We start from the raw sequence: 144,179 nt of genomic DNA, 5'->3' as shown, positions 1-144,179 counted from the left end.
GGGCAAGGGCACGGTGCCTGCAATTGCACAGGCCTCTGACAGCATGGCGAAGCTCGTAACTGTATTCGAGGGCGCCACCTGCGACGGAGCCCATGAGCCCGCCGATGTTCAGGTATGAAAGTTCAACCTTTTGGTTTTCGGAAAATAAACAAGTTACCAATAAAGTGGCATGAAATATAATGATTAGGTACTGACAGTGTAAACCACGATGTGATAAATTTTGCTCTGGACAAGAATTTTACCTAATGGAAATAATAGCTTTATATGCTCTGAAGTAACAACTGTTTGGAGTTTTCGCCGTGGCAAGCTTCTGGTTGCCTTAAACAACGCGTTACTAGCGTACACAACAGCTCCGTATTTGGTTTTCTCTCAATCAGAACAACAGCCGAATCATGACAGGCACTAGATTAGTTCAAATGTCTTTGCTCCTGAATGACCACGTGGGAACTAGTAATTCGCAAAAAAAAACGTTTTAAAATTTGGTGAGCAGGTAACCAAATACTCCCAAGGAGTGAAATTAGCTGTCCGCGATTGCAGACTTCAATGTTTTCCTTTTTGCTTTGGAACATAAAACTGAATAATCGCTTCCTGTCAAACGAATTTCGCGAGATAGCGTATCCCCCATAAAATTTGTGGGTTACTACGAATGAAAACGTATTGCGACGCTAAGCCATTACCATCTCTCCTGCAATTACAATTCGAAACGTGGATTTTCCCATGCGCGCTCGTAATTACGGCGATTAAAAGACTGACAATTTTGAACCTTTGTTATGTACTACCGTGAAATATTTGACCCGTTTTTTACATACATCTCTGTTGATATTATGCCTTTTGTTATCTATTTTTCCAATATTGCTTCACTGATCTGTGGCGCTCTACCTGCTTGCGTGTATGTTTTTTGTTGAACTTGGCACAGGAGGTGCCCTCGTCAATGCAAACTGTAGGACCTCTTTCTGTAATATTAATTGCCATTGTTCTTTCTTGTATTCTAATATTTTTCAATAAAAACCTAAAACCTCAACCTGAGTACCCGGCAAGAAGAAACCTCTTTGAGCCTAATAAAACACTTAGTGAGTGGGCAGTAAAACGCGCTCGAGAAAGAAGAAACGATACGGTTGCGCCACTACAACTGTAAAGACATGTGTTGGCACGATTCCTAAAGTTCTGTAAATACCGTGTGAACACCAGATTCGATGGCTCACGTGCACATTGATCTGTCTGCACCTTCTATCCAGCGGGCTAAAAAATGGGGCGCGGAATTCATATTACTTTCGCTTTCCACTGACGGTTAATTTAATTCCCGGAAGGAGACAGTTGCACTATCTTTTCCCAGACTATAAGCGAACCGGAACCTGAATCATACTGTATGTTAGGCAGCACAGACGGAGGTAAATGTTCTGTCAAACCTTCTGCAACCTCTTAAACCTTTCAGGAGCCTCACCATACAGTTCCTTTGTATACTATCTTGTCGTTTTTAATTTTTGGCGTTCTCTTATCGAGGCTGGACAAAGGAACGTTATGTAAGGCGAAATAAATCAGGCTAGCTGCAAACATTTGTTCCCATGAGTTTATTTTTGTTTCATAAGCAGCCTGCTAAGCTCCTTAGCACAGTGCAGCCTGCTGTACAGCCGAAACGCGGCAGGTTCGGCTAGTGCCGCTGCTCGTGCTTCGTTCTCTTTATATTCCGCACAATCACCAAGTCTGCATGTATTGGCCGCACTCGGTCACATTTCAGTGAGGAATAATAGAAGTACAGTGATCCTGATCCCGTGTACATTTCACTTCGTCATGGGTAAGTGCAGCTTTGCACGATTTCAGCACAGGGTATTTGCTTGTTTCTTTACGCCCAACAGCCAAAGACCAAAGGCAGTCAGCGGCCGTCGTTGCTAAAGCAGTGTAACTAGAGTTCCTCCACAGAGCTCCCGCAGGGAGCTAAGAGTTTCGCGCCCGTCCGCCATCTTGTTATCCGGATTACTGCGGGAAAGCCGCCCGTCGCGCGTGTAGGAACAGCGCCGCCACTCTGCCGACGGCGGCTGATACGCGGTGGGGGCGCATCGGTCTGTGGCGCCTTTCGGTGGCTGCGCTTGATTCCGGCGATGTCGCTCACGCTGCTGCAGCTGCTGCGCAGCCGTAGCGGGGGCTTCTCTGCGTGGCATGGATAACCGAGTGACGTCATCACGGTGGCGCATGGAAAAGAGTCACGCAACTCTTTGCTCTCTGCGGGAGCTATATAGAGGAACTCGAAGTGTAACAGCACATGCTTAAGGCTTTTAATGAAGGCGTCACAAAAGGGCGAATATTTAGGGCGAACCTCTTTCACGCACAATTTCAATTTGACCACAGTCCACGTTGGTCAAGCGGACGGACAGCACTAGGAGAAGGGGGATGAAAGATAGCGAAACATTTCTGAAGATGCGGCATCGTAACAAGCCAAGCGTGCGGACAAACAGGGGAAGATGTATTAAAGTTAACTTCATGCGCAATGGTCAATGCAGGGCCGCGCCCCGAAATAGAACGCCAGGAATTGCAAGAACCGGAAAAGCTACAGTGCAAGCGTGAGGAGGAAATTAGTGATGATCTAAGGTGAAACAGTTGATACAGCTTACCTTGAACGTGCTCTTGTTGAGAGTCGTCCGCGTCGATCGAGCGTGCGGGCAGAACAGGCGAAATGGAAAGAGGGGAAACGTAAACGGCTGGGTCAGGTAAACAATGGCTATGGTGAAGGTGGCGAGGGGAATAAAGCTAAAGATGGAACAGCAATAGCGCAGGAAAAACAGGAGGAGCAGAGCATGACTACGAAGTTTGGGCCGAAATTCTTGAAGCGGCCCCGAAGAGCAAGTACAACTGCTCAAAGACATGGTCTTGGGTACCTCACGCAGCTCTATTCCAGCCTCTAAAATTGTATTTAACCAAAAAAACTCAATATATAGTGAAAACGATCCAAATTCGCGCTTCAGTGACGTAATATGGCAGGAGCGACGTAGCATGAGTCAACACTAAAACATAGTTATCGGTATCTTAATGCGCGTGAATACTCAACTGACAAGTACTATGAAATGGCGTCGCCCAGTTATGTTTCTTTGCGGTGTCTGAGGTCGGCAGCCGCCCATCACAAACAAATTATTTCACGTCAAGAAGAAATCGCCGCAAAGTAGCGGGGGAGCCGCCACTCTTTGGAATGTTTTGTTTATTATCTGTATTACCTCTTCGAATTTTGCCAGAAAATTTGTTTCATTGTGATCGGGGCAGAGCAGTGCTTTAACGAAACGAAATTTCTATATTGCCTCCATGATCCCACTAAGTGCGGAATCGTGCGATCCGGAATCGTGCGTGTCCGGAGCGACTAGAGCGCACAGAGGGAAATAGGGGGAAGCGAACGTGCAGAGCAGCGAACAATGTACGAAGGCCATAACCAGAGAGCGCGTAAAGCAGACTGAAGGATGGCAGCCTTGAAGTGCAAGGAGCACCGCGGAGGACATTGCTGCCAAAGAGCCCAGAACGCAGGTTGGAGTTCAGGGGTTGAGCGACCGGCAGCATACACTTCCTCAGGGAGAGGTACGAATACCTTACCAACGCGTCGGCATTGCATACAAGCGGTGCATGTATCTTTAATGTACTCGCCTGGGCTCTCATCCAGAGGGAGACGGCAATGATTTTAGACGCACCAGGTCCTGTCATAATAGTTTTTCTTTGTTGAATTGGATCCAGGTGACGACGCCGATATAGGCATCAAAATAGTTATGATCTACACTGATAACAATTTTACCATTACAATAATTTAGAAACAATACTTTTGCTTTTGCAGCAGGAGCAAGCATAGTTCGCATGCTCACCGAAGTTCCATGGCAACTCAGGTAAAAACGCCGTCGAAAGGAAAAAATGAAAGCCTTAGGCAAACCTGTGATAGGTGCCATGCATGAGAGTTTCAAAAATCGCTTCCGAGATAGCGAGACAGTGCAGACAAGCTTTCGTTTAGAGTTCCTCCAAACAGTTGTTGCAGTTACTTTGCAGTTTTATGCGGAAAGTTTCCTTCACGATTCACCGTCACCAAATACAGCGGCACTTTACGTTTTCCGATCCAGCGGACAGACGTTCCGTCACCGGTCTCAACACCCGCATCCACATTGTGCACTTCAACACCAAGCACTGTGACTCCGACTACAACTAAACGAGGCCGGATCCCCAAGTTCGTGAAGAGCCCATCATCGGTGTACAGCGTCACGTGTCAAGCGGTCAATGCGCTTCACACGTTCAGGTTGAACGAGGTATGTGCTGTTTCCCGCATATAAATGGAATTGAACATAATAATGTATTGAAAGTAGTGAAATGTGGTGCCAATAACCCTTCGGGATCATGAGAGCCCTTCTATAAGGTAGAGGTTTCTTCTTAACGCTAATATTTTTACCTCCTTGATAGGTACAATTGCTCTGAACCCAGATTTTTATTAGTAGTTTCGTGCAAAATCTCCCATAACATTAGTCTCAGCATGGCATGTAACAAGTGTAGGCATCTCGCGGAGCCCTCCTCCGTAGAACGTAGGCGCAACATATCAAAGAACAAACAGCCGAATGTCCGCTCAAGGCTACTGCTAGTGAAATCTATGAAACCTTAAGAGTGCCTAAACTTGTGCTTCTGACAGGTCGCTGTCTGCTCATATGTTGGCCGTAGTACTCAGCCCCGTTTCCCAGCTTAACTATGGAAACAAATACTTCGTCTTGAGGCAGTGGCAGGCGGAATACCAAAAACAACACACTATTGCATGAACAGCCGTTTGTCAACCTGCTACCCTAGGAGGAACTGCTGTATTTGTTTCCAAAAAGTAATAGGCGAACTCTTACTGCGGGAGAAGTATCCGACCAACTGCCCAATTCCAGCAGTCCAAATCTCATTACAAATAGAGACGCAAAATATTTTTTGCTCGCTATATAATTACTGAACTAAAACTAATAGGTTTGAATGCGAACTATGTGAAAATAGCGAATGTGTGAGTGCCATACAGGGCAGATATACGTACAGTCGTGAGCTGAAGTAAACGGACCACGGGAGCGGTGGCCAAAACTAATCGCTGCGCCGTCTGGTTGCGCGGCGCCTGCTGTCGAGATCGCACACAGCGCAGGCGCGGCCTCGCAGTACAGCACACATGCCGCTATCGCTCGCTGCTTCGCGATTGTCTCACGCTCCGATAAATTGACGCCAGGGGAATCACGCCGCGCAGTTAGAGGAACACTGCCGGGCACCGCCCTATCATTGAAAACGATGCGACTCACCTGATAAGTGGCAATGGTGCTACGCTGCCACACATAGCGTGCTGTGGCTGCGTTGGGCTCGTAGCCTTTCTTTATTCAAAAAGCAGGAGGTTTCTTTTTTGTTAAGTGATGAAGTTTCTCAGTTGATATCTGCTGTCTTGTTGTTTGTTCGAGTTCGTGTTCGTGTTTCGTGTTTTTCGTGTTGTTCGTGTTTTTCGAGTTTCGAGTTTCTGCATGAGAGTGACAGAGTTGGGTCCCATAGCTATTTGTGTACACAACAACAATTGACTGTCTTTGTGGCCGCTCAGCGGCCTATAGTATTGGCTAATTGATAGGTCCTCCTCACTCTCGGTTGAGACGTCTCTTTGGGAGGCGGGACTTTTGTAATTAAATAAAGATTATGGCGTGGTGAAGGAAAGGGCTGCCCGCCAGACTTGGGATTTGCCCGACCTCTGATTTTTTATGCCAGTGGTACTCGGCCGGTAGCGTGCCAAATACTCCTTCTGGGCTTGCAAAAGTGGTGAGGGACCCCACGATGAAATATGTTGATACGTGCCCTATTGTCGCACAATTAACCCTTGCAGCCAAAGTCGCTCATACTCATATCTCTATGCACGCCCTTTGAGTGTGGCTTTTCTGCATAATTTAAACGTTGTGCAAAAAGCCAGCTTTAAAATTTGTGCTGTGCGGAGGCGTTATTCTAGCATGTCATCCGGCAAATCCACTTTTTTTAGTTAGTGGCAGGGTTTGGAAAAAAAAAGGAAGTTGGGAGTATCGCGGAGGGACCCACGGAGTTCCTCTTCTCCCACGTTCCTCTTTTTGTCTGCGGACCCCCATCTATGAACGACAGCCCTGTGCAATGCTCTGTAAAATATTACGTGTAAATAAACTTGGCTGTTTTGAAGTATACCGTCGTTTGTTTGCCGCATGCTGTCGACCATAAGCTAGTAATCTTTTTATCTCCAATCGTCGACTGAAGGACCCTCTTTGGATCTCAATCCTTCAATTTCAACTCATGGCACAGAAGTGCGCAAGAACTGTCAATAATGTTTTCAAGTGCAAATAAATCTAATCGAAAAATGTAGTTTGCATGCAGTTCGATAGTCGCTGGGAATTGAAGGCGTGGTTCAATGGTATCTCATATCGCAATATAGTTTTTGAACATAAAATGTATGCGTCGGTGCCTCGCACTTGAAAAATTGCGAAGCTGGATTTTCCCGAGCAATTGCGAAATGGCACATATGCCGCATGCGGCAAACGAAGTTTCATAAAGCAATGCAGTACATACCTAAACACAGCAGTATTTGTCAAAACCTTGGCATGTAAGGTTAGCATCAATAATTTTCCCAGTTCGCTGATATTCTCGGGAGGCTGTGATTTCGCATCTATCCTCAAAACCGACAAAGATGGTGCTGTGTTTTATTTTCTTCGACTGTCCAGTGATTTTTTTCTGCTTCATTTTCTGCTTCAATATATGACGGCGGGGAGGGGGAGGGGGGGATCGCAAAAAAGAAAAAAAGCTTGAAGCCCGAGATAATCGCCAGCGCGCCCACTCTGCCAGCGGAGCCGCGTTGCCGCCGATTGCGCCAGCGCGCCATCTCCACTGAAGGTGCGTGACCCGCAGGCAGTAAAAGGGCAGCGCGGCTCCCCTGGCGTCAATTTATCGGAGCGTGAGACAATCGCGAAGCAGCGAGTGATAGCGGCATGTGTGCTGTACTGCTAGGCCGCGCCTGCGCTGTGCGCGGTCTCGACAACAGGCGCCGAGCAACCAGACGGCGCAGCGATTAGTTTTGGCCAGCGCTCCCGTGGTCCGTTTACTTCAGCTCACGGCTGTACGTTGTGCTAGCAGAAACTTATTGTCAAATCTGTGGGCATCGCGGGATTACTGCACTGACGAAAAGATAGATGCCCCGAATTCCACCTTTAGTGTTACTAGCAAAGTGGAGAAGAATTAAGGCACGATTGATTCATTGATTGAGTAATTGATTGATTGATTGATTGATTGATTGATTGATTGATTGATTGATTGATTGATTGATTGATTGATTGATTGATTGATTGATTGATTGATTGATTGATTGTAGGGTTGAACGCGCCGTCGGAGCGCAGGCAATGAGGAACGGTGTAGTGGAGGGCTCCGAATTATTTTGGCCACCCAGGGATCTTTAACGTGCGCCGAAATCTCGTACACACGGGTGTTCTTGGTTTTCCACTCCGTCAAAATAGGCCGGCCGCCACGGCCGGGAATCGAACGCGCGTCCTCGTGCTCAGCAGCGGAACGCCTTATCCACTGGGCCACGTCGGCGGGTGCGGCACGATAATCCAAACGCTGGTGAATACTGTAGGGCTTAACGTTCACGATCTTACTCTGCATTCGGTGTTGCTCTACTCTTGGGGTTCGTGAAACGTATTCCGCAACAATGTGGCACAAAAATTGTATTAGCAGTCGCACCTAAAATTTCGCAAAACTTTATGCTAGAAATTATACTTGCATGAGTCTAACGCGGACTTTTTCTCGCTAGAAGTAGCCTTAAGATTTGCGCCCGCAATAATCGGGCTCAAAAATAAAATCACCTTCTCATGCCCCCGCTTTAGTGTTATTGCGAGAAGGAGCTAGATAATCAAATTTGTATAAAAAAATGTTGGTTAAGTTGCGCGCAAGGTGAAATGTTTTCTTCTAGGTATGGGATGTCATGCCTTAGATTTGTGCGGTAGAATGGCCGCCAAATTATTTTTCCCAATTTTTGTCAGCTGACGTACCTGAGGGTTACACAGGGCACGTCAAAATTGTGCACGTGCAGTGATCGCGGATGGCCACATTCAACTATTTTCTTTTACGTTCGGTAGTGTGCAAGTAATTTTAACTCTTCAAAATGCGATGTTTGAGAGAAGCTTTGACAATAACTTAGCTTCTCGCTTCCCGGTGTTCAAGGGAATGGGAAAACGAAGATAAAAATGGGAAAGAACACCTCCTTTGCTACATAAACATACAAATAGCTTGAACAAAATAAAAAAATGCGACAGAACAAATATAGTTGAAGGAACGAGGGATGACGTCTGGAAACGAAATCCATGTTAAATGCTTGGCATTAATGTTAAAGTTAACAGGCGACGACCCTACTCTCTCGAAGTACACCAAGCACCACAGAGTAAAGCTTGTTGCGCGGGTTAGCGTGATGACGACATGCATTTCAATGGGGCGGACTATTCCTGCCACAGGGCATGAGAGTCCCACGAAGCGTAACAATGACAGTTATAAAAACCAATAAACCATGAATACGCAACGTACAGTGCAGGTGAGCCCTATCAACAATATTGCAGCCTCTCAAAGCTAGTGACACCGGGCACGGTTTGACCCATGTAGCGGATCCGCCTGACATTTCTACTTGAAACGCGTTATACCTAGCTCATGCACTGACCGGTTGCACAAAGTTCTAAAAGATAACCTATGAGTTTAAAAAGCTTCCCAGAGTGGTTAGTCGATGTTGCTTGGAACATTTAGGCTTAATATCTCATACATTTAAACTGTAGGGCTCGTTGACAAATCGTTGATAAGAAGAGAAAAAACAGCTGTTAAGAAGAGAAAAAAGTTATCACCGTCTAAAATAACTTCCCTGATTTGCAGGAGCCCATTCAGCCACAAGCGTGGCATCAAGGACACCGAAAGCTGGCTGCCATTGCGGTGCTAGTGTTCGCGATCGTAATGGCTGTCATTCTCACTGCTCTGCTCTCCAAGACACGCCCAGCCGGCTCAGAGAAAAGTTCGAAGCTGTGCACAACGCAAGCCTGTATGGACTACCGACACCTGATACCAGAAAGGGTAGGTCTCCACCAATGTACGGTACCACAGTTCCACGATTACTTTGTCGCAGCCAATATTCCCCATTGCTACGTCGTGCATACAGCAAATTTCAGTATGAAACTGTAGCTGCGGGCCACGGCAAAACACGATGGATGTTAGCCCTTCATTACGGTGAAAATGTTCATACAGAAGCTTTACGCTTAAAAAGTCGATACATGACTGGGTCCTGGCAGCTTGACGGACGCTCAAGGATTCATTCAGTGGAGGGCTCGGCCGCGTCCTATGATGTAAGAGAATACTTCTCCTGTCGTTGCAGGTTTTTGAATTAACCCAGAAGAAGCACTGCGATATTTCGTTCGTCAAACTGTTTATTCACTTCTCGTTGGAGCCAATTCGAGCAGTTGCCGAAACGATGCTCGTCCGTGGGCCCCTCCGAGTCGTTCTCCCTGCTTTCCGCTTTCGCGGTCACCAAGAGCCCGGCCGCTCCCTCGCTTCCCCGAATTCCGCGAGCGGCCCCTCCCTCCAGTCGTGGTGTCCCGTTACGGCCAGAGGCGCCTCTTAATGGCTTTTCCTTTCCTGCGCCCGGCCGTTCTGTCATCCCTCTGTGGTCTCTCTCCACGACTGGACGGAAGGTCTGCGCACAGTTCTAACATCCTATGCGCCCCTGTAGACATTTCTTTCGGAGCTTCAAAAACCATAATTTCTGAATGTGTGTGCCACCTGCGCATCGGGTCAAGGGAAGGGGGTTGCGTGCAGCCAGGAGATATAGCGAGATTCGCATTTCGGGTGGCTACTGTTGGGAAGCCATGTGTTGCGAACCACGACAAGTTTTCTTGAGCACTCTTAATAGAAAAGGTGGCAAAAATGTAGTAATGGCCATATTTACACCCTCCTTACGAACTTTACTACCCCACTGTTTTGTACGTACGCTCTGCCACTAACAACTGCGTGGTTAGGAAATTAACTGCGTGCAGGAAGCAGTATGCACTAGATTAAGGTCGTGCTTGTGACTAGGTTATGCATGGCCAGTTAGTAAACGCATGTAGCTTATAAGTGTTATCGCTAGGACTTTACTAGGGGAGGTAGTTACTTACTGCCTGCTTCAGTGAGAAACGCTGACTAGTACCAGAGTCCTTCAATGCTTTTCTGGTCACGAAACTCAGGCCGAAGTTTCATTCAGGGACAAAAGCTGCCCCTAGGATCGCCCCTGTTAACGTGAAGGCTTCGCCGGCGGGCGACGACGCTTGCAGGCCGGCTGTTTCTCCGTCGGCAACGCGCCTACTTTCATCTTGTCTTCATTTCCACCAGTAAAAACGCGAGCGAAGTGTCCATGTTTTTAAGTCAGTTGTTGTCGCGTAGCTCAGCTGTGAAATTGAGGCAAGACCACGGTGTTACTGAGGCGTATATGTTGCAGTGTTTGTTCGTTGCGGCAGGCACCGCTACGTTCTCGCTTTGAGAAGGCGGACATCTGGCGTTTTCAATTTTGACTAGCCTTTGTAGCCGCTCGAATGATTTGAGTTAACTAGCGCCTGAATTAAATGTGCATTCAGCCGTGGGCGACATGATGCGCTGAGCAAATAGGTGTGCAAACATACAGCACGTTGGGTTAGCGCTGTGTTTGCGCTATTTTTATAGCGCGCTAATAATGTAAAAAAAATATTCGAGATCCGGAAAGTGAGCGTGGACAGCAGAAAAAAAAAAAACGTTCACAAAATGGAAGCAGCATAATGAGCGCGTGGAGGGGCCAGGGTAGGAGTAAATGCTACAGCCTTGAGCGACTTTCTCGGTTGTCCTCATAGGCATAGGGTATCAACAGATAAAAACGCACCCGCTCAGTGCCTGTCACACCCCTCCCACCCAAACGGCAAGTTAAAAAACATTGATTGATTGATTATGAGGTTTAACGTGCCGACGCTACACCGGCAATGGGGCGCACGAGTGTAGCGCTCCGGATTAATTTTAACCACTCAGGTATCTTCAACTTGCGCCGAAATCTCGAACACACAAGCGTTTTCTCTTTTCACCTCCATCAGAAAAGCGGCTGGGAACCGGCGTCCCTGGGCTTATCACCACAACGCCTTAGCCCCTGGGCAAGCGCGGCGGTCAAGCTAAAAAAATATATGGCAAAGATAGCCATGCTCCGCTTTCCAAATTCAAAATGTCTGATTGGATAACCAAAATAACAGTAGCTGCAGTCCCATCGTTGCTCAGCGCCTAAACGCGCCGACATTTTGCAGACGGATTTTCTCGTTGTCGGCGCGACCGTGGCTTGGTCTTCGTAAAATACGCCGGCAGGTTTTCAAATATCCGGGGTTTGGCATCGACGCGGAGCTTGAGCTTCTCGCGCTGCAGAAGCACAGATTGCCCACTTATTTTGAACTCATCGGCTCGAATAATGTCCGTAGAATCGAAATGTTTCTCTGCCTTCGACTCGAAGCTGAAAGCGTCCGTCTCCTGTCGTGGAATGGCTCGATTCCACCTGCCGCGTTGCTCGCGGTCGCTTGGGAGGCAGAACAGCGAAGCCTTTTCCGTTGTACTCCGATAGCCAGAGCGGCAACCAGATACACAGCACGTCAGAGGGATGGTAGTTCACATAGTTTGCCCTTCGTGGACCTTACCTTCACTGGACTCGTAGCGCCACCGCGCGAGAGCTTTGGTCCCATATGAATAGCGTTACGGAGAAGTTTCGTGACCAGAAAAGCATTTAAGGACTCTGCTAGTACTAAACTGACTAGTTCCAGTTACTAAGTGCCTAGTGCATACTGGGACAAGTAACTTGTTAGTGTTCCATTATTGAATGCCCCGACCTTTTTTTTAAGAGTGAGGTAAATGACGTCCTTTCATCCAGCCAATATGGCTTCATTCGTGGCATGGGCACGCAAGTGCTTCTTGAAGAATTTTGTGAAATGCACAACTCGGATTTTCACCACAATCAGGTTGCGTTCTCGCTAGTATTAGATTTCAATAAGGCATTCAACGGCGTATGTCCTAAGCTGCTATTAAACAAACTTTTGTTACTGAGGTTTCGCGGTCCTTTTCTGTTGCTATTAGAAAATTATTTGCATGACAGGAGGCAGTGCGTTGAGATAGGTCGAACCTGTAGTGATTTCACCATGATCAGAGCTGGTGTTGCACAAGGCTCTATTTTAAGTCATCCATTATTTAATATCTACGTCAATGATCTTTGCTCGTATAGAGCCGTTTCGTTGTTCCAATATCGAGATGAAACTATAATCTGTTGCTTCAAATTATCCTGGTGCAATGTCGCCTTTACAACCAGCGGCCACAAAAGCCATGGATTGGTTTGCGGCTAATTTTATTACAATTAATACTTCGAAAACTCGCCTAATTTTTTTGACGATCGATTGAAGAAAATTAACCTTGGTTTCTCTTGCTTCCACCCACGTCTCATTGTTTCCCATGCAATTGCACTTCAATGAGTTGGACTCGTACAGTAGAACATCTTGGCGTACATTTTGGTAGTGATTTGTCACGGAATACGCACATCGTCTATGTTTGCTGGAAGCTTCAAGCTCTGTCATGCCTGCTGTACAATATTAAATATTTTATGCCGATGTGAGTATGAAAAACTGTTGCTCATGCTTTGGTGTATAGTGTGCTTCGTTTGGTGTCACGGTTTATAGGTTTTGTGCCACACGGTGGAAAAAAATGGCAGCATCTCCACTTCGTGGATGATGGCAAGGGTGCGGAGTACAGGGGACTCGAAATTACATCCAAGTTGCACCCCGAGTGACGTCCGATTTGCACCCCGACCATCATTCTATTTCAGCCATGAGTTGCACCTTCATTATTCCCTAAACATATGTGCATCTCACGACTGAAACCGAATATCGCTTGATTTTTGCTTGATGGTAGTGCGCGCACGGATGGACGCAAACGGACATTGGGAGGTCCTAAGGTACTCCGCACCGGTTACAGGTGATGGAGTAGGCCGTTTGACTCTCGGGTACTAGCTCACGGTCGCAGCCCAATGGTTAAGGTGACTGACACTAAGTCTGTCTGCTCTACCAGACACAGACTCAAATCCTGGCGTTGCTTGTGTGATTTTTTGCGATTGTAAATGCTATGCGCACGGACGCGGACGGACGTTGTGCGGTGCTAAGGTATTCCGTACCTAAATTTGCATTCATTCTATTCTGCGTTCACTACTGCGTAATGTGGCGTACGACCTGTGTCTTCCCACAGCCGCTAACATATTTGCCATGTTATCTATGCCAAATTTCGACTCGCTATTGCAAGAAACCATTGTTTGAAGCATTAATTGGGTAGTCATTTTCAAACACCGTACTTTCCGAAGCGCTGCCTCCGCCCTCAAGAGAAGTATCTTATACCTAGATGCCCCACAAGATACGGGAAAAAATGGCAGCATCTCCACTCCGTCGATGATGGTGAGGGTGCGGAGTACAGGGACTCGAAATGACCGCCAAGTTGTGCTCCGTGTGACATCCGATTTCCGCCCCGACCGTCAATCTATTCGAGCCCTGAGTTGCACCTTGATTATTCCCTAAGTCACTTGATGGTGGTGTGCGCGCGGATGCACGCGGTCGCAGTTTGGGAGAACCTAATGTACTCCTCACTGTTACAGGCGAGAGAGTAAGCCGTCTGACTCTCGGGTAGTAACTCCCGGTCGTAGCCCAGTGGGTAAGATGACCGACACTAACTCTGTCTGGTCTAGCAGACACAAGCTCGAATCTTGCCGGTGCCTGTGTCAGTTTTTGTGATTGTAAATGCTATGCGCATGGACGTGAACGGATATTGTGTGGTCCTGAGGTGCTCCGCACCTGAAAGTCGATTTATTATGGGTCACATGCCTTCAGTCAACTTCCTCCAAACTTCCCTCTCTTTTCAAACTAATTATAAACACAGGAAATCATTAAGGCATTGCATTGTATAGGTGCTTTCAGTATTCTGGGAATTTTTACCTCATTGCCTGTCGAGTAAACAGTGTTCTATATGTTTGCCAGTTAGCTAAAAATTTCTGTTAGGTTAGTTTTCTTTAGTTAGCATGTTTGACTGCTTTGTCAGGCACTGCCGTTCGAGCCCTATGAGGCTTTGGTAGGCCTGACTTCTGTACAGTTTCTCCTTCTGCTGAAAATAAACTATTATTTTTATTAATAACAACATTAACAACGACACTGTCGACATCTATTATCAAAACGCTCGGGGTCTACGTACTAAGTCCTCCGATTTTCTTAGAAATGTGGTGTGCTCCAAATTTTCTACTATTGTTGTTGAAACTTGGCTTTGCAATGATATCTCATCTTCCGTCTATTTTCCTCCTACCTATCAAATTTTTAGAAGCGACAGAAAGTTAACTGTTACTAAGCAAAAGGGTTGGGGTGTTCTCATTGCCATCGATTGCTCAGTGCAATGCGTACGGCGTGCAGGCCTCGACAACCTAGAGGAATCAGTCTGGCTTGAGGTAGGCCTCAAGAGGGGCGAGAAGCTGCTCATCGGTGCATTCCATATATCCCCGGATATTTTACCTGCTGAATATAATCAAAAGCTCACATCTCTCGAAAATGTTTCCAATTCAAACTCCAACCATAAGCTAATTATATTTGGGGGCTTCAACACCCCAGGTATTCACTGGAACAGTCTTTCATTTCAGCACAAAAACCATTATGCAGCGCAGAAATGCAGCATGTTATTAGGTTTTCAATCATTCACCTCCTTGCAGCAGTTCTACCACATAGAAAACTTATGTGGTAATGTCCTAGATGTGTGGTTCTCGAACTTCAAAAACGTACAAGTGTGTGCCTCCGAAATATCTCTTGTACACCCCGACAAGTTTCACCCCCCTCTTATTGTCTTTGTCTCTGTCGCTGCCCAGCATCGCTATGGCGGTGTTGACGATTGTGCAGTCCTGCGATATGCTTTCAAGCGTGGAGATTATGCTGGGTTGTAACACTTTTATTCATCTGCTGAATTGTCTAGTGTTTTGATGTTAATGATGTTGACGAATAGGTTCGACGTTTTGCCGAAATTGTCAGGAGTGGCATGGAAAAGTACATCCTTGTTATAAGCCTGTTCATTCCAAATTTCCCTACTGGTTCTCTAAAGAACTTCGAAGTTCGCTAAACGTGAGGACAGCGCGCACAAAAAGGTCAAGCGTTTTGGGCTTGACAAGTGGAAAGCGGAGTTTAGTCGGTATCGCTGACTTTGTAAAAGCCTCTACCGGCGTGACCACCAGCTCTATATAGAGTCATTATAGGCTTCTGCGTCTCAGAAACCGGCTGACATCTGGAGGTATACGTACGCGGCCGTTCTAAGGCGTCTGAAGAACACATCAGGCTGCCTAATTGTGGAACAGGTTGAACAGGTTGAGGATGTTGCCACGAGCTTTGCTCAGTACTTCCATTCTGTCTTTCAACTGCCAGATGGTCACGACGAACGCCTATCGTTTAAGAACATGTCTAATTTTAATACACTTATGTTCGATGAAAAACTTGTCAATGATAGCCTTAAACGCATGAAACCATCATTTTCCTGTGGTGCAGATGGAATTGCAGCAGCCCTCATGAAGGCTTACGACAACATTTTTGTGAATATCTTAACTTCCATTTTAATAACTGTGTACTTTTCGGCAAATTTTCTCGTGCATGGAAGATCGCTCGAATTTTTCCAATATTTAAGTCTGGTGATAAGTCAGCCATTACTAACTATCGCCCAATCTCACTCCTTTGTGTCGCCTGAAAACTCTTTGAGTGAGCTCTGCACAACGTTCTTGCTGCCTGAGTCAAGAACTTTCTGATACCAAATAAGCACGGCTTTTTAGGGTCGATCGACGGTTACAAATCTTGCAAGGTTTATGACACAGGCTTCGGCTGCAGTTTGTGAAAACGGCCAGTTGGACGTTATTTATTTTGACCTCAGTAAGGCATTTGATGTGGTGAACCATCAATTAATTATTAACAAGCTTACTACGTCCGGTGTAGACGCAAGCCTTGTCGCCGTGTTGTCCAACTATTTCCTTGACCGGTCCTTTGACGTAGATGTAAACTTCAAAAAGTCCAGTGTTTACACTGCAACAAGTGGTGTACCTCAGGGTTCCTTGCTGGGTCCACTATTGTTTTCTATCTTTATCAATGATGTGCCAACAGTGTTAACAAAATCTTCATTTCTTCTGTATGCTGATGTCAAACTATTTAGGCGCATTAGCGGTGTTCAGGACTGCTGTGGCTTGCAGAGGGATGTGTCGGAATTATCGATCTCGTGCAGCAAAAGCTGTCCAATTTTAAACCCCGCTAAAACAAAGGTTGCCCCGTACAGACGGAAAACCTATCGTCTACTGTTTTCCTACAGTATTGAGGGAGCTCCTCTGCAAAGGGTTGAGGAGATTAGGGACCTCGGGTTTCTTTTCAATAGTACCCTCTCTTTTTCTCCTCATATTAGGCTCGTCACCCGGTGAGCGCTCCGAAGTCTTGGAAATGTGTGTCGGATAACAAAAGAATTCTCTTCTCCAGATTCATTTCTAATGCTATACAATGCAATATGTATCCCTCAGTTAGAATATGATTCTGTTGCCTGGAACGGCATCTCCAAATCTAGTAGTGAATTACTACAAGGTGTGCAGAAGACTTTTTTAGCCATATTTAAGTACCGTCATCACAAGCAGTTTTCATCCTGATTCTGACTTACCCATAGTTCCTTCCATCCCTTCCTTATACTGCAGACGTATGCGTGCCGATCTTACATTTCTTCACAAAATTGTTCATGGTTACCTTTCTTGCGCAGACCTGCTTAACTGTTTAGAGTTTAGTGTTCCACAAAGGCCCACCAGGTCGCATCGCCCGTTCTTGACCGCTGAGCGCAACTCCAATCATTCTCCTGTACGCAAAATACAGAATTGTTACAACCGCTTCTTTGAACGCCTTACATCTTTCGAAGTTCCTTTACAATTTACCGTACTGCGCTGTTGAATACAGTACGTCAAACATCTATGATATCTCTGTCGATTGTTTTTCTATTTTTTTATTGCTGGAATTTGGTTTCTCTGCGGTCCTGTTTAACCAACTGATAGTTGCCTATTTTTGAAACTGTTTACTTATGCTCGTCTTATCATTTTTTTCTATCCTCGTCACTCCCAGGGCACCCAAATGTGTACCATAACAATAAAGGCAAAAGCTTTATCCCATTCGAATTTCGACCGTCAAAAGTTGTTACCCCGGCAAAAGCTTGCCTTGCTTTCACTAAGCCCCCCCCCCCGGTGGCGCGATGTGTCAAGTCATTTCTGAAGAGGCAGACGACAAAATTGGCTTTCAATGGCGGGAGCGCTCCAATGCGTCCGACGGTAGGCAAGATCCAGAGTACCCAAATGGGCACCATAAAATATAATTACTTTCATTTGTTTTTTTGCTATTGTAATGTTTTTGCTCGTAAAATTCAGTCCCAAAAAATTGGGATATCAAGAGAAATTATACACTTAAAACGTAAAATGTCAAGGCTCAGAAAACTTAGACACAAACGAACTTCTCATATGCACTACTCAAAACTAATTAGCGAATCGTCTCGCATGATAAAGGCAGCAGTGAAAACAGGTAAACAAAAGTACTTGGATGTAACGTTAAATCACTTCATTAAAACAGGCCCATTAAAATTTTGACACCTCAAATGTAGGGATACTAAGCGGAGCAACTTGTTGCCAACGGAAGCCTTAAGCAAGGCTACTCAATTTATTAATTTTTTCTAAACAGTATTTACCATCGACAATAACATTATCCCAGATAATGTGACCACACAGCGCATAGGTGAGGTACCAGGTAAACTTTCCATAACGGAAGCTGGAATTCTGCCGTTATTACTCAGTCTCGATTCAAAAACATCCAGCGGCCCTGAAAATATTCCAAACGCCTTTCTTAGAAAGTATGCTGAATGGGTTTCTAGATACTTACTGTTGATATTTACAAAATCGTTACAAACATGCGAAGTCGCACAAGAGTGCAAAATTGCTAAAATAATTTCAATACACAAGTCTGGTGATGGTTCAAATCCTTCTAACTTTCGTCCGATTTCGCTGACTTGTTCAGCAAACAAATTCTTAGAGCATTTAATACTAAAGCACATCGTAGCTTTCGTTGAAAGCCATTCAGTAATTAACCCTAGCAAACACGGATTTAGGAGCGGTTTGTCGACAGTAACTCAGTTAGTAAAGACTGTACATGACCTAGCCCTAACGATTGATATGCGTGGTTAGGTCGACATTGGGTTCTTGGATCTATCGAAAGCCTTCGACCGCGTGTCACACCGAAAACTAGTTTATAAGTTGCAAAGCATTTTCGGGCACGGCGTTCTAACGAAATGGCTAAAAGACCATTTGTCAGGACGTAAGCAGTTCGTTCACTTTGAAGGCCAGTCATCAAAATGTGTTGATGTCTTATCTGGTGTGCCTCAAGGCACAGTTCTGGCTCCTATTCTTTTCCTTATTTTCATAAACGACATAGCAAAAGATATAGAAGCAACAGTGCGCGTGTTCGCAGACGATTGTATCATCTACAAAGAAATACAGACAGTGAATGACCAGTTAGTTTTGAACGATGCTCTCGAAAAAATTGATAAGTGCTGCCAGGACTGGCAGATGACGATAAATGTAGAAAAAACTGGTTGCATGACTGTCACGAGAAAGAAAAACCCCTTATTTTTTCAAAACCAAATCCACCAAAGTGTACTACGTCAATGAACACAAACACGTAGGTATCATTCTTTCATCTGACCTAAAATGGAACAAACACATGTCATACATCTTAACTAAATCTCTCTCAGTGCTTCTTTCACTGAAACAGTCCCTCCGATACGCTTCGGCAAAAACAAAGCTACTTGCATACACGTCACTCGTTCGATCTATCATCGAATATGGCGTCATTTGCTGGTTCCCATATACTAAGTGTGCAATAGCAAAGTTAGAGGGTGTACAAAGGGCAGCCAGATTCATCTATAACAACTACCGCTGTCGTGATTCCCCAAGTGAACTGTTACGATTATCTGGGCTCCCAACAATCATCGATCGCGCAAGATACCTTCGAGTAAAATTCCTGTTTCTTCTCCAGAGCAATTCTCTAAAAATAGACAAACACTGGTTCCTAACACGTTCCGATACAAGGAATTATAGAACAAAACACAATAAACAATTACTCGAATACAGATTTCACGGCGACACCTTCAGGTATTCTTATTTCACGCAAGCCATCAGAGAATGAAATATGTTAATCCAAGAACTTCTTGATTGTACGTCCCTTGACTCTTTTCCGTCCGGATTGTCTAATCATTACTTTGTTACTACGTAATAATTTGCGCTTGTTTTTTCGTTTTGAATTTGCTTCGCGAGAAAATTTCGCATTGTGTATTTCGCGGCATGTGTCTTATCGTTATGATTGCTTCAACGGAGGCAAATGCCCCTTGCTACGGTTGTTGAAATATGTGTAAATGATCATGTACGTTTTTGACCTTTTACTACTGTACCCTTTCCTGCCAAAGCCTTGGTTAGGCTAGCAGTATGTGCAACATAAATAAAAGAAGTAAATAAAGTCAGCAACTTCAGTAGCAGAAGAGATTAGAAGGGCCCTGGTGATGGCAAAGCGAGTTGAATAGTCAACTGGCAACCCACTTGTTTTCAAGAGTGGAACTAGAAAAAGGTCCGAGCAAATCTAGGCCGACATGGTAAAAGGGCTCAATGGGGACGTCTATGGGCTGCAGGAGGCCGGCGGGGGCCATCGTAGGGGTCTTCCGGCGTTGGCAGGGATCACATGAGGTTACATAGCGCTTCACCGATCGCTGCATGTTCGGCAAGAAGAACCAGCGGCAAATGCGGTCGTAGGTTTGCGAAATGCCTAGAGGGCCCGCAGTTGGTTCGTCATGAAGTTGCTGAAGGACGGACAATCGCAAGTGTTCAGGGACGAGGAGCAAAAATTCGGGGTCATCTGTACGAAGATTTAAATGGTATAAATTTCTGCCTTTGAGGAGATAGATACGAAGGGAAGCATCCTGCTGGGGGAAGTGCACGCGTCCGATGATGTCCCGCAAGCATTCATCGCGTCGTTGTTCGACACCAATGCGAGTAGGTAGCGAGCGCCGGGTGGCCGTCGAGCGTGACGTTTAGGCCGCCTCTTTTTGCCGGACAATAAAAAACGTTGTTTCTCTCTCTCTCTCTCTGTTGAGAAGGCATGAGAAAGAACAGACTTGGTCTTCAATCTCATTTCTATCTGGGCTGTCAACGGTATAGCTGTCGAAGGGATCTGGAAGTCGACCTGTCCGGACTTATGGACAACAGTAAATGAGTATTCGTGAAGCCGCAGAGCCCAGCTCCCCAGCCTTCCGGTGGGGTCCTTTAATGATGAGAGCCGGCAAAGGGCATGGTGGCCTGTCCCCACAGAGAAGGGCAGTCCATAAAGATAAGGTCGAAACTCAGTGACAGCACATACCAGTGCCAAGCTTTCCCGTTCAGTAATTGAGTAGTTGCGTTTGGCTGGAGACAAGAGAGGGCTTCCATAAGCGATCATGCGACCATGGCCGTGTTGGCGTTGCGCCAGAACCGCTCCGATCCCATGGCGTCTCGCATCCGTGCGAACTCCTGTAGGGGCGGAAGTATCGAAATGGCGAAGGATGGGAGGCGTTGTCAATCGAGTTTTTAAGGTCGAAAAGGCACGTTCTTTATTAGGCCCCCAGCAAAAAAGCACAATTTCCTTAAGAAGCTGTGTTAAAGGGCGTGTGATGTCGGCAAAACCTTGAATAAAGCGTCGAAAGTACGAGCATAACCCAAGAAAGCTGCGGACGTCCTAGGAAGAACTAGGGACAGGAAAGCTTTGAACTGCGTTGAGCTTTTCTGGGTCAGTTTGTACGTGTCGACACGGTGGCCGAGGATGGTAATTTTCTTGAGTCCGAAGTGGCACTTGGAGGAGTTCAGATGGAGACTGGCTCTGCGCAAAACGGCAAGGACGGCCGATAGACGAGACAGATGAGCCAAAAAAGTAGGGGAGAAAGCGATCACATCGTCAAGGTAAAAAAGGTATGTGGACCACTTGAAGCTGTGAAGGAGTGTGTCCATCATGTTCTCGAATGTCGCCGGCGCATTGCAAAGGCCAAAAAGCATGACCTTAAACTGGTAAAGTCCATCCGGTGTAATAAAAGCAGTTTTTTCTCTGTCCATGTGGTCGACGGCGATTTGCAAGTAGCCTGAGCGAAGGTCTATAGAGGAGAAGTACTTGGCGCCGTGGAGGCAGTCGAGGGCATCGTCTATTCGGGGTAATGGGTAAACGTCTTTCTTAGTAATGTTAAGATGACGATAGTCAACACAGAGTCTCCTTGTCTTTCTTCTTGTCCAGAACCACCGGTGATGCCCTAATGCTGAACGAAGGCTCGATGGTGGCTTTCTGAAGCATCTTATCCACCTTCTTTGAATGATCTGGCGTTCAGCGGCAGAAACACGATATGGCCGCCGACGAAGGAGGCTGGCGTCGCCAGTCCCCTCCATCGGCGGACTGGCGACGCCAGCCTCCTGGGTTTGGCGAGGCACAAAAGGGCGGGTTGTCATTGGGCGTTGCTAGTTAAAAAAGCCACAACGGGGTCGTGGTCGCCAGCGGCTTGGACAGTAGCGAGAAACATGACCGACGCGGTGACAGGTGAAGTAAATTGGCTTGTCGTCAGATGTACGCCATTCATCCCTGTTGAGATATTTAGGAGGCATATACTGGGTACGGAGAGCACTCGTGGGCGGAAGATCATCGGTGCAAGGGCGACGTACGGAGCACAAGGAACCCAGGCCGCGATTATCAAGCTCTTGGCGTAGGATGTTCTGGATCAGGGCTAGTGTTGGTGTTACGTGGTCTGGTGGGGAAATGAGGGTGGGCGGACGTATTGCTTCCAGCTCCCGGCGTACAATACGTACCCCATTTTCTGGCGAATAATTGTCGCGCGGAGGAGGTGGTGAGCTCTCGCAGGACGATGTGGCCGCTGTGTTGCGGAGCCTGGGGAAGTTTTGAGAATGCGGCGGGATTTCGCTTCCTCGAAGCATCTGCACTCAGCAAGGACTCCATCCACGTTCGAGCAGTTCTTGACAACAAGCAAGTTAAAGGCGTAGTCGGCAATGCGTTTTAAGATGTGGCCGATATTGTGGGACTCGAACATTGTGGGGTTGACCTTGGCGCAAAGGTAAATGACATCTTGTATGTATGCTAAATGCGGCACGTGTGGAAAGCTCTTGCGTGGCAGTGAGATGATGTCCGAGGGGCTTCCCAAACACTCCCTTCAGCCGCTCTTTGCAGTTATCCCGAGTAGTGAGCTCATGTTCGGAGGTATCATACCATGTGAGGGCCATCCCCTTGAGATGTAACACGATGTTTGCCAGCATTATCGTGGGACCGCAGTTCTTATTGGGGCTCACACGCTCATACATGGTGAGCCAGTCGTCCACGTCGACGTCGCCGGTGCCGTAGAAAAATCCAGGACCCCGGGGGTGGGTCAACAAAATCGACGGTGGCACGGCCGGTTGATGGTGCTGGCCAGAATCGGTAGGCATGGGGTCCTGAGGGAGCTTGCGTCCGCTCCGAAGCTCCGTCGCCTCACGGGATTGTTGTAGCACATTTACCAAGATGAGACGGGGTAGACGCGGTTAAAATTAGCTGCATTTACGCTATTTGCAGAAGGGGAAATCAGAGACACAGTAGGTGCCCGTTTAGCTCCTGCCGGGCGCCACACCAATCGTCGTCTTCCTCATTCTCCACGATTGGCCTCACGCCGTGCAGAGGGATTTCTTTGCAAAGCATTGGCTTCACCACTTCGCCAAGTAAGGTTGCACCGTAACAATACTCCGTATGAACTCTGTATTCCCATAAATACGTACGTACGCAACGTTCCACTGGGGCACTACCGAAGGAAGGAACTCAAATATTCGTTTCATTTCATTAATTTTGTATTTTCACGTGCGCTCGCAGGTAAGCAAGTCGCTGGACCCATGCGAAGATTTTAGCGCATTTGTGTGCTCCGCCTGGAGGCCAGACGTCAAGCTCAGCCGCCACCCCATTTCGACCATGTCTTCAGTACTGGAATCCTGGATTGGCAGCTACGAACAGCTTCTCCTCAAAGGAGCGCAAGCCGCACCAGTAGCAGGCGTCGCAAGAAGGATGTACAACCTCTGCATCTCGCAATCTAGTGCGAGCATAGCCGCGCTGCGAGAAATTATGGAGACGCTCGGCATACCGTGGCCCGATCCCCCAAACGGAGACACTAGTCCGTTGCGGGTTGTATTGGAATCCGCGTACAGATTCCAAATCCACCTCTGGTTCGATATTCGTCTTATGCCACGCAGTACCAGTCTCGGTGCGCGGCTTCCTTTCATTCATCTGCGACCCAGCGATCACATAATCACGTCCTTCCAAGAACACCAAACAGTCTTAGCTTCAGGCGCATACACCAAATACTGGCGGCAGTTTTATGGCGTCTTTCGAGATAGCAAAAGTGCCACGATCCCCCCAGAAGAATTCATCGACAGCACACGCGTGGTACAGACGTTTGTCTTCCAGACTCTTTTCAACGTAACGACAGGCACCGCTGCAGAAGGTCCAAAGCGCATTCCTGTCTCTTCACTTGGAGTGTACACTGGAAAGTTGTCCTCTGAAGAATGGAAAAAAGAGCTGACCAATGCATTCCCTATGGTTGATATCTCTGATGAGGACCTAGTTAGCGTCAGCGACGTATCAATTCTGAGGTCAATAGGAGCGATTTTCAATTCATTCAGTAGTACCCAAATACTTTACCAGGTGGGCTGGCAAGTGGCCCAGATGTACGGCCCCCTGGCTGACTTTAACCTTATGATAGCCAAGTACGGAGACAGCACGGAAGCCCAGAGCACTTTACCGGCTGTATGCGCTAAAGAAGTGGACGGCGCGTTTCGAGGTCTCGCGGCCACGCTGGTCCGCACACCAGAGGCCGAGTTCAAGCTACGCGGTGTGCTAAAAAATATCCTGCAAACGACAGCCAGTATGATTACGGAAGCAACGTGGCTTCATAAATGGATGAAAGATATAGCTGTTAGCAAGCTTTGGAGCATGCGAATAGTGCTTTGGCAAAATTTTGGGCTGTTTAAAAATACCTTGGTCAATGACATCTACAAAAATTACACCGATAACGCTACTTCGATGTTTGAATTTATGTTGCTGTCAAGTGCCGCTCTACATGCCCTCAGAAACGCGGTTCCTCAAGGCACAGTAGACATATTAATGTTTCCCGATACTGTCTCTCTACCGCTCTTCATTTACGATCGCGCTCTAAATGAGCTTTCAGTCAGAGCAAGCGCTATTCAACCTCCCTTGTACAGCGGAACTGGCACAAAAGTAATGACCTATGCGGGACTGGGTTTTCTCTTTACGCAGCACCTATTTTACGCCCTGGACGAACTTGGCCGACAAGTGCTGCCAAACCGCACTATCGATGAGGGCAAGAACGGCACCTGTTTTAGCTCTGCCTTTACCGCTGCACTGGAAAAGACGTTTCCCTGCTTACAAACGATGCCCGACGAACACTTTTCTAATCATCTTGCTTTGAAGGTCACCTTTGCGGCGCTTCAGAAGGATGTCTCTGAAGAAGAGGAACTGCCTGTAGATCCACTGTTCACTGACGAGGAAATATTCTACATGGGAATTTGCTACCTGATGTGCCATGTGCCCGGAGCCCTTGATTTCCTCTTTACGGACTGCAACAAAGCTTTATCCAATTTCCCGCCATTCGCTAAGTCTTATGGGTGCAAAATCGGTTCGAAAATGAACCCAGAGAACAAATGCACCTTTTTTGATTAGGCAACAGCCGCGTTAAATAAAACCGCTATTAGCGAGCAACATTGAAAAGCCCAACTTGTGCGTTTGCCCGCTCTGAGTAATGTATGTTCTTGTGTTCTAAAGAAGCCATCAGTTTACATATTGGATGTGGTACCAAAAGGCGTCATCAAGTCAATTTGTACAAGTGCCACCCGTGTCCTGAACTGGGGGTATTTTTAATACACAATTTTCTAAACCTTGTAGTGTGATCTGCAATGGCAAGTAAAGGACATCATTTTATATTTCGGCCTGCATAACATATGTTTGTTATTTGTAAGTATTTCATACTAACAAAAGGACACCGGGTACGGACAGCGTGTTCCATTAAATTCCGGTATAGTGATTATGGGTCTGTTTAGATATTCGCTCTCTGGGTACATCCCAGAAAAAGTTGATAAAGCACTCCCCCCTTTGATATCCCGTGCCTCAAGATCGTGCGGCCTTTTCACTGATGCCATTGAACAGGCAAATGAATAGAATCCTGAGTTGGAAAAAACAAGTTCAATAAAATACTCCAAAGTATTCAGTACTCTACGCATATACCCGGGTGAGTAATGTGGTATTTATCTGGAATAATTACAGGTATTGCTCATAGTTCCAATTTAAATTAGGAATTTCCACATCGACAACAACCCTGTTAAGGCCACCGTGTGTATTTGAAGTTTTTAGGGTAGAAATGGGTTTCTTAGCACGTCTCGTTGCAAAGGTGAATAAACACTTGACGGAAGAATTAAACGACTGTCGGCTGTAGTTATTTTAACTGGATTGAAGAACCGAGGCGGGGACCGCGGGACGTGGGTGATTCGTTTTAATGGCGGATGGGACTTTACAATGATGGTGATATCAGGTGGCACCTGGCAATGGACACCTCTTCTTTCTCTAATATATTTAACATCCGCCCGGGCGCGCGATTAGCACAGGAAGATGCTGAAATGAAGCAGTTTTCAGCGGTCGTTCCGCGTTACTGCCTTTGTCGCACCCAAGAAGCGAAAGTTCAAGTTCGTTCAGCAGTCCATGATACCAAGCGATGTCCGGCCCGTTGTAGCCGCCCTGTGCTAGTCCGTACTTTTGCTTCCATCGATGCTTGGTGCGTCGGTGATACCTGCGCTTTGTGGAGTAGGGCCAGGGCAAGTGGCTTGTCTTGACCCTCGTCTGTACTAGATGACTTGCCAGCGCTCGTGCAGGCGTCTCGTGGTATGTGCGCCGGATCAATTTTCTTTTCTTGGAGGATATCTGGTATCGGTTGGCTCTTGCTATGCGGGCAGCGATCCTTTTAAACGGGGCTTTTCCTTTCTTCCTCATTTTCACGATCAGTCGGCAATTTTTCACGCACTTCGGTGGAGCCGTCTTTCTGGGACTTGTACCTGCTTTTTGTGGGTCCACCTTGATTCGCTTTTTCTGTTTCGACACCGGGGTCTTAAGATCTCCACGTTGTGCCTTGGCCAACCCAATCCTCGTGGAAGTTGTGCCGCTGTGATAACGACATCTATCAGGTGTCTCCGTCGGTGAGCCTAGGTTTCCTTTAGGGTGTCGATATTTATGATATGCTACTTTGTTAACCTGTAGTTTTTGTGGTCCTTCATTAGGTCGTTCCTGGCACGGTGATCTTCCCGCCTCGGAAAGACAGCACGAACAAGACGACTGGTCAGATGCCCCCACTGCGTTGCTCTTACTCTTATGTATAGTTCGGTAAACTTCATCGTTGGAAGCGAAATTGTCTGAGCAGTCAACAGAAGTGGCTGCCTCTACTTCGTCAGTTGGTGCGATAATTCCTTGTAAGAGAGCAGCTGGTTGGGTGACTCTTGGTGCCTGATGAGCTTCTTTCAAAGGCATCGCCAAATGACTGTTTCTGTTTGGAAGGTGAACGTTCTGCAAAGCCGATTCGTTGATGTTTATGGTACCGTCCTCTTCCTCCGGGGCTATTTTTACAGTGTCATCGGTAGAGTGTTTGTCTAATTCCGGAAACAATCGCTCCATTCTAAATTTGGTCAACAGGATAAGATCTCCGAATTCATAGGCGGCTTCATATTCTTTTTCTAAATCATCCAGTTCAACGAGCTCTTCAATTGCACTGTCCAGTTTCTTTAGTATTTCATATTTTTCCATCAGGCTCTTCTTGAGGCAAATTAGCTTACCGATTGATGGCGCCTCGGCATTCATCCATGATTTTATGTCGTTGATCAATGTGGTGGCGTCGTTCCGGATTAGGTTTCTTAGTTCGGACAAGGCCTCCATGTCGATGCTCGGCGTCGTTAATATCTGTAGGTCGCCGAGAAGAGTCATGGTAGGCGAGAAACCGAAGCCGGTGATTCCGTTGGTCCCCGCAGGCGTCCGTTCGGTAGCGTTGGTGAGGGCGCCTTGTCGTTAGTTGCTTGGTGAGCCCTCAATTGATCCGTGGGTAGTCACGTCCGCCTGCGGCCCATGGTCAGTGGTCACCGTTCAGTGCCATCGCAGCCGTGTCACTCGCCTCATCGTTGATGGCGGTCCGCACACTCCGTTCTCCAACTGTGTAGATCTTCCCATCCTGGTCACGGCACCATTTTGTTGAAGAACCGAGGCGGGGACCGCGGGACGTGGGTGATTCGTTTTAATGGCGGATGGGACTTTACAATGATGGTGATATCAGGTGGCACCTGGCAATGGACACCTCTTCTTTCTCTAATATTTTTAACAAACTGTAATGATTTTATAGTACCGAAGCAAGTCTAATGAACATTTGCTTCAATAATTGCACAATCTGTACAGTATAGGCACGACAACAAGGCGAACGAGTGAGTAAGCAGTGTATTCGGGACTAAATATAGGAACAACAAATCAGAATTCTTCCTACTTTGCGGATTTGGGTTAATGAAATGCTCTTGACACATGGTTCCAGAAAACACGCATATACTATTCGATTGATTGTAATGGTAGTAATATAGCTTCGTCTTTCTTCAATAAAACTAAGGAAGAAAGGCACTTTACCCTCGCATATACACTTGAGGCTCTTCGTTTCCCTGTTGTATTATTGTATGTGTCAACAACAGTCAAAGGATACAACACAACTAAATTTTACGACCTCTAAAAAAAGTGAACAGTCACCTTAGCGGATAGTCATTCCCTTGTTGAGGTATAGTATCGACGAAAGAGAAACTATTACCTTTTTTGTTACGGTACTACCCCTGTATATTCCCATGCATTGAGAGTAGATGAGAATTACGTGGCGTTGAAAACTTCCCTTTGAGCTGTGAGAAGTGAAAGACGCTCGTCGTAATGGTGCAGTCGTTTTGGCGGCCTTTTCTCATAAAATATTGGCAGACATTTTTTGCTAAAAAAAAAATGTTACCGCTGTTTAATCCACGCCATTGCGTATAACGTCAGCTTTGGAGCGAGGAATCTGTGTTACAGGCGTTTTCCTCATAAAGGAGAAAGTACACGGCCGGCTTTCATTTACAACGACAAATACCAGTTGGATGACATTTTCTAATTCTATAAAACGATCAAGTATTCCTCCCTATCATGCCGCGAGCTGGTCTGCTTGCATTCCCACTATTCCGGAAATGGGCACACCCACTTTTACAGTCCTACGCACTTGCATGATGCGGTATGTGAGACAGGTAGTTTGAAACGAGAAGTTGAGTATGTTACATATACATCGAGTCATTTCTGTTTTAGTTCTTTCCAGTTACAAAGGTTTCTAGTTTACAATACAGTTTACGATAGGATGCCTCAATATAAAATACCAGGCACTGCGTTCCAGGAAACAGTGATACTATCTAAGCACAGGGACAAGTTGACACGCGAGATTATCGAGGTTTATAGTATAAGAAAAAAAATGGAGTGTGGTGCAGTCATCTATATGAAAGTAAGTTGAATTTTTAAATCGCTCTCTATCGTTAAACTAAAGTGAGCATCCATTCACACAGGTTGTTCGTGCCTGACACTACACGACAGATTATGATGTATATATATGTGGCCACATAGGTTTTACGTTGAAGTGTTTAAACGTATGTCTGTTCAAATAAACAATCAGTTGCGAGTCAGCGCTGTGGTTTGTCCTCTCCTTTCTTAGTGTCCGTGTGTAAGTGCGCTACGATCAAAATATTCCAAAGGAACATGTGATAGCTTACACAAACCATATACACTCCTGCGGGGAAGTTACCTACTACATAATGAAAAAGGAATGCTTAGCACTCTTGCGAGCGATAACCAAGTTTTCCCTATAATTAAATGGGCAACTTATTGAGGTATCGACTGACCATTACTTCCTCTGTGAGCTTGCGAATTTCAAGATTCCCTTAGGAAGCACAGACTGCTGATGCCAAAGTCTCCAATAGTTTGACGTTGTGAAAATCTAAAGAATGGGTGATAGGTCACCATCACAAACATAGTGATGGTGACAGCCTCTCCCGGGCCCCGGTTGCTCAGACATCAAGCGACACCGACGATGACGCCGCATTCCTGGGTGCCACAACCCCGCCGTCTCTGGCTCAAGGGAGCTCCGTCCCCTCACCGATTACAAATGGCTGAACCCCTCGATTGCCAAACTTTTTGTATGCTGGCCGTCATCCGTTTGTCCTATCATTGGCGTGCTGAGCAAAAAACTTTTGGGTCCCACAGAAATGATAAGCCTACTTGTGTCTGTCATTGTCAAGACGCTCCGTGAAGAAATCCTGCACACCTGTCACGATGAGCCGTCGTCCGGGCATCTCAGCTTCTCCTGCGCACTGACCCGCATACGTCGCAAGTATTACTAGCGAAAACCAACCAAGAATGTGAAGCGGTAGTACAACCTTCTCTGACTGGCAGAAGCGGAAGAGACTCCCTACAAAGCGAACTGGACTACTGCAGCCAACAAATTCACCGAAGGTACGCTCTGAACAATGGTCGTAGACTTTTTGAGTCGTTTTACCTTTTCCACTGCTGGCAACAAGTGCATCATTAGTGTTACAGCTTGCCTGACTCGCTAAAGCACGACCAACGCTTTTCCCCGGGGCACTGCCGAAGATGTGGTATAGTTCTTTATTCCGAACATGGCCCTTCACCACGGTGCCCCGACGGTTGTCATGACCGGCGGAGGAGCGGCGTTCACGGCACAATTAATCAACGCAGTGCTGGAATTTAGTTGCAACACTGACCGCAAAACAACTGCTTACCTCCCCAGGCAAATTCACCTAAGCGTTCGAACAATGTCGTCGCCGATGTGCTGCTTTCGGTGTACGTCGTCGTGCTCCTGGCGTACACGAGATGGCGTACTCCTGTAGGTAGCGTTAGCCTACAATTCCTTAGCGCTGGAAACTGCCGGTTTTTCTCCTTTCCGTTTGGTCCACAGGGAGGACATCAACCCAGTGCTTGACTCGATGCTGCTTCCCGCGTAGTGTGCGGGAGCGCTGGTGAAATTGTTCGGGGCGCAGCATACGCACGCCTGGTAGCACGTCAGCACATTAGACACCAACGAGCGCATGACGCGCAGCGGTACAAGGCCCGGCACCTGGAAGTCACGTACTGGCCCAAAGAGCAAGCGTCGGTGTGGACATGTACTCGTCGTCGAGGCCGCTCATAGAAGTTGCCTCGGCCCATGTAAAGCATTGCGGTGTGTGGATGATAAAACCATGAAGTTTTTCCTGAAGGAATAGTGCGCTCCCCACGAGCGACGTCGCAGGCTGAGGTTGTTGAGGTCGCACGGATGAAACCTTATTATGGCCGTTAACTCCTATATCGACATCTTGGGAGCTTAGCGAACTGTTTTTGTAATTTTTAAGTGCGGAGCACTTTAGGGGCCTGGCATGTCGTCGTAGGTGATGCGGTGTGCGTATTCCCAAACATCTCGCTGCACAGCGGCCCACGTGACATGCGTCTTCGTGCGATACAGAACGTTAATTAAACATGGTCATAGGCTGCGCCCCCAATCCAAATCGACCTAAAATGGTATAAATCACAACTTATAACAAAAACAACACAAATTGAGTTCTGCCGCAATAAGCAAAAGAATTGACCTTTTAAAAACTTATAATAAAAAAGTAAAAGTGATCCCACTGAGGATGAAAGCCACGCCGTCAGTGAAAGTACCCAGTACTATACTTCCAGACCACATATCCGGACCGGCGGGATTGTTTTAGCAGCCGCTCGATAGAACAGCACGCGCAGTGACATCGCACATGTCACCTGGGGCGCTGTGCAGCGAAGCGTTTGGAAACACACCGCCGGGATCATGGCGTCACGCACACAAACAGGGGCCTCCAAAAGAAAACCGTTTCCCCTGTTCGTAATCGATCCAGTGTTCCTCGCGTTGCGAAGCTAATGCCGATATCATTGCACCACGGAGGCTTTTTTTTTTCTTTGTTGCCGGTTGCAGACATAATCTAGAAACAGTGGTAATTTAATAAAAGCGCTGATTTCCCTTATGCCAGCGCAACATGGCTAAAAACGGGGCGTAGACAATACCTTTCCAAATTCATGCAACCATTCAGGAGGACATTGTTGACTTTTCCACATTTCTGAAATACGTTGGGCACTCTCGCAGAAATACTGCCTTGCCGGCCTTCCGTGAGCCTCACAGTGCCGAGCCGCCATTCGAGACCTCCATAATCCATGGAGGACCAGCAATATCACAAGGTCATAAGGCAGTCCATTATCGTTTCGCATCGTTAAAAACCGAATGCCGTAAGGGCTCAACGGAAACTCCTTTTTTTCAATGTTCGCTGAAGAACGTCCCACAAAAACACCCCATCCAAACAATCCAGAAAAACATGTTCCACCGTCTCGGGCTTTTTACACAAAGAACTGTCCTGACCCCATTGCTCACACAGGCCCTTCTCCAACATCCATGTTTTAACTGGTAACACTCCAGCATGCAATTGCGCCAAGGAGGCACACGTTACTCATGTGCAAAATGTTTGGGAGGATCTTTTCACGGCACCATTGCCACGGACGCTGCCGTTGCTAGGCCGCAGATGATTACACAAGAAATAACGCAATCATTTCCCAAAATAATTAAAACGCAATTGATTGTTATTTCATAGCCCTTATTGAGCGAACGAACTTTACTGAGGAATAGGAAAAGAAGGGAATGGGGTAGGGCTACAAGGGTATAAAGTGGAGTGGATTTCATGGGTGGAACCATAGGTCCAGGGCCACAGGGGCTAGTGCGCCTGTCTTCCCTCTCTCCAGCATGTTGAGTTAGTTCTGTAGAGATGTGCTTGCAGGGCCACCTCCCATGTATCCAGTGTAGTTGGCTACGTGGAACAGTTGCTGGCGCCCGTTCCACAGCCCTTTTCTGGGGCTGCGGCGCCCTCTCTTGACGGCTTTACGTATCAAAGCTAGGCTGATGGCCGAGAGAAGGCGCCACAGTCCCTCTTGGCGGGAGAGTAGGAGCAATGCAACCTGTATCAGTTAATATTATAAAGGCGGCGTTACAAATACTCAGCACAAAAATCCCGCCATCTCTAAGAAGTGACTCATCATGAGAGGGGCGAAGCTAAAATGCCTATCGGTAAAACCGCGAAACATTCGCCCACGCATCATATAAAGACTCGACACGTTGTTATAGGCCTTCTTGACGGCGCGGACCATCTGAATGAGTGAAGGAAATAAGGCGCGTTCGTAGCCATGCTCGCGTCTCGGTTTGTAGCGCAGTGGGAAGAGCGCCACGCACCTCCCGTCGCGGCCAAAGAGCCGTGGGTCGCAATCGGGCGCCGCTGCGTCAAGATCACCACTCCTCGCTCGCAAAGCTTGAGACTTCCCACCGCTCCGTTGACAAGCACATCGACGACGTCGATGTTTGTGGTGATCATGTAGGGCTTGTTCGGCACGATAAGAATCTCCATGGGTAAGTTGGCAAATTCGGTGTGTGACATTTTAGCCACCTTGGCCGTCGCCTTCTGCAGAGGATCTTGTGTCGCGTAATCCCGGTACGTGTCTTGGTTGGTTGGTTGGTACCAGTCTTGAGCTCGCAAACGACGAACGACAACCTCTTCTTCTTCCTCTCCCCCTTGTTGGGTAGCCATGAACACGTTGAACGTTTTCACCTCTTCGTCCAATCTTTGGTTGGCCAATCCCAAACGGCATCCTGCCACAATAATAATCAGCGCTATGTACGCGGCGCAACGAGGGATGGAACAGGGCCCGAGCAAGAGGAGCTTTTCCCCTAAAAACAAGGTACTCATAAGAAGCACAAAGGGAAACAATGGCGAATCACTGTTCTGCACTTTCGACAGGTTTCATATTGAGGGAAATTGGTTTAGTTTTCCCCCTCTCTTTTTCGTCGCTCTTTCAGGCCGTTTCGGCACCAGTTCTGTAAGAATCAACATCATTCCTTCCTCGGGACGGGTACCACCACAGTGCTGCAATCTTTTAATCATATTGGCACATGGTCGCCTTTTAGTCACCCCGCCGCTTGGGTATGTGCCACGGTGCCCTACGTTCGGCGCATTAGAGGAAGAGCTTGAGGAGGGAGATTTCCATTTGGTCTTTAATTTCGAGTTTCTGTACTTTGCGGCTTGCTGTGTTCCATCCTGGTACGGATTCACCAATTAAATCAATTTATTGCCATTTATTCTTGGCATCATAACTGTTAGCGTCAGAATTGAGCGTCTTCGTGAACATATGTGCGATTGATAAGGTGACAGGGGGACGCTCGCATGGTCCCGTCGAAGAGCCAGGTTCACGTTCTGCGTTTTGAATATCAGTTCTTTTAACATCGATGCTGTTTAAGCATGTTGTTGGGCCGGCTAACGTGCGCAAGTAAACCTCCCCGAGCGATGACATCATCGAGCGTGCCGGCACCACTTTAGGGTAACTGTAGAAGAAGCGATAAAAATGGTACAAGCACGGCTTCGGGAACGTGTCGCTGAAAAGGTGCCATGCAACTGGTACAATCATGGTGATTCGATGCACGCATGGCTCCCCTTACGGCGGCGCTGGCATCCAGGCACCCTAGGTACACCCACAGCTTTGCAAACGAGGAAGTGATTACGGAAGTGATTACGGCAGGAACCCTTACGTTCATAGAGATAATATACTGACTCTTACGTTAGCTCACTCCTGGGACATGCTGGCGCAAGTCGCCGACTTCGTCAAATCGCCGTCAAAGCGCTCTGACCTTGGACGAAAAAAGTGCCGTACACACCGCGCATTGACGCTCGTATCTTTCTGGTCGAAGCACAGAGCTCGCGCGAACGGCTTTCCATACACGACACCGGCCAACTGGCATAAGCGATACTGCTACTGAAACTGAACTGTTATTAACCGTAATAAAAATACGGCCCATACGTACCAGTCTGTATTCGCCCGTCGCGACGGGGCTGACGAGGCAGCGGTGCCGACGGCTTGGCGTTCGTCTGTTGTGGCTATCGCGGAATGGTCGCTTTCCGGTCCATCCGCGTATCCCACAACTCCTGCCGCTCGTGCACTTAGAAGCATTGAGCGTTCAAGTGGTCTGAGATTGTTAAATGCAAGCCCGAGCTTCTCGGCGAGAGTTTTGTTCTCCGGATCAGGCGATTCCATGACTAGGCCTGCGGGTGCAGTAGGTTTTACTAGTATTTTTAAAATGGCCGCCGTCTCGGTTTCGGCACGAGTTCCGGTTCCTGTTTGATTCCCGCGTGTGGGTGCTATATGGAGTCGACATACTAAGCATCTGTTTCATGGACCGGCTCGTATGACGGCATTGTTCACGTCACGAAATGTGCAATTTAGCGGGAGATTTAAAATTTTGGCTTAAATTGCCTTATTTCTCAGTGAATAAATCATCATTTGCTTCCGGGAAAGCGCTTAGGGTACTCTGAAACACCTAATCTTTCGAATAAAAGAAACTTTTGTTTTCTCTTCATGACTCTTTTTATTCAGATCGGCAAGAGAGAGAGAGAGAGAGAGAAGGCTCTTTATTGGAAAAGCAGAGAGGTTTGCCGGCATTTACAGACGCCTACATGCTTCTCTGCTGTGGGTTAAGGATGGGGGAAGAAAAGGCCCAAGGAAGAGCTGGGCAGGAAAGAAAAGGAAAAAAAATCTGTTGTGTACTTGGCGCGGTAGCGGACTTTTGTTCTGAGCTCGGGCCACATAATTTACAATTTTGAAATTAGGCTAATTTCATCCAAATAAGAGAATAAACCTCGTAGAGCTTGGCGCTGCTTTGACGGATGAATACATGGTCCTAAAATATTTCTGAGAGTAATTGGTCCCTGTTCTAGACGTTCCATGCTTTCGAGGAAGTGGGATCTCGGTTCCATGTAGGCCGCACATTCTAATAAAATGTGTTCAATTGTTTCAACGCAACCACAATTGTCGCAGTGCGGATTTGGCTTCGCTCCAACCTCTTCTTCTTCCTCTCCCGCTTGTTGGGTAGCCATGAACACGTTGAACGTTTTCACCTCTTCGTCCAATCTTTGGTTGGCCAATCCCTAACGGCATCCTGCCACAATAATAATCAACCGGAACAGATCGCCAACTGCACTTTGCGATCGGCTCGCGCGATAGTGTACAAGTCAAAGGAGGTACTCCTTGATAGTGCAAAGGTTTCACCCGGCCGGACAGATGAAGATTTTGGTGTTTACCGGTGTGAAGAAGCCGTGGGCGAAGATTTGCTCTGTGTAGCTGTTCCATCGGACGACGACGAATCAAATGACTCCCACTGAAAATAAACAACATGGTGCATATTTTTATAACTGGGTGTTCATCGCTATTTCGGGGGCTAACGACGACACCACGCAGAAACCCTGACCGAGTCTCGAAGCATAACAACGCGGAAAACTTGGCCTAGTCTCCAAGCATAACCACGCATTAACTAAGCCGAACCAAGACTACACTCTTAATCTGGTGCCATATAAGTTCCAGTTAAAAAGGGTGATCCATATATTTTATGTGGATCCGAACGAAAGAATAACTGGAACGAAGCATATAGGCGGATCTTATCTGGAACCGTCAGCTTGTTTTCTTTATGTTCGTGGTTTTTATCTGGAACCGAAGAAATGGGGTCATGCGATGTCGGCGGTTCCGGTTACTGTTCCACTTATGTCCCAGTAAACGGTTGGGGTTAGTGCGTTTGCATATTTTTTGCTCGTGTCTTGTTCCACATAACTCGTGCACGGCAGTGAAGTATGCACTCTTTCATGCATCAACTGGAACAATGAACCGCATATATATTAGGTGCTTCTTGACCCAAGATGCACGTGCGCGTTTAATATACACGCGCACACCGCACATAAAATTTAATGAACTTCGCCAACATCTATGAAACTGCCTTGCAGCAGTTAACTTTCATAATATGGCTAAGCTGTAGTTTTAGTGATTTCCTTTGACAGAAAACGAAATCCCACTTTTTTGTCAACGCCGTACAAAGCATTAAAAATGTCGAGAGGAGGATATCTTAGGCAAAAGAAGAAATTGCAGGAACCCATTTCCAGGTGTTCTGCGGCACCCAAACCGCTTTCGTGAACATCGTATTTTTCTAATTTGAGGCGTCAAGTACAAAATCACCAGTGACTTCAATTTGAGAAGGACTAAACGTCTTCCCTTTCCCCGTCTGCCGTTCGGGCAAAGCCATAGCTGCTATAGCGCTGAAGAATTCGTGGTGCTTTTGTGAACATCTTCATTACGAAATACTTGTTGAGGCCATTACATTTTATGCATTTGGTTTAAAAAGTTGCGCAGAAACGGCAGTTTTTGTTCAACACTCAGTCATCATCTCGCTGTTGTGTAGTACGCGCTCATTGGTACTTAGTCCACGTTACTTATGTTGTGATGGGGTGCATACATAATGGTAACCCGCCGTGTCACATTTTACACCATGCACACACATAATGCTACGCATGTAGTTATATGCTTAGAAGTTCGTTTTCGTATTTTGTCTCGTCCCGGCTATTAATTTTCACACGCAAAAACGAAAGCCTCTTTGCAGGAGGAGAACGACACAGAACCCGGAGAACTAAATCTGCCCCGCGGCATCTGCCTTACATTCTATATATTTATATTTAAATGTCATTCTTATTTCAAATTATGCATTGCAGTATCGCGAAAATTCGCAGTGTTACCCTAATGTTGTTACTTGCCATAGTAATTCAAGTTCACCGAATGACGTGCCTTCTCCTGCTGGTCCCCCCGTTCCTCTTTTCCTGCACTATTGGTGTTCATGAAGAAAAACTGCTGGAAAACGGGCAGATGTATTATTACTCGCTAATTAGCGAGTAATCACACTGGATTCACTATACGGAAGTAGTTTTCTATAACGCGGATATCAAAGAGCGTCGCAGTATATATTATTGGTATGGGAAAGACTTGTTGTCAAGAGAACGCAGTCAATAAAGAAGCATCGTTTTGTTTTCACTGCAAAGAACGAAATAAAGCTGTCATCAAAGTTTATGCACACATACCGCACGCGCTCACGGCCCGCGGAGAGAAACAACTTTAGTCCAACTAACGTGTTATTGGCTAATATCTGAGCTCTTTGTTCCAGCCTCAGAGGCGCGTAGACGTCCGTTTAGAGGCCTACTCCCATTTTCCGAAGCAAATATAAGCGATCAAGGGTGTCGAGCTTGTGATCTCTTCCGCGGACTGGTCACTGGCCACGGCGTGCATCGCTCAAAGCACGGAGAAAGGAAAAGTTGGCCGAAACCATTACGAAACGACCGCCACTTCAGTGCGGCATGCCGAGCGCATGCGTTGACAGCCGCAAGGCAGCGCCGCTTGCGTTGATGCATGGTATAGTGGGACGGCAACGGGTACAACAACGATGAATGAAAAACGGGACTGCGTGAACACTTTTAACGACAGCAGCGCCCCTACGTCTCAACGCTCGCGCAAGCTAGTTTATGTTCGTCCACATGCAGCGCCACCAGTGGCCTTCTATAGCGGTTTTCTTGATTGCTCGCGTTATGCGCCTGATGTACTAAATGAACTGTCGGTCAGACTGGCGGGAACGGTTATCAGTTTGGTTGTGGCGTGAAACTGCGAATTTATTCATGTCCTCGGGCTGTATTTACTGTTCGACGAAGTGAAGTGTGCTGGGAGGCGCAAAAAAGGTCAGTGCTGCTTATTTATGGTCTGGTAACGGTTGTTGTTCATTGACTTGTTCATCACTGCGTCAGATAAACGTGCCGCTTCGCTGCCTGTCCGATGCGAGAAACGTTTGCGGCCGTTATTCACTTAAAGGAGCCATGAAGAGGAAATACAACTTTGTTTAATTTGAAAGAACTAGGATTCAGTATCTCACTCAGCTCCATTACAGCCACAAAAGAGGTTTTTTTAACAAAAAAAAGCAACAATTATTTAAAAACTTTCACATTTTGCGCCACAGTGACGTGTTATGAGCAAGAATGACGTCATACGGGCCAACAATAAAACATAATTTTCAGTGCGTTACTGCACGTTAGCATTCAAGTGATGCGGTCAAATGGAACTAGAGGCCCCATTACAGACGTCCAGTCATGTGTCGTCGCTACAGGTCAGTTAGGCGGCCGCCAGTTGCACAAACAAGATTCTGTGACGTCATGGAAAAGTTGCGGGAAATGGGCTAGGGGGTCGCGACTGCTTCACACGTTTTCTTTAATATCTCCGTTATTTGGTCGAAGATTGCGATGATATTGGTATCATTGTTATCGGGAGTAAGCAGTCTTTCTAATAAACCCAACTTGTATTTTGTCTTCATGGCTCCTTTAAGCTTGTGTGTTTGTGCGTCGGAGTCGGCTTGACATTTGTGACTGCATACGTTAGCTAGTGCTATTTAGAAAGTCGCTGGTGCGCGCATTTCTCGAGTCTGCATGTCCCCTTATGGTGGGGTGTTGCTTAGTTGTATATTGACGGTTGCTGTACCTGTCAGCGGTACTGCATCTTCTCGTGTTAGTCGCACGCTATTGTCTCGCGCGAACACACTGCGCAGCTTGTTTGTTGGAGCGTCTGTCTTTAGACTTATCGGTATTTTCAAACTTCCGTGTTAATTGCGTTGTGTTGGTCTTCTGAGAGCCTTAAATTTACTGTGCTAATCACGCTATTCCGCCTAATGTTGATGCGCGTTGGCGGCAGCACTGCTTACGTTTATCTGTGCTGTGTCTGTAGTTGTTCCCTGTTTCTTCCAATGCCTTCGATGAATTCAGATGGTCTATTTACACTAGTCAACTTTAGTTGGCTCCCTGACGTGTAGTAAAATGCAAGGGAAAGTGGTTGTCTGAGCAGCAGCGTAGTAACAAAACGTTCCTTCTGTGAAGGAGAAGTCAGGTGGAAACACGCAGAAAGTGTGGAGCCGTTTCTATGCTGTCAATGTTAGTGGTAACCTGAGACCTCAGAATAATTACCCATTAACGCTCGCGTGTGGACTATTAGAAGTTTTAACGTCACAAAGTAAGTTTAAAAATAATTCATTCCTGCCGTTTTATGCTATCACTGTCAGTGGCAGGTAGAGAGTTGGAATAATTTTCAAAACGCTCAGGTGCAAAGTTGTTGTATCATGATGTGCACCAAACATTAATCCATTTCTGTTCTCCTTTGAACGCAGAAATTATACTGCAAAACCAGATTGCTACATTCTGTATTCATACTCTATGACCTGTTCAGAAAGAGTCTGTGGCTGACTGTGGAGACATTTTGCCCTGCACTGATAGGTTGTGACAACTGTTTTTGTTCCTCTGCAAAAAAATGAAAACAAATTATTTCCATTATTTACATGCTCCTGCGAAGTCATGGCTGTGGTATTTACTGGCTGAAGACATCTTCGGCATGCTGAAGGGTCGTCGGGGAGAGTGCGGCGGATTATGAATGCCCTGTGGAGCTCATAAGCCACAAAAGAGTACCTTTTGAGTCGTGCATATTGTGCAGATATTCACCAGTTCGCATAGACCAAGGACAGGTGAGCTTAAAGTATGTTCAAATATTTTTATATCTCAAATTGTTTAGCAAGAAAAGATTACCAGGGCTTCCGCTGTAAAAAAGACATTCGACTTTCGTAGAACGAATCAGACATTGTTCAATATTTTCTCGTGCTCCCTGGGTAAAGCAAGGCATAAATTTATTCTCTGATATTTTTGTTTGTTTTGTTTATTTTCTAGGCCATAGGGCGAAGATAGACCTAAAACAGCTGTACAAGGAATGCATACGGCCATTTTAATTGTATTTGGACCCATTCTTGTTAGTGTATTATCAGAAGGCAACACATTAAAGCTCTTGCACGGGCTGAAATCATTGCATTCTACAAGTAAGTACTCGCTGCCATTTTTGGGTCTTTCATGGCGCGTTTTTAGGTACCGTAGTTTCTTTGTAACTAATGGTTTGAAACTTACTTCTTTTCAGTGACAGCTTAGCCTGTGGCTCAAGGTGACAGTAGGAGCTTTTCGGAACACGTTAGCGAAACTTTCCTGGAAGTGCACTTAGAGACGTCCCTGGCAGAAACACCCGGGTCTTAATTTTGGTTGGGTAAGCTGGCATTTTGTTTTTGCGGAACTCAATTTCTGGGGCTGTTCTTCCTAATAAAATCTCACGGTTAAGAAGTTATCGTGAACGCTAATATTGGCCATTGTGTTCATATTCCGCCTATTACGGATGCTCAAACAGTGGCAAAAAAACCACTCTTTTGTATTTACGTTTTGTAAATATTTAGCTTTTACACCTTGAGAGTTGTTGCTGTAATTTGCCAGCACCACGGACACGCCCAACGTGGTTGCTGCTACAGCAATACGGTGGCAACTGACGATTTAAATTTCCCGCTTTTAATACGCCCGTAGCACCAATAATACTCCCGAATAGAGCCGTAGCATGAGTAATGCTTGCATTGGATTTTGACAGGTGGTTAAATAAGGGATAATTTTTTTGAAGGGAATTGTTTAGAGCACAGAAAGTTACGTCTGCAAGAAAATGTGCTATAGTTGTGATTTATAAGAAAATTGTGCAAAAGCCTAGTTCAGCATTAGTCAGCTCAACTTCTGCCTCATACCACTACGAACCATGGAGGTAATACATATCGAGAGGGAAATATTTTAGGTGGAACTAATTCCCCGAACAATTTCTGCCACAGTGCAATATTTATGATTTCATATTACTGGCCATGTATTTCTTTGCGGTAGAAACATCGTTTAGCTGTAAGTTATATTAAGCCAGCCTCACTACAGCATTCTAGGGAGCACATTATACAGTACACAGAACATTTTTTTGCAAAGAGAAGGTGTGTAAAATATAATGCCGAAAGGTGATTAAAGTAATTATTATTTGATTAATAAACGAAACCTCTCAAGGATAAAAAACCTTATATTCAGGATGCCGAGGCAGCAAGGTGGGATACTTTCCAGAATCAGGGCAATTTCATTGATTGTCTGTGGTGATATTGTTTAGCGCACTTTCACCTCTAGCAGCACTCCCAGAAAAAACCCTAGAAATCACTGATTTTAAATCAATTACTGTGTTATGAAAGCGCCTAAGCAACTCACTCATTTAAAGCAACCATGTAACAAAATCTTTTTGTTTCCTTGAAGGTACATGAGGTGAGCAGTAAGTCTTCTCGAGGCCCGGTTATTCTGAGAGAAGGGACTGGCGGCATCAATATTGCCCGCAAGAAGCACATCACGGATTCGCCGCCTGCATTGTCACTTCAGGATATGGTCACCCTCTTCGCCGCATATGTCATCTTTTTCATCGTGTCATCATGTTCTTATGGTTGTGTGCCTTTGAAGAGTTCTTGAGACTTTTGCAGGGAATTCTTGGAAAGCATGAGAAGTTTGACAGTGGCCTGGTGTCATTTAAGTTGGAGTCTCTGTTAAAATACTTGAAGTGTTCAGCTCTACTTGGGATTTTAAATTATTGGTAGAGGTTAAAGTATCTCTTGAAATGCATGAAAGAGGTAAGAAAGAAGGCATGAAGGGGGTGAGGTCAGATGAAGAGGTTTAAGTTACTGGCACATGCAAGTTTCATGTCAACTGAACACTGAAGTCGTGCCTTATTTTTCATCATTGACACAATTCGCAGGCTGTCTTTGAATCTACAGTGGGTGTTAATGTAGTTCATGGCACCGCATTGTAACGTCCTATTACTCAAGTGTAGCTCATTAGATTTTTTTTCGTGGCAGTGCTGCTGCTGATGCAAAAGTGACAGTGCTTATTTACGCAGATGGCTTCCGCCTTCATTGATAAATTTTAGTACTGTAAGTGAGCTGACACCCATGTCGTAGAAGGATTTAAAATGTGCGTATTTGGCTTGAACAAGTCTTCTCCTTTGAACAAAGTTGCATATCTTGCTTGGCAGAAGCAGGGCTTTGGTCACAATTACACTGGCAGCAAGACGGGAGGGTTTTTATAGCACGCAACTGTGAATTTTACCTAAGGTAAAACGTTGAGGCTGGAAAAAATGCTTTCAAGTCTGCTTTGTAAAACTGGTCCCCTGTATGATTCAACGCTGTCTTGTTTGCTTCTTAAGGATGTCTGACTTGTTCCCTCTTCAATTGACAACGTATATAATTAGTCTGCTTGTTAAATTTTAATATGTGTAACATGCTTCCAGCTACCTGGTTTGCAAAATTATATAAGATTCACGCTGGCTTTTGTGAGATTGGCTGGGATGAATTATTTTAAACAACTACAAATTGTTTGGTGAAGTAACGTGCCTTACGTCAAAGGCCTTTTCAGGACGCTCATAAAGTTTATTTTGCCTACAAATAGCTTGATGTTACACTTACGTCTGGTGTGAGGAAACTACTATCTTTAATAATCATGTTTTAATTGTGGCAAACTGCCGCATGTGACCTCTCGTGTCAAAATGTTTTATCGTTAATCTTGGCTCGAGCGTTGTTTTCCTAAACTCTTGCACTGCACTGTTGTAGGTTTGTAATAATACAACCGTGTATGGCTTGTTTTTAGGCCTTTCTCTACAATTTAATAGCAAACTGCATTTTCCCAAACAGTTATGCGTAAATATAGTATGGCAAGCGCAATGAGTAATTCCGCCTTTGAATTACCTTGGTTTATCTGATAAGACAGCATATTTGATGCTCACTGTTTTATAATGTCTGTGTCAGTGCCGTGGTAGACGCACACGTCTAATACCGCCTTTATTACCCAGGTTTTTGAGTAAAAGTGAATATGTGAAAATGCCACTTGGAGCCTAGTGTTATCGTTATGGTATTTATTCCTTGTACGTTGGTCATTTTCTGTGCAATTTAAAATAGACAGCTATTCAAACTGAAATGTATGAATACTAACACCCAATAAAGTTGTATAGTATGTTGAAAAGCAGTGTATGAGTCATAATAGTTTGTTTTGTGCGTATTTTAATGCAAGTATATTGTTTCTTTTACATGCAGCTGAAACCCAGAACAGGATTCTGCGGGTGAAGCCAAAGACTGTGTGCTGCTCTAGGTGCCTCAGACCAACTTTTATATAGAACTGTGGTCCGATAGGCAACTGTTGGGAACTGTCAGGGACGACACTGCTGCGGTGGTTTCTGCTTTCCAATTGTTCGTATCACTGCGGGTCATATATCAAGGCTGTGTTAAAATGGTGCTTGCGGTTTCCTGCTGATACCAATGCATCCGCCAGCCTGGCATATGACCTCGATGTATACCGACAGGAAAGCAGAAATATTGGAAAAGTGGAGTCCCATAGACAGCTTCCCAATGTCTATAGGAACACCGTTTTATATAAAAAGCTGGTCTGAAGGTACCTGGAACGGCTCACCGGATAAATTCCATAATCATTTTACACGGACCAATGTTCCAGTAACTTAGACTACCCTTTTATTTGGGAGTGACCCGCATACTTTTATTTGGAACACCGATCCACATAATTTAGTTGCAAAAATATGTGGTGCACTGTTCCACTTAATTTTCAGGATATGTAAAACACGGTTCCAATTATATAACTGGAACATTTTTGCAAAAAAGTTCCAGTTACTAAGTGGATCTTACGTGGAACCAGATTAAGAGTGTAGGCTAGTGCCGCCACTTTCACTGGTTGCCCAGTCTTCGCGCCGCTTGTGCGAAGCTGCCCCATTTTTTTCTTATCGTAATGCGAAGGCAGGCTCTAAATGTGTCCTTGGCTTGGCCTGTTTTTTGCCTGTTGAGGGGATGATATGGCAGTCCGTGAGCTATCCAACTGGTGAACATCCACTGATAACATGATCAACATACGTGAAATATCTGCTTTGGCTAGCTGCTGAACGAAGTGTCAGACAGACAAACAGACCGAAAGGCTGAGTTTAGCTATCCCAAGTAAGACAATCACCTTTATTAAAAATAATTTCAGCAAGCTACAAAAAAGTCGCGCTGACGGCCACCGAGATGAGACGTTGGAAGTACAGTATGCACCACTGCACAGCAGTGCAGGTCCTGAAAAGATCTGCATAAGGAAAGAATTGACCCTTGTAAGTGGCTCTAGTTTTTTCTTAAAAGAACGTGTCGGAAAAAGAGTGCTCCCAATCGAGAAAAAAACTGCGGTGTTTGCCGGCAAAGAGGATAACACTGAATGCCCCTAGGTTACCCATTGCAAATCTATTAATAATATCCCGATGCCAAAGACGACGCAGTGGTCTTGAAGGAAAACAAGTTTATTGGAGCGAACTTGTGCTCCCCTAACAACTCAAAGAATACACAGGCGGCGAAGCAGCTGTCAGCAAAGTGCATATACGCAAGCGAGCGTCGGCGATCGAACGCCGCGGCGTCTGCTCACCAGGCTTAAAAACAGTAAAAACAAACAATAAATAAACAAGCCCATACGTGGTTTGCGGCAATAATATAGAAGAAAAAAACACGTTATTTTTTTAGGTGTTTATAAATCGGCATGAGGTGTTTAGAAATTTCACTTAGATGCGCTGTTTAGTGTGTTTCATGTAGTAAACTTTGCTTAGTGTTCTTTTGTATATTACTAAGTTTAACATGTATAACATTGCATCACCTGTTATTTTATTTGTCATTTTTTGTTTTTTTCCTCGTTGAGTCCGCCCTAAATAGACTACTTATTTTGTATTTGTTATATTCTCAGTATTTTCTCATAAATTATATTACTACTCTGGATTACTTGTAGCTCTATATGCCACTGTATTATATGATTTTAGCTGCTTTCACTGAGTTTTATTCTTCTATGTAATAATTAACCGATGGTCCCGGTGCAGTCTCGACTATGGGACCCTCGTCTGTAAAATTCTTTGTTACCTTCATCTTCTTGTAAGATTGAATAACCTTCTTCTTCTTTACAGGCATAAGCCCGACTGTCCTTTCCTCTCTAGTCCTAAGGTTGTGCAGTAACAAGGAAAAGACAGCAGTACCACGACAGGCAAGTTCAGGTATGTGCGTACGAACCACTGGGATAACGTGTTCAGAGCAAGCCACCCAGCCATCAGTGCCATCCACGTCTCCTGGAATTTTATAACAGCCAGGCAAGTACTGTGTTGCCCGAACTACCTTTATCAATGCATTCCATGCAGGAAGAAAAGAGGGCGAGACGTGATGTGAAAATTTAATGTGGCGTGTCGCGAGAAAGGGACAATTTCAATAATATACAAAGCGGTTTCGGGTATTTTTCTTGCCCCTTTGCATTTCGTGCTCATGTTAAAGACAAGCAGAACCTGTGTATGTAGGGGGTTGCCTTGACTGTGGGAAACAATTAAATGGGTGAGAAGTTTCCTGTTCCACGTTTAGGTGTACTGTATTTCTCCCAAGTACACTCGACGTTTTGTAAAGGAAAGGGATAAGTGTACATAGGTCTTATGTGGTACTATCATCATAATCATCATCGGAACAGCACAGAGGCAATTGTACATCTACCGCGTTTGCACCCAGGATGCCTAGGGCGGCTATAAATCAGACGTTACCTCACTAAATGGAGTTCTTTTGATTTTGGCCCACGCCGGGGTCGGTGTTTCTCCGGCCATCCGAGGCTTCGTCAGAGCCTGAGTCGCAGGGACCACGGGAGGCACACTTCTGCTGTGCATTAAAACTTGAATGATCAACTTGTACACTTGAAGCGAGTATAGGTCCATCGCTGGGAGAAAACTGTTGCCCTTGATCTCAGGTTACGACACAGAGGTGTGATCTGTTTCACGTCAATCACTGCAGATCTAGGGCACAACGAGCATGGCAGGAGTGCGGTAGGCTGTAGTCGAAGAATGGACATAGATACATTTATTGGCATTGCACGCCTGCGGACGCCCGCGTAGGAGAGCCAGAACGAGGAAAAGCGCAATATTGACCATTCTACTATCTCAGCAGGAAAATAAAAACTAAGTACAAAGAGAAAAAGAAACGCCATCGATGCGGCTAGTCGTCGATGTCTGCCGCCATGCTGTTGGGCTCGCCGGCGCTCTCGTCCGACATGACGGTCTCCTGAAGACGCGTCGATGAGGGTCGCTTGCGGCGCAGTGGCGACAGTGGCACGACGGTGATCTGGATCTCGGCGCGCGCCTGGGCGAGGTACTGGCGCAGCACGGACTGGCTCATCTTGTCCGCGGGGCGGCCGTCAACGTGCGTCAGCACGTCTCCGGGAAACAGGCTCTGCCCCACAGTCGTCACACACGCGTCTTGGGCGCGCTGCGAGGACAGAAACGACCAGGGTTAGCGCATTGCAAGCATCCCGCGGAATTCAAGGCGATTACGTTTCTTCACCTACCCGGGCGCGAACATTTTGGCCCTTCGAAATGTCATTAGATTCAAAGTGCAGCACGAAGGTGCGACAAGACCATTCCAAACAACTGAAATTACTAGAATGTATCCCAGGTATTGACTTCAGGCAGCGCCAAGGAAACCTGAGGCCAGTCTGAGGCAAGGTGGTAGTATAGAAACAACATTCATTTATTATGAATACACACGGAAATTCTTTTTACAAATGTAATTGAAAGAAAAAGAAGCAACGCATTCGAAAAGGGCAGGCAGGTGGCTGTTCTCCTCCCAGTAGAAATATTCAGTTGCGGAGATTGGTAGTACATTAACCATAGGTACAGGGTATTGATAGGAAGATCCTGAGGGCTTGGATGGTAGCAGAATACATTTTGGGGGGCATAGACACTTGCAGCAGAGCGAGAGACACGCGGCCAATTTTTATTTTAGGTATTTCTTGACTCAAAATTGGTTTATAACGTGATAGGCGGGAAGAGAATGATAAAGACCGAGGCAGAAATGAGAATCCGTTGTGGCATTTTCAAACATAAGTAGAAGATAATGGACTGACTCTCCTGAAGAAAAGCAACGATCAGGACTTCACTTTTCCCTACGCTCCATGACGTGATATGGTCTCAGCAGTGAGAGCGGAAAAAAATTGTGGTGTACCAGAAGCTCTAACTTACGGTGGCCCCGCCTTGAAAGCCTCTGTACTGGATTCTTTACGGCGTCGTTACCGTAGTTATGTCAGCCGAGCCAGTAATAACACGGAAACAAAATCACGTGGTGGGCGAGCGTCGATGTCATTCGCCGGCACCGTCCCGACGCGCAGGAGAAGGCCAGATGACATCGATGAGGTGCACCGCTGCTTCGATATGAGTTGCTAGCTTGCTTACCTGACCTCGTTACCATCCTCCCCAGTTATTACTCGTTACCTGACTTCGTTACCATCCTCTTCAGCCACCTGTATAGAGAAACCTAGCTTCGCCGTAAAAACACCTACGCTTTTCGTACTCGTGCCTCCGTATGTTGCCGGGCCAGTTGCGATACACCGTGAAACGTATTTTATTTAACCACCGTCAACCTTAAACAAAATCAGACTGCATGACAAAGAATAACGCCCTTTGCAAACTATGCTCCTTGATTTTTCGTTTTCTTGCGCATGACTCCTCAACAATCAACGTAAACTTCCGCCAATCAGTACAACAGATCATAGGTACATCAGACGTGTGGAACCAGCGCAGTTGTACGTAGGTTCGAATGTGGTCCCTGCCATGTGACTCAACATCACAGCACCAAGTTGCAGATGGCGACAGAGTCCTTGATACAATTGCAAAGTCCCAGCAACTACTGTACGAGAGCCCACGAAGAAAGTTAGGGGAACCGTCGTTAATAACCACGAAAAAAGCCCCATATTGTCTGCTATGGAGTGCACCACGAAGAACGTTAGCACTTCCAAACATCGAACACCAATAGAAGCTGTGTACTCCGTGCCAGAAGACGCCGCGCAGATAGGAGGTATAGTAGGACCCAGGCTGCAGCAGATCTAACAGAATGTCGCCGCATGCAATAGAAAATACGACGCAATTTAGAAAAGCTTGGAAGAGAGCCGTGGAGGCGATTGTGCTCTTCATTAGATCCGCGCAAACCCCTTCCAAGAATATGGCAAGTGGTGCGAATTCTCCAGTGCCACCCGAAGCAACTGTACGCTTTTTGTGCTTTGGCTCTAAGCACAGGAAAAAGCGAAGTAAAGGGAGCCGAAGCATATTGCAAAACGCTTGTTGATGGATCCTGGATCCCCCGCCCTGCATCCCAAGTACACAAAGGCGTACAACACAGACCACAGACGACCACCTCAACGTTCCGTTCTCGATGCAAGAACTGAATGCCGTTCATCTGCTCCAGGACCTGATGGCGTACGGTACTGCGTACTGCGAAGCCTTGGCAGCGAAGGTAGGAAAGCTCTCTTATCATGGTTCAATGCAACGTGGTTGCTCTACTGAAGCCAGGAAAATCCTCCTTGGAGCTTTCCTCATACAGACCCATCGCCTTGGCAAGCTGCATCGGAAAGGTTATGGAGAGAATGGAGCGAGCTCGACTCGAATGGTTGCTTGAGAAAAACAACATTTACCCTGATGTCATGACAGGATTCCGAAGAGGACGATCCTCTATAGACAGTGTCATCGATCTGGTGTCTTCAGTGGAGCAAGAAAAAAACCTTCGCCAAGTCACGGGCGCATTGTTTTTTGACATCAAAGGCGCCTGTGACAACGCGCTCCACAATGCTATTATGGAAATTGTAGAGATTGTTCGTGTAGGCAGCCGACTCTATGCGTGGATTTCCAGTTACCTTACTGGTCGCACAATCTTCATGTCCACGTCTGCCGGTGACACAGGACGCCACCAGGTTAATCGCGGTGTTTCACAAGGAGGAGTACTGAGCCCCCCCCCCTCTTTAATATTGCCCTAATCGGTCTTGTGGACGAAATCCCTGAAGTCGTCAGAGTCACTATGTACGCTGACGATATCTGAATCTGAACTCCTGGTGAAACTCGACCGCAGCTGCGAGCCCGTTTACAGCGAGCCGCAAAAACGACGTCTCGGTACTTGTGCCGTCAAGGTCTGAGTTTAGCGCCAGAAAAATGCGCCGTTCTTGCATTCACCAAAACGTCGATGCTCCGATATCCTATCCTATATTTAGGGGACACTGATACCTTACGCCACGCACCACAGATTTTTGGGAGTGTCTGTAGACCGCGGTCTGTCGTGGACGAAACACATCGCCTCGTTGAAGACTAAACTTGCAAGCCTTGTACATGTTCGCTTCGTGGCGGGGATGAGATGGGGTCCATCTGAGAGCGCTCTTCTCCAGTTGTACCGCAGGCTGTTTTCGGGGCATCTTCGTTACAGCCTTCCAGCCATTTCAAACTTGCGAACTTCTACCCGGTGTACGTTGGAGGGTTTGCAAGCACAAGCCCTCAGAATACGCTTGGGACTACCATGATGTACCTCTACTGTGGGCACAATTGCCGGGGCACGAGTGTTTCCAATGGATGCACTTCTTTTGTCCGAACCCTTTCGAGTCTACCTTAGATGTTTCACAAGGCATGAACACCATCCATTATCAGCGCTTCCTACTACGTGTTCGAGAAATAGTTTTGCGCCAGCCATTTTGCTATACCAACATAGGATACCATCAGGTTTCGCCCCAATGGTGGTTTCCCAGAATCCTCTGTGGGTACTATCAAAACCATAAATCCACCTTTCCATCCCGAGAATTGGGAAGAAGTCCTCTTTGCCATCAATAGCCCTCAAACAGTGGACTCTAGCATTCTTGATAGACAAGTATGCCGGAAATGTACATGTATATACTGGTGGTTCTGTGACTGCATCCAGGTCTTCCGCGGCTGTGGTAATTCCAAGCCCATGCGTTACCCGAGGATTCTCACTAGACCCCAAGACAACTTCTACTGCTACTGAAATGGTTGCCACACGGGAGGCGATGCGTTTAGTCTCTCGTGAACACCTCAAGCTTGGACCCTGTTTTGTGACTCCAAGCCAGCACTCCAGGTCCTCAACGGAGTTATCAGGCAAGGACCTTATTATGCCCTTGCTGCGGAAGTACTCGAATTATGCTCATTGGCACTGCAACAAGGGCATGTCCTTACCATTCAGTGGGTACCAGGCCATTTCGGGCTAGCTGGTAACGATTGGGCTGACCAGGATGCAAAGAAGGTTTCTGCAAATGCAGATGTTGTACGTCTGCCCTTCGCAAAGACGGACACGACTGCCCTTCTCTCTACCATTCTCCGCCACGCCTCGGCGAGTCACAGGTCCCACCCTGACAATCGTCATAGAAGACTACACCGTCTGGACCACGACTGCAAGTTTCGTTTACCTCCTGGTATTCAGCGAAACCACGCCACGCTGTTTCACCGACTACGGCTTGGCGTAGCCTTTACACGTCGCTACAAGCACCTCACTGGCGTTACGAGTGACCGCGACCGTGACACATGCCGTGTACCAGAGACTATTTCGCATGTTCTCTGCCACTGTCCACGCTATGTGCATCCTTGAGAACAATTAGCGAGATCATTCGCCCGTTTGGACTGCCGTGTGGTGTCGGAGGAAGTACCGCTAGGACCTTGGCCACACGCACAGCGTTCCCACAAGGCATTTAAAGCTGTGCTGACATATCTGCGCAGCAGCGGCCTCTCTGCGATATTGTAGTTGAGGCCCATCCAGCTGAACTTTAACACATGCACAGTATTGGTATAGGCATCTTCTATACATAGCTATTTATTCATTTCTCCGCCATCTTCATCTCTCTCGACCTCTATCCAAGCTCTTTCCTCCCCTTTCCCTTCCCACACACAGAATAGCTGGCCAGATATACTACCATCAGGCCGACCTTTCCGTGTTTTTTTCATTTCAATAAAATACCTATCTTTCTTGATTTTTCGTGAATTAGACAACGGGTGTTCACAAGATTTATACCGTGACATTATGTCCAAACGGTTCCCTTAGTTTCAACTCGTAACGTTAAGCGCTGCTTTTGCAGTAAAGGTTTGAACGAGTAACATGCGAATTAAAACAGTCAGGAAATAGATCGACGTATGTAGAAAAGAAAACACCGAATATCAAATGTTAACTAAAAAAGGAATCTCTATTCTTCCACTAAGGGAAGAAGGATGATCAATGTATTTGGATGCACTCCAAGGGGTGCACAAATAAAACACGTTTGTTTGTTGTAATTTGCGATGGAGCCTACTTCCTGGCTAATTAGCTGAATTAAACTTAAAAAAACTAGTTTTATTCTAGCGTACAAAGATAACGCTGCCAGCCTCTCTCACGCGTAGTACGCATCTGAGTAACAAACCTACCCAAAGTTCTCGAACACGCATTTCCGCAGCGCGTGTTACCTGATGTTTCGCTTCTGTCCGCCTAGTTTTCTTCGCCCTTGGTGGTTTCACGCTAATTTTCATAGGTTCTAGCGCTCGCTTTGCTCATTGTATAGGTCCCGTTTATTTGGTCTCGAAACGCACCGGTCTTGAATTGTCGTGGTGGAGAACGTTTTGATCGTGGTGACGTCGAAGCTGACGAACCTGGAACCTTTAGAAAATATTTCTTCGTGCCCTCGTGCTGAGAGGCTGTCTGCCACAGCCGAGAGTTCGTTAGGTTGTTTGCGTTTGATTTCTGAAGCACGCACTAAGAAGACTGTCGCAGCCATTAAGATTTTTTTGGCCGTGTTTCTATGAAGGCTTTTTCGGCTGAACGACCCACTTTGTGGGCTCCCATCAAATACGCCTACGATTACGTCGCACTATCCTGCAGCCAGTGAGCTTGTGCACAACATGATCGTTTTAATGTGTGCCGCTTTTAGGTCTATTACACTCTGGATTTTGAGCACTCATGTAACCCCTAACAGAGTGGGCAGAGTGGATTCCTAGAGAAGGCAAGCGTTGCAGGTGGCGGCAGAAACTTAGATGGGTAGATGAGATCAAGAAGTTTGGGGGTGATAAATTGGTCGCAGTTAGCGCAGGACCGGGATAATTGGAGAATAATGGGAGAGCCTTTGCCCTGCAGTGGGCGTAGATGGGCTGGTGATGATAATGATGATGATAATGATGGTGATACCTCACGTCTCAGACTACAGCTTGTTCTTTTTTCGTTGCTTGGTAAAATGTACAGGCATGTGGCGGAATGCATGAGTTCCCGCCTGCTTGTCGCGTGTATGTAAGGAGCGAGTGTTAGTACCAAACCATATTTCAGTACTTCACTACATCGCGCATCATCGCAATAGTCAACGCACGGTAGTGATGCGGGGTTATCTCCCAACTTCTGCTTGTAGAAGTCTTTAATCAATGCACTGCCATTACGGGGAGCAAATGTTTCGATTTGTAAGTAAACACATAACCAGGCCCAAAACGTGGCTCGCGTATATGGAAGTTCACGCGGTGAATTGTTATTTGTAGAGACCATGAAGTCTTGTGATGTTTTCATCGTGAGACTTTAGATCTTAATGTGTGATCCTGGTCAACATGAAGCACGGGTGCTAGCCATGTAGCCGTCTTATTGGCATCGAGTGGAACGTTCACTACATGTCCCTCCATTATAAACCTGTGTTCCATCTATTGGCGGTGAGATGTTTGAGTAGCGCCCCCTGGGTCTGACGTGGGCTTAGGGACACGGGCCATTGTCGTCTGCTACACTCCGCTGGTGAGGGGCAGCAGTGCCTGAGCAAGAAACCGCCCGCTGTGATGCTTTAGTGCACTAAGAGCGTATTTCAGGTAATGCAGTTATTTTTGCAGCCTCGGAGAACTCTGAATAATTTCAAGCTGTATCCCGCACCAATTTTCAACACACGAGGAGAGAGAAAAACTATCTTCAGAGCATCGGTGAGATGATGATGTGTAACTCGTCCTTTCTAGCTTATTTGCGAGGTGGAGTGCTGATAGCTCCTCTATAAGTATTCAAAATGCGTAGGATTCCCCTAAAGTATTGTTGAGATGCTCTTATGAAGACTCAACAGTCTAATGCTACGAACCAAGCATGCAGCGGACAGGGCCTACACGCGCATCGACCATCAGGAAATAAAGCGGCTGTCTCCTATTTCTGTCATTGTTGTTCACTTGTATCTGGTTTTTTTCTGTACCCAGCGCATCAACTCTTTTGCAGCATCACAAACGTCCCATTATAAGGTTTGGGGATGTCTGCAGGGCTCACAAAGTTCTTGTGAATATTTTCAGGCATGCAGTTCTATCTTCACAAATAGACTTTCGTTATGGCTGCGTGCAAGAAGGTGCATATCCGCAGCATGCGATGTTTATTCACAAGTAAACGAAATCAGGTTTTCACTACGCCACCGCGAAACGGCGCAGACAACGCTGTCCACAGTTTTCTACGACGGCTTTTGTGATCCGAATTTTTATCGTAACCATCGTTATCATAACAAACTGGCTCGCAACCCGAACAGTTATGACATGATTACAGTGTTGAAGGATTGATATAGTCGCTAACGAACGCAATAAATAGTATACGTGCCGGTTTCAAGTATAACTAGAATCGAAGTCGATGAATGTGTCCAAGCAGCTCTTCATTGTTCTTGAACCCCCTGCAGGCATAAAGATCAACCCCTGGCCTACTCAGGATGGCGTTCTTTGAATTGACGACAAATATGCTCGCTCTCTCGTCCTGCACTGAAGATCCCGTCCACTAACCAGCTCGATTTTACTTTTAAATGAATTTTTCTCCTCCCGCCACCCCTCCTCTAGTGCAGTTTTACTATAACGCATACCTGAATATATGGAAAATATCGAGTTGTGAAATGTATAATATATCTCTCCAGGTCTGAACAAACATAGTGTTACCGAATGTTTACCGCAGACGTGACTCGTTTTGCTCAATAAACCACTAATTAGAATCCTGGTATAAAACAGCACGGGCCTACTCAACACATTATTTTCAGTCCATAGTGCATGGCGGCATACTTTCATGCCATGACAACGTAAAGTGATGTGATAAAATATCTTCGAGCAAGGTTGCAAAAACTCTTTTACCTTACATACAATTATCGGAAATTCCAATGCCTTCTGTCAAAGCCGACAGCCCCGAAGGTCTGGAATTAGTTTTGGTCTTGGATTTTTACTGTTGTCGGGTATTAGCAGCTGGCTGTTTCTTTTGTTGAAAAGATTGCTTAATACAGAAGCTGACTCCCAGCTCCGACTCATCGCACTACAAACAGGACTGGCTTCGCTAGGAATGGGGTGACGGCGGCAACGTTTCTTTCGGAGCGGTATCCAAAAATATACCTTAAATCACGCCTTGAGCTAGTGTATGCTATTTTAACTTTTTATTGTGATAAAAAGTTACGCACACGCTATATCTGGCTCGGATAAGCATCAAAAGTCAACCGAACATAATGTAACAGCAGGGAGAGCGACCCCGAATGAAGCAGACGACAAATGCCAGAAAGGGAGCAGGCGATTCCAATGAAGAGGCAAAAAATAAGTTAGTGCTGCAGACTGGAATGTATATTTTTTGGCGGTGGTCGACATAAGATAATATATATGACGGCGCAGAAAGAACTTCAGTTTTGAGGTGTACGTTTGAAAAATAAATTTTATAAAAGGCTGACAAACGAGCAGTTTTTCTGCGCAGGGCTAGGTTGGGGACGTTTGAAGTTTGTTCCATAGCAGAAGCACTGGATGTCCGAGTATAGTTGGAGAGGATGACGCCTGCACTACGTTGTTGTGCCATTTCCAACATGCTAATCAGATAATATAACATAACATAACAAAACTTTATTACAGAAGGTGGACACGTCGTCCGGCTAGAGGAATAATGGAAGGAGGGGGGGGGGGGGAGTTTAAAAATTACATCCGGCAGTCAACGCCTGAGGAGCGCGCGAACTCCCACAGAGAAAGGAGTGTCTGCCTCAGGAGGTGGCGGAGGAGGAGGAGAGGGAGTAGTTAGTTTTATAATCATAATGGGGACCCCACACCGAACACGCGTATTCAAGTTAAGGAGCATAAAGTTTTGAACAACAGTAGTTTAAGGTGAAAAGGCGCCATTTAAAAATTAAGTCGCGAGTACCTAAGCATACGGTTTGCATTATTAACAATAAAATTTACATGAAGTTGCCAAGAAAGTTTGTTGGTGATATGAATTCCTAAATATTTGTAAGAACCAACAAGTATTATTTTACAGCCCTGGGCATAGTTGTCGGAAATATTGGAGGTATCAGCCTTACGTGAAAATATAATTGCTTAGCATTTGTTTGTATTTAAACGCATTTTTCTTGTGTTACACCATGTAGTAATATTATAGACGTCAATGAGAAGTATGCAAGTGTCAGGATCTGCAGTGATAGTTCCAGAAATTACGCAATCATTGGCGAACCACCTAATGCTTGAAGTAACTACTGAAGTCCAGTCATTACATAAATTCAAGAACAGCGAAGGACCCAGCACTGAATCCTGTGGTACCCCTGATGTCACTAGACAGTGTGCTGAATCAAATTCATTGGGAGTTACAAACTCACTTCTTTTAAATAAAAAAAAATTCAATCAAGGAAAGTTTGGATCAACCTTCAACGCGATGTTTTACGTTATATCGAGAACGCGATGTGGATAGAGCACAGAATGAAATGGACAACGCGCTTCAGTGAAACGTGTCAGCAGCAGTGACGAACATGTGCACTCCTGTAACTAGCAACCCATAGACAATTACTGGGAACTCATCACGGGGGGATCGCCGTGAAACCCTGCCTCGAGTTGAACTAAACACTCGATGTATGAATGTGCTCGTTGCGACTCCCCGGGCTGACTTCCTTTGGGTCTGGTGCAAGTGCGGACCATTTACAGTTAAAATTCGGGAGACGCGCACACTTTTCTGCACGATACCTCAATGAAAACCCAACGCACTGCCCCGACACACCGCGTGGTATCTTGTTACAGACTTTTGTTACGACAATTTGCGCGTGAACCCCGAATTACTGAATACAGTTCTTCACAGATTCGACAATTTGGAGAGGTAGTAGTGGATGAACAAGTTGGGACGTAGCGCAGAAAAACAACAACCAGTCAGGAAATAGTCAGAACAGTGCTGACAGTGCCTATGCTCGACTCGTCCCTAAGCTTCCTTTTCCGGCTTTGCTGCGTTTATTCTCTCGTGGTAAAAGTAGAAATTGCTTGTTTATACTGTCCTGTTTCATGGGGTGTGCCAGGAATGGCGCTGCATTATTGGCCCGTACTCTAAACCAAGCAGCGTGAATTCATTGCAGGCTTCTAAAGCCGGCAGCATTGATGAGCTAAGACAGCTCGTAAATTTTATTAGGTCTGTCTGGCTGTTACCAAAATCAGTAAGCGAAGTTGCTCCAACAACATCTCTGACAAACTTAGTGTCGAACTCACCATGACTGGTCAGACACCTAATGGGTCAATTGCTTGCTAAAGGATGTTGGAAATCAGATATAATGCGTTTTATTTACGTGCCGGAATTCTCTCGTTCGTATAGTGCATAGACATTCCTAGAGTTAAGGTGAACTCAGCACGTACTGCGCATGCGCGCCAGGCGCATTGCTAGAGGATATCGTGTTCACCGGACCAAGCGGAGTTATGGGACGGTTTCACTTCACCCCAGTTTGAAAACTGCTTTGTCAAGTGTGAAAGTTTGCGGTTCAATTAGCACCTACAATTGTTCGTTACTCTGCGAGCAGGAGAGCTGTTACTGTGCCAGGTTTTGTTTTTAGATTGCCGCACCGAAGTGCGCTGTAACCAAGTTATGACTTTCATCTCGCTGGAATATAAAGCCTTAAGTCTGCCCTCAGGCCCCTGGCTGTCCGAACGGAGGCAAGTCTCAAGCAAGCAGCTGACCATTGCCATGTTACCGAGACGGAGGCCAATATTGTGGTCCCGCCTGTGGACACCTGGCGCATATGGGAGCATAAAGAATATTAACAAAAATCACGTAAAAACTCCCCATAAGCGGGGTTTTCATCCCAGAACAGTTTGTTCTCCATTTTACAGGAGGTGCACCTGTATGATGTGCAGGCGCGTGAACGCTTTCTGCTGCTGGTCCCAGGTCTTTGCCTCGAAGGTTGTGAAGCCGTACCAGGCGCCGTTGCGGCAGCCCGCTCGGACCAAGGACAGAGTGAGCGTCTGGCGGCCGCACGACTGGAGGATGCTGCTCATGTCTTGCCTGCATCATAAGCAATACTTGTCGTCAAGTAGCAGCTTCACCTAGGCGAAGAAAACATAGCTATTCAGGAAGAATGCAGGTCATCTGGAGGCCTCGAACGTGTGGCCTATACATGTGTACAGGCATGTTAGTCTTTAGGTAATTTCAACGAGAATACCAGAAGAAAACGTGCGGCCTCGTGCTAAAAAACCTTGGATATGGCGATTCTGTTCAAAAGGACCTAGGCGGGTTCTTTAAAGGTTCACTCAATGTTTAAGGTTGTCAGACAACCCCTCTAAATGCGGTGGCCGTTCTCCAGCAACGTTCAGACAATTTCATGTATGAAACGGGAACAAAGCCACGCTCCCGTTATCCTGACTTCTACAGTTATCCTGACTTATACAGTCAGGATAACTCTACGCTTCACCGCAAGCCACCGAAAAATGCGACGTACAAATATAACGGCAATTTTTTTGAGCGAAATTAAAGAAAAGGCGAATACGCCGGAGATGCTTTCGTACAGCGAAATGAATGCACTCAATGTCGGGCGCCAAATTTCTGCGCAGTCACTATGGTAAAAACTACTTTAGTCTGTTTCTTGGGGTGGCCGGCTCCGGAGCCCGTCAAGATTTTTTGTAGCAACACAGCGGGCGAAATACCCAATACACGTATCGTGTTTTTTGTTCGTTCACATTGCGTGAGTAGGTCTGGTTTGTGTGGTGGGAAGATGGAAAATCCCAAAAATGAGCGCCCTTGCGGTGCTTTACAAAGGTTGAATACAATTCGAAGAAGCCCAGCACAGTGCGCGTATAAGCCCAGTTAAATAACTACGGATCGCTGGACATGCTCTTTGGCAGACTTCATTCCGGAAGCCGGCTGTTCCTTTCCATTGGGGCCTCGTGATTTCTCCGTAAATCAAACTCTTTTTCGTCACTCAAACTGTAACCAATTATACATGAATGGGACCAGCAGGAGAAGCGTAATAATTAGTATCAAGGAGCATAAGCTGTGCGGTTCGAGTTCGTGCGGCATATCAGAGAGGAAGAAGCTTGTACTGTGCACTGGCCCTATAAACACCACTATGCGTAACGACACCTCCAATTAAACTGGGAAAGTGCTTCGGAAAAACCGCGACATCGCGTGGCCCTTATAGGCGGTGCATATATTATTGTAATTTAAAGGGCCCCAGCAACACTTCCGATAACACTTGCACTCTCTCCTTCGGGCCTAGCAGCACTGCGAAATCTGTACTCTTTGCCTGCACAAAGTGCGTGGTTTGCTCACCTGGCAGATACAAATTCCAGCCTCTGTTATGCTTTTGTTGTGCTTATGTTTAAAGTGGCTATCGGAAGCGTGCAGTGCTGCAAGGAACAGGAAGCTGGCCAAGAGCAGCGACCTCGCTCGAATGACGTGGTCACAACGCTAAGACGGGGAAAGAGGGCAAAAAATTTCACCCCATTTCCAAGTTAAGTTGTCAGCGTAGGTAGAGTTGTAATTGTTGGTGAGGTACTATTTGACATCCTATTATTATTACCCAATGTCCCTGTTGTCTACGCACTTAAAGCATTTCAGACATTGAAAAATTTTAATTAAATTTGACATGGCTTCATTTCCATAAAAAACACATAACTTTGTTTGATTTCCTTGAAAAAGCTGCTCTTGGCGGCTTGACAAGCCCTTGAACATTAACACGAACAGAGGTAGGAGGAGCAAGGTGGAGCTAGAAAGAAAAGAAAAACAAAGAAAGGAACATTCTAGACAAAAAAACACCGAAAGGGTAGCCAGGCTTCTCCCCTAAAAAAACAGGAACATATAAAAATGAAGAAGTAGTACAGCGTCCCGTTAAGCGAGAAAACCGGTTTTCGGATATTCTCCATACGGGCGTACGTGTTTGTTATACATTTAGCACTTGGCGTCTCGCGATAAAAACCGCTAAGTCGCAGCAGCTGCTCTGAATCGAAATCTCTGGCCGTAATGCCCGTAGGTGTATTCTCCCGAAAACGTTGCACGTGGAATGGCCTCAGATGGCGATCGTTCTTTAGTCGCCCACCTGGTGTTGATGATCCTCCAGGGGCTGGAAGACAGCACAGTGAGCACCATTTGGTCGCCGGATGAGTCCATGATCTTGCGAACGATGTTGAGGGGGAGCCCGGCGAGCTTCGTTCCGTTTACAGCCACCACCACGTCACCAACGAGGATCTGGGATCTCTGAGCAGGGCTGCCACGCTTCACGCTCTGCGAAAAGAGCGCCCCTTGCAACGGATGTTCGACCATGGCAAGATACATTAGCAGTACAGACCTTGCCCGCTTTGAAACACGCCATCGATTTCAATCTGCAAACTCCTGCGACGCAGTGCGTCTTGCAAAGATTGCTTTCCAACTGTATGCACATTGACAAGAAGGGACAGTAGAAAGTGCTGGAGGGCCTACATTTTGTTTACTAAAGGGTTGCCTAAAAGGTAGTGAAAGCCGGCTTTTTATAGGGAAGTAGAAAAACCCAGCTCTTTCGCCTCGTTGTCACGGGTTATTGTTGTGGTAGCGACAAACACCCTAGACATTCCTGACATTCGTCGTCTATCACCATAAGACCATAAGATAATAAGATAACCATTTAACCGTAAGATAATGAGGATGCCTAACCAACGGACTAGTTTCTTTTTATAGCGAGGCTTTATATGGCTAGGCGAAACCAAAATTCGGCGGTCCTGTGTACGCAGAAAACTCATCGCAATCCCATGTTCCGAAGAGAAAAACCCGGTCATCGAGGGTTTAGAACCAAAGAGGGGGAGAAGGAGAATGGCTTCGTTTATCGTACGGCAGCGCGCGCGCGGGAAGCTACTGCGTGAATCACAGCTAAGATAACGGCGGGTGGTGAGGACGGAGGAGGGTCGACGGGGCAACAGGTAAGTTGTAGAATGGGAAAGGCTCACGAATACGTCATGAAATCGAGAGCATGACGGAATCCCGTCTGGCCGGGAGGGTACATTAGGAACGAAAAAGAGACACCGACCAGTCCAAACAACACGAACTGACGTTTCGGCTTCCAGCATGGAAGCCTTGTTCACAATAAATGCATCACCAGAAGTGGGTCGTTTAAGTGGGCTTGAGTAATCGCTGCAAATAGCGTGCGTAGATCGGGTTTAAATTTCCGTCGTTACGATTGACTGTGTTAGATGTGGTCTGAATGATGAGTGATTCCAGGTGTAGCCGTGATGCTGTCACTTTTTCTGTTGCGACGAATGTTGCATTGTCCCAATCAATCTTGTGGCCATTCACGACGGCGTGTTCGGCTAAAGCATTGTTGCGGACGCTCTTATTCTTCACGTCACGTGCGTGCTGCTGCAGACGATTCTTATAATTCCCTGATTCACCGATATACACGCCGCTGCAGTCTGCACAAGGTATCTCGTATACCACACCGGGGAAGCGCTCCTTGGGCAAGCGGTCCTTTACTATCACCAGCTCATGGCGCATCTTTTTGGCTGGAACGTGGGCCACGTGCACGCCATATTCCCGTAGGACACGTGCCAAACATTCACTTGTTCCTGGAAGGTAGGGCACAGGAGATCGCTTCATCGGGGCAGGAGGCGCGTCCAGATCTCCCCGTCGGGTCAGTTGGCGTTCCGTTGCGCTTATAAAGTGCCTCGGGTAACCGCAGCTAGCGAGGTCGTCCCGTACCTTTGCCGTGTCCACCGCCGCATCCTCGGGCTTCGAGCACAATTTTTGCACGCAGCAGTAGCGTACTAACAACAGCCCTCTTGTGAGAAGCGGGGTGCACGGAGCTGAAGTTCAGGTAGCGGCCTGTGTGCGTTTCCTTGCGGTACACGCTGAAACGTAGCCTCTGGCCCTGCTATTGCGACCGGGCGGGGGCACCCGATCCAAGCTCCGTGATCTCCGACATACGAGTGGTAGCGTGTATGATGCGAGCGGCCAGCCGCTGTTGCAGCCGTGAAGAAGTCCAGAAGCCCTAGGCTAACGTAACTGTTTACTTCATAGCGAGAGGTGAGCCGAAGCCAAAGAACAATGCCCCGACGGGCGAGGTTACAATACAGGACTCGAGCAGAGCGACAACATCAATTCGCTGCTCTAACAGGAATGGTTTACAACGCTTGGGCAGCTCTATTTATACCCAAAAGCGATAACGGTCAAAACGCCAACAGGCTGGAACACGCACAAACGTCACAGACACACGCAACGCTCTTTCCAGTGTTCGTTAGTTGTCGGTAGCCTCCGCGCACATTGAGACCGAGAGAGGGGAGAGAGGAGGACTCCGTTGCGATCGACGGGGCCTCTGTGTCCTTGAAGAGCGTGGAGACGAGCCACGCAGGCAGCCGCCGAAGTTCAGCCGCCGGCAGCCGCCGAATGCGCAGAGAGCGAAGCGTCTGACGCGGCTTGTCGCTACTTGTCACCGACATGATTGCGCCTGTTTTCGAAGGTGCACGAGTGGCTTCGCCGCACAGCCGAGGAGTGATGCGGGGAAGTACTGCGGCGCTGGCCCATTCGTAACAGCTTCTCCGCCGGGGGTCCGAGATCCCGATGGATAAGGGTCTGCAACCGTTGTCCGGAGGGATGCTGTCGAAGTGAAGTGTTCGGCAGACGCTCGACTCCAGGCCTGGGCTGTACGACACCGTGCTCGAGCTTCACCGGGCGGGTCACTGGACGAGTAGCGGCTCCCCAAGAACGTCTCTGGCTTGGTCAGGCAAGCAACAGAACAACACAGGAAGACACAACCGCATCGCCGGCAAGTGCGAAGACAAATCAACACTGAAGATCTACCAGGCTTTTAGTTGCGATAAAATACGCTAATAACTAACTACTCTAGTTATATTTTTGCCCAGGAGTACTTTAGACAAGTGACAAACCCGAAAGGTGACATTTCGCTTGATTGGAAATGTCCCACACAAAAAGAAACGTAATCGTAAAGGGCGAAACCTGCGTCGGGAAAAACAATGAACTTGAGAAAGTCAGGCGTCTACAGGCCGCTTCTCGCGCTGAGAGCTACGATTCAAGCTCTCATCATTGCCTTGAGTTTTTCCCTTTCTGTAACGTACTTTAGGTGCACCCACTCTCTGAACGCTGCTGCGACCGCGTGAGACGACACCGGCCGTTCTTTTCGACGAAGGTCGAGCGCGCGGAGGAGGGAACGAGATTTTCCAGCGTTCGAACGTAAGGCGCGCACTCCTTCCTGGAGGCGGCGTTCCCTTGGCGCGATGCAAGCTCACGGCTTTGCCCCTTGGCGTGCTCGCACTGAAACACGCGCCACAAAAACGCGCGGAAGTTTTTCGTCTCTCCTCGTTTCTCACCTTTTCGCGAACGCGTTCGGCATGCAAACGCCGGAACGCGTTTGCGTTCTCTCCTCTAGGCTGGTCGGTTCCAGACTTCGGCTCAGCCACAGGAGACTCCGGAACCTCAACTAGCTCAGCCGATGTTGGCCTATCATCGGGAGCATCAGCTGGGAGTGACACGGGCACGACGAGCTCTTTAGACACCGGGTAGCTTCGTACAGTCACTACCTCGTTGTCCCTCGCGCTTACGGCGGCAGCCTCAGCACGCGAAGCCCGAAGCGTGTTCCCGTTCTGCTTCCTCACTGCCAGAACTACACTACAACCAGGCTGCTCTGTCTGATTCTCAAAAGACAGCTCAGCCGCCCGCGACACCTCAATCTCTACGAGCTCGGCTGGCCGTCGCTCGAGGTCAGCTACCTGAGCTGGTGGCACAACGGAATCGGCTTGCTCAGTGGCGAGATTGTCATTTCTCCCAAATGAACCGTGCAAACCGTTCGCTGCCTCGGCTGCAGGCTTTGCCACCACATCGCTCGTTTCCGCACTACCGTCCGAAGGAACAACCTCCGTTTCAGCGGACTCGTGCGGCGTCTCGGAAAGCTAATCGTTTACGCATTCCTGCGAAACGTCGCTATCTCGCGAAGTGTTGACGTTCACGTCAGCAGCCGTTTTCTCAACGCTGCTGCGACCGCGTGAAATGACACCGGCCGTTGTTTTCGACAAAGGCCGAGCGCGCGGAGAAGCGAGCGAGATTTTCCAGCGTTCGAACTAAGGCGTGCACTCCTTTTTGGAGGCGGCGTCCCCTTGGCGCGATGCGAGCTCACGGCTTCGTCCCTTCGCGTGCCTGCACTGAAACACGCGCCGCAAGTGCGCGCAGAGGTTTTCCCTCTATCCTTCTTGCTCGCCTTTTTACGAACGCGTTCGGCAAGCGAACATCGGAACGTGTTTACGTTCTCTCCTCTAGGCTGATCGGTTCCCGACTTCGGCTCAGCCACAGGCGCCACCGCAACCTCAACTAGCTTAGCCCATATGGGCCTATCGTCGGGAGAATCAGCTGGGAGTGACACGGGCACGACGAGCTCTTTGGACACCGGGTAGCTTCGTACAGTGACTACCTCGTCGTCCCTAGCGCTTTCGGCGACAGCCTCAGCAAGCAAACACCGAAGGGTGTTTTCGTTCTGTGTTGCGGCTGTCAAGGCTACACTAGATCCAAGCTGCACTGTCTCAAAAGACGGCTCAGCCGCCCCAGACGCCTGAATCTCTACGAGCTCGGCTGGCCGTTGCTCGAGGTCAGTTACCTGAGCTGGTGAAAGAACAGAATCGGCTGGCTCAGTGGCGAGATCGTGATTACTCCCAACTGAGGCGTGCAAACCATTCGCTGCCTCGGCAGCAGGCTTTGCCACAACGTAGGTCTCTTCTGAACTGCCGCCGTCCGAAGAAGCAACCTCCGTTTCAGCGGACTCGTGTTGCCTTTCGGTAGCCTCATGGCTTACGCACTCCAGCGCAACCTCACTATCTCGCGAAATGTTCACGTTCACGCCGGTAGCCTCCCGCGTATTTGAACCCTCCGAACACTCCGCCGAGATCTCCGAAACAAACGCCGACACATTATCGCACTCAGTGGACACGCACTGCATTCTGCCGCCTCTGCCGACAGTGTGAGCTAATGCGCCGTCGTTATCTCTCTCAGCAACCTTGACGCTCTGCTCGGCTGCAACCGTCACCTCCGACTCGCGCTCCCGAGCGTCTGCTACTGGCAGCGCTGGCACGGTGCTTTCCTCGCACCCGAGGTCTTTTTCAAGCAATAATTCTAACTCAGGCTTCACGTCTTCCTGCTCGAGTTGAATTTCATGCTCTAGGTGCTTGTTCTCCCGTTGGAGTCTCTTTTTCGAGCCTCTTTGCTTCCTGTTCAAGGCGCTCGAACTCGAGGTCATACCATCGCATCTTTTCCTCGTGCTTGAGCTTGCGTTCCTGATCTTGTCTCTGCCACTCGAGCTCCTGTACTCGCTTTCTTTCCTCGCGTTCCTGCCTTTCGAGCTCCTCACGCTGACGCTCAGCCTGTGGGGAGCGCCTTGGCCCGACGCCTTCTGGCCTAGGGGGTGTCGCCCGGAGCCCCTCGCCATGGGCTCCCTTCCCTCGCCCTCCTCGCCTACCGTGCGGCCCGGTCGCCGGAGAGATGGCGCGAGTGGACGGGTAGGGACGGGCGGTGGTGCTGAAGAACCGCGCGCGGGGACTGGGACTCGGGACGGACAGAGTGTTTTGGTGTGTGTGTGTGTATGCCCGGACGGGCGACAGCGTGGAGGATGTAAGTAAAGAGTTCTTTCACGCAATCGCAGTGTGCCTCATTCCTTGGCATGCCGTAGAGAGCAGGCCCACATCTGGCGCCCGAACGTGGGGCTGATGTCAAGCCCACCCGTGGACATTTGCTCTCTGCGGCTGCCGGGAAGGGGCCCACTGCGGTTTGGGACGGCATTCCTTTGTTCCGGGAAGGAAGCGCCATTTTGGCAGTGGGAGACCAGGGCTTTGAGCCGTGTAGAGGCATGTTTGTAAATTAGTTTTGAGGCCAGTGTTTTAGTTTGCTTAGGTTTTACGATGGCTGTAGATGCCTGAAGTTTTTCTTGCGTTTTTTTTCTCTGTTGTTCGCGTAACGGCCTGAGTGGTTACATTGCGAGTGTATTTAGCGTTTGTAGGGATATTAGTCATTTGTGTATTTTGACGTGTCCCTACTGTAGTTTTTTTGTATTTTAATGTGGCTGTAGTTCAGCCCCGTTGGTCGAATGTATTGTCTTGACGTTCGTTTTTTGCTTCCATTATAGATTTGTGTGTGGAGTGTGTTTGTCGCGTTGCGTATGTAGTTAGCGCGGCTTCCTCTGTATTTCGCGTCTACAGTTTGGCGTGGTTGAGCCAGCTTTTTGTTGGGTAGTTCGCTGGAAATGGCTTCTACCACAAGGAGAGAGACGGGAGAGAAGGAGGATCCGCAGGGCTCGGGGGGAGACTCAGCGGCCGCTGCGCAGGAGGCTGCTGGTCAGTTGCAGCCCGCAGATCTCGCCTCAATGATGAGGCAGATGACCGGGGGGTTCGCGGAGATGACCCGAATGCTCGGTTCGGCGACAGCGGCTCCCACCGCGGGTCCTGTGGTGCCAGTCTCGAAGCCGCGTTTGAATATCGAGGTTCCCTCCTATTCCGGCTACGGAGACGTGAAATCCGTTTGCGAATACCTGCAGCAACTGGATTCGTATCAGACTGCGGTAGGCGCATCGGATGATGACGTGCTGAGGCGGGTCCTGCCCGTGGCACTGGTAGGAAGCTCTGCGCGTTGGAGGCGCTGCCAACCGGCTTTCGAGTCGATGGCAGATTTTAAGGAGCGCTTCCGCGCTGAATTCCTGCCACCCGATTACGAACACCGTATGAGGGACGAGCTTGCCCTTCGCACGCAGCACCCTGAGGAGAGTCTCCTCGAGTACGTGCGGGCAATGCAGGAGCTGTACGAACGGGCCGACCCCGAGGCAGCCGACGCGGTCAAGGTAGCGCGCGTGTGCAGGCAATGCCACCCGCGTTTCAGACCGTACCTGCGAGGCCGGAGTTTTCGCAACTTCGAGGCCCTCGCACAAGAAGCCCGGGTAATTCAGGCGGATTTACTCGCCGAGCTTCACTACAGGTTGCCGCCGAGACCCGAGGAATCGCTCGAACCGGGTTGCGCCTGGTCGGGAGGGGGAGCGGATAACGGCCCCACAAACTCCTCGGTCGGAAGCAACGCAGGCGACGGAAGAGGGAGGCAGGACGAAGCAGCCCGCTTGTGCTGGTTTTGTCGCAAGCCTGGCCACTTCTCCCGTCAATGCCCCGAGAAAATGCGTCGTACGCAGGGAAACTCGGATCGCCGGCGACGGTGAAGGACGGTGGCTCTAGAGCACTGCACGGGCCGGAATTTCTAGGCCCGGCCCGACCCGGCCCGGTAGAGACACGGCCCGGGCCCGGCCCGGGCCCGAGAAGTTTTTAAAACGGGAGCCCGAGCCCGGCCCGAGCCCGACAAATTTTTAAAATGTGAGCCCGAGCCCGGCCCGAGCCCGACAAAAATTTAAAATATCAGCCCGAGCCCGACCCGAGTCCGGTAGAATTTAAATGAAATAAGTCCGTGCCCACCAGACTTTCTAAGTATCAGCCCGAGTCCAAAGGCTATAAACATGAGCCCGAAAACGTTTGCTGTTTTTAACCTAAAAGCGTAAGCATAAAGCGACTACATAAAGCAATGAATACCGTGATCACAATACTGTGATCAAATACTGTGATCACAATAATATAATTAGGATTTTGTTAGTGTTGACTCAACAGACTAAATTTACGTGCATTTACTGCTGGAATATTTGACAGCATTTTGCTTTTACTATCTGTTGCTAAAGGAACTCGGAGATTGCGCCACGGGTTCAATTCGGGCCCATACACGAACGCGCCTGAAATTTGAGCAGATGACGTGTCCGCTTTCATGACTTCATTTCTGTCTTTCCCTTCAGTGATGAAGGCAGCATTATTTTGTCTGCGTTTGTTTTCTTTTCTGCCTTGAATCATGGTTTTAAAACTTTTTATCCGAAACATTGGCTCTGCTTCGAAAATTGGTCCCCGAAACTATGCACGGTTGTGACTACCGCCCATAAGAAAACATGTGGGTGTCCGGCGTTCCTACTTTCGGCAAAAGAATAGGGATGTTCGGACCTTGAAGGCAGCAGTTGATGGCAACAAATCTTGTCTGCCTTGCCTCGGCATTTTTGGGTGACAGCTTGCTTTCCGAAGTGGAGGAACCGCTTCAGTAGGGTTTGGTTTCGCCCTCAACGGACCCGTAGCATCCCGACGACGCTGCGGTCGCGCGTGTGCGCTGTGACTGACCTATTTATTTTGTTCGACGACGACTTCGAGCCAGCCCGCCACCACCGGGGGGTTCCGGCAACCGTTCGAGACAAAGCGACGACGCGGGCCGCACGACCCTTCGTGGAACTTCTGTGAGGCGGACCCCGGCGACGGAATCTTTACGGCTCCCAGCCTCAGGGGATGTGTTCGTGTTGTTTTGTGAATGACTGCTTCTCCCCGCGTCTCCTCTCTCGTGCCTATTCCACCAACCCCATCCGATACACAGCAGTGTATTCGACGTGTGCACTCAAAATAAAGAGCTGTACTCCCATTCTTCAGTCTCCCGCTTCTTGTGGAGGCCCAGGCGCTTGGAATGCAGGGCCACGAGTCGTGACCGAGGAGCCGCTTGCTACCACGGAGGTGGCAACAGTAGACAGTGCGAAGTCTTGTCGACTTTGTTGTGTTTGTTTTATTTCAAAAAGCATGTTGTATTGTGTGTCTGGAGTGCCCTCGTCTGGCCTGCTCTCTCCCACTATGCTGCCCAGACTGTCTGTTTTATAATTGATGTGAAGGCTTTCTGAGCGGAATCGTCTATTTATCATGTTTTTTAACGACGCCATAGTGACATTGCACTTCGCTTTTTTTTCTTTTCACTTAACCTCAAATATCAATGGGAAAACTTCTTGCTATCAACAATTTAGAATTAGCGACACACCACTGCCGTGCCTCAGGCACTGCTCGGGCCGGCAAGGCCCGAAACATTTTTCGTTCAAGCCCGAGCCCGGCCCGGGCCCGAGAAAATGTGTGCTACCCGGCCCGAGCCCGGCCCGCGGGCCGGGCCGGGCTCGGGCTTTCGGGCCCGCCCGGGCCCGTGCAGTGCACTAGGTGGCTCGTCGTCGCCGGCGGGAAGCAAGAAGAGGGGGCCAGACAGGGGGGGCGCGAGGGAGCCCCCAGGGCACCCAGAAGCTGGCGTCGACGGGCAACTGGCCCCCTTCGCATGCAGGGCGCAGGAAGACCCCTCTTCGTCTGCCCCATTCATGCGAGTGCAATTAGTCGGTCAAGAACTTTTTGCACTGGTCGACACGGGCTCGACGGTTTCTCTCATCGGGGACGAAATCTTCGAAGCCTGCCGGAAAAGAAGAATCCGGGTCAGGCCCGCCGAGACACCCTTGAGCTTATCAGCGGGTTCGGCAAAAGCAGACGGAGCTGTGAGACTCACGCTCGGTTTTGATAGCAGAAAGCGCAGACAGCGTTTTGTTTGCTTGCCTGGTTTGTCTGTTCCAGTCATACTGGGCAGAGATTTCCTCCCGAGGGAGGGTGTTGTGCTCGACATGGGGAGGAACGGCTACCAGTACGGGCCGCAACCCCCTTTCTTTCCTTTCGCGAACGCGCCGATGCACGGTTTACAACCGCACGGGGCAAATAGACTCTACTGCGCTGCGGAAGGCCAGGGAGAGGCGTCAGGAAAGAGGAGCACTGATGTAGAAGCGATCGTCGCATCTTTTTTCAGGATCCGATGATCAGCGCCGAATGTTGGCGGAAAGTTTGCTCCCCTTATCGGAAGGGGGTGGCGGAAGCGCGCGCGCCGAGTGAAGTGGTTTCATGGGCGGCGCGGGCCACCCCTAGAGGGGGAGGAAAGGGCCGGACGGAGGAGTCGAGGCCGGCCGCAAAGGGAAAGCGGAGCGGCATCTCGCAGCGGCGCTTTCTCGCCCCCCGAGAACAGAGGCAGAAAGGAATCTGTCTTGGGGGGAGGTAGTGAGTAAGGAAGAGCTCATTGAGGCCCAGAAAGCAGACGGTCTGTGCCAGCGGGTGCTGAAAAGGCTAGCGGGAGGCGTAGCTTGCACCGGTAACGCTGAGGGGTTTGACGCGTATCTGCTGGGCGACGATGGCTTATTACTTCGCTACTTTCCCCAACTGGACGACGAAGAGGCGGTTTCATCCCCCTTTCGAGTCGTGGTCCCGAGGAAGTTGCGGAAACGGTTCATGCGGTACTTTCACGACTCAGCGCTGGCAGGACATGGCAGCGGCAGTAAGACTTACGACAAGTTATGCCGTGTCACGACCTGGCCAGGCATGAGGAGAGACGTAATGAGCTATTCCCGCGCTTGCCCTCTTTGCCAGGTAGCGAAGCCGCGCGCTGGGAAACCTGTGGGTTTCATGAAGCCGGTGGAAAGCAGCTACCCGTGGCAGATTGTAGCGTGTGACGTAATGGGACCCCTCCCAAGATCCGCGTGAGGAAACCAGTTCATTCTGGTTATAACGGACCACTTTTCTAAGTGGGTGGAGTTGTTTCCCCTTAGAAAGCTAGCGTCGGAGCGGATCGTAGAGAAGCTGGTGGAGACATTCACTCGTTTCGGCTTCCCCTCCGACCTGATCACTGACAATGCTTCGTATTTCACAAGCAAAGTCTTTTCAGACTGTTGTCGAGCGCTGCACATTCGGCACAGGAAAACGAGTCCTTATCATGCTCAGAGCAACATCACTGAGAGGGTGAACAGGAACCTGAAGTGCATGCTGGTTGCGACAACCAAGGAGCATAAGGACTGGGACGCGCGTTTGCCTGAGCTGGCTTTCGCGACTAGGACTACCGTAAATAGGTCAACAGGTTTGACACCAGGTTACCTAAATTTCGGTAGAGAGATCGCTTTTCCAATGGAAAATGCACCGCTGTACGCGGCGGCGGGTAACGCCCCTTCTCTGTCGCAGTACGCGGCTAGGCTCCGGGAACGCCTTTGGGCAGCGCAACGCACGGCTCGGGAGAACCTCGACGTGGCGCGCATGGAGCAAGCCGAGCAGTATAACAAAGGCCGTCGTCACCTTGTGTACAACATCGGTGACCTAGTGCTAAGGAGAACGCACCCACTCAGCAACGCTGCACGCGGTTTCACCGCAGCGCTCGCACACAAATGGCAAGGGCCATACAGAATTACGGCGCAGACGACTCTGCTCACGTATGAGATGCAGTCGCTTGAAAGCGACGAGCTGGTGGGTCCTGTGCACGTTAGCGATCTCAAGGCCTATCATGTTCGCACTGGCGATGACGAACAGGTGGTAGCGGAACCAGAAGGTGGGAGTCCCGCTTCTAATGACAGAACGGCCGGCGATAGGGTTCGCACCCATCGTTACGACCTGAGGGTGCGGTAGTATCTACCCCCCACGGGTCCGGGTCTCACGTGGTTCTACCACGGAGCAACCCGCAGCGAAGTCACCGCTTCAAGCTTCATCGCGCCACCTGTGCGGTGGTGCGAGGCGTGGTTTTGTGCCTGGCCGTTACGATGCCAGCCTGGGCCTGCCGACAGCGGGCCCTCCCGGTGCGACCCGGGAGCTTTGCGCCACCGGCCTGGTGGTGCGGTGCGAAACGTTCGTGCCTGGGCGTTGCGAGTCCGGCCTGGGCCTGCCGACAGCGGGCCCTCCCGGTGCGACCCGGGAGCTTCGCGATACCGGCCTGGTGGTGCGGGGCGATACGTTCCTGCCTGGGCGTTGCGAGTCCGGCCCGGGCCTGCCGAGCAGAGGGCATTCCTGGTGCGACCCAGGAGCTGTTGCCACGGTCCGGGTGGTCCTGCCGCCCTTCGGAGATGCGAGGCGGCTGCGGTTCGCCTCCTGGTCGACGGCGGAGTCTCCGGTTCCGGCGCCGAGCAGCGGAGATCGGGACGCCGGGGCGTTGTCGAGAGGAGCCTGGCCGTTCGGTGGAATCCTGCGCCGGGCAGCCGAGAATGCGCTCCCGCGGACGCCTACATGGTGGCGATGGCGACAGAGCGGCATGCTGCCACACTTCGGCGGGTGCCAGCCCACCCACAGCCGCACAGGGCGGCCCCAGGCGCCGACCAGCGGTTCCTCGTGCACTCGAACCCCGAGGGCGATCTTCAATGATGGACCCGTATCCCGTGTTTGAGGGGGGGAGAGATGTGGGGAGCGCCTTGGCCCGACACCTTCTGGCCTAGGGGGTGTCGCCCGGAGCCCCTCGCCATGGGCTCCCTTCCCTCGCCCTCCTCGCCTACCGTGCGGCCCGGTCGCCGGAGAGATGGCGCGAGTGGACGGGTAGGGACGGGCGGTGGTGCTGAAGAACCGCGCGCGGGGACTGGGACTCGGGACGGACAGAGTGTTTTGGTGTGTGTGTGTGTATGCCCGGACGGGCGACAGCGTGGAGGATGTAAGTAAAGAGTTCTTTCATGCAATCGCAGTGTGCCTCATTCCTTGGCATGCCGTAGAGAGCAGGCCCACAAGCCTCAGCCTCTGCCTCGGCGGCCTGACGTTTCGCGGTCTCCCTGCCATTGATCAGCTCAATGCATTCCGACAGCTTATCATCGTCAGCCCCGACAGCGAGTATAGCCTGTATCAGCTCTGGCTTTCTCAGCGCGTCCGTAACATCCAAGCGCAACTCTTTTGCAAGCTCCAACAACTGCGGTTTTTTCAACGCTTTCAAATTCATGGCTGGTCTAGAGTACTGCTTTCCCACTGCTCCAAAAATGTTTTGCGCGAATAACCCACGCGGCAAAAACACGCCCTACCAGCTATCCTCAGAAGCCTGGTAAAACTCAGTGAAGAAAAGTCCCGCACTCACCCTTGACCGCCGTGAATTCTGCGAAGTCCGAAGCCGCCTTGACATCCGTGGTGTTGGGTCTCGCACCGCTGCCCTCAGGTGTTACGAAGTTGCCATCCCACCGCTGCCAACCAGTTGTTGCGACCGGGCGGGGGCACCCGATCCAAGCTCCGTGGCCTCCGACATACGAGTGGTAGCGTGTATGATGCGAGCGGCCAGCCGCTGTTGCAGCCGTGAAGAAGTCCAGAAGCCGTAGGCTAACGTAACTGTTTACTTCATAGCGAGAGGTGAGCCGAAGCCAAAGAACAATGCCCCGACGGGCGAGGTTACAATACAGGACTCAAGCAGAGCGACAACATCGATTCGCTGCTCTAACAGGAATGGTTTACAACGCTTGGGCAGCTCTATTTATACCCAAAAGCGATAACGGTCAAAACGCCAACAGGCTGGAACACGCACAAACGTCACAGACACACGCAACGCTCTTTCCAGTGTTCGTTAGTCGTCGGTAGCCTCCGCGTACGTTGAGACCGAGAGAGGGGAGAGAGGAGGACTCCGTTGCGATCGACGGGGCCTCTGTGTCCTTGAAGAGCGTGGAGACGAGCCACGCAGGCAGCCGCCGAAGTTCAGCCGCCGGCATCCGCCGAATGCGCAGAGAGCGGAGCGTCTGACGCGGCTTGTCGCTACTTGTCACCGACATGATTGCGCCTGTTTTCGAAGGCGCACGAGTGGCTTCGCCGCACAGCCGAGGAGTGATGCGGGGAAGTACTGCGGCGCTGGCCCATTCGTAACACTGCCGAGACACGAGGACGTCCAGGAAGGGAAGTTTGCCATCGGCCTCCTCTTCTAACGGGAACTGAATAACACATTCCATACTGTTGAGGTGGGCCAGCAAGCTGTTCGCCGCGTCTTTCTGAATGACGCAAAAACAATCGTCGACGTAACGCAAGAACACTTTTGGGGAGGGGCAAAGAGGCTAGCGCCCGTGCTTCCAGCGCTTTCATGGTCAGGTTCGCCGCCGTGATCGAAATAGCGGCACCCATTGGAGTCCCCTGCCTTTGCTTGTAAAAATGGCCCATAAAGACGAAGTACGTATTGTTTAGGCAAAAATCTAGAAACCTGCGTAGTTCTGGCACATCGATCGGTGACTTCTGGGGCAACGTCTCATCAGCCTCGAGAGCAGCAGTGCATACGTTGACAGCCAGGTCAATCGGAACGCTCGTGAAAAGGAACTTCACGTCGAAGGACACCATCAAGTCGTTTTTCTCGATCATGGTGTTGCGAGTCTTCTCGACAAAATCGAAAGAGTTACGAACGTGAGTGGTCCCTTTACCGACGAGTGGAGCCAGAACTTGGTGCAGGAACTTCGACAGGCTGTGCAGGGGAGAACCAGTACAATAAAAAATGGGGCGCATTGGGAAGTCCGGCTTATGGAGTTTTGGCAGTCCATAAAGTGCAGGTGCGGATCCATTGTGGCTGAGCAGCTTGTAGTAGTGCTTTGTGGTTACGTTGTGTGCTTCCACCACCTCCGGTTTCAGATGTCCCCTCCCCTCCCGTCTGCCGATGACTGGCGTGCGTGCGTGCGTGTTTATCTGTTTCTGCAAAAACAAAAACCGCTCATGCATCGCGCTTCCAACAAATAATTCCCATGGATTATTTTATAACCCCGGTCTTTTCTTAAAAGTAAGCACTCTGTGACAACTAAACAACCCGCACACACGCAGCTTAACGCTGTCGGCCCACGGGGGACCAGAGAAGAGCTTTAGAGCAGGGAAAGTCGGGAGCAAACGACGTATACCCGTGAGCCTTTGCGACTCTATCGCTGGCCGCAGGTTACTTCAAAATGGGTAGGCGACGTGTCATACGTAACACACCGGCCACACGTTACAGATTCCAATCTATATGGAGTGTATGGGCGCATTTTTGACGTCCTTGTTTTAGAACTTGCGTGGGCAGCGTGGCCAGAAACGAGTCCGGTCGACAAAATTGCGCTGGGTTTTATTTACTTGTCATAATTAGTTTGTTTGTCGTGAAGTTGTCAATGTTACAGAATTCTCGCACTGACAGTACATGTACTGCCTACAGAGGGCATGGCCTCAGAAAACGACTGTAGCCGTTGTTTTAGCGAAAATATCTGGAAACTAATAATTTCATAATTAGCCGTGAAGACGACTCTAAGATACATGGTTGGGACAGCGGTGCGAACCGCTGTAATTGTGCCGCAGTTTGGCGCAACTACCGTTTGTGTGGACTGTAATAAACGCTATACGTGCGTAAAATCCACACAACGCTAATTACAAAACCACTGCCGAAACTCAACAACAACACGGCTTGCACAGTATTTCTTCACAACCGTTTCTTGTGACCAACTTCCATCTTCCTCAGTGCACCCAAAAGGTAGCAGCATCAGGTATGTGTGCACCTTTTCGGAATGCTTGTGGGTCACAAGCATGGTAGCTGCGCTTACGTCAGTGCAAGTCATTTGCAAGTCGTGTATTTGGTAAGAGATAAATAGGAAGGCACATTTTTAGATTACAATTAAAATCAGCACAAAGTACTTATGCTAAAGGGAATCACTGACTTTTCCGGTGTTTAGTTTAGTTAGTTTCTTTATTTGACCACAAAGCAGCGCGTGCTCATACAAAGGAAATTACAAACAGAAATGTCAACAGCGCAATGTGGTGTGGAAAATGAGGGAAAAGCTGCGCACATGCAGCTTGACAAAGCCCCACCTTCCATAAAAAACAACAACAAAAACAAAAACACACAAAAAACGAAAAGAAAACAAGAAGGAAGACAGCATGCAAACTATGCAATAATTTCTTAGCAAATAAGGCTTCCGCGATTTGTATCAAATGCATATATTTTTGCATATAACCACACATTCAAAGCACTACTTTCTTACGACTGCAGACTAAATTTGTAGAACAATTTTTCTAACGTAATACACTTATTTTACAAAAACAAATGTCCGACAGACAAAATGATAATATTATATGTGTGAGACAGACACAGGTCTCCTATGGTCCGTGGTTGTGTACGACTATGACTGAAGGAGGAATAGGTTGCTGCCCACAACTGAGTCGAGTAAAGACAGCACTTGCAGAAAGTGAGTGCAATTGTTCCAGAGTAAGCCTATATTTATTTAGCACATGTGGAATGGCAAATTTCAGCATTTGAAAGCCGTAATTTGTTCACGGTGTAGGGATGTGCCAGAGTTCGTTGTGACGATTACAGCGAGCTGAAACGTTTAACTGCAGGTGAGATAGACTTTTCAGGGTAGTACTATTTGTGCGAATTTCGGATTTTAAAGACATTAAAAGCCGATATTCATAAACCGAGTTAAACCTTAGGACATTAAATTTAGCGAATAAATGAGATGTATGGGCATTGTAACAGAGATTCCCAATAGCACGCATAGCATTTTTTTGGAGAGTGTATATCTTGTTTTTGGAAGACTCAGTTCTGGATGCCCATATCAATTGGCAATAATGTAAATGTGAAGCCAAAAGTGTATGAAAAAGGAGAAGTTTAAGGGGAGTTGGTAGAAGCGACTGGCACCTTCTAAGCATACCCAGAGACTTACTTAATTTGCAGCACACAGCTTCGGTTGGAGAGTAGCATAGCATAAATTCATGAAAAACAACTCCTTAAGTCTTAGCAGTTTGGGACAGCTGAATTTCAACATTGTTTAGGTGAAGTTTACTTGAGATTTCACATTTTTTGTTTTTCGCACGAAAAAGGACCGACCTGGTTTTTGTGCTGTTTATATGTACAGAGTTTTGGTGGGACCATTTGTGTAGTTCGCCTAATGTTTGGTTCATTTGGTTCATTTGTGTAGTTCGCCTAATCAGTTCATTGCTATCACCGCCCGTAAAAAATATACTAGTCTCGTCAGAATAGGTAATATATTTTGCCGATTGATCTATATTTATGATATCATTTAGGTAGGCATTAAATAGCAGAGGACCTAGGATGCTGCCCTGAGGTACTCTGCATTTAATTTTGTAGGGTGAAGAAAGTTCCCTTTGTATACACACACGCTGATGTCAATCCGTTAAATAGTTTTTAATTGAATCGGAAGCAATTCCCCTGATACCGTAATAAGATAATTTTAGCAGCAGAGTATCATGATTAATCCTGCCAAATGCTTTTGTAAAATCTACAAATATTCCCAGAGTTAGCTTTTTTCTTCAATATTACCTAGTATAAACTCTTTTTGGTTTAACAGAGCGGTCTCAGTCGATAGACCTGGCCTAAAACCATACTGAGAGGCATTTATTATGGAGTGTGAGTCAAAGAATTTAGATAGCTTAAGAAAAATAATTTTCTCAAGGGGCTTCAAAAATATCGGCAACACAGATATGGGCCTATAAATATTCATATTATTTTTATCCCCGTTTTTATGAATAACAACAACTTTAGCATTTTTCATTCGCTTAAGGAAAACTCCTGTGCCTAAGACAAGGTTATATATGTGAGTTAACGATGGCAGTAGCATATCAAAGACGAAGCAAACCGGCTCCATTTTTATAGCATCGATGTCCTCACTTTTGCCGTTTTTTAGTTACATCAAAGTACTACAACCTCAGATTCATCAGTGGGGCCGAGGAAAATTGTAGTAGCTAGAGGTGCGGGCAAGTAGCCTATGACACTGGTGTCGTGGGTAGTTTCTGGAGAATAGGTAAAGTGATCATTAAATTTGTTTGCTAGCGGTGTATCTTTGTAGACGGACTGTCCAATAGTCATTTCGCATATGTTTGATGTAGGTCTGCGAAAAAACAAAAATGAATTAAGTTTTTTCCACATGTACTTAACATCTGTGATGCTCTGAAACATACTAAAATAGTAGGCATTCTTCGCTTGTCTTAGGATTTTAGTTAAGCTGTTTCTACACGTCTTAAAATATTTAAATACATTTGGATCGGGGTTTTTTCAAGAAAGATCGGTATAAATTGTTTTTAGTGTAATTATCTTTATGTGGGTTGACGTAATCCATGGCTTACGAGCCCGTTTTGGTTGTTTAGCTTCTCTGTAGGGAAAACATCGTTTGTAAACTGAGGAAAACGTTTCGATGAAACGGTCATAAGCCGTATCTCCCGAGGTACATGCAAACACATCATCCCAACTAATTATGGGAATCATTCTGCAAACGTACCACTTCGAATATACCAATGCCACATCGTTCGATGCACTATTTCAGTTTGTTCTGAACCTTTTGTACATTAGTCGCAAAAAATGGGTGCCCAAAGATATCCACTTCAACAAATTCAATTACATGGTGTCTGGTAGGATTAGTCTTTAACGTCACGTGCTTTGTCGGAAACTTAAGAGCTCGTGAATATTTTGTCGTGGTGTTATTTGGATGTCCCACATCGCTGGATATGCGACATTGTGCTTGCATAAACCACGCCAGCCAAATGAGCTAGACGCTCGTGAACTAGGCAGTCTCTTTCGGTTAGCCATAATTCAGTGTGCTGCTTTTAAAGAAAATCTGGACTTCATTTATAGTTAAATAATTCTGGCTTGATACGCTGCATGTTAATTTGTAGCCTGTAGGCTCAGGGCCCATTTTAGTAACATATTTTCGTATATTGTAATATCTAGTCCTACTTCGTACATTACATATAGTCGCAAAGGATGTAACCGTTGTTTTGTTTCAACATTTTCTATTCCTTTTTTCAATTATTCGTTGAAACGAACGAAATAGGGTCCACTTTTTAGTGTGGTGCTCAAGCCAGCGGCAACAATTCGTTCTTATGACAATTATCGACCATTCTTACCTCAACCATATAAAAAATGGCGCCGCCTTCACCTGGGACGGCTTCCAAGTTGACACCGAAGCTCCAGAAGCGGCCGAAGCTTTTCTTGCGGAAAAGTATCAGGTCCAGCTTTTCTGTCGCTCTAGGGCTTCGGTTCAACGTGTCACCTGCGAAGGAGTGACTTCTACTTAGGACATGGTTCCGTGTCTAAGCTGTCAGCCTCACATGGCATATTGTAAAGCGATATGAAGAACGACTAAAAGCAAGGCATATGTATTCGCGATAATTTCGTGTTCCACCGACATAAGGCAATCTTTACATGAAAGAATCCAAACGATTCAGTGGAAACCCATGAAGGGCATTTTACTCGGTGCCCCACCGACGACAAAGAGGAAGGGATAGGGAAGGGAACGACGAAAAAAATAATCATTCCACCACACAGTGCAAATGGCAACATTGATGAATCAGTAAATAGTTTGGTAGAATAACTTGCCTTAATAACCATCTGGAGTAGAGTAAGTCACTAACCACATCAAAACCGATCACATAGTGCAATGCTACCTCCGTTGATGTTGTTCGGGAGTCGGTGGCAAACACGAGCAGGTCAAATGTGTGTGTGTGTGTGTGTGTGTGTGTGTGTGTGTGTGTGTGTGTGTGTGTGTGTGTGTGTGTGTGTGTGTGTGTGTGTGTGTGTGTGTGTGTGTGTGTGTGTGTGTGTGTGTGTGTGTGTGTGTGTGCGTGCGTGTACGTGTGCGTGTGCGTGTGCGTGCGTGTGTGTGTGCGTGTGCGCGCGTGCGTGTGTGTGTGTGTGTGTGTGTGTGTGCGTGTGTGTGTGTGTGTGTGTGTGCGTGCGTGCGTGCGTGCGTACGCGTGCGTGCGCGCGTGCTCGTGCGCGTGTGTGTGTGTGTGTGTCCAAGTCAACCAGCGCTTAGGTGCCCTACACTGCTTAGTCTAAACCAGATGAAGGACGGTCAACACTACACCATTCGTACGCCGGCCACATTATTGAAGTTCTATGCTCTTGAGTTCACCGATGGACATTTTAATCTTCTTGGCGCCACACAAAATAGCTCTTTTGTATCCGGGACGCACTGACAAGCCTTCTCTCAAGTAGGCTGATGAATATTTGTAACTGTGAAGTTTCTACCCAGCGTTTAGTTTTAAATAACGAAACCAAGAGAAAAAATACCCAGCAAGGATGTCTGGACATGGACATTTTGACGGGAGGGAGCACTCACTTCTCGAAAAGGCCGTGAATCCGTGGTTGGTGTCCGCGTCGGTGGTCTTCTGATAGTCAACTTCTGATGAAGACTCGTTTGATTCACCCATAAACGACTCGTTGATTGACACGGGATCATTGCTCTCTTGAACCTGAATATGCAAAGAGTAAGAGATTTCTCTACAAGGAACGCATATGTCCCATGCACCCACTCCACGCCCAATGTTCGCGACCAAAAGGCCGAAATCTCAAACTTTGCCCTAATACTGCTTGCTGATATATCCGCGCAATCACAGTGGTGATGTAGTTGTACATCTTGTCAAATGAACTAGTTTGTGTTCAGCCGATTACTGCGCCTATCAGTATATCGCGTTATTATCTTTTGTATTCGGACAGTTACTTGTCTATTAAACCGAGAGCGTGTTAAGGATCGAATAAGCTAGCCAGTCATACTTAGCAACCCCGCTTCTCTCTAGCGGATGTTCAGTGATGACCGAAGCATAGTTTTGTACTCTACGTTTTGTTACAACTAAATAAAAAACCTTGCATCTTGCAGTATGGTTTGTGGTTATACACTCCAATGTGGAATTGGGCGTTCTGTTAACATAGAATGAAATCCCAAGATGTTTTTTATCCTCACGTAATCGCGCCAATCAGTGAAGAGAGAAGGAATAAAATACAACCGCCGCAACACTGAACACCTGGCGTAAAGATACGAGCTGGCGCAAACAAAGAAGCACACGGATGTTTCTTAGGCAGGGAACATTTACTGCGTAGTAGTCTGGGTGGAAGTTTTTTTTTGTACAGGGGAACTTTTGTGCTCCTACAAACCCCCCGTAGCTGCTCAAGCCTAATTCCTACAACACACAAAGCCTAAACCCATCTTTCGCGAGAAAAACATTTTGATCGAACCGTGCTTTACAGCATCATAAATGACGCCTCATGTTGATCGGTAACTCGAGCCGCCAACCTCTGAAGCCGAAGGCACGATTAAAATTTGTTCCCTGAAGGTGCAGTTACTTTGACGGGTCGCGTCATCTTCCTCGCCTATTGGTTCATGACACGTTTCTTACTGCCACTCTTTAATAGACCAATCATTATAAAAGATGGCTCCAGCGAATTGTATTGCTTCCTCAACGCCCACTTCTCGCGGCTCACTACTTCTGACAGGCCAGGATCCGATATCAAATCATTCAAACTGATAACCCGCTAATCTAGCAACGTAATCATAATAATGACAATGACAAGTGAGAATTATTTTCCATGTATACCTAACAGTGCTAATACTGATTATGCAAACACAATTATTGTTTGCTTTTATCAGCCTTGGCATCTTGCAGACCTTTGTCGCCGTTTCTACAGATATATTTGCAGTCTCATTTGTAGGCACAAGGCGAGTATAAATGCAGCCAGCATGCACTGAACTAGCGTTGCATAGGCAAATTTGGTTCTGATGAAGTACAAAGCGGTCGAAAACAAGGTATCGGAGAACGATAAACTGGAAGATAACCAGACACGAACTTCCTAGCAAACTTTTACTCAATTACGAGTTAACAAAACTTGTTGCTGACCTAGTTGGTATGTGTCTAGTTTGCGCCACGTTTTTTTCTTTTTACTCAATTGCTCTCGTGTCAACAAATATCGGATGTCACAAAAGGCCGGCCAGGCCCTCAATTTTTTCATTCCGGCGGCTGACATGACGGCCATTTGTGGTCGCGCTTCGTTTCGGAGCAGGTGCTAGTCACCTCCCGAGGCCTCCAGGTCGCTGCGGCCCTGTGGGTAGCTGCCACCGCCCCATATGGGGGAGCTCTTTCAATAAATGTTATATATATCTCTCTCTCGGCACCTCAGTCACTCCGTCCACTTTTCCTGCGTCTGTTTTGTTTTCTCCTGCCTTTCGTTGTCGCTGCTCCAAAAAGGGGACGTGGCGGGGTCGCGGCAGTTCGGATCGCTCGCCGCGTCTCCAATTTCTCGGGCGTCTCCGATTCCGGAAGGGTGACGTCACAATCACTCGAGCAGCCCCGCACTCGCAGATGTGGCGTGGTGGCGGGGGCCAAGGGAAAGAGGGAACAAATGTGCGGTGCAGTCGGGCGATGGGGCTAAATTTATGTAAAAGAGCTATGAAACCAAAACACAAGTTTGGTTCATTCGAATGGCTGCCTCGTTAGAATCATAATGACGCCACTTTTAACGTACTCTTCGTTCAAATAAGCTATATAATTAGGGAACAAGCAAATGGCCACGCGAACCACTAGCTCATTTCCCGCAACAAAACCTATTATGTCCTATGAGCCCAGTTGTGCGATTGGCTGAAGCCGGCGAAAGGAAACGCAAATTAGGCAGAGCTTATAAGCTCGCCGAACGAGCTATTTGCGCCTAAATGCAATGCATATCCATTTTAGAGCAGTAAGAATGGCGCGGTAAAAAACAAAAGTTACGAAAATACACGTAAACATAGAAGTACCGATGCGCAGTGCTGTTGGTACTGGGCGCACTATGCTTGTTTTAGCTGCACAGAAGTCCGCCTCTTTGGAGTTGTCTTATACGACGCTGGCCGACTAGCGTAAGCGACGTTGCATTACGTGAACCTCTTTGTCAAGCATACCCCATGTTTCAGGATGCGATTACTTTGTACCGTAAGAAAAACAAACCAGGTGTAAAAATGGTAAAAAAAAATTAGTGCCCTTCCACTCTGTGAAAAAGGATAACCAGCAAAGCTGAGGTGCCGAGCCTCAACGTGAGCTTTGATTGGGCCGTAGCCCAAGGGGTGCACGAAGCAAAACACGTTTCTTTGTAATTTGCGATTGAGCATAGTTCTTGGTTAATTAACTGAGTGAACGTTTGACGAACTAGAGTTGCGTTCCGGTGGACAAACATGCGGCTGTCCGTTTCCCTCCCGTAGAATCCCACAAGTATTGACAGCGGACGAGAATTCCACAATATTTACAACTTCACTCTGAACCATTTGTTTTTGAAAACTATGCAAAACCCGGCGTTGTGATAGAGTCGTCTTAGCGGCTAATTGTTGCATAATTTGTTTCGGTATAGTTTCAGTAAAACAATCGTTAGAGCCACTTTCTATAAAGTTATTCCCTCCGAAGATTGACGTGATTCACTGTGCAATACTCGATGTGGGAAAGCCATCTTACAAAGATCCAGCTTACAACGATCCCCCTAAAGTCTGCTTCACCTCCTAACACAAATGAATCGCTGGGAAGACATTTTAGGGCGCCGCCCTTAGGCTCCCATCTCTGGGCTCAGCCGCGTCGGCGTCGTCGTGACCGAGCGAACGGTGCGAAGACCGACGGGTGAAAGAAAGCAAAGCAGCAGAATGACGCGAAATTGGTTCGGGAGGGCGGCTCGCCGTGGCGGCGCGAGCATGCGCTCTCCGAAAATGTGTGGTGGGGGAAGAGAACGGGCAGTATGCTCTGCCCACACGAGGCGCTCGACGCTTGGCGAAAACGTGAGGGGGGCGTTCGCGTGACAATGATGTGCGTTCAGACGCAGTTCGCGGTCCCTTACAGAGACGCACTTCGCGCCGCCGCCACGGAGGCTCACCGTCGAGAACCCACGAGTTAGTCAGCGCACTGCAGCCATCAGGAGTGAGTGCTCAACTGCGAGTGACGCAACCGGTCATGCGCATCTGCAGCGGCTGTTGTGGAACGCGCACGTGCGCTCTCAGCCAGTTCTTACTGAGCAATGAGCGACACAACTGGTGGAACTGCATCGCCTGCAGCTTCTGCTAAATGAACTGCCCGAACAGCTGGGTTCAAATAACGCAATAGGGAGTATCGTAATAGCCAGCCGATTTTTGTAAAGGAAATATAAGCCGTCATGTTTTAAAATATGAAGTCCCTAGGACCGTTTTAATTTTATATCATTTTTTCCATGCGCCGGGGGTGTGGCGCGCAGTTTTACGATTCCGGGAATTTGAGTGGGCTCCGCCACATGGCGCTATGCTCGCTAGCGATTCTTGTCTACATCTATGGTGTCCAGAAAGATTTGCTAGTCTGCCGTCCACCGGCCGCGAAGGGTGCTCCTTTGTGATGCATGCAGCGGCCGCGCTGCACGCAGTCGGAGTTCGGCCGGCCAGTGTCGGCATGGGCGGCGTGGGGAGCAGTGCAACAGACGGAGCTTCGCTGTGCTGCATTCGTAGGTATGGGTGCTTTCAGCCGATTTTAACTGCGCGTTTTCGTCCTGTCTTCGTTTCTGTCTACAAAACAGATTAGCCAAATAAATTAATTCCTATGGATACGAAGAGTTTGTTACCGAAACATGCATTGATGCCAGTAAGTTTTCGCGAATTAAGAACGATCGAGCTAAACCACGGAATCGTTTCGTGCGCTCTATCCTTTATATCCTCTTCGGGGCTAAAGGTTTCCATACATACTCGGGGGCATCGTCGGCACGGCATCTTTTGCTAGCTGGGGCACATCACGCGTAATTTCGACTACGTTACCTAACAAAGAAGCGTTTTTGTGTATACCCCCACTGTACAGTGCCGTGGATATATAATTGATTGTAGGGTTTAACGCGACGACGCAACGCAGGCGATGAGGCGCGCCGTAGTGGTGGGCTCCGGATTAATTTTGACCACCTGGGGATCTTTAATATGCGCCGAAACCTGGTACACACGGGCGTTCTTGCTTTTCGCCTCCATCAGAAAAGCGGCCGCCGCGGCCGGAAATCGAACCCGCTACCTCGTGGATATATAGGCGCGTGAAACTATTTGTGTGGTGTGTGGGCGTTTCATAAATTTTTGTGTGGCGCTTTTGAACCATCCTGACCTCTCTTTGCTTGGGAGTTAAGTATTCTATTTGAAGCTTGAACGGGATCTGACCAATTCGCTTCGTTCATTAATTTGGCCACATCGCACGTCGAACGCTGCCTCCTCAGTTGGGAATATCTGTTAAATATAAATGCCGAATAACAATAATACGAGTGTACGCACGCATACGATGTTTTTGGCACTTTTAATCAACATGAAAAAACTGTGGTAGTAGCGTCTATTTTGCGCACCTGTAATCGTTGTGAATTCCACGGTTTCGAAAATTCACTAACTTGAGGGGTGCTAGAAACTTATTTTTACTAGAATCAGGCTGCCAAACAGTAACTGCGCTTGCATTCGTCATTGAACTGGGCTTTTTTTTTTTTTTTTGATGGCCCGCATACTTGGAGTGAATCGCGAGACGCACGCAGGGAAAGCAACAAGGGAGAATATTTGTGTTATGGCCAATCATTTTATCTGCGGCGCTGTTTGAAATTACGAAGATAACTTCTTAAGGCTAATTTATTCCAATGACCATATGCCTTGCTTTACCCCCACCCCCCTCCCAGAGGGAATTGGGAGGGCTTGACCCGAAGTATTTAGGAACGGGATTTTTTGGTGAAGCATTTCACTTCAGCTTGTTTTTCCCCTTTTTTCTTGAGTCAGCCAGGCCGGGTATATGCCGACCACGTTCAATACATGACGTTCGGGGACACAATTAAAACCAACACTGCGTCTAGCGCTGCCAGGCTCTCTTTGAACGTGAGCTCACTGTCTCAACAATGCGAGAAATACTCGTTCCAGCGGCGGTAGCGAAACGGCTACTCTCATTGCTGCAGTTTTCTCCTTTTGTCTCAATAGCGAAGGTAAGCAGCCGCAAATTTGGGCAGCGAAATTAAAAGGTCTTATAGTAGTTCTATTGCAGCTCCATTTGTGAGCTGCTGTACCTCGAGCCGTTGGATTTTACCGCTCTAATTGGCCGTCAAACCCCCATGAGCGTCCACTCTCCGCGGCCGGCCGCTCGGGCGCTCGCAGCGCCCTCTGCGCAGCGCTGTGCGTGCATCAGCGGCGCGGACACGCCTCCCTATAGAGAAGGCGCGCGGACGGCAGACTAGCAAGCCTTTCTAGGAACAATACTACATTGCTCTGTTACCGGAGACGATCTGCTGGATCCTAGCCATAGACAACTTTGCTGTAAAACAAAGCAACGGCGGAGTGCTGAGCATGCTAGCGCCCCCTGGGAGGTTGAACGGCGAGCAAGGCTGCAGAGTTGAATGGCGCAGTGGAACGTTTTTGTATGCGCGCCGTTATGAGTTCATTGTATACGTCACCAAAACACATGATTCGGCGGGAGAATCAAAATTGTAGCCTAAATTGATTAATTTCTCAGTGAATACGGCATCATTTGCTGCCGTGCAAGCGCTGGGGACGATGTAAAACACGAATTTTTCGAATAAAACAAACTTGTATTTTATCTTCATGGCTCCGTTAATTTAAGAAAGTGCGAGCGGCAGCTTGGGCCTGTCGACTGGAAATTTTTCAACGTGCAAGACGCTGCGAAGGGTCCGGGGGTGACGCGGCTTCAGGCCGTCGGTAGCCCCGCAGCGAAACGACCAGCGCCTTATCTACGGGCACGGCCGCTGTATGAGAGGCGCATTGACGTGCGGCCTGCCGCGTGCTCCCAAACCGGCGTGAGGCACGGCCGGACTGGAGCAGCGGCGAGCGCGCACTTTCATACGGCCTGCGCACCCAACAAGGAAACCACACAGCAGATTCTCGACAGAGTGAGGGCGCTTCGAACCAACCGTCTACCCTCCCAACCCTCTTTTAAGTGCGAATGCACTTAAATGCACTTTATAAGCGACCCCAAACCATTCACCGCCGGCGGCGGCGGCGGCGTCGGCGTCCGCAGTGCTCCTCTATATTTAAAAAAGAAACAGCATCCGGCGCCAGGTTTCGATCCGAGGACTTTGCGGCCGCAGCGCGACGCTCTACCGACCAAGCCACGGACGCGACGCTGATATCAGTGTTAGTGACGCGCCTTATATCTTTAACGCATTCAAACTACGTCGTCAGCGGCGTGCGTTGGCGACTCAGCGGCGTTATAGCGGCTTGATAACTGCGTGGTGTACACGTGATACTACAAACCCGATGGAAGAGATGGAAGAGAAGGCGGTGAGGCGGTGGGCTGCGGGGGCCGAGCGCAAGCGCCGCAAGCGGGCCGACAACCGTGCATTCGCACTTTCACATTCTCCCCCTCGGGGAAATGGGGGGGAATTTTTTTTCTTAGTCGACGCATCGCCTCTGGCCGAGCGAGCCGACAACGCTTGCCGCACGGGTTTTGGATCTGCCGCGGAATATTACCGGTACCAGTGAATGCCTTCGCTGCTATATCTCACCAAAAAAAAAAAAAAAAAAAGACTCGTTGTGTTCCAGTTGCATGATTAAGAGTTTTAGCTGTATGTTTTTGACAGTGCGCTCGCTGCCAGCGGTCCGCTCAGCCCGACCGGAGCGTGAGCAGCAGAAACACTAAGCGATAACCGTATCTCCCTCGGCGGGAAATCATTCGCGTCACTGGTCGTGCCCTGTGCGTGTGCGAACCAAGGCATCATCCGCAAGGAAAAGTAAGAACTGATATTTCAGTCACCTAAAATGCCGCGTTTATTGGCTGTCTCACCATGTTCATATAATACAGTCGCTGATAAGATACAAAGGCCTCGCATATTTATCTTCATGTGCCCCGAGTTAAAATGTTTCTTTCAATTTTTTGATTAGGCGCTGCCGAGTGATAATGTTAGGCTGTTTGACCCTATTAGACCGAAAATTCAGAAGGGCGGAAGGAATCGCCTATTTTAATGACGCACATATAAATTTACACGGACAGGTATCACGTGTAGCCACGGCAGGGCTAGGGCAGTGGCAAATGCACGCGCGCCGCCCCTCTATCCCGCCCCTGCTGTAGGTTAACCGGCGAGGGTTGGTCCGCAGCGCCACGAACTAGCGGCGGTGAAAGGTGGGAACTATACCCGAAGCGCAGGCCGTATGAAAGTGCGCGCCCGCCGCTCCTCCAGCCCGGCCGTGCGTGAGGGTGCCTAGTACCCATCGCTGCCGCGGCGGCGCCACCGTTCCGGTACTGGTTGCGGTGAGCGCAGCACGCGGGACGCCGGCTTTTGGGCAGCTTATTTCGAAGTGTGGGCTTATCATCGGCGTTCCACGCTCCGCATAAGGCATTTACCAGCACTAATGTTACGCCTGTTAAAAGACAAACACGATTAGCGGCGGCCGAGCTTAATTTGGTCAAGGTGGAAGTTAAATTCCATTCACAGCAGCAGCATTACGCGTTGATAGTGTGCCTTCTGTCTTGCATTGCTGTGTCGTGTCTCACGTCGACCGGCATGCTCTTTGTGACCTCCCGAACGGCAGAGATTTACGTTTTGTCTGCAAGCTGCGACTGCAGAGAATATATTAAAATTCCCGACAAGCAGAAACAATGTTTTTGTGGGGGCGCTTGTTATTTATGAGTGCCAACACTTCTCAATGTTTAAGACGTAACCAACTTTTATGTAGGTTTTTCCTCGTGCACTAAATAAAACACCCCAATTCGTATTAATCTCACGGCACATATGACTTGATTACACGTTATTTAGTTATGAAGTAATACTAATATCATGTCGGCCCTTTTTTATTTTGATAATATATATATATACAGTTGAATGAAAAGCGATTCCAGTTTCTACCTGATATTTTTACTTCTTCCCTGTAGCCTCTAAAAAAATTAACGAGAGCAGATGGGATTTCCGGGTTGACAAAAAACTTAAAAAAAATATTTGGCGAGCTTGGCAAGCTAAATTTTTGCCCGGACACGAAAGGAAAAAGCGAAATTGTACAGAAATTCCAAAAATTGCCTAATAATGCGTAAGCATTCGAACACCGCTTTTCCACTTCACGTTTTGATGTTTTCTTTGCTATTTTAAACCAACAATTGTACATCTTGAATATCATAATTATTAATTGTTCTAACTGCGTGAATTACACATTATTTGTGCAGATACAAGGCATTGCACTTGTTGCATTACGTAGAGATTATGCTAGGGTACTCAAAAAAGAAAGCTGACGTAATAACAACGTATGTGAAAATTTTCTTACGCTACGAAAATTAATTCGCATTGAAGCGCAGTATGTTCACAGATCAAAACTAGCGCAACGTCTTTAGAGCGCGCTAATTTGAGCGCATACTGGTGCTGCTCCAGGAGCCCGGCCGTTAGCTTCAGGGATAAATGCGTATGGGTTTAAATCGGCGGTGAAATAACGGAGGATATAGCGCTTGTTCTCATCGCAAAGTTTGAAAAATGCTTAGCAACGTGGACCGCGTACGCACTGTTTCTTGAACACAGCACGGTCCATTTATTTTTCTTTCTATACAACCTCGAGCTGTAATCAAGTTTCCATAGCGCGTTTAAAGGCATTGTCGTGCCTGCGCAAATAAAACACCCCAAATCTCTATGCGCGGCAAGACATGATCGGGCCAGTATAAGAGTATCAAAAAAAAAAAAAAGACACGCATAGCAAAATGTCTAGTCTTTTCATTTCCTTTTTCGACTATCCTATCGCCTGTCCTCGTTTTATGAGGTGCGCATTCCACCCGGCCAACATGTTTTTGCAAAGAAGTGTCTTTAGGCAAGCTTTAATCCGTCGCCGGCAAATATTCATCGCTCTCCCGTGTGTCGACATCGCGTTTCCCGAGAAAAGGTGACATTTTTGAAATTTCGGACGAATAAAGTCCCACCAAATACCTGCCGCTTGAACTGTAACTAATGAACTTGCGGCTTTAAACTGTGCAACGCGGTTTACGTGCTGTGTGTGAGACGCTTTGTACAAAGCTAACCGGTGGTTATTATCTTTTTGTTGAATATTATCTTTTTTTAACAATGTTGTCGAATATGGAGCATCTTTATAGATTTGTTAGATTTAAAATGTATTGCCTTTATCTCATTCAAGAATTATTTTAGCTTCTGGCTGCTTCAGTCACGGCCGGGCGGCTGGATCGAGCGACAGACTGGCACACTTACATACATACGGACAGACAGTTTTCGCGGTTGAGTAGCCCAGGAAGGACAACCACATCTTTAAAACCCGTGCGCTGGCTGTCTCTCTCAGTCGGTGCAAGCGCTCGCCTACGGGGACCGCCTCCGCTCCGTCCCGAAACCAGTCCCCGAACGCTAGCGCCGCGAGGGAGTCAAGCGGCGGCAAACGTAACCACCGCCACTCACGCCCTCGCCCGTTGAAATCCGGGCGACGCGGCAGGCCGCACCTTGCGTGCGCTCTCATCCAGCGGCCGTGCTACGGGTATCGAGTTCGCCTCGTCGTCGCGGGTCTCAAGGCCGACCAGACACCGCACCCCGGATCCCGGAAAAACGTAAACGGCTGCCCGGCGAAGCCGACTCGACTTTGTCGTGACTTTCCGTCATTGTACTCGCAGTTACCCATAGCCACGCCAAGGATTAAGACGTATGCCTCCTCCTGGTTTTTCTTGTGTCGTGTGCAGCTTTCGTACCTAATGTTTCTCTTTGTTCTTGCAGTTGTCTAGGGTAAAAATGTAAGCCTCCCCAGAGAGTGTGTCTCTGGGTTCTCCGCATTGTGTATTTGGGTTTTTTTAATTGGTGCTTGTCTAGTTAACCCCGTGCGTTAGCCGCCCAGAGCGCACGTGCGCACATTGTACGGCATCCCCAAGCTTAGTGCCTGTGCGCACAAAGGGATGTCTGCGTAAAGGTTTTCTTTCTTTCTCTTTTTAGTCAAGCGCTGTCTATGCCCATGTAATCTCATCTTCTTCATGCAGTAAAATATATTTAGTTCAAAACGTACTCTTGTACCCCTGTGAACTCTCATTCACTCCAGCACCACCGGCACACGTGCACACGCACGGGCCGGCCACCCTGCAAATATAAATAACTGTTGTCACGCCTCCATTGTTTGCGCGAGCGGGCAAGGGGGTTTATGACATCGGGCTGAGTTATCCTCCGCAAATCGGTTGGATTCGAAAGATAATTTCCGCCCAACCGTTTTTTCTTGCCTTCTTGCGTAGACAAACGCACATTTAATCCCTAAATTGACGCGCGGTAAAGCATTATTGGAGCAATTTTGGTTACGCAACTAGCGCTTGGGTGCTTCTATCTGTGCTTCATCTATACACTATCATGAGCAGTACCATCGGCGGCACGCTACAACTGGCGCTCGCGACTTTCATCAGTGGCAGTCACAGTAGTGCTTATAAGCATCGCCGTTTACCGATAACCGACATCAATTTATGGGGTTGTTCTAGGGCTCGAGTGTCCGAATAAATGGTCGCCCATGCTCTTCTCTCTCAGTATCTAATAAGACACTTGTGAATTCGTGAAAGGCAACTAAAGTATGAATGAATTCTTGTTTTAACTGAAAGACAACACGTTTCGCAGCTCTCGCGGTGTTCGCTGGATGGACAATGATGCCTTGTTGTCTTAGCAGTAAACAATCCAAGCTGGCTTTTCTCGCCTGTTCGCCACCTTTGTGGGGTGAAGTACCTTTTAAGCTCGGGCTGTTGGCGCCTTCTGTCGTAGTCTCGTGTAGTCACGGTACTAAAGCACCGGGACACTCGTTTTCCAACTCCTCGCGCTAGAACGCTTCATGCTTCAAAGACACGAGACTTTTCCAGCAAAGCTGTATACCTCTCAACGAACTCGGCACGATCTGCGACTTGGAAGTGCCGCAGCCTCATCAACATGAGGAGCATTGGGAAGAGGGAGAGGAACTCATGAAATGCATTATGCATATTCACTGAAACTTATGACGCGATTGCCGATTGTATATTTTAAATGTACATTCGTATATAGTCGAAAGAAAATCATCATCGGTCTGTCATTACTAATTAGTAGTGATTTGATTTTGCTGTTGGAAACAGCGGCGCAATCTGCATGCATTGCCCCTCGCCAGTTTTCCCGTTAGTGGAGATGGCCCGGGTTGTTTTTTTCTTGGCCGTGCAGGATACCTCAGTATGCATGATGCAAGCCGTGGTTGAATTTGTGATACATAATAGCAGCTTGGCACGCCACGTGTACGCTTCTTAATGGTTTTCACTCTAAGTGCTGCAACTAGGGGTCAACGAGAACACGTTCGGGAGGATGATGGAATGGCCTCTGCACCAGGTCGCCATTAGGCCCCATCATCAGGTAAGTGCTTCTGTGTGGTGCTCCCACGCGGAAGGAGGTGCCAAATAGCTCAGGTGTCATAGCTCAGCCGAATGTCGATTACCGGCACGTTTTGCCACTAGAAATTGTGAATTTATGTTGCATAGTAATTGAGGTACCGTACAGTATGCTTAGTGATGGAGCTCAGCCATCCTCACCTTTTGTCTGCGCTTTTACCCCAAGTAAAACACTCGACCGAAATTAACGCCAATCCCATTGCGTGGGTCAGGCAGTGTGTTTAGGATTCTCACCTATGTTTCTCATTCAAAACATGGGCCACATGGAAGTTATCCGACATATTTTGTTAATGTTTAAATTCCTCAACCTTGCCTTTTTCCAGAAGAACACACGGGGAAGCTTCGCGTAGGATTTTTGTAAATATATACTTATGAAGGTGTCGCGCTAAAAAGGGCATGTAGTTGCGATACCAACTCTCACTCCTAAAACAATTTTCCGCGTAATACACAACCGGTGTTGCTACGAGAACTACACTGTCATGCCCCGGCATTAGCGTCTTGTCGGATATTTTAAACTCGTCTTTGTTTTGAATCAACATGCAACGCTAACAACGTCATCCCGAAGAACGTCTGATTGATCAATAGAACCCTACCGCCCTTCCCGGGAAATAGCTGCATTTAATTGATGCACCGCCACATTTGAGCATCAAGATATTCTTATAGGGTTGATTAAAAGCATGTGCCTCAAATGCCACTTGTCTTTTATGACAGAGTCTGCAATTACGAGGGGGTGATGTTTCCCTATCTGGTGTTGTTCATTGCGTGTTACGTGACCAACACGTTATTGGTGTTACTCTAATTCATTTGTATAGACTAAGTGTCCGAAGTTGCGCACATACCATTGAGGCGAGTTTCCTATACCCAGATGATGCGTACGTAAAAAGCGGCCTGTGCAGTCCCTTGTCCATGTCTGTAAGCTCATCCATCTTTAACAGCTTGCGTTTCTTAGTCGACGTGGTTGCACCGGGGGCTGCACAATGTCAAATAGTGAGAACATTAGTATAGTTTATTTTCATGACAGTCAAGAAAGAGAGTACGAAATTTATTTTCCGCAGGTCCTAAGTCCAGGTTCTAATGACAGTAAAGAAGTGCTTTCCAAGTTAGAGTATGATGATTGCTAATGCACGTTCTCAACAAATATTCTTATGACATCAGTGCACATAAAATAGGTGGACAAATTGGGTCATCCTTAAAGAAGATAGCGTTCAATCTTGGAATGCTGCCCTATTGCGTATGACGGCAGATAACGTCGTAGTAGCGTAGAGCAAGCGACTTTGTTATGTTTCTTATCTTGCTTTGCAAGACACCAGTTCTCAGAACTGTAACACAATTCAAGAAAGCGCGCCAGACGACCGCACAAAAAGAAAAACACACACAAACGTTGCGACGCAGCGCTGCTCACAACTAAGTTTTGTTTATTAGGAAGGACGCAGTATAAACACCGCAATATGAATCCCGCATTTTGCAAACGCTGAATAGGCAATAAGGAAAGAGCAATTGAGTTTTCCTATCCTCTCGTTTATTTCCTTTTGCAGGGCTTTTTTTCCTTATGTTTTGCGTGCTTTTTGTAATTTTGAACTTTCACCAGCTGTCTTTTCTGCAGTATATGTATCCCACGCCACTCATCACCCAAGATGGTGTTAGCAACACGACATAATGCCAAGGAGTAGAACCGAAACCGAACCTAACCGAAAATCGAAACCAGACCGGTATTTTTGCCAGAACTGAACCCAAACATGAACGTTTATTTTTTCAGACCGCTCAATCCGAGCTAGAACTTAACCGAAAAAATAAATAATGGCTACCGGTTCTCTACAAAGCGATGCCGTATACGTTGCCCCAACATAGGAAAGGTATACACGCCAGTCTTACAATGGCGTGTTGCTGCTGTTTGCGTGTTCAGAGTGCAAGCATGAGCGGAAGAATTTAACATTTCAAACCTCCTAAAGTTGATATGAAATATCTACTTTGCCCTTTCTTCGCCGCCACAATATAGGCGCAATCAGGCGGGAGGGTCACTGCTTTGTGCAAAAGTGAAGGCACACACTAAACTTGCGTCCTTCTGCATTTCCAAGTTATTTTTTGAAAGGTAGCAAACCTGTAAATTGTAAATACTTGCAAGCGTTGTATGCAGGAAGTGTTCCTTAGTCGCTGAAAAGGGTGCATGTTGTATGGGGACCTTAGGTGGCAGTTTTTGTAACGTCAGCAAAAAAAAAAAAAACAAAAACCTCTATGCATGGATAACTTGACGCTCGGTAAATATTCCTTGCGGCCAAATTGTTTCGCCGCCCTGCAATATAAAGAGCGCCTGCCTCGTAGAACGGGCACAGTTTGGGGACATCATTTGCGAAAATATTGTTTGGGATGGTATTTCCCTGGGAAAGCATAACAGGCCCACCATTTGGTTTTCAGTTCTTCCGCGCAGAATTCCTACAGCGAAAATTTCTTTTGTTTTGCTGCCTTCAGCAATGAGATCACCGCAAACAAGAAGGTACAATTTTCGCTATACGTCGCTTGCTTTGTCCAATCTTCCACACAACCTGAATTATGAATACAAGAACAAAGAGCACAGTGGCGTGTATTTTAATTTGTGACTATAGTCAGGACACGTGCCGCGAACAAGTTTGCACATACTATTGCTCATCTTACGTTGACGTCTGAAATTTGCAACAAGCCACTCCAGTATGCAACCATAGTACAGCTAACCAGGTCAAATTTTGTGCTGTGTAGCTACAAAACTCCAGAAATAATGCTACATTATTTAGTCATGCAATAAAAAACCACCCTGGCTTTCATTATGAAAGTTTGAGAAAACATCCAAGCGGGTATTTTCTGCATCTATTTTTCAATTAGAGCAAAATTCCCTTCCTAGTTGCAATGCAGTGAATTTCTCCCAATAAGCACTTTTTTGTTCAGGAACCGGAATTGGCAGGAGCAAGAAAAATTATGGGGGAATAAAAAGTCGAACTCTCTGAAATATTGACAATTGTTGAAAAGGTGTAAGGATTGCAAATATCTTTCGTAAAGAATTCTTTGTGCAAATAAACCATTTTCCTTCACTCATTGAAAGTATCGAATGTCTTTACGCTTTTGAATATTCAGCGATTGCTGAAAGAACTTGTTATTTACCCACGCAGAAGTTCCGATTTTTGTGCCATTCTTCCAACGTGACTTTGACGGGAGCTGGATTTGGCGTTCTTGTCTCTGTTCAGACGAAATTTTTTTTCTGCAAGCTAACTTCGGGTGTCTTATTTCTTGCCCACAAGTAGCCATATAAAATTTTTCTTCTGAATTAATAACATCGAGCGGACACACATGCGGCATTTTACGTGAAAACACGTAAACTATTCCCTCGACATGAAAGCCGGGAGAGAAAGTTGCTGGCGAATAGCCGCTCCGTATGTTTCCCCTGTTATCTGGCCGACTTGTTTGAAGTTGTCGCCATTCTGATTGGGAACGAGCAGTATTTTGAATTTTCCTTTGTGTTTTGTTTTTGTGGTCGGTTTAAACCCGTAAACAGTTTTTATCGCTTCGCCGATAATTCAACTCATCGAAAACATTCAGGAACCGATTCAGAGACTCAGATAGGCGCCGTAGTTTTGTCACAACGGAACTGAATAAATTCCCACGAACCGGACCCGTACCCAACCCGGTCTTTTGTTCTATTCGACATACCGCATAATACAATCATGAGAGTAATTTAAAAATCAGGGCTTGTTGTTCTTTGAATGAATTGGTGAGAACATGCATTATGATGGCAGGTGATGAAAGCGTTCACTAACAGGCCGGCGCACACATCCCCCTTTGAATCGGATTCTCGCTCGCCGTTTTTGTAGCGTAAGCTACACTGGCCGAGGTTGAACAGTTTCGCGTGTGCAGTGAAGGTCTGTTCTGCGCAAGCGCGAGGGACATTGGATTGGAATGGGTTGGCTTGGCTTGGCTTGGCCTGGCTTTGCATGGATTGGATTGGATTTGGATTGGATTGGAATAAATGGGATTGTGTTGGATTGTGTTGCGTCATAGCCGCGGCAGACGCACTGGCGCCGGCGCGTGCCCAGGTGTGCGCCTGAATTGCGCAGTAGCCAAGTCTGACGCTGCACCGAAGCTGCTTGATAGCCGTTTCGCGTGGCTCGTGAAGAGCCGTGCTGATCATGCGCGAGGAGCAGTTACTGGACAGGACTGTACTGGACTGGACTGGATTAGACTGAATTGGACTAGACTGGACTGGATTGGACTGGATTGCTGAACTTTAGCTCACGCTACGTATATCCTGGCATAGCAGAGCTAAGCCACTACTAATTTTTGCTCAACACGACTGCTCTCGTTGTCGAGCCACACGACACATGGCGTTCTGTCCGGAAGAAATTGACCGTGACACCACCCCGTGACAATGAGTAGTTGTTCTACACTATACGCCGTTCCACGGAGAACGAAGCATTTGAGGAGAATTAGCTGGGCTGCGACAGCGCGGGCGGGCGACGCGCTAATGTCACTCGCTGGCGTGGAGGAAACGCAGCTTGCGGAGCAGCACTACAGACGACGCGTCAAGCGCGTTGCTATAGTTTACATGTTCGTCTACGGACGCGACGTACAAAAATGGTAATATCATCGGATATATTGTGAAAATTTCCAGATTTCTTTTTGTAAAGTAAACAAATAGAAATGGTTGATATTTTGGCAGCAGTTAATAATAAATACTGCCCTTACAACCCGCACCGCGCTTGAAACGAAGCAGTAGAAGAAATCCCAAAGCAGACGACGTCTGCCTACGCCGCCTTCTCACCACGAGTGGTTCACTCTCGCCGCTACCCTCTCGCGGACTTCTCAGATTTGCGGGCGCTTTTCATGTTGCACAGGCAGGGCGGGGAAGTTAGGGCAGACTAAATATGAACTAAAGGCATAGAGTATAAGAACTATCATTCACTGGAACTAATCTTACCTAGCTTCTCAACTACATGTTTTCTTTTTTTCATTGTAAGTTTTCCGTTCAAAAAAAAAAAAACTCTAAGCCCCTTCGTCCAACTACAACAATGTTCGAACTGCGAACATTTCTTCCGCCGCAATGCGAAAGCAATGAAAGTTCAGTCGCGTGAGGGATTCCTCGGTGTCGTCTTCCCATGACGGCAGCCGGCTATGCACTTAATGACCTTGAACGGGCGAGCTTTTTCAATGTTCGAAACGCGAACATTTCTTCCGTCGCAAAGCGAAAGCAATGAAAGTTCAGTCGCGTGAGGCATTCCTCGGTGTCGTCTGGCCATGACGGCAGCCCGCTATGCCACTAAATGACATTGAACGGGCGAGCCTTTTAAGAAAGCGCGCCGCGCGCGTTTTCCCTTTGCGGCGTCGCAAGAGAGGGTACATCGGTGCCGTGCCCGGCGCCGTTACTTCGTCGCGCCGCCGGAGCAAGCCCTCTTGCGCTTCCTCAATAATTCTTGCTCCGTGCCCCGTTCAATCGTCGACCAGTGTCTCTCGTGCGTAACAGTATGGCTCTTCTGCTTTTAATGCGAACCTTTCTGCCTCTTTTCTGCCAACGGTTCTTTTGCGGCGTGCGGGACAAGAAACTGCTAACGCGGCTCAAGAGGGGAGGGCGGTTTTCACTCACGGAGCACAGTGTACATGGCGCGGCGAACGCACCTATTACCCAACGTTCCCTGCGCGCCGGCGGGCGCTACGGCGGTAACCACTTTGTCGGCTTTGTCATGTGGTTTTGCGATAGTCGTTCTGGGCCTGTTTTGGCGCAGCGCGCTTCCTTCGCACCGGTTGATTAACTTGTTCGACAGCCCCTCCTGTGTAACCAAGACCCGACGGAATTAAGTGGTCGTACGGCAAAGATACGCTAAGGATTGTTTTGCAGGGCGGTAAAACAAAATGCAGAGACCACGTACAGACATCTGGCCGCTAGAGAAACGCTACCTTTTGCGCACCGCACCGCTCGCGAAGAATGGGACCCTGTTTTCTAAATTGGTGAATACCAATTCGGTTGTGTTTTAACAGGTATTGCAAAAGACGAAAGGAGCAACTGGTTTTAATAAATAGCGATTGTAAGTTCCCTCAGCTTTCTCGAAGTTCTCAAACGTGCTAAACTAAGTAGTTTAAATCAGTATAAATGGGAATCGCTAAGCTAACATGCCAAACTGTTTCGGTGTCTGCGCTTGTGTCGCGCGGTGGTGTACCCCCGAGTTAATCTAAGCTATTATGTGTCGCCGACCCACGTCTGGGTTACAGAGATGGCATCCGCCGTCCTAACACGACCGTGGCCGACGCTGCTGCGTTCGGGGTTCCACCCCGCGAATTTCAGGTAACGGCTGGCCGATCCTCTGGTTACACTCTTTCTAGAGCCACGTGTGTAATTCAAGTGACGTCGCATGGGCAATTGTTGTGGGTGTCGTTTAAAGCGTTGCTTTCCAACCACCATAGCGTGGTTGGAAAGCCAACCAATTGGCGTGGATTGTAGCCAATTTTTTTCAGCTCTTCTACATGGGAGGGGAGGAGGGAGCAAGAGGACGACGTCTATGAACAAGGCTAATAATGCGTTTGACGAACGTACGAACGGAGGACAAGTTGCTGCTTGCTACAGGGTAAACAACGTGCTACGACGAAATACTGCTCTCATTGCTGAAGCAAGAGCGGTGACAGGGTGTGCATACCGCTTGTTCAATGACTGCGCCCCCGAAGTAAGGAGCTGATAAGGACGACTCACGTACAAAGATTGAGGCTGGAGCGTTCGTCCGGGGGGCTCGCCCGGTCTGGCTCGGTGTGCATGAGTTCGTAGATGGCCGGAACATTGCACAGGCTGGAGGTGGAGCGCAAATGGTCCCAGTCGAAGTCGTCGAAGAAGGAGTGCGACTGCAGCGAAATGAAACGCCCGTATGCTCACGCTCTGCTTATTCCGTTATCCAGGTCCACATTCAGCGGTGCACATAGACCTGTCGGTCGAACGATCTGTTTATCGCAGTAGCAGCTCGACAATGTAATTGACACGAGGCGGCTTCACCTTACCTATAGTTACGGGTCGTCTATAGCATGGCTGGCTCTGTGACTATGTAATGGTGTTTTAAAGAGGAAGGAGAACTGATGACCAGGTTTCCGTCGATTTTTCATGTCCGTCAACATGCATAGGAGGGTGAAAGGTCCGCTCACGAATCGGACGCAAAACGCGCGGCGTTCCTTAGCGCGCGCCATTACTTTGTCCGTGTGTTCTTCTGCATCCTCTCTTGCTTTCATTTGGTTCCAGACGGGCTTTTACTCGGCAGCTGAAGCGTTCCATATTCCAATCTCTCCTCTTTTCGGTCGCCGTCATGAACGCACTGCACGTAGAGCGGTCTCCCTGGTGCCATAAATGTCGGACATTTCCGACGGGGCGAGATGTGCAGCACCCCCCGCCCCTTCCGATTCGGCGCCATCTACCGAGATTGAATGAGTTGGGTATTTACTTCCAGAAAAAAACAGTCCAAATAAACTTGAACACAGTAGACCGACGACTCAGCGATTGTCGGCGTCTGTCTACTCCGTCAACGTTTCTTCTGCTGTCTTTTCTCGCAAGAGAAATTCTTCCAAGAGTTCGTACCTTTGCTGCACATTCTGCGTCACATCAGTTCAGCTGGCAGTCTATGTTTGCAGAGACGGGTGGCTCATGGTTACATGCATCCATTTCTATTAACTGCGATTAGCCTTCTGGGCCAATTCCACCCACTTTGCGGCCCGTTTTTTCTGCTTCCCCCTGCCCAGCTGTTACGTGGAGCAATCTGTGGAAGAAGCCACGGCCCAAGTGGACCGGGCAGAGTGCGAGGAATTGTGGGAGAGGGTGGGTCGGAAGAACGCAGGAAGGACGAGGAAGGTGGAAGAGCGGATGGGCGGTAGGTTGGAGTGGAACAATGGTGAGAGGGTATGGGTATTAGGAGAGGGCAAGGGGTAGCCGCACAACCGAAACATCCCTGCTCGCTCCGGGACGTTATTATTAGTTTTAGCAAGTCGAAGATTACGTATTTTTCTGCGGAGTGCACATTGCTCAACGAAATTTTTTGAACCATTGCGGCCGCGGTAGAGGTGTCGTGGTATGCTTTGTTTCCCCTGTGACGGCCTCTGGGGTCACAGGCGTTTCAAATAAAAATTCTTTTCGTGGAAGGTGTAATAGAAGGTAGCCATAATTAATAAAAACGACTTTGTAACAAATGCCTCTCCCTGACGCTGGTGATGCAATCTCTTTTAAACAGCTTCAGATAGAAAGCGACTTCGTTGTTTTCGAAGGCATACTCCTCTATCAGAAGCCGGTGAATTGAAAGGGGGAAGACAACTATAATTCAAAACTTTACAACTCGCTAACAAATACTTTTAATAAACGAACCATCAAACAACTAGGCAAAGCTAAGCACCCGTATTAGCTGTCAGGTGCGATACAACTAGCCAGCAGGCAGGTGCAGTTAAGCAGTGTTCCGTGTTGCGAGTCCATGCTTCTGCAATTGAGTTCGATGTATCAAATGACCCACCGCGGTGGCTCAGTGGCTAAAGGCGTGCGCTGCTGAGCTCGAGGAAGCTGGTTCGATTCCTACCGCGGAGGCCGCTTTTCTGATGAAGAGGAAAAGCAAAAACGCAGGTATGTACGAGATTTCGGCACACGTTAAAGATCCCCAGGGAGTCAAAATCAATCCGGCGCCCTACACTACGGCACGCCTCATCGCCTGCGTTACGTCGGCGCGTTAAACTTTACAATCAATAAATCTGTGTAATAAATGGCGAAGTACCTGAAATTTTTGCCACCGCACTGTCGATTATAAATAATTCATTAATGTGTTACAGATTACAGTGCAGTATTTGGCGAACGCGTACTCTGGTCACACGCCCAATTCTCGTACGTTGAGGAACGATAATAAAGGAAGACACGGAAAGGCGCTACGGCCCCGGACACACCTAAAAATAACGAGAAGAAACCAGATAAGCGAAGGTCACACGAAAAAAAACACAATAGAAGTCACACGTTAGCAGTTCCTGGCCTCATTGTGAACAATTTTGTGTAGCCTCGAGAAATCGTCGCGTCCGCAATTTTTACCAGTTTGTGTCTTACGCACTAAGCCACCGGTTTTTTGGAAGGTCCCCAGAAGCCTTCAATGTGTCCTAAATACAAAGCCTAATCTCTCCCTTTCATCGATGTGCGCGGGATACAGCGCCAGCTTAAGCGTCAACAGTATCGCCAACACGGTTTGCGTCGTCGGTGTGGAGCAGCCTTACCAACTGGCAGACTACGTTGCCTGTGGGATATGTCGGATATATTGCCTTGAGGGTACACCTCGACAGAGAGTGGGCCTCGACGGTGAAACTTGTACAAGTCGGGGATTTTGTTATCATATAATCTCTGAAGGTCAGTGGCTCTTTCAACACTGTCAACAAGGAATATCTCGAAGCAGTGACTCCGAACCAAAAACAAGGACACCGTTGTACAAAGGGGAAAAGTAAGCGTGGTGGAGAAGGATTCCTTTCGATTGCTAGGCGCCCTCCGGCGGTCATGTTTTGAGGCAGTGTGGTTGATTAGTCTCATTAGGGGACAAGAAAAAGGTTCGTTCGTAATGCGCTCAGCGTTACCGCAGCCACGCTGTTTAGGGAGGTGGAAGGGGTATGGTCGGTATCAAGGTAGACTACTGCATCAGCAGCCCTACATGCATTGCTTTGGGTGCGGTAGCGGGTACCTTGATGTCGCGGTACTGCTTGGAGCCGAGCCGCTCCACGGGGTTCTTCTTGAGCAGCAGGTACACCATGTCCTTGGCGGCCATGTTGGCGGAGTGCGGGTGCTCGGCGACCTTGGGCCACTTGAGGGGCGCGGCGATGATGCGGTCGCGCAACACCTTCTTCGTCTTTCCCCGGAACGGCACCCGGCCGGTCATCAGCTTGTACAGGACCACGCCCGTCGACCACCAGTCGCACGCGCGACCTGCACGTACGCGAACCGCACTTCACTCTTCACGTCTGCTGTCTCTTGCGCTATGCGTAAGTTGAGATTTTCAGGCGCTCCCAGAGTCCGTGATGGAAACGCCGTACAAAGTGTCTGCAAGCATCCACTAAAATGCTTAACAAAATAAATGAGAAGCGAATTTAAAGAAGTGGGTGCCAATATGAGCGGTGGTACACGTCAAAGAATTTGAAGAACTGACTCACGATTGCAGCACTAAATGCGGAATTTGTGTGCAGCGCGAACGGCGGTCTTCTGGGTGACTGCGCATCGCTGCTGCATCTCAGGAAGTGATCGCGTCGTCAGCGAACGCACGACGGCGCCCGGTACTATGGCGTTATCTGGAAGCGCGTAGACGTCGCCAAGCATAGCTTTGGATGTGCCATGCAACGAAGAGGACGACGATGGACCGACGTGCGTGCAGGACGCAGCGCAAGAACACAGCGCTTGCTTTCATGGATGCGCGGCGTTGCGTCTCCTTTCTCAGGGGCCATCAGACGTCAAGGCGCGGTTTCCCCGCAGGTCTTGTGTGGCCTCGGCGTACCCCCCTCCTCCTCAAACTTCGCCATACTTTACTCCTCCGCTTTCCTGTCGCTCTACTTCGTCTGCCTTCGGTGTCTTCTGCGGTCGTCGGTTACATCGCGGGGCGGCGGCGCCATAAAACCATCGAATAGGGCACTTAAGTGCTGCGCAATAAAAAAAAAGTCCCCCGGCGGCCTAACCACTTATGTTCTGCGAATACGAAAGCACGAGTATTCAGTCGAACGCCTGAGACGCCTTCTTTGGTCTCGCGTTGTCGACGAGCTTCGCCATATTGCCGCTGGCAACACTTTGCTTTGGGGTGTGCCTTAACCTTGGCGTGTGCCTTAACCCTACAGAGTGTCTTCCGTCTGCCTCCTAAATGGTGTGCCGCTGCTCGTTCATGCCGCCGCGTTATGGCAGAGTTGACGACGATGGTTAACTTCGCCAATGGTTGTTCCCCTCCTTTCAACTGCGGTTTACTGAGAGGGACGACCTCTTGCCTCTACTGCAGAGTTTAACACAGCGCTGTGGAGCCGCTCGTGAAGGGGCCGTTTCTCTAGAAGCGAGGACAATGCTGCACGCCAACCTTTTCGCTAAGGCTAGCTAGAGTATATGGCTTGCACATGACGACAAAACCGCGTTTTCTGGTGCATTGCTCTGAGCTTTCGCATCGCGGTTGCAGATAAGAGTGGCACATAAATACAAAGCCTTCTAGTTTGCATGCATTTCACTAACACGTCGGCTACAGGGAAGTCAGTGCAAGCTACCGCGAAAGAGCCATTTTTCTTTGAAGAACGCCGACCGCCAGGTTTTCGCTCAATGCGCCATTTACGGCTATCGGCTTAATCAGCTGAGGTTAATTCTCAGACTTTTATTATTTATTCGCAATACTTTCACATTCAAAATATTAAGAAAACGTCGAGCTGATTACACACTTTAAATTACACCGTTGTGATTGCACTGTACGTGAACTTCAGAGCCTTCATCATTTATGCATTGGGTAATCTGCTGTTTTGGACCACTGAGGAGTTATTTACACCACCCTGCGTTGAGCGCACACTTACTAGGCTGGTCGAAATATTTATGCATATGCGGTATCGGTTTCTTGCTTCGCTCATAACCTGTTTGCTGCATATTGTCAACGGTAACAAGGTGACAAAGACCCGTAAGTTCGGAAGGTAGCGGATTTCATCAAGAAAGCAGTGAACACGTCACTGGAATGACAAACATTCTTATTTATCCAGTAGCCAGCTTTTCGACATCCGGCGAGAAAATTCACGTTCCAGCTATAATACACCATCTGGCTGCATTTGTTTATTAGTATGTGGGTAATAAACACCACTTTTCAGAAAGGGGCTGTGACGTCAATGTACAACTCCCTTTAATAACAAAATTCCCTTTTGAAATAACTCTAATACAAGGAATACCGTAAAATTTAACGAAACGAGTTAGGGAAAAATTACGAGAACGATTGGCAGCTCAACGGATATTTCCCCGTACGTTACAGTTGTCACGAAATCCACAAGTATACATTAAGCGGTAAACTTATAGCTAAAACATTCACCTACTATGTCGAAGATTTTTGCGGAACTACATGCAGATTTTAGCATTTATTGCATTGTGCACATCCCATTAGCATCTAATGCGGGTTCATCTCTTGAGACCCCAATTGTACGACACACACACACACACGCACACACACAAACACACACACACACACACACACACACAAAATTCGAGCGTTAGAAGAACGCCAAGATCGGGAAAGAGAAAATTCTCTTGAAGAAGTGTCCAAGTTATCTGCTGGGCATAGAGCAGTAATTTCCGGCAGAGGTATACTGTGACCTCTTATTGTAAGTTTAGAGTTTTTTTGAGAACGTTCAGAAAGCATTGACGGTATGATGATGATGGTGAATAAACTTTGAGTCGATATGTTGATGTTGGGTCAACCGCGCGGTAGGGGGCTTCCTTAGTCCACGATGCCTTCGACTGTGCTGGCCATCCGGACCCCCTACACCATCGACGCTGGTGGGAGAGGTCGGAGCTGGTCAGCAGCTCCACTCGCTGCTCGTAGGCAAGGGTTGGGGTTAGGTGTGATGGTAGGAGATTGCTGGCATGCCCATACCATGTGGTGCTTGGTTGGAGGCAGGATTTGCGTGTGGCATCGTATAGGGTGGGATAGATGGCATGTGAAAGGGGGCTATGTGGGTAGGCGTTATTCTGTAGTCGCCGGAAGATAGTCGCTACTAGAGGCGCTCTGGTGGGGGAATGGGTATTTGTGTCGTTCGTTCCTATAGTGGGCGAATACTTCGGCCTATATTTGCAGTGGCTGGGTTTAGCTGTTGCTTCAAAGGGAGATTTGTGGCCCTCGTGGGAAACGGCCCGGTGCGAATGAGCGCGGGCAGCGGAGGGGGCCGCTTCGTTACCCCCAAGGGATTCGTAACCTTGAGGCCAAATTATTTGTACTTCTGGGGGTGGTTCCGTGGGTATAAAATAAAATCGGAGAAACTGTTGCACGGTCCCTTTGCATGAGTGCAAGCACTAAAAGTGTGCTCAGTAACACAGCAGACGATCCCGCACGTCATTCTCGCGAATTTATTTCAAAAGCCGCGCGTTCTGACGTTCTTGCTTTCCAACGACCGCTCTTCAATGATTGGGCGGCAGAGAGATATAAACAACAACTTTGCGGTCGTACGGCTCTGGTCATATTGAGCTTCCCACTGAGTAGTGTACTTGAGCAAGGTAAAACAATTTGCCCTTCGCTGCAAAGGAGGTACCTTAGAATTTTTTATTGTGTAGGTCTAACCACGTAAAGTTCCAACTTCATTATATATTGTCGGGCCCTATTAGCACGAAGGCTTTGATTTGTGATCGGAGTTTAACTATTTTCGCTGCGAAACGGTGTAGCGTTAGCCTAATGTGGTTGGATGTGAGAATTCTTATTTCATAATCTCAGACCATCTGGATTGTTCTAAAATTAGTACTAAACTTTCACACTGCACCGTGAGCGTCAGCATTAAAATATCTACGAATATCTATGAAAGAACAAATAAAAAAGGGAGCATTAGATTGCTGATATAGGGAGAGCTTTGGTTAGTTTAGTTATGCCAACTGCATTTTCTCGATGCGTGGGGTTTCACTGCTGTTTCATCTTCGAGCTGATATTGCCACCGAGAAGCGTTGAAAAGTGATTTCCAGCGACGTTATGATATGCAATGAAGGCATGCGGAAAAAAAATTAACAATTGTAGTGGTGAGCCAAATCAACATTGTTTTTTAAGGGCGTTAACCTATTCAAGATTAGTGCATTAAGAAACCGCGCGACAAAGTGATTGATTATAGTGTTTAACGCACAGACGAAACGCAGGTGAGGAGGTGTGTCGCAGTGAAAGGCTCCGGATTAACTTTTACCGCCTGTGGATCTTTAACATGCACCGAAATCTCGTACACACGGGCATTTTTGCTTTTAGCCTCCATCATAAAAGCAGCCGCCGCTTCCGGAAATCGAACGCGCATACTACGCACTACAAACTACAATTCTTAGTGCATCAATGAGTAAAACATTTATCGCCAGAAACAGTTGCGCGACTGCGGGGAAGAATATTTCCGCTTTAAATTTATTTTCCCGGTCCTGTCTTCTGGCGAGGAGCAAAGTAATTTAGCTGAGCTAGTGATGCGTGAGACAGCCTGGGTTACAAAATTTGTGGACATCCTTGTTGCTGTAAAATTTCAAAGAAATAGAAATCAACACTCACCATAAGGCCTTCGCTTGAGAATTTCAGGAGCCATATAGGGTATGGTTCCGGCCGATTCTCCGTCCCTGAATTCGAACGGCGTCCGTCGAAAGTAGCCCTGAATGGCGCGCTTGGAAACTGGAAGAGAAGTGACGACGTCACCGACCGCTGCCACGGACGCGGCCCTTCTTTTGCGCGTGCACTCACAGTGCCCCAGGCAGATCTTGTTTGTGTCGAAATCTATAAGTTTGACTCGTCCTCCAGGCACCATCAGCATGCTGGAAGAGAGGCCGTCAGCGAGAGCTGAGTGCGGGGAAGGGGACAACCCTCAATGTGGGGGAAGCTCAGTGGCAGCTCACTTGGACACCTTGATGTCCCGGTGCAGGAAGCCCTTGAGGTGCAGATGCTCCACGGCCAGGATGAGCTGCGCGATGACGATGCGCACCTGGTCGATGGGCAGGAACCCGGAGCGCTCCACCACGCGCATCAGGTCCACTCCGCACACGTACTCCATTACCGTCACGTACGCGTCCTGCAGGGCGGGGCCAGTGTCCCGAGGATAAGACGCCGCATGGACAGCACGCTGACATGTACAGTGACTCTCACTATGCTACTCTGGAGAGTGATGAGGAAGGTTTTCGCTTTACCATATCTTTACAAATAAAAACTGAGGTATTCATGTAATCGCGACAAGCACTGGCCACAAGTCATCGCACCTGCCCCCGCGCACACTAGGCTTCTCAGACTCGTCTTCTTGCGGTAACGCTTTGTTGGCCAGGCCACAGGCATAGGTTGACGCCCGCTAGGCTAGGCTAGATTGTCACTGCTCGCTTTGCGTCAGCCCACATGGCTACCAATCTAAGATCATTTCCCCGTAAATTCGGAACCGACTGAGAATTGGCGAGTCTGCTGCAGACAAAGCTGAGAACTTATCCTTTAAAATCTGCAGGACAGGGAGAATTACCCAATCGTTCTAAAAGCTGGTTAGCTGTTAATTTAAATACAACTGCACCAGAATGACTAAGTGCCACTTTTCGGATTATTAAAGCCAAGCTTTCGTGTGCTCGCTGGTGCCGTTCGACGCCAAAACGCCCAATTTTCTCTGACTATGATGAATGATCGTCGATGATTGTAGCGTAAGCTACATTGGCTGAGGTTGAGCAGTTTCGTGTGGACCTTGAAGAGCCGTGCTGCGTAAGCGTGGGGACCATTGTATTGCAATAAATTGCATTGGCTTGGCTTGGCTTGGATTGGATTGGGTTACGCTAAATTTGATTGTATTTGATTGGATTGAGAAATCCAATCCAATTGGACTACGGGTGTGTATTGGGTTTGCACATTCGTCGGTCTGCGCATTCCAGAGGAGTGACGTTATAGCCGCGGCAGACTCCCTGGAGCCGGCGTGTACTCAGCTGTGCGACTCCGTTGCGCAGTAGCCAAGTCTAACTCTGTGCCGGAGCCGCTTGATAGCCGTTTCGCGTAGCTCCTGGAGAGCCGAGCTACGCATGCGCGAGGAGCAGTGACTGGACTGGACTGGACCGGACCGGACCGGACTGGACTGGACTGGACTGGACTGGATTGGATTGGATTGGATTGGATTGGATTGGAGGGGGCTGGATGGGATTGGAAATCGTTTTAGCAGCAGTAAGTACGACAATCAGCTAATCCTAGACAACGAGGAAACCTAAGAATAACCAACTGAACCTCAGCTCCCGCTACGTATGTCCTGGCCACGGAGTAAGATATATATGAGAGGAAACGCCCATTACGGCCGGTGCGATCGAGCGATCAGATAATGTCACAATTATAACTACGGCGACCTACGGAGCTCCGCAGCAGCGGCGGCGAATAATTTGACAACGGCACCTGGTTCAATGTATTAAAAGCATTGCTTTGTTTGCAGAATCCGCCACAAGGCGTGAATCGCTATGCGCTCGAGCTGCTGCGCGACGCGGGGACGGAACGCGCGTTTATCTCGGGAAGTAGAGCGCGCGCGCGCGTGCGCGCGTCATCGTCCCGCAACGTCGGTGATGCTGGCACTTTTCAGTGCACTGTCGCATAACCAATAAATTGGCTGGTGCACTTAACTCGCTTCCAGCGCATCGCATGCGAGATAAGGCCGTGGGTTTACAGGTTTTACATTTGTTTTGCGTTTACAGGTTTGTATTGTGGGCTTGCTGCTCGCGCAAGATTGCTTACGCATTAAAAGAAAATGCCCCTTTTATTCGCTCGTACCCGCCGGTTTAAATTTGACCGAAAATTAATCGCGAAGGTTGGCTCTCCAACCAACGGAAGGCAAGAAGAGCGCGAACCCTCTCGCTTCGGCCACGGAATGTTTCGGCGGCCCGGTGAAATACCGACGCGATGCCGCTGCCGGGTTGGACTGGACGAGCGCGAACAGAACGCGCGCCGGCCGTGGCGATGACCGCGCACTTCCTTCGCTTGCCGCCCGATGCCGGAAACTTGACGTTCGCCAAGTGCTTGTGACGTTTCACGCTGCCCCAGGAAGCTCAGTTTCCCCTCCTATTTTATTCTTGCTCCGTGGTCCTGGCATAGCCGAGCTAAGCCACTGTTAATTTTTTTTCGAACAAAATAAAGTGATTGGAACAAAATAAAGTGAAGTCAAGAATAAAGTGAAGTGAATAAAGTGAGAAGGCAACAAAATATGCAGGTAAAAGAGCATGTCTCGATGTTTATTTTTGCAGACTCTACCAGCTCCATAAGCACAAATAAATAGACTTTCAAACCGTGATGACTGCAGCGGCCACTCAAGCGACGCGCGGCCATTATAGGAAGTCTCGCGCTGGGAAATGTTTGTAGCTAGCTGACAGAAAGTCCGCTTCATGTTGGTAGCAGTCCTTTGCACCTTTTCTTCAGGCTACAAATGTGCACATCTCATCAAGGGGTCCGTTTCGGGTTTAAGCCTAGTCGCTGACGATTCAACGGGCGTAATAAAGAGTTTTAAGATCTCGTTACAGTGTTTGCGTTGCCCAAGGAGGTTAAAAAAAATTGCTGGAGTGGAAGTCACCTATACCAACCAACGGGCTCGGCTGAAGCCGCTGGCGGCCATCTTGCTCGGGGAAAGAAACCAGATGCCGATTGCTTTGCAGCAGTATTTGCCGACTTTCCCAGCAGTTTTAAATTACGTAACGGATTCTCATGCTCTAATTCAACACTGTGAGCCATGTCCGACGGCTCCGTATTGATTTCTACCACAGAAATATTGTTAAAAGTCAGATCTCCGAGTACAGGGACATTGTTTTTTTCACCTTATGACTCGGATATGCAGCTGCCACAAAGTAAAAAGTACATAAGAACTCGTTTATCTTCTTTATTATAAACTGTTCAAATGCAGAAATTGATCGTGAAAGTTCTAAGAACAAAAAAAAACCAAAAAGCGATACAGTTACAACTGCAATGTGAAAAACAGAAGTCATGACTAGAAAATGCAGCATTTTCCGAAAAACAACAGAAACACCCAGAATTATTGTGATAATAGACATAATGGAGTGAAAAAAAAAACGATACAGAAAACTTTCATGAGTGTATGATAGCAACCGATGCTATTACGTTCATTGCATTGCTGCCCAACCTAACACACAAATAAACTGCAAAAAATTGCCCCCACCTCCCCGAAGGGAATCGTGAGGAAGTGCGAATGCATTTCTTGCGCCGAGAGTACACGGCGTAGTAATTCTGCCATCGCCTTGAGAGGCGCAGTACCGGCGAGGGGGAGCTGTCAGGCGAGGGGAGAGGCGCGCGCCGAGGGTGAGTGCAAATCTAACGGGGGGAGGGCTGCGGATCCCGAACTCCGCGCTCGGAAGGCCGAAGGGAGACGTAAGCGGCGCATCGCCTGCGGTGATGAAGGCCGGCAGCGAGACGCCGAACGAAAGCGTGCGAAGCGAGCCGAGGACCCCGAAGGCGTTCTGGCCCGGGAGCGCGCGGCGCGTGAGCGTGTGCGGGCCCTCGAATTCGATCGGCCGGACGCGCGCTTCAAGCGAGACTTCCTGGACCGCAGCTTCGGCAACAGCTGCGCCGTGTGCGACCGGCTGTGGTTCGATAACAACCTAAGCTGCATTTCCGGCGTGAGGAACGAGACCAACAGGTTGAACGCGTTGCGGGTTCTTTGGAACGAGTTCGGAAGACGGTCGGGCGAACACCGATGCGAGGACATGGATGCGCAAGACCCGCGGTTGGCTCCCTTCGGTGCGTTCCGGGTGTGTGCCTCGTGCCGAGAGTCCCTGCTGGCCGGACGGGTCCCGCCGTTGAGCAAGAGTCACGGCTACGCCTACCCGCCTCGTCCCGCTCACCTTCCCGATCTGAACTCGGTCGAAGAGCGCCTCATCTCGCCTCGCCTCCCCTTCATGGCCATCAGGCATTCGCACTTATTCCTGGCCAATCTCCCACGTGGGTATGTGCCATGTCAGCGGCCAGGCAGCGCGCGCCCATCTCCCCCCGTTGCTAAGGAAGACGAAAAGCGCGCGCACCCGCAGCTGTTGCTATGCGGACGGCGGAAGGTTCGGGGTCGCTTATAAAGTGCATTCGCACTTAAAAAAAACCAACAATCTTTCTAGTAAATAACACCATGAGGTTACATTGCCAGTGACATGAACTAGCGAAAAAAGATGAACCAATTTGTATTTTTGGAAACAAAGTGTTTATTTTTTGAAAGAAGACAGACTTATGATACCAGACTTCAATTAAACTGCTAAAACATACTATCAAATGGCAAACAAAAGACACTGACAAAGGACAGTGACTCAACATCTTTCGGAAGCCTAGCAGCAAAGAAATTAAACAATAAAAGCGCATACTACGCGACACAATGCAACGAGCATGACCGCAGTTTGGAATCAACTTGCACGCGTGCAAGTTACGTGCGCAATGCGACTCCCGGGGCCGGGTTCACACTGTTTGTACAACCGTAAGCCACACACGAACCAACCATACTTGTTTTGATCTCGTTACATGACGCGCACACGAATCAACAACACTTTTTCCTGCACGCAAGGAACGCGCGCTGCAACAACTACGCATCTTCTCCCCTAGCAAGATGGCGTCGCGGCTTCACTTTACAGGCGCCCCTTCCACTCCAGCAATTTTTTTTAACCTCCTTGGCGTTGCCCTTTACTGTGTTACCGGAAACCGCAGTTTCCGTTTACCGCTAAAAACGGTAGGATACGGTTTAGCACACCGTTTGCGGTTTGCGTATTCCGGCCGCCGTGGCGCAGGTAGCGGCGCCTGAGGCATTATTCTCAAAGCAAATCACGCATAATTCTGTTGCTCATATCTCTTTGCTTTCGTTTAAAGTAGATTGAATATTTAATTTTTCGGGTGAAACGTTTACAATAACTTTAGTTGTTTTGAGAATACTGTAGCCATCACCTGTAAAGGCTTAAAAATAAAACGTGCCGGTGGCGCCATCTACCGGTTAGAGTTAGAATCAAGGTAAAATACAATTTGCCCCCGCGCTAAATATTTAGGCGAGAAAGGAGTGAAATATTGTGTAGTAGTTACTCAGTAACCTACACTACCTCACCCAGCACAATTTTCGAGGCCTAAAAGCACTTTTATAGCTCGGAAACGTATGTGAACTATTTGAGGCGGGCAAGTCCGAGCACGAGTTGGGGCGGCCATTTTCCTCGCCTATTTGAAAAAAATGGTCGTTTGTCGTTCTCCTGCGCCATATTTAACAAGAAAAACGTAATAAACAGCTTCAAGTCACATTACTTTTATCCGCGGTACCAAGCATAAAGCGCCGAGCGCGCTATAATGAATACGCGAGGGTACACTTCGTCTGCTCAGTAAGCCCGTTGGCAACGTTAAAGCCTGTGCCGGTAAGTTGCCATTCGCCGTACCTCTCGCACATGCGCAGTCGACTCCCGCAAACACGGTAGACGGAAACGTAAACACGGTAACGCTATGCTAAAACTCTCCAATATTGCGACCGACGTTGTCCGTTGCAAATGTCAGGTACGTTTTCCAACCTTGGCGGCGAAGCAGACGTAGTACTTGACGAGAAACGGACTCCGCACCACAGACGCGACGACCTTGTCGATGCACGCCTGGTTGGGGCGGTTGAATCTGTCCGAGGCGATCAGCTTCACCGTGCACACCAAATTGGCCGGCTTGTACCGGGCCTTGTACACGGCGCTGCGCATACGGAGGAGACAGGTGACGTCCGATGGGGCATTTTAAACGACGCACGCATCTTGGGCAAATAGATAGTTTTGGTCGACTTGTAGAACTTAAGGCGTCGCGCTAAAACGTTTGTTTCGCGCTGGCGTTGAACATGCGCTCAAGACAACGCTACTTTAAAGCAAAGCAGGGAAGTAGGCTAGTTGTCGTTTGGATATCTTTAAATCTACAGGAGCGTTTTTTGACTCAAAAGCCTTTTTTGACAGGCGGAAGTTCTGATGGAAACCAAATAAAAACCCTTTTTTTTTCTACATCATAACGCGTGAAAAAACGCGACAACGCCAAAGGCTTGAAGCTCATAACCAGGGAAATAGGTAACGTAGAACGTCTTTGGACCATCTAATATATATCAGCGCCTTTTCAATCCTGCTTTAGGCGCCTTAAATAAGCTTCCCGCAGGAGGTATAAATGCGCTGTCACGTTCTGCTCTTGTCCAAAGTAGTTATTTTGTGCTTTGTTGGTTTACGCATCACATATCCCCTCTGAAGACAACAAACAGCTGTTACTTGCCATTCTGTCTGTCCGTGATGTGTTTATGTGAAACTGATCTCCCCTACATTTGAAAAGGCGCTATTGTTTACACGGACATAGTGCTGCTTTGGTATGCACAAATCAAGTCCATCAAATCACAACGATGCGAACGATGCTACTCTTTGCGGGCTGGCGCCCTCGTGGGATTTGCTGTGTCGGTGTTTAGCTATATTCGGGATATGCTGCGTTAAATTCTGAGGACAGTGGCGCAGTATCTATGTCTAATCTCTACGCAGTCTCTCCGACTAAGGACCCACACGACTGACGGGAAGACATAATTGGGTACAATGATAGCGTGGTTGTGCTTATCGCAGGGTCTAGTCTGGTCTGGTCAGGGTCTGGTGGTCGCCGAAGACAGTGCGGCATTGCGAATTATCACGGGAGGCGGATCGAGAAGCCACGAGTTGCGAGGGGTTTACAGGGCTCGGGAAAGATGCGGAGGCGGGGGAGCTGAGTGTAAAGAGGAGCTACCACACTCCCTCCGCAGGTGGCCATGCTTCAACACACCACGTGCCAGCTTTAAAAGGCCGAGCGTTCACCGATCCCCCGTGAAGTCGGCTTTACCTCTAAGCAGAACTTCATTCCTAGGAAGACATTCTGGCAGGACCAACATAGCCCGTCCTAAATTAAAAAATGCGGAGCCCCTGGGTCATTTTTTTGTTTTGTTTTTAACGAAATTTGACTATACGATGAAAGTTGTTGGTTTACGCTCGGTCTACCACCCAAGACGATCTATCTACTGGATCCTTGCGACAGACAGCTTTGCTGCAAAAAATTCCCCCGCATTTCCCCGAGGGGGAGAATGTGAAAGTGCGAATGCACGGTTGTCGGCCCGCTTGCGGCGCTTGCGCTCGGCCCCCGCAGCCCACCGCCTCGCCGCCTTCTCTTCCATCTCTTCCATCGGGTTTGTAGTATCACGTGTACACCACGCAGTTATCAAGCCGCTATAACGCCGCTGAGTCGCCAACGCACGCCGCTGACGACGTAGTTTGAATGCGTTAAAGATATAAGGCGCGTCACTAACACTGATATCAGCGTCGCGTCCGTGGCTTGGTCGGTAGAGCGTCGCGCTGCGGCCGCAAAGTCCTCGGATCGAAACCTGGCGCCGGATGCTGTTTCTTTTTTAAATATAGAGGAGCACTGCGGACGCCGCCGCCGCCGCCGCCGCCGCCGGCGGTGGATGGTTTGGGGTCGCTTATAAAGTGCATTCGCACTTAAAACCACACAGCACTCTGCTTACCCAAAGCCTCCAGCCCCGAGAAGCTTTACGGCCTCGAGGTCTCGTGTCCTGGGAATGAACGCAGTGAACGGCGTTTCCGCGTCGATTTTCATCTGGGTGCGAGAAGGAAGGGAAAGGACGACGGAGGGGGTTACGATTATAGACTACTAGTGGTAGTACCCGGTGGTGCTCGGGTGAACCATTATATTAGGGACAGCAATGGGTATAACACAAGTTCGTTTATTTGTTACTCGTCATGTTAGGCTACTTCATTCGGAAGCGGTACACACTCGGGAGCGCCTGCCTGCTGTCAGTACACGGGCTCCAACTGCAGGCGCGTCGTGGTAATGTGAAACGACTGGCACTCGTATTTTACTCCAACTCTCGCTAAATAAATTGCACCAAGATGGTGCGCTCGAGCTAGTGAGTCAGTGAGTGAAAAAAGTTTTATTGAGCCGGCGAAGTGGGAGTGGTTCCCAATTTAAGAAAGCCATGTGGTGAGCGGGCAGCCATCGCTCTGTAGGAAGAATTGTCTGCACATCCAGATCGCTGTTAGTCACCAGGTTCTCCCACAGCTCAAGGGTGGGAAAAGTGGATGGAAGAAGGAAAAGCTCGCTTTGCTTACACTTTTAATATGATATAAGAAAGAGTGTCAGGTTGTAAACACAACTTGATTCGGCAGGAGATTGCGCTGGGAACACGATGGAGGCCTGTTGGGTGAGGAGTATTCTTCCTCGTAGGAAGTGCTATCTCAGAAGATATGAACGATGCTCATCGGTACAGTTTTATCATAAGTAACATGGGCTCCCTACGGGAGGCACGGGGTTGCAGGAAGTCCCAATAGATTCCGAGGGCAAACCTCTGCGCTTTTTACTGGTACATCTTCTCTTTTACATTTATGATATATGACACCGGCTCCTACGAGAGACGCATAGTTGCCGAAGGTGCGAACAGATGCCGACCGCTAAGCGAACGCGGGAAAACAACTGAATTTTACGTCCAGAGGGATGCACATTAAAAAATATCGCTTGCCTTTTTATCCGCATGTTAGGACAAAATGCTGAAATTGGTCTTTGGGCAGTTAAATTGGCAGCATTTTTAAGAAAAAAACGAATGGGAGATATCAAGTGGCTGTGTGGTTATTTGAGAAGGTGTAAAAACACAGTGTTTTCCCGAAACCCTGCTTGACTCTATTGGGAGGGTGTCATTGAAAAATGTTGTAGAACAGTGTCTAGATACCTGAGTAAGTTGCCTATCTCAACAAAAACCATTTCGATATCTCAAATGGCGGGCGGTAAAAAATTATTGTATGAAAACTATTTTACCGCTTTTCACTCTCTTCCATGATGGAATTTTTAAAATTATCAGCAATATTGACCTCCAACACCGTAATCAGAATGTGCCCTTGAAATCTGTAGCCGTTTGAAAGAGCACTTTGGCTAGACTTGTACATAACCAGTTAGGCCTTTTTGGCTCGTCAGCCGTGTCATTTGTAAAAAAAACAATATGCCCTTTTAGCGGCGTCGCAGGCCAAAATCCTTAAAAGTGGTTCTGTGCATTTCTATGAGTAACATATGCTATGAAAATCAGTTGGATAACTGAATCGGTGAAAGATTTATTTCAGAATATTTAGGAACACCATTTTGATTCCGGAATGCGGAAGCACCTCGCTAGTGTAGGTTAGGGCGAAATCCAAAAACTGCTTTCTAGATATTCTTAAAGGAGTACTGACACGAAATTTCAAAGCTGAGATAACTATGTAAAACGCTTCCTTTTTATCAGGAGATATCTCCCAGCAAGTTTCAACAGCAACCGTTCAGCGGAACATATTTAAAATCCATTTTAATCTGCGCCCGCACAAGAAAGCCCAGAGCGGGCCGACGTGACATCATCTGCTACATGCCCCAAACTGCCGACGTCGGGGCTCCCGTGACGAAGCCGACGCGCTGGCTGTGGTTGGCGCGCGCTGCTCGGGCGTGTGTACACGTCATGGTTTTGGGACTGACGTCATGCTGCCCGGGCCTGTGGGGACGGCGAAAACCCCTGCCGGTCTGGGCGCGCGCATGCGCTCGCTCGCGCGCGCTTCCAGAGAGGCAGCGATACGGCAAGAATGGTGACGTCATGTTATACATGCGGCCATGGCGGCCGCTCGGCGTTTTTCAGTCGAAACCGAAACTGGCACGAATAAACGACGCCGTAAATGAATGTTTACGCTGCGCTCGACCGTCTAATCTGTCATTCTATGATTAGTGGGCTGGTGGGCACGCATAGCAGCGAAAAAAACGTAACATAAAAATTTCGTGTCAGTACTCCTTTAAAGGCTACATATATCAGCAAAAAGCGCTTCGATATGTGAATGGATGACCGAGAAAATCATGAATTTGCGAAACCACAATTTCGCCCTTTTCCGCGGTTAGGAGTGCAATTTCTGAAAAACCCGCCCTAGTGAGCACCTACTCAATGACGAAAAAAAACTTGCAAAATTGCAAGTCTCTAGATCTAACAGTTTTGGCTGGGCGTTGATGAGTCAGTCAGTCAGTCAGTCAATCAGTCAGTCGGGCACTTCTTTTTATAGGTATTGATTCAAACCAAAATTGTCGCGCGGCCTTCGTGACCGAAGACCGAATTGATTGATTGCATTTGGTTGATTGCAACCAATTCATTCATTGCACAAGATTTGGATGTTTCCAAGGCGTGAATTGGAATGACCCCATTCGACATTTCGGGCCAAACATGCTTTTTTTATTTTCGTAGCCACTTACTAGCGCGCAGAATGAAGCGCTAACTTCCGTGAAAGAGCTGGGCCAATATGTATGCACTGGCAGTTATCGGAAAACCATGGCCGTATTTACAAGCACCACAGAGAAGTTTACCAAACATTTTAAGTCCACCACACGGGACCCGAAGGCCACGTGTACCTTATTTTCTAACAAGTAGCAGTGGCAATGCGTTAAACGGGCCTGCGAGGCTCCGCCATATTCAACCAGAAAATCGTAAAAACTTACCGTCACGTTGCGTCGGGCCATTTGCGAGGAGAGCTGAAGCGGCAAAACGCTTATGCATAATCAGCCCCCCCCCCCTTCCCCCCAACACTGCTCTAGCCATACGCACCGAATGTTGCAATCATTTTGGAAGTTGCCAAGCATTCTCGTTCAGAAATGCTCCTTGGTTTTGGTTGCTGCCAAATAGCATCACGATTCCGCTTCCGCCTTTGTATTAACGGAACACGAACGCGTTTCCTGTAATTTGTGCACTTAGCGAAGCAAGACGTATTTTTGGCGAGTGGTTTACACTGAAAGAACTGTGAGCAGCATTTTGTGAAACCCTGTTCGTGCATTCTGTGTATGCAGTGCCTGCCTTGAAAAAGCCAAGAGTGATGACGACAGGGGATATCTGTGGGGACCGCACAGAACATATATTATGAAGACCCATCCAAAGGTTCGACACGGCTCTCTAGCTAAGCTGGCAATGTGCTCCTACGGTAAAGCGTTTATGAAATTTTTGCCTCTTCATGACTGCCGTCCCAGTCGCCTTCTCAGCCGGAGACAAGAGAAGTTCGTAGAGCGCAGCTTGAGCTGGAAGACTTGGATGACGGGGGAAGCGAGATCTTTGTTGATGCCCACGACGGATACCTAGGATTCCGGCAACAGCAGTAACGTACAAAATGAATAGCGGAAGGGATGATTTTCCAGACGGCGGTTATCTTTTCCCTATTTACTTCACATAAAGCCGTCACGTATTCTTTGGCAGCTTCAAGGACATTTCATGTTGCTTTAACCCATGTCCAATAATCGGACATGTTTGGCGCAGGAGTAAGTCTTGTGGTTGTTGTCTATATACGAGAAAATCCGAACCTCGCACAGTAGCTAATTTACCCTTATGGTGTATGGTGCAGCGTTTTTCTTCAATTAAGAATCGCGCCTCAAGACCGAAGACAACGGCAGACCTATGAGGCAGTGGGTGCAGCGGGCTCTCCTCCAAAACGCTAATGAAGCAGCACTGCTTAAGGCAGCCGTGCGTGGCACGCGCTGTCTACTGCTACAAGGAATTCACCATCACCACTTCCACCTCCAAAGCAGGCAATTATTCTCAATCTGTATTTACTGTGGCCGCAGTGTGGTTGTGTACCATTGTATTGGATTCGGTACGAAGGGCGAGCGAAGCTAGGGTCTTAAAAATTTTTTCAATAATCGTTCCTAGTCGAGGAACTAATCTAGAGTGAACAAAACTATGAAACCCATAAGCTACATCATTTTAGACATGCAGAAAAATTAATTAAAATATTGATTGATTGATTGATTGATTGATTGATTGATTGATTGATTGATTGATTGATTGATTGATTGATTGATTGATTCATTCATTCATTCATTCATTCATTGGTGGGTTTAACGCGCCGACGCTCAACAGGCGATGAGGCGAGCTGAAGTGGAGGGCTCCGGATTAATTTTGTCCCCCGGGGAATCTCCAACGTGCGCCGAAATCTCGAGCACACGGGCGAGTTCCCTCAGAAAAGCGGCCGCTGCGGCGGAAAATAAAACCCGCGTCCTTTGGCTCACGCGGCACAACGCCTTAGCCACTGAGCCACGGCGGCGGGTGGGCAGAGAAACTAACTGCGATAAGCGTTTTACGAATGACTGAGTATTTGCGTGTATGTAGCTTCGTTTCGCTGGCGCAAACTTTTTACACCAAGAAAAAACCAATACGGAAAACACAGAGAGCAAATATTTTGTCGAAAGTTGGAAGGGCAAAAGGAGTTGTAGGAAGCGTTGATAGATTCAGAGGCCTCAGTCGAGGCAGCTACTGACGGCTTCATGAATTAAGTTTCTAAGGTGTTGCTAAAGTCAAGTTACTCCTCTTTTTTCCTAATTGAGATCGGTCACTGTCGAGTCTATTGTTCTCTAAATAGGGCATCTCGCGGGTACTGCCAATGGATGTGTTGTTTAATGGCAATTTTCCACGGTAGGCGTGACGATAAAGGAGTTTTCGTGATGATGAGGAGCGTGATGATGAGATGTACTCTCGCTGGTGGGTCGACTGTTGCGGCTTGTGCTTGCCGTAACAGGGTTTGCTGATATCGTACTAGGTTAGGGTTCCGCTGGAAGCTGACGCTTCGCTGATCTGCATTCAGTAAGGCCAAGTTGCGGGTTAACTGGCTCAGATGACGGCCTTTGGGAGCCGGTGCTGGAAGCCCGGTTGTATGCGTCGCGGGTGATCTAGGTGATTAGACCACTCGTTTTCTAATCCACGCGAGGAAAGTGGTGGCGGCGGGCATCCCGTGCAGCTTCACTAAGCCTTAGTATTTTTCAACAGGTTTGCCGCCGACCAGATGTACAAAAGGTGCCTAACAGTCCGCATGCCCGCTTATTCTAGGTATGGAGACGAACGAAGAAGAAAGTGGTTGAAAGTAGCCAAGTGGCCATTTTGGTCGACGTGAAGGGGAGGGAAAGAAGCAATCAAGATAGCAAGCACAACAGCAAGCCACCTAGCCCCACCAGTGGCGTTCTTTCTACACGCATATGCTGCAAGCCATGTCCTGTCTTGTGGCATAGACGGGACCCGAAGTGCGTGCTACCGGCAGTGAAGGTCGATGAACACAGAAGACTCGTCATCGCACGCGAGGAGCGTTTCAGGGACCCCTTCGGCCCGCCCCGCCCTGAAGCGCTAGTTACTGAAGTAACCTTCTTACGTACCGTTGAAAAAATTGAAGCGAAGCTTTCAGCCTCTCAGCCATGTCGTCCGTTGTTCACCCAAAACTCTCTCAGGAAAGCCAACTTTCTCGGACATGATGATGGTCGTTGGTGAAGTCAACAAAAATTAATTCGCTTCCAATTGTCCCAATGGAACACGGGTCTCTCGCGTTATGAAGCCGACATCTATCCGATTGCGCCTTCCTTGCGGAACCGCGTTATATCACCACACCATGCACAAAGTGGAAATCGCGTTTCTATCAAAACAATATATTGATAAATAATAAGGGTCCTCTCGTTTCTGGGTTCGTTGGTTTGGTGTTGACTTGATTTTGGGAAGATTCTCCTTTCCCCATAGTTGTCGTTTCGACAGAGGCGTAGTTGATTTACTGCCAATGATATCACTCGGCTCGTCTTCGTAATCTTCGGCAGGCGCACTTAATAACCTCAGCATAGAGTATCTCGGCTTCGCAGGGGCCCCACAAGATGCGACCTAGAAATGCAACGATCCTTAAGGTCAAATACCTGCTCAAGCCGTGATATATCACCTCCCGCTACCGCATCTCAGACGCGTGCAAAGCCCACTGCCAGCTAGAAATGCATGGACTATAATTGTAGGCTAGGTGTCGCCCATGCGCTAGTAGAGGATGCGGCGCATACGAGCGGCCGGAGTAGACCCTGGAGGGTGCTCTGGCTCCAGTGCTCACCTTGTCGGTGCGTGTGGCTACGGCGTCCCCGACGGCCATCCAGTCGGTGACGGGCACCTCCGAGAGCTTCTCGAGCGAGGTGGCCAGCTCGCCGACGATGATGGTCAGCTTTCGGATGACCAGGCCCAGGCCTTTCGCTGTGCCGGGCGCGCGCTTCAGGCACAAGCTGTGCAGGCCCATGAGGTTCTCGACCGTGTCCCGGATGTCCTGGTACGTGATGAACTGCCGGTGCAGCTTCTGCAGGCAGTCCTGGGCCGCCAGCACCGACTGCTCGTGGCAGAAGTGCGACAGCGGGTCGCGAAGCAGCGACACCTTGTTCTCGCGCTTGACGAAGAACTCCAGAAGCACCGTGGTCACCTTGGGGATCTGCGCGGGCGTTTACTCGCTACGTGCATACTCGTTCTCGCCTTCCAAAAGGCTGCTTGCCATGAACCATGAAAAGTCATAATAAACGGAAGCGGTTTTATACGTGGACATGCATTTATATCGAGAACCAATTCGAGAAAGGAAAGGAGCCCGAGTGTGTTCACGTCAACTTGAGCGAGGTTCTATTTACTGATTGGCATATAAGTAAGCCTCATTTATCACCCCGGATTGGCTTCGACCGTGAAACTCACGCGTTGAGAACGTCCGCGACAAGCTGTCGCCACGCCTTCGGCATTTAAGTACGAAAGGCTAAGGAAATGTCTAGAATACACGAAAGGTGTGCAAGGCATACCACTCATATAGCACAGATGGCTGAAACCGCTGCGACCGTCAATTTTGTCCGCGCCGTAATTTGAATTTCCACTCCAATCGAATACAATTCGTCGGTAAAAAACGCTGTGCTTTTGCCTACTCACACCATTATACATCCGTCGAGGTAATTACCACCGTAGGATTTATAGATATTGCACGATTAAACCTGTAGACCAACCAACGCGAAGCCGTCGCTTGCGAAAGCCGCTTTACCAGCCTCACAGTTTCGTAAAGTGCGAATAAACCAAATTTCAGGGGCCAGGCGTTTGTAGGATAAAACAATTATCCAACCAAATATCACCAGGATAACTCAATCGCGAGTATGCTAAATCTCCAACAGAAGCGATCGAACTTAGTGTGTCGCGTTTTATGTTTCGAAAAGCTCCAAGGGCGGAACAATAGTGAGATCTAGAAAACGATCGAATGTATTCTAACATAGTTCAGCCCAATCTGAAGCAACCGAATTCAATTCAACAAACCGGAAGTACACTCAAACCCGATTATAACGAACCCGGATAGATCGAATTATGCTATATATCGAACAAAAAAAACTCAGTTACAAAAATACATCCGAAACATATTCCTTATAACGAAGTTCACATCTGATATATCGAACTCGGCGCGCCTAGAATTGCCGCCAAAATGCATGGTCTCGGAGCGGCGATTGAGATGCTGACTGGCTGCGATGGAGATGTTGAGTCTCCCATGGAGCGATGTGACTCCCGGCATTTCCGTAAGTGTTTCCAACGGGCCTCTCTCATGATTAAACCCTCAAAGTCAGCCGGCCCGGACCAAGATGGAAGCATCGATGAACTGTGAGAAGAGCTCGCCAACGTTGCCGATGTTGTGCTGACACGAGTGCCCTTCGAGGATTGTGTGAGTGTCGACGACGACGTTGCCTTCACTGTGAGCCCCTCGGCCGCCGACACCGTTGCCGATGTCATGGCTACTGGCGCTGCTGAAAGCACCGAAGAGGCAGAGGATGTCGCCTGTGAAAGCCGTCCGATGCTTAATGAAGCTCTTTCGGCAGTCAATGTACTCCACCAATAGTGCTTCGATATTGAAGGACGCGGACTGCAACTGATGTAAATGATGTCTTATGGAGAGAATGCTGTGCTAGTTGACGCCGCCAAAATGACATTCAAAACAAGAATCACCGCTTTTTGGGAAAGTAGGTAGTTACAGTGGAAAGTGGCTTTATTGCTTGCAGTGAATAGATAGTTTTATATAAGGCGATGGCATACTTTATTATGTTCGTTTCTGCATGCGGGGATGGCAGAACGAGGGGGCGTGAAGGTGGGGGGTGGGGGTGGCCACGTATTGCAAACTCGTAACAAAAACTTCGTTATAGGCGGGTTCGGCTATTTCGAACTATTGGATATATCGAACTAATCGCGGCGCATATTGCAGTTCGCTATAACCGGGTTGGACTGTAAATGATGTGGCGAACAGCTTACAACAGAAGGAGTCGACGGGCACACGGGCAAAGTTTTCAATTAAAACTGGTTTTCAGGCGCGGTCGAGCAGAAAGCGGAAGTAGGGAATCGTCGACCTAAGAAAAAATAAGCAGTGCGTGTCACCGCATAGTAAACCTTTGTGTGGTCACGTCACTACCATGATTGATTGATATTGATTGATTGATTGATTGATTGATTGATTGATTGATTGATTGATTGATTGATTGATTGATTGATTGATTGATTGATTGATTGATAAGTGGCTGACTTGAGCCCGCCTGACCCATTAGTGCCTTTTGGGGGAAATGGGACGTTTTCGGCGACACCTTGGATTAGATATTGCGCGGAGTATTAAGAGAGCAACCCAAAATTGGCGTAACACCTTAGACTACTTTCCCCATCAACGCGTAATAACCTTACTACAATCTCAGCTACCATTATTCCAAGCTGCGTGCCAAACTGATGCATCTTAAGGCGATATTCGGGGGCGCTTCTTTCTGACAAAAATTCAGATTTCTGATTTCTGTGAAGCAGGCTAGCGTAATTTCTTATTGCTACAATTTTGTATTAGAATCATATTGCGTAAGGCGAGCAAGGAGAGCAATAACTAATTTATGTTAATTAGGTAAGTACTAATCACGCACTTTTGTGCATGCGCTATACGCCCAGGTGTACAGTTCACCGATGTATAAGTCACATTCAGTTTTTTTCTTTATTGCTACATTAACCGCCGTAACGAGAATTACTGATACAGTAAAACCTCATTAAAGGGACATTGAATTCAATCCCTCAAGCTCCCGTTTTTGCTTGCATTGCGTATACTGGCTCGAGTGAACACACTGTTCTGCGTTTATCCGCGCGATAAGGCGGTATTAGCAAAACTACCATGCGCGGTTTTCGGCGGCTGCACCAACTAAACGCAGTGAAGACAGTTAAAGGTGTTACGTGGTTGGACGATGTCAAGGATTAGCATTCAAACAAGTTTCGGTTCTGTGAAACGACATGCTTGGCATCCGTAGCTACCGTTGGATGGGCATTCTCGATATCTCACTAATCGCCATACCGTGCGTCTGTCATGGTGTCGGGTCTAAAATGCCTCAGATAAGTCGACCAGGACGGCTTGGAATCGTAGCGATCACTAGCCGAGGCCTACACAGTGAATGAAGGCCCTCCGCGTCAACGCATACGCTAGAATGCCATGCGCTTTCCCGCATCAATGGAGCTTACCTCACTCATGCCTGTATCGTAAAAAGTGTGTTCGCAGTAGGCCAAGGGTCTCCTGATTTTGGCCAGTGCCGACTGCCCGCAAGCAGTCGGTACTTATTTAAACAGCACGCGAACGAGAACTCGCTGGCTTTTCAGTGTCAGTCGGCGCGTGTTCTGCGAAATCGATCGTGGAGCAATGAAGGTTATGGACTATGAATTCAGTATAGGCCTCCTGCGCTGCCCAAGGGGCACTGCGCAAGCGGCTTCCGGGCAGTACTTCCATGTAGTACGAAGCTGCGCGGGTTCAATAGGATCCCGTGTTGACAGAAGCAAAATGAGCAAGAAGCTCCCGGTTGTTTTGCGACATGGTCACCAGCACATCCCCGACGAGTGCGATCTCTTCTGTTGATCAACTTGGCATTAGGGGAAAAGCTTTGCAGCGCTAAATACGTTTACAGCGCCGACGAAAGTGCCGGGACGGCTCTGCCACTCGCAGGTTTACCGATCGATGGTCGTACGAATTGAAATTTGAAGTGAAACTTCTAGTTTAAATTAATACTCTAGGTGACAAGGACTTTTCAACAACAGCCGATCAAAAAAGAAGAGTGACGCAATCGCCATGATGACGCTTTAAAAAGCCAGCGAGTCCGGCGGAACGCTGGCTCGCCTGCTGCGGTGCGCCGCTCTTTTGCGTGCACTTTCATTAAACGGTGCTCGTTTGTGTCGCCGTTACGAATACGAGGTGCAGCGTTAGCTTGCCATTTTGTTGCGTGTCTCAGTGACGAAATTCAGCGAGCGTCAGAGGCGTGAAATCTGTTGTGCCGTTCCGAAATTAATGGCCGTAAAACAAAGTGGTCGGACGAACCGTGAGACGGATCGCTTTCCTTGTTTGCGCTCACTTTACTTAATTACGCTCTTGCATCCCATATTTCGAGATCGCACTTAATAGGCTAGAATGAGGGTCAGCAACGTTTTGAAGTGTAGGGCCAAGTTGCATGCAGCCAACACGGGGGAGGGCTGGACGGCAAATCGGGTGCGAGCAGGAGGGGGGCTTTGAATGAAAAAGCGAAAAATTCAGCGAATCGCCAATAATATTTGACAATAATCTGGCGATGTGTGAAGATGGGGGACAATTCAACTGGAAGCGACCAATTTTCTGTTCCTGTCTCGCTGTCTAACTTCATTTGAGGACAAAACTGGCGTTTCGGCGTTCAGATTGTTAGCGACGTAGCTAACCAACAGAGTCAGTGATGAAAGTATGTAAATATTGGGGGCCGCGCGCCGTGTATGCGGCTGTGTCTTGTTAGGCTATGCAAATACAGAAGCACACATTTCTGCATGCAGAGGGCGTGCAATTTGGTGATTGTTTTGCGTCCTTTAATAGCGATTAATTTGTTTATTTCACACACTGCCTCGCCTACTCGCTAGTATACATGTACCCTGCCGTTCGGAAATCGAACGGCGCAAAACGTTACGCAAGAATCATTTAGTTTGCGAAAATAGAAAACAAAATTTCCACTCGTTTTCAAGGCAGTGCCAGGCCAGCAGTTTCAGCTCAGTCGACTGCGCGATTCTTGCGTTCGCTTGCATGCTCCCGCTGAAGCAACCATTTGCAGTTACCTCAGGCTATAGGATGAGCAGCATTCCGTGTTTATGCAACTCGTGAACTTTCCTTTGTCGACCGCACGCAAGAAGAAAGAACGGTAATCGTCGTCAGGTAGTTAGTCAACCCGACCTAGCGATACTGTACCACGCCGCGACGACCGCGACAGCTCGCTCAAAAGAAAGCCGATAAATCGGCTTGTTTGAGCGGTATTTTGCCTAGCCTCTATAACTGCTTTAAGGGCTATTTCATACAGTATGCAGTCATTTAAACACACCATAACGCGATTAAACTAGGTACAACTAAGTTTCACGCTGCGTTGTAATTGAAAACTCATGGAGGGCGGCGAGGGTCGTCTGCTTTTGTACTACACAGACGCGTCGGCCGCTAGGGGCGCTGCATGTCGCGAAAACTCCAGCGCAGGAGCCCTATAGAAAACATCGGCCGAAAATGAACAAATAAAAAAAGGTATGTGCCCTGAGGGACCCGACCTTGCGATTTGGAAAATAACATACCAATTAAGCGCTCCAGACCACTCGGCCACGAGCCAGCCCTGCCAGGTGCGATAAATATAAGGTGTATAGTGTACAATCAGATAACGTTTTATTTATTTTTAGCATTTCAAGCAGCTTAAATGACTGTTTCTTGCAAAGTGCTCGTGCAGTAAGGGTCCCCAAATTTCCACAATATCTCACGTCTAGCAATTCCATTTCTTAGACGGAAAAGCGTTCGCAGATGTGTGGTTGTGCTGCTGACCGCCGTGCTTGTTCACCCAGCGAAAAAAAGTGCTTCATGCACCCTAGTTTTACACTGTACGGTAGAAGTTTCAGTTCATTTAATTTCCTTCGTACCTATATTGATTTCGCTGACTTAGAACGAAGGTCTCCCTCAGCTTCATCCAGCCATACCAATCTTGCGACGTCGTGGCCAATTCTTAGCCTCAAAGATTTCTCAATCATCCGTCCATCGAGTGTCGCTCTCCTTAGCCGCTCTTTTACCCTGATTGGCCACCTATGGTCAAATCTCTCAATTCTCTACTCAGTGCAAGTCCACTTCTCCCTCCTGGTTCGAGATGTGCTGCGTTCCCCCCGAGTTTGTTCTCTAAGAAGTGGAAATGTCCACTCCTATCACCACAAGTTGCTCGTATTACGCTTCCTTCTATTGCTCGTAAAGCTGAACTATGTGTTCTTTCAAGGCGGTCAACAAGGCAGCAACTGCACATTTACCGTACCGAACTATTTCCGTTTGCAACGGCGTCGAGCTGCTGCGAATTCGCGATGAGGTATCGTGGGGCTACGCATCGCCGTTAGTTTCGACGCCCAGCATCACTGCAGTGTTTTTTGTGACATTCAAAAGCATAAAAACTCCTCAGTGTGTCGCTCTATTCAACAAAACATATCCTGAGCTATTCACGCAGGCGCTTACGATGAGGACGTTTCTTGAACACGTCACACTTTAGGTATACAGTCAAACCCGTTTATAGCGAACTGCAATATGCACCGCGATTAGTTCGATATATCCAATAGTTCGATATAGCCGAAGCCGCCTATAACGAGCTTACTGTTACAAGTTCGCAATCCGCGGGAGCCCGCCCCCCCCCTCCCCCCTCCCTTCTCCTCCCCGACACCACCATCCCCGCATGCAGAAACGAACGCAGTAAAGTAGCCATTAGCATACCCAAAATAATCCATTTATTGCAAGTAATAAATCTACTTTCCGCCTGAACTGCCTACTTCGCAAAGGAAAAAGGGGTGACTTTTGTTTTCACTTTCGTTATGGCGGCTTCAACTAGCATCACATTTTCTACACGAAACATTGTTTGCACCACTTCGAGTCCGCGTCCTCCAAAATCTAAGAAGCATTGGCGGTGCACATCGACTGCCGAAAGCGCTTAATTAAAGCGTCGGACGGCTTTCACTCACGACATCATCGGCAACGTGGGGGAGCTCTTCCCACAGTTCACCGATGCTGCCGTCTTGGTCCGGACTCGCTGACTGCGCGGGTTCCGTCGTGAGTCCCGCGCGTCGGAAACGGAAAGTGTCGGGCGTCACGTCGCTCCGTCCGAGGCGCAATGTCTCAGCCGTAACTCTTGCTCCGTGGTCACGGCCAATCCACACCTCAATCACCGCTCCGAGACCATGCATTTCGGCGGCCATTGTAGGCGCGCCCAGTTCAATATATCGGATGTGAACTTCGTTATAAGGAATATGTTTCCCATGGATTTCCGTAACTGAATTATTTTTGTTCGATATATAGCATAATTCGCTCTATCCGGGTTCGTTATAGCCGGGTTTGACTGTACTTTTTTTCATGGCTGCCTTTACAGTTTGTATGCTCGTTGCCAACGTGCGACGCGTAAAGGTCAGAGGCCAGCCCGAGCGGGTTAGCGTAGCTGCATACAGAGAAACAGGCGTCAGGGCAGTGGCCTCGCGTTTGCGGATCAGCCTCCTTCGCGCTGTTCTCTCCCATGCACTTAAATCCCCGTAGCGGCCCGTCTCGAAAGCAGGCGCGGGAGTCTCCGGCCCACTCCCCACTGTCACCGCTGCTTTCGGGGCCCGTTTATTCACGACTGAGATTTACCGTTTGCAGGCGTTGGAAATACATATTTATGTAGAACAGTCACACTGTTCGCAAATGTGGCACATCTACAAAAGTGTAAACGTGTCTGGCGCGATCTTAGTCTGGTACATTCAGTCTGTAAAAGCGCCAGGTGTGCATCACAGGTCGGCGTCGCGAAACCGGGTTATGCATATGGAGATTATTGTGATTCCACTGCCTTGAAATTTACTAACACTGTCTCTGTACGCATAGTTTCCTCATATGGTCATGCTATGGCTACACACTACGATGTAAAACAGTTTTGTGCGCTTATATATTCTAACGGAGCACTCATTCCTTACAGCACGCCAGTTGCGATGGCCAATATCATACCGCAGATATTGATCACTACACTGGAAATAAATTTCACAAACATTCTACGAAATAGGTATGATGGATAATTTAAAATTATACCCGGGATCAGGGCACGACAAAAAATTAATGCTGGGGTGTCTTGTCGTGAGATTAGCGCCCGCAAACATTCATATATGCTACATATATCCTCCGCGAGCAGCGCGGAGAAGGGCTTGTATAATGCGCGCCCGCGACTAAACGTTTCTCCGAAGCATAGTCATATGACGCAGGGAGCCTGCAGATCTAGCACAAACGGAAATCAGAGGGCCTTATCAGATATCCCACTCTTCTAACGGCACATTTTATCCGCTGTGAACTTGTATACCTCAAAAAATGGGTCCGCCGAGTAATCAGCTGTTCGTTGAAGTCTAAAAACTAGAGTAAGGTGGGCGCATAGCTTGTGTGTGTGATTACTGCTAAAACGTTCATTGCTTGATTTCGCTCCGCATTGGCACACAAAGATAGTTAAGCGTCACCCTAACCCCGTCTCCTCCCCATGTGTGGCGAAATAGCAGTGCATTGCGCACACTAGTTGGTCTCATGAGTCCTACCCGGCTTTATTTTAAACGAACGTCTTTATCATTTCAGAAGCTGAACTGAGTTTTTTTCCATTTCCGTACGAGCTAATCGGTTTCTTCCGGACTTGCCGACCATTTATTTTTCCGTGGTTTAATTAACTTGTCTTGGTTCTTGCTATAAGGCATGCAAGAGTGCACATCTTTCACGACGTGTGACCTTGAAATATACTAAACATTTTCGCGTGGCTTATATTCTTCAAAAGGTACAAGTTACTATGAGCTATTGGGTAATGTCTTCCCCGAAATATACTTTTCTAAGACGCATATATTCGAAACGAGGCCGCATTCGTTGTCCGCGCTGCAAAATGAAAGCAGCCTCTCACTGCGCCAGTATCAGGTCTAAACGAGGCTGCAATAAAATACACTTGTGCCGCACGTATTTGGAGGTGACAGCGGTGGTATGCTGCGGCCACCGCCGACGCCCGTAACAGCGGCCAAGAAGGGCGCAGGACCGCGTTCTCGGATAGCTATTGTTGGCGTTTGAGCACCCTACCAAGACGCAGCGGCTTTTTAACTGCCCTAAACGTACTATTTACTTACAGACGTCACCATAACAAGTTTTTTAGGTCGCGGAAGGGGAAAAAGAAGCGAAAGAGAACCAAAACACCACATGAGCCCCTATCGGCCGCGCAGCGCTAATCCCTTCAAGGCCGCGGAGAAGTGGCGGCAGGCGGCGCAGCGATCGCAAAGCTCGAGGCGTATAGGTGACCGGTAAAGAGCGCAAAGTTTCATGGGTACATTGTTTTCTCCCCCGGAGTGCCGCCACTTGCGGTTCCTGAGCAGCTCTCCTGGCCTCCCATACGCCGCCGGCTTTCACGCGGGTGTGTGATTGTTGTTATCGATTTTTACCGGGGAAAAAAACGCTCATGCATTGGAAGTTCCATAACTAACAGCGATTGACCCTACTACGAGTTTATCTGCCAGGTAAGCGCCCTGTGACAAAGACACGCGCGCGCCTGAAAGCCGTCGGAGTACGGGAGGGCAGGAGAAGTCTCGAACCGGAAGTTGTGGGAGCAGACGACTTACCCGTCAGCCTTCGCACTTTCTACCGGTCACCTATTACCGTAAGGAGACGTCGCAAGTACGTCCGTGCTCCCGGGTCGTTGCGGCGGCAGCATGCCTCCGCGCGCACTCGCGCACTCATGCAGCGTCCCATTCTCCGAGTGTTCCCAGACTGTCCTAGCCAAAGAAACGAACTATAGGCGCATTCTACCGCAACCTCGTGGCCGACGAGTAAAAACGAAAAGGGAGCAATTTCGCAAACGCACGACTTCCGCCCTGTCGCTTACTTTATCGGTTTAGTGACGCTAGCCCGACCAGGAACTTCTGCGACCCTTGCACATCGGTTGACGCTGACGAATCACAATTTTGTTTCGCGTCGTAGAGCTATTCCGTAGAGGTGCCACGAAGACAAAATGCAAGCCGGTTCACAAAAAAGAAACGCTTAGTACCGATAGCAGGGACATCGTTAAAACAAAGAATGGAGTTGTTCAGTAAAACAGATGATGCAGTGGCGACTCCCCGGCCCCCTTCCGGGGAGTTTTGTATGACGTCACGGAATCTTCTTTGTGCGATTTGCGGCAGCCGACCTAGGCCACCATCCAGAAAAGTGTTTTCGTTGACACAATGATAACGATGGGCCTCTTCGATTATCAGTCCCGGATTGTCCGCGGACTGCCCGAGACGCGATCCGGCGCTCAATGTTTCCATGTATTCCTATGGGACCTCCGGTCTGAACGCAGTCCTCGGACTGCCCGCGGACTGTCCAAGACTGGTAAATCGAGGAGGCCCACTGATAAATATGTTTTCAGTCCTGGCCCTTTTTTCCTGACGTCACTGTAGCGCGAAATTGGAAAGTTCGCATATCATGCGTTTCTTTTCATTTAAAAAGGTATTTCACGTTTGCAATGCAGCTGCGTCACGTGCCAAAGGCTATGGCTATTTCACGCAGAACAAAGTTGTTTTTCTTCATGGCACTTTGAAATCAGTTATTCTTCGGAGGTTCCGCATCCAGGCAGTTAAAAATGAATGTTTTGCGAGGTGGTACATAAAGAGAATAAAAAGCGGAAAGGAAGGAAATACAGAGGAGTGCACAAACGGACACAGCACCGTGTCTCTTCGCGCCCTCCTTCTTGTGTTTCCCTCTTTTGCCTTTTTTTTTTCTTTTTGTTACCCTCTAGGCGGCCAATATTTGACGCGGGCTATAGTCATCGCACCTTTTCGCTTCTGGGCCGACAAGGTAGAGTCGTCGGAACTGCGGCTGCTCGCCTCTTCCGAGCTGCTCGTTGTGGTCGTAAGGAGGGAGGCATCGCTCCCCGAGGTCCCACTGGCCCCGTCGCCCGTGGCTACAGTGGACGTGACGGCCTTGCTCGGCGTAGACATGGTCCCGGCGGTAGTCCTTCCGCCACCTGCGACAGGCGAGGGACATTGGTGCCATTCATTCGAGAGCAAAGCAGCTAGCAGCTCCCTTTTGGGGGATTGCTGGTGTCGATGTCAGGGCACAGCTCCGAAAATCTCGGTGCACCTCATTGCCCTGGTGTAGGTTCGGTGTGCTCAACCCCGAAATGAGCCACCTTTCGGAAAACCGCGAATGACAGCTCATGGTATATACGTGTTGCACTGCACTGCGCGTTATAGGTAGGTCACATCTGAAAATGACGAAATGACAAAGTTTTTGCTAGCCCTAAAAACATGGCGAACCGCATCGTCAACGTCTCATTGCGGAGCGAACAACCACAACCACAACCACAACCAGGCGCCGTAGAAGCGCCAATGGTACCATTTCAGTGAAAAGGGAGAAGGTGAACCAATACGCACCCCGGTGTCGTTCCTTCCCCGGCATTGCTGAGTGTGTATCGAAGTGACCTTGGATCAGTGTCGGCCCTTAGCTCTGCGTCTTGGCCCTTCGAGGAAAACGGCGGCAGTCGCTTGTTTAGCCGGAATGCTGCGGTAGAACGTCCTCTTCTGTGCTCCTGGCGCAGATCTCGTGCGCCGCGCGACTCACGCTGTTCGATGATGATGGTCGTCGTGTAGATGGCGGGAAATCTCTAGCGCGTGACATTATTAGGTTACCGTTTTAATGTGTAGCCCTAAATTGGTGTGCAAGCTTCTAGGTTACTTATTTGTCTTAGTGTACTGTCTTTAAGACAAACGCAAGTGTTTGCGAAAAAAGCGCCGTTTTCTGGGGTTTTTTCTGTTGCAGTTGTCCAGTCAAGAAAATGGCTGCTGCTGTGAACAGTGTAGGGGCTGCTGGCCACTGACAAGTGTGAGCGAGAGTGCGAGAGTGCCTGACGTGGAGCGCGTGCTCCGGGGATGTCGGGAATAAAGAGTTCTATTCTTGCTGCTGCACGAGTCGGTCATCTCTCTCGTGGACTCCGAACATGGTGTCAGAAGTGTTCAGCCATGGCTAGCGACCCAGATGTTCCCGTCGTCCGTGTCGGCGCCTGCGGACTACAAGCGCCGGCCCCATTTGTGTTTACAAATACGGGAGAATGGCCTACGCGGATCGCCACATTCGAAGGGGTCGAACGAAGGGTTCGAACGTTACTCTACGTCGTGGCACCGCAGACGCGGACCTTGCTTACTTCGCTGGGACTATCGGCACCGGAGTCGCAACACTTCGCCACAGTCAAGCAGACACTGACCCGTCATTTTGTGCATCCCGTCAACGAGATCTACGCGAGATCTACGACGTCGATCAACGAGATCTACGATTCCACCACCGAACGCAGCAGCCTGGTGAATCAGTAGATGCTTTCTACGTCTAGCTTCAGAACCTGGTCAAGCGGTGCAGCTACAGCAACCCAGAGGTGGTTCGAGACAGATTCGTTGTTGGCCTGTTAGACAAACAACTTTAAACCAGGTTTGCCTCAGCACGAAGCTGACAGCAGAAGAAGCGCTATATCAGGCTCCCTTGCACGAGGACGCCCGAAAGGAACGTGCGGCGCGGTCCCTTAGATCGTCTTTAAAAACCTGAATCTCGACGCAGCTAAGAAGGGCAAGCATCGCCGCTCAACACCCTCCTCCTCACTCGCTCAGCACGAGGAACGCCGGCTTTCTGGGAGCTGCAAATACTGCGGTCACCAGCCTCACCCTCCAGACAAGTGCCCGCCGAGGCGGGCCACGTGCAACTACTGCAAGAGGCAGGGCCACTTCGCCGATGTCTGCCGAGCAAAGAAAGGAAAAGCCAAGCTAGGATCGGTGGAACTACACGCGGTCGGCACGCGCTGTGCAAGGTACGCTGACGTTCGCGTGAATGGCATACCCGCCAAATTCAAAATAGACTCTGGCGCCGAAGTGCCAGTTGTCCCTTCAACTTTTCCTGCCGTTCCCAAAGTTCTTGATCGAGCAGAAGTGGAGCTCACCGGTCCAAGCAACCAGCACCTGCAAGTGCTCGCGACGTTTTCCGCCACCCTCAACTGGAAAGAGAAGCCGACCACTCAACGACGTTACGTCATGCGAGGTCAGAACACCCCGCTACTTGGGCTTCCCGCCATAGAAGACCTGGGTGTCGTGAAGTTCGTCCACGCGACATCTTCTACTATGCCTCCGCCGCAGCCTCGAATCTTTCAAGGATTGGGCGTACTTCCAGAACCGTGCAAGATCCGCCTTGTACCGGATGCACAGCCCTTCGCTTTGTGCAGCCCACGGAGGATTCCAATTTCATTACTGCCAGTGGTCAAAACTGAACTCGACGAGATGGAGAGTCAAGGCGTCATCCGCAAGGTACGCAAACCAATGCCGTGGTGCGCCGGCCTCGTTGTTGTACCAAAGTCGACAGGTGGCTACAGGATTTGCGTTGCCCTCACCAAGCTAAACCAGTATGTCCAACGGGAACTCTACGTTCTTCCAACTGTGGACTCTGTGTTAGGTCAGCTGAAGGACGCACACGTCTTCCCCAAGTTAGACGCCACATCGGTATTCCATCAGGTGAAGCATTGCCGTGAAAGTCAAGAGCTGACTACCTTCATCACACCCTTCGGTCGGTATTGTTATCGTCACCTTCCTCTCGGTATCGCTTCCGCTCCGGAATTCTTCCAGCACCTGAGGACTCAAATCCTGGAGGGTTTTCCCGGAGTTGTCAACATGATTGACGACATTTCGGTATTCGGGTAAGACCGTCAGGAACATGACAAAAGACTTGAAGCCACGATGAAACGCCTAGGCGGGGCCGGGGTCACGCTCAACAGGAAGAAATGTGAGTTCGGAGAACGGAGTATCACCAGAACTAGACAAAGTCAAGGCGTTGCAAAGTCTTCCGCAACCAACGGGTACCAGCGGAGGACACAGGCTACTCGGTATGGTCAATCACGTTGGACGCTTCCTTCCGCACCTCGCAAGCGTGACTGCGCCTATCCGAGCTTTTCTTAACAAAACGAGTCACTTGATCTGGGGTGTGGATCAAGATACCGCGTTTAAGAAGGTCAAGAAAATGCTCAGCGCAGACTGTTGCATAGCTCTATATGAGCCGTCGTTTCTAATCGTGGTCTCGGCGTATACAAGTTCGTATAGTATCGGCACCGTGCTTCTCCTTAGTCAACCCTGCGGTGCTCGGCGCGTTGTTTCCTTCGCTTCGACATCTTTGACTCGAACAGAAGCCCGCTACAGCCAGACAGAGAAGGAGATACTGGCGATAACATGGGCTATAACGCGGTTCGACCATTACCTGCGTGGTCTCTTCTTCACGGTGGAGTCTCACCATCATCCCTTGTAGCTCTTATCGGACATAAAGACCTCGATCACCTCCCACCAAGGATTCAGCGCATGCGCATAAAGTTGATGCGATACCAATTTCAAATAAAGTATGTGCCGTGGAAGTTGCTGGCAACTGAAGACAGGCTGTCCAGACCTCCCTGCGATACCGCTCCCCCAAATTAGTAAATGCTGTTGAAATATTTATTGGGGATATCTACAAAGGCTTCTCAGCACAGTAGCAAGCCGCCTTGAAGAGATTCGACAAGCCCAGCTCTACGACGAGGAATGCCTCGCTGTCAGTGTTTTCATAGAAAATGGCTGGCGAGACAAAAGCAAGCTTCCAGTTCACCTCATGCAATTTTGGAAGGAAAGGGCGAGATTGAGCACTTTCAATTGAATTATACTCTTGGACCGCCGCCTAGTTATCCCTCGGGCATTGCGAGCCAATCTGCTGGCCCTCCTTCGTGGCGGATATCAAGGACTTTGCCGGTGCAAGGAACGAGCAATCTAAAGTGTCTGGTGGCCTAGGTGCGAATGCACATTGAACATATAGTTACAAGCTGCGAACAGTGCACAACCAACAGAGTGGTGAACCCCGAACCACTCATGACTACAGCGACACCGGAACGTTGATGGCAACACCTCGCAATCGACCTATTCCACTGCAAAAGCCGTGATCACCTTGTAGTTGTAGATTACTAGTCGCGGTTTCGCGAAGTGGTGTTCCTCACTTCCACGACTAGCGTAACAGTAATAAACTCGGTCAAGAGATGCTTCGCGCGGCACGGCATCCCTGATGTCGTTCGGACGGACAATGGACCCCTATTTTCATCCAACGAGTTTGCCAAGTTTTCTCAAACGTACGGTTTTCGCCATGAAACTAGCAGCCCGCGGTACCCGCGAAGCAATGGGGATGCGCAACGCATGGTACGGACGGTAAAGAACCTGCTGAAAAAAAGCAATGACCCGTACCTGGCACTCCTGTCCTATCATGATACACGGGGACCATCCGGATTTTACCCAGCCCTGCTCCTCATGGTACGCAATCTTCAGACACGACTTTCGAAAATTCCAGAACGCCTGTGTCCACATACCCTAAGCAATCGGAAGTTCAAGGATAGGGATGCTGCCTATAAAGCCCAACTAGCCAAGGCGTTCAACTCTCCACACCGCGCTAGTCCGTTGCCGCCTTTAACAGCCGGTGATCGTGTATGGGTGAAAGACCTAAACTTCCCCGGCGACACTCCTCAACCCAGCTCAAAGGCCTCGCCCATTCATGGTCAAAACACCAAAGGGTGTCGTGCGAAGAAACCGCCGCCACTTGGTACGGTTCCAGCCCAACGCGACGCAGGACTCCGTGTCACACGAGGGAGAAGAGTGGGCGGGAGAAGAAGAGGAAAAGAGTACGGGAAGATCGCCAACTTCGCCAACTTCTGAGACAGTTTCTGTTCCTGATTTGGGGCGGTCTCCAAGCAGCTATCGCACGAGATCTGGCCGAGTGGTCCGGCCACCGCAAAGACTGAACTTATAGCGTTCGTGTTTACCCCTTTGTTATGGGGAGATGTAGGGGCCGCTGGCCACTCTGATACGTGTGAGCGAGAGCGGCAGACGTGGAGCGCGTGCTCCGGGGCTGTCGTGAATAAAGAGTTCAATTCTTGCTGCTGCACGGGTGGGTAGTCTCTCTCGTGTGCTCCGAACAAACAGTAAACAAAAAATACGCATGGGATCCGATGAAGTCTGAACCCGGGAATGCACAGTGGCAGCCCTCTGTTGGGAGGCGAAGGCCATGGCGACGGCGTTGTGACCGAGGAGCCAAAACAGAAAAGTGGGACGAAAGTGTAAGCGGCAGGCAGCGGGAGGCCCGCACGAGACGCTCGTCGGAGCGTGTGGCGAAGGGTAAAAGGGAGGGCGGCACGCGCTACCATGGCGTCACCTCTCTCACGGCCTCCCCTCACACTTTCGCCGTGCTTCGCCGCCAAGGAGCGCCCTCCTACTCCCACTTTTCCTAGAAGCCCCGGTACCGTTCGTGGCTCCCTCGAACCCAGTGACAGTTGCCCGGGAGTTTAAACGCGATTTCCAAACATTATGCTAGGCGGTGGCCACACGCTGCGAGATACAGGCAGAGTACCGCGCCTTGCCGTGCGTTCGCTGACCACGCAATCCCTTCCTGAGACATAGCAGATACGCGCCGTGACCGAGAAGACTGCAGTAAGCGCTGTGCACAAATTTAGCATTAGGGAGTACAGTAATCGTCAATGTTATTGTTATTCACCAAAACTGTGATATTCGCCCATTCCCCAGCGTACCGCAAGAGTTTGTGCCGTTGTGGTTGTTCCTTTCTTCGCTGCACATACACACTTTGGGGGCGTGGCCAGGAACCTAAGATTTGAGGGGAAATGCGCCCCATTTATTGAATTCCCGCAAATATGGATTTCAAAAGTAAAACTTCTAGTATAGCGCATGCCGCATGACAGCCGAACACGATGACACGTGAGTAGGACAAGCGCACACTAGCCGTGGGGAACCTTGACTCTCGGGGAGATGTGGTATGTGCCCGTCAGCTCGCTGACGTAATTCGCGCACTAAGAGGAATAGACGAAAGCGAAGAGACAGGCGTAAACACGGTGTGACAGAAAAGAAGCCGTACCAAATAGTTAGGCCAGTGACACACGCACAAAAGAACAAGCGCCAAGGAAGAGCCGCAATTACAATTTTCTCAAGAAGTATCGGATTTCCACCAGGGATCTGAGCGGAGCAGTCGCTAGTAGAGTGCCTAGTAGAGTAGCTGCGCAGCATGACGCCCGACACCTCGATGGACACGCCAGGGAAAGTGTGTGTCATGAAGTGAAAAGAAAGACGACGACGACGACAAACCACACATGCTCTGAGGGTATGTTTGAAACCCCAAGAGCAACATCATCTTCAAGGGTCATTCTAAGAGTGCCTCGATGCGCGCGCCCCCGCTTAGAGTGGTGTCAGCTTTTGAAAGGGCAGGTGCCGCCTCGGCGGCCTTAGCGGCAGCGTGGCCGCCATTTTTACTCCTCCGGCCGGGCCCCGGCGCTTGGTGTGCATGTTGTTGCTCGCTCGATGCTCGTTTCCCGCCAGTTTTATGCGATTGTTTCCATCACCATGCCCGTGTGCTGCGGGCCGCACGGCAAAAATTATTCTCGGAATGGCTAAAAACTCTAGCACTTACCCAGGGAATCGAAAAGAAGGCTTCTTTGGACACCGAAAATCAAGTTCGACAAGCGGCATTCCACCAAAGCCTCATCCATTTGTATCGTAAGTAAACATTTTTGTTTGAGCGCGGAGTTATTTCATCAGCCATAAATATTTACGCGCACCATTATTTTTTATTTGGGTGAGTGGGCAAACGTCGGGAAGCCAAGCGTCGTGGAGCGTACGGGTAATTTGGGGTACGACCGCGCGGTGTGAAAATGGCCCAGATAGAAGGCCGGAGTATTTATTGAATACAAAAGCACCCGTGTGGGCAATATTTGGCGGAGCTTAAACGGCCCCGAGTATTCTGATGCATTCAAAAGTACTACCGAGGGTTTCAGAGTAGTGTCGTTGCGTGGGAAGGTTTCACCCTGGGTTCAGAACTTATAGTATTTACTCGTGCACGCTTTCCACAACTTTGTCGAAACTTGCTTGCCTCTTCCGAAATGAGAACGTTTGGACACAAAAATTATGCTGTTACTGCGAAAAATGTTCAGCGTTACGATGCCGGGCCGGTTACCACCGTCTTTGTTCTTCTGAAGCAGTGCTTTTTAAATGGCAAGTAAAAACAAGTCCAGGCCTATTGCGCAGTGTTGTGTCATCCCTTACAAAAATGGTTATTGAGATTGAATTGAAAGTCAATTGACTTTACTCAGTACATTGTGTTGACACTCAATTGACTTTGAATAGAAATTTTGTATTGAGTTCTCGTTGAAAATTGGCCGCCGCGTTTTAATTGAAACTCAAGGCTGAGTTTCAATTGAAAGTCTATTGACTATAGTCAACATGTCTGTTGATTTCCAATTGACTTTCTGTTGAGTCTCAATACACTTTTCCTGTGGAGTTCCTGTTGTGACGTGTCAATTGAAAGTCTATTGAGAAAAGTCTGTTGAGTTCCAGTTGAGTCTGTGTTGACTCTCTATTCATTCTCCTGTTGAGTTCCTGTTGAGAAATGTAAAATGAAAACCTACTGACCATATTCAAGACAGCCCATTTGATTTCCTGTTAGTTTTTTGTCAAGTTATTTCAACAATTGCATAGTAAAGTTCAGTTAACTATACTAAATATATACTAAGTCTGCTTCAATATTGCAAAAACATTCTAAACTGTCGTCAAGGTGTGCAATGAGCAGGCGAAATAGTGAGGTGTTGCATGGCAAAGCTTGCTTTATTGCTCACGAAAGCATCACGGGAGGGCTGGAGCCTCGCAGGGTCCACTTGCCTACTTGACTGTGTAGCCTGCAAAATACAAGAAACAGACTTGTTTGTTTGCACCAGTCAAGTACGAAATGATGATTGCATCCCTTCTCATTAAGCATGCTGGTTTAAGTACCCGGCTATTTTAAAAGTTACCTGGCTTCTATGTTTGGAGAGCAGGGAGATAGCAGTTCAACAAATGTATAAGCTTTCCTCAGATTTTAATGCCGTAAGCCAAGCTAGCCGCATCAATTAATTCTACAATTGGTAGGGAGTGGAATGCCTTTAGTTGAATGCCTTCCGCATTAAGGCGCCTGAAATCTATAGGAACGACTATGTTTCAAGGCAGCAGGGAGCCAAAAAATCACGCGCATGGGTCCGTAATCGTGTCTTCCACATCTTTCAGGCCCAAAAGAAACCCAAATAGGCCTATCAAGACTGGTTGAGCCACTACCTGACAGGAGAAACCCCAAACCTGTGCAAAAGCATACCTGTCAACCTGTGGATTTTGTTTTTTGAAATTTTAATGCTTGAAATCTCGTAAAACAAAATTAGAAAATTGTCAGCTTGCATGAACTTGTTTACAAAACAAGCCTTGATTAAAAAAAACTAGGATCAGATGGTACTGTAATCTAAAGTTACTACATCAGGCAATTATCGCAAATGGCTTTATGAATGGATGAGCACATAATACTTTGTGCTTACCGACTAGTGGAAAAAAATACATGAACCGAGATGGAAAAAAACGTGCCAAAAAGAACGTGACAGGAAAAATACATAACCTGAATTTCGCAGTCTTTTACACTCTTGTAACGCTGAAGTATGGTGTGCCTTGCAGTACGTTTACCAAACAAGTAGCACTAAGCAGCAGCTTAAAGGGATCATATGAGACATGGGTATATCCACATTTTTGCCTTCATCATAACAATGCCAGAGGGGTATACCAGTATAACAAGGCCATCTAATGCCAGTTTACACACAAGGAGAACACGAAACAGTTTTGTTTGGTGAGGGGAAAAACATCAGTTTCTGTAAATGAGAAATAATTTAAAAGCTTGTATCCCTTTGCTTGGCGAGATTTTCTATACACTAGCAGCACTAAAACAGTATAGTGATACCATGCCGACCAATCATTTGGGTAATTCCTAGAGGCAGAACATCTGTCAAAACAGATTGACTAAGCCCTCGCGCAATGCCGGTGTAGCATCAGTCAGTGGCATGTCTGATGCCACATTCAGCCAAAATGTTATTCAGTGATTTTGCTATTACTCACACCACATTCAGCCCAACTTATTCAAAACTACTCCGAGAAAGGCAGTCAGCAGGTTGTGATCAGAAGCAATGGCAAATTTCAATTTACGCTAGCAAGTCGAGCAAGTGCTTAAGTCAAAACTGGTATTCATCAGTTTGAAAGTTTGACGCCTGTGCATGTTCTAGCGCAAGCTGCCTAGCACATGTGACAAAAATCGGCAAATGAGAAATTCACGGAAAGATACATAGAGAGAATTGGCACTTAGTGGTAAAAGACTAGTATATGACAACAGTGTGCAGTCTGTTTCCAACTACTACTAACGCAGCAGGTTTTTTTCTGCATTGGTCTTAAAGCCAAAGTGTCTGCTTGCCTTTAGGGTGCCGAGGTAACACATCAGACTTGTGGAAAGATGTTTTGGGTTCAAACCCTACCTTCTGCGGATACATAGTCTCTATTTTCCAAAAGCAATCAATGAATTTGTTATATTCTTGGGCATTATTTTTTAGCTGGAATGAAGTACGGTTTAGGCCACATTTGTCACTGCTCTGCACTCAGGGAACGCTCTTTCTCCAAGCAATCGTTCAAATTAATACGCAAATATATTGCTGGCTGCCAGCACTTTAGCTTGCAAGTATATTTTACCGCCATGTCTCCTAACTGGTTGAACACACTATCCTGTTTGTGACTGGCAGATCTGCCTCTCAGCCTAGCGCTGTCAGGTGTGCTTGCATGGCGCAGTATTCGTGCGTCTGTTATTGATCGACAGGCACTTGTTCGATTCAACCTCTTTCATTTTTTTTTTCATTTTCGTTAACTTCGTTCGTCAAACATTTTATTTATCTTCATCATGGTGTTCTTTCTTTTTTTATGACACTTCGTACTAGGTAATTCATGGCTGCTGCTCCGTTCTGTAGCGGCACTGCATCTGGGATTTTATTCATTCGTCAATTGCCTTCAAAGGTTTTGTTAGATCTTTAGCTTAAGATACATACAAATATAGAACACGCGAAAGCAATACAGCAGCGCAGAAGAAAGTAAAACACTGATTGATGTCAAAATGTTGTGTGCCGGTACAATAGCCTACCCCTTCAATTTTTTACACTTACGTACAGTATTTTTGCAAGGCTGAAGTGAAATCATACCCTTTAGGTCGATCTGAAGACGGCGGGAATAAAAACACTGTTCATATACCGACAAATAACCAAGTCGTGAGTATCGCCATTCAGGTAGGTCTGCACAACATTTGTCGTGATGAAATGTACAGTGTGCGTCAGGCTTGTCTAGCGCAAGCGAGCGCACGGCTCCGGAGCGTGCTGGCGACATCTGCTGATAACTGCTGGGTTAGAGATAGCTTGCCATTGCGCGTGCGCGGATCTCGGACAGGGTCGGGCCGGTCGTCATTTCGCATGGGCCACTCTTATTTGCAGACGCCACCACCCACGAGGGGCACTGGTCTTCCCCAGTGCCAGCCATGAGCGGTGACAGGCCAGATAGACGCGCCGTTTGACGCGTTTATCGCAGGCAGTTACGTAATCGCATAAAGCAACGAGCGCCAATCTTCTGCATCTCAAGCGCACCAAACGGAAAGCACGCAACAAGAATTCACTGCAGGGCTTTCGGTCGAACCTGTTGTGCGATTACGTAAGTCCCTGGGGTGATAATGCACCGCGTCAAATTACGCACTGATCTCCGGCATCACCGCTCACGGCTGGCACGAAGAAAACAAGCACCCGTTGCGGGTGGTGGTGTCTCCAAATTTTAGAGGCCAAAGCTGAACGACGACCGGCCAGGGCCTGTCCCAGATCCACGCACGCGCAATGGCAAGCTATCTCTAACCCAGCAGCTATCAGCAGATGTCGCCAGCATGCTCCGAAGCCGCGCGCTCGCTTGCCCTTGACAAGCCTGACGCGCACTGCACAGGAGCGCTCGGAAACAATAAACTTACCTTATAACAACGTCGCTCCCAGCGGCGCTCCCAGCGTGGTGAATTTCACGGATTCCAAACCGTTGCTAACAGGGAAGGTAACACCTCACTTCGCAAGCTTCTTCACCGTACGATCACAGCGCACAGACACAACACGGACACAAAGGATGTTCACCGGCGGTAGAAAAGCGCATACGATGGCTTTTCCTTCAATAAATTCGATGTATCGCCAGCTACACTGCAATGTCTGACCTTCGATGCTCGTTGAAAAGATTCGCACACGGCACATAAATCGTCAACAACACGAGCAAAGCTGTAAATTTGCACAGAACAGTGAGAACGTGAGAACGACCGCACAGCTAGAGTGTACTAGAAGTTTTAGTACACTCTAGCACAGCGTTGGTGCCCGCACATCCGGGACTGCGAACAAGGCTTCGCTTCGAGTCGGTTTGGGATGGCTATGCCACGGCTACGCAATCTTGTGAAATATTGAGCGTGAAAACATTGACACGAGATATTAAAAAAAACCGACGGCGGCTTGTGAGTCCTATGTTAATATTTACGATCATTGTTTATAGAATTATTGCCAACCCGTCGAGCAGCAGTAATATTATTTTGCAGATAACCGAACTCCGCCGAGGTCGCGATGTTGGCTGTTAGCGCCACTGGCGGCAGTGGCAACTCAGCGTACTAGACATTTGCGGGGAATCTCGGAGGCCATGTCGCGACAGCGCGGTCACTTCAGCTTAGCGTGGGAGGATGCCAGAGGAACCAGAAGAACTGGTTATCGGCGGGTGTGGAGGTGGATGGTACGTCTTTTGTGTCCGGGCGCCCGCGCCCTTCCAAGTTCCCCGCCTCGGCGAATGGCAGCAGAAGAGAGAATCCTTCAAAACAGCTTTGAAGTTCGTGGTCTGCTTGCGGGCGCAGGATATTTGTGAGGCGCTTGTGTTTGAGAAACATTCCGCGGACGCGTTGACATCTTTAAAATACTTTTGTTAGCGAGAGAGCGGTTCGGAGTGTAACAAGCGGCAGGCCAGCTCACTAATTTGTTCGGTTTCTCTATTTTGTTTTCTTTTTTTTTGTAGTGACGTGCAGCAGTGTCAGTCTCGCTCTTTCTTTTTGTGTCCCTGTGCAGTAGAGATGAGTTTTTAATCAGCGCTTCAGTTTGTCTTTCTTCTCTTTTTTCTTCGTTTGTTCGTTTAGTTCGTGTGAGCGGGGGCGCCTTGTGAAAGTCTCTTCCGCTTACGAGTACAGATTTCTTTTGCCGTGAAAGAACTGTTTTCACCTGTTTTAATAGAACATAGATGCGCGTTTGCTCCTTGCGGGATTCTCTGTATTCCACACTGCAGTTCTACAGTTGTTATCGTAGACAGTTCACGGTATCCTCAAGGAAAGTTATGTATGCGAGGGATATTGATTTGTTTGACTACGAAATTTAAGGCGCCGACGCTACACTGGCGATAAGGCCCGCAGCAGTGGAGGGCCCCGGATTCACAGCCCGAGCCCGGGGTCTTAACGTGCGCCTAAATCTCGAACACATTGGCGTTTTCGCTTTTTGCCTCCAAGAGAAAAGCGGTCTCTGCGATGGGGAACTGAACTCGCGTCCTTGGGCTCAGACCACGGCGGGGTGTAGTTCTGGCTACCCTAATGAAGTTCACGAGTGAACGACGATGAGGCCAAGCTTGCGTTCGCTTGATTTGAAGGCTTGTTTTAAAAGTTCGCTGTATACAAAAATTTAATTGTTCTTTTTTCGACGTGTAGTGATTTACACCAACGTTTTGCTATTTTTTTTCTGAGTATGTATAGGCACATTTTCGTTACTGGAATATTATTTTGCGTTTGGGTTTGTGAGATAAGTTTTCATTTCTGCAAAACAGCGCTGTTATTATCGTGCCTCCACAGAAAAACACTGAATCATCGCACTAGGATGCGATGTCACATATGACTTTTGTAGATGTAGCAGATGAAATGACTTTTTAAATCGACCTCCTTCCCCCCGCCCCCCTGGAACACAACCTATCACAGCATTGTATGTGTGAAAAGAGGTAGGAGAAGTTATGACTTTTTTGTTGTCCCCAGAACTGGGACCCGAGATGTGTAGCCCCCCCTCCCCCCCCCCCCCCCCCCGCCTTTCTGTTTTTCCCGGCCGAGATATGCATGCTTCACGATTCCGCACCAACCTTCCCGGAAGACTGACTTCGAATATCTCCACTGCCGCTAAAGCGCCCCAAAGCAGAACCTTAGCAGTACTGCAGATTGCTCACCCATTATGTCAATGTGTGCTAAGGTATAAAGAAGAAAATCAGCTGCTATAGCAAGGAAACGTTTCCGCGGGAGTCACGTGCCAGAAGAGAGGAGTCACTGGAGTTTTGTCAATGTTTATTTCCTCCATTGTTTTGTGCAAACCATGTTGCGGCAGTATTTGAGGAAATGCATTCAAAAATTGTCCAATACAATTGATTTCCCCACTTAGCAGGTATAATTATTATTTGTGCAAAGATATGCTGCTGGTAAAGGCTACTGGATTACCCTACGGACTTTCATCAGTGTTGAAAATTAAGCGCGAACCATAAAACATGGAAAAGAAAGAAGGACACAGGTATAATTTTCAACAATGTATGTTCACCAACTAGTTCGACTCGCAATCCTACTTAGTTTTGTCAGTAGAAACTCTATTGAGTTTCAATTAAAGGAAGTCATTTGACATTCTGTTGAGGTTTGTCTATTGAAACCTTGTTGACTTTTTATTGACTGCACTCAATAGAAATGTCAATGTAAAATAAAAAAAGCATAAAAGTAACCTAGTAGTCTTAATTCCGTAGACACAGTGGGCAGCGCTGAAAAAAATAACCCTTCAAAGTGTATGTTTGAGCCTGATGAGTTTTGTCCATTGGTTCTCCAAAGAGTTACAATTGACTGGTGTCAAATGGTTTTGTGTTGCGTTTTCTCAATAAAAATCCTTTTGAGTTTGTACTGACACATCTCAATAGCCATTTGAGTTTGAATTAAGTTTCTGTTGATTCAATAAAAGCTCAACAGGAAAATAATTGAAACTCAAAATCCATTTTTGTAAGGGATTCTTACAGGATAAT

General features: G+C 48.1%; 1 protein-coding gene across 1 annotated transcript; it reads right to left on the bottom strand.

Moving 5' to 3' along the window:
• Nucleotides 1-45,926: 45,926 nt before the first annotated feature.
• LOC144165224 (uncharacterized) lies at nt 45,927-119,629 on the bottom strand. Its single transcript, XM_077695340.1, has 14 exons — nt 119,269-119,629; nt 112,893-112,984; nt 110,911-111,076; nt 105,283-105,455; nt 105,131-105,201; nt 104,945-105,061; nt 100,409-100,650; nt 97,433-97,574; nt 91,568-91,698; nt 78,743-78,875; nt 77,526-77,671; nt 59,132-59,316; nt 56,940-57,102; nt 45,927-46,335 (listed from the first exon to the last, which is right to left on the bottom strand). Exons 1-14 carry the CDS (start codon nt 119,446-119,448, stop codon nt 46,066-46,068), a joined length of 2,211 nt encoding a protein of 736 aa, XP_077551466.1. The 5' UTR covers nt 119,449-119,629; the 3' UTR covers nt 45,927-46,065.
• Nucleotides 119,630-144,179: the final 24,550 nt, after the last annotated feature.

The sequence above is a fragment of the Haemaphysalis longicornis genome, unplaced genomic scaffold, assembly GCF_048455015.1.
Source record: "Haemaphysalis longicornis isolate Haplotype H1 unplaced genomic scaffold, Haemaphysalis longicornis Haplotype H1 scaffold_14, whole genome shotgun sequence".
NCBI classification, from domain to species: domain Eukaryota; kingdom Metazoa; phylum Arthropoda; class Arachnida; order Ixodida; family Ixodidae; genus Haemaphysalis; species Haemaphysalis longicornis.
Note: the sequence above shows the minus strand (reverse complement) of the source record. Positions and strands in the feature narration are given on the sequence as shown.

Excerpts from the sequence above, each read along its gene's own strand:
- LOC144165224 (XM_077695340.1), bottom strand. The coding sequence starts at position 119,448 with ATGGGCCTGCACAGCTTGTGCCTGAAGCGCGCGCCCGGCACAGCGAAA. Across the intron at positions 97,575-100,408 it reads AGCAGTACCGCGACATCAAG|TCGCACTCCTTCTTCGACGA; the intron begins GTACCCGCTACC and ends ATTTCGCTGCAG. Across the intron at positions 59,317-77,525 it reads CCATTTTTTATATGGTTGAG|AGCGTGAAGCGTGGCAGCCC; the intron begins GTAAGAATGGTC and ends CTCTTTTCGCAG.